At 45.0% G+C, this 123,980-nt stretch overlaps 2 protein-coding genes and 1 non-coding gene across 6 annotated transcripts; 2 read left to right on the top strand and 1 right to left on the bottom strand.

Moving 5' to 3' along the window:
- The first annotated feature begins 7,900 nt into the window (after positions 1-7,900).
- Positions 7,901-29,591, top strand: Zbtb2 (zinc finger and BTB domain containing 2). Of its 2 annotated transcripts, none has more exons than XM_063232912.1 (3): positions 7,901-8,041; positions 21,607-21,791; positions 26,715-29,591. In XM_063232912.1, exons 2-3 carry the CDS (start codon positions 21,619-21,621, stop codon positions 28,084-28,086), a joined length of 1,545 nt encoding a protein of 514 aa, XP_063088982.1. In that variant the 5' UTR covers positions 7,901-8,041; positions 21,607-21,618; the 3' UTR covers positions 28,087-29,591. The 2 variants fall into 2 exon arrangements, with proteins under 2 accessions (XP_063088982.1, XP_003468559.1); XM_003468511.4 differs by lacking the exon at positions 7,901-8,041 and adding an exon at positions 8,353-8,489.
- On the top strand, positions 13,029-13,130 carry LOC111756372 (small nucleolar RNA U13). The gene has a single exon (XR_002790860.1). It is a non-coding gene; the product is annotated as a small nucleolar RNA U13 (small nucleolar RNA).
- A 6,265-nt stretch (positions 29,592-35,856) lies between the features above and the next one.
- Akap12 (A-kinase anchoring protein 12) lies at positions 35,857-123,501 on the bottom strand. Of its 3 annotated transcripts, XM_003468480.5 has the most exons (4): positions 123,179-123,501; positions 81,951-82,065; positions 39,511-44,188; positions 35,857-38,587 (listed from the first exon to the last, which is right to left on the bottom strand). In XM_003468480.5, exons 1-3 carry the CDS (start codon positions 123,335-123,337, stop codon positions 39,519-39,521), a joined length of 4,944 nt encoding a protein of 1,647 aa, XP_003468528.1. In that variant the 5' UTR covers positions 123,338-123,501; the 3' UTR covers positions 35,857-38,587; positions 39,511-39,518. The 3 variants fall into 3 exon arrangements, with proteins under 3 accessions (XP_003468528.1, XP_063088978.1, XP_063088979.1); XM_063232908.1 differs by lacking the exons at positions 81,951-82,065; positions 123,179-123,501 and adding an exon at positions 58,797-59,364; XM_063232909.1 differs by lacking the exons at positions 81,951-82,065; positions 123,179-123,501 and adding an exon at positions 47,440-47,578.
- Between the last annotated feature and the right edge of the window lie 479 nt (positions 123,502-123,980).

The raw sequence follows: 123,980 nt of genomic DNA, 5'->3' as shown, positions 1-123,980 counted from the left end.
GGACTCCTGTAATTTTGTTTGTCCCTTTTCAGAGTGACCATTTGGGTTTGGGTCTGCCAGGACTGGGAATTTTTCTGGGCAAACCAGGATTGGTAACCCCTACTTTCAAGCTTCATTTTAGATACTGATCTCACTGTAGCAGTTGGCACTGCAATTCCAGGCCTTTCCCTGCACCCCTTTGGTCTTTTTGAGACAGGGTCTCGCTGTGCAGTTCAGGCTGGCCTCGAGCTCACTTTGTAGCCCAGGATGGTCTCGAACTCACAACGATCCTCTTGCCTCAGCCTCCCCGAGTGCTGGGATTACAGGCATGAGCCACCACACCGGGCTCCACACTTTTTAATATGAACTTTTAATATGGTTGCTAAAATCAATAGCCTCCTCACCAATAACCAATCATTTTCATAAAGAAAACCATGCTGAAACCACACATGTGATGCATGCCTGTAATCCCAACCCTCTGGAAGATTTATGCAGAAGGATTCCAAGTTCTACCCTAGTCAGACCCTGTCTAAAAACATAAAAAGGGTCAGGGACATAACTTAGTGAGAAGGCCCTGGGTTCAATCCCCAATACTATAAAAATGGGAAGGGGGTTGCAAAAGCAAAAGGGAATGTTGATATTGTACACAGTTATTAGGGGAAGTTCAGATGTTTAACATATAATGCGGTCAGGCACCAAAAAACTCATCGTAAATTAAAAAGTCAAAATGCATTTAACCTGCATGTACCTTTAGACTATACTCTTGTCAGACTTGTGTAAATACTGCATTGTTTCTCTGGTGTGGGAAATCGAAAGTGTAATTAAGAATCAAAATGTATACTAGGTACTTTGAAATACGAAGAAAATGTTCAATGGGGAGAGATTTACAAGGAGGGGAGGTTGAGTAAAAGAAACTTTAAAAAATTGGAAACAAAGCTTCTGTAAATGGGGAGAGGGAAGGGTTTAAGGGAAGGTAGGGGAATGGGGGAAAAAAATCAAGGTATATCATGTACAGGTACAAATTCTCTACGATGATCATTATGTATCTCTAAAATGTACTGATAAAATGATTGAAAAATGCGTTTAATATGCTTAACCTGCCAAACAGCACAGCCTGGCAACACAGGACCTTAGAATAACAATCGTTCACCCTTATGACTGCCCAGCTATTCTCACTCTGTGTGAGGGCCCTGGGTTCAATCCCCAGTGTGCCCCTCCCCAGCAGCTATCAGAGTTGGAAGCATTAATGGCAAAACACTTGGTTGGCTAGCATGTATCCACCCATGAGTGGAATCTCCAAAATAAAGGAATATAGCAGGCAGGGAGAAAAATCATTCCCAAGTGGAAATGAGAAAAAAGATATGGGGGGTGGTTAAAAAATAAAGATGTGTAATACACATGTACCAACTTCTCACAAGGAATATAACCATTACAATAATGCAAACATGTACTAATAGAAAAACTGAATAAAGAAAACAGTTGTGAACTATTAATACTTTTAACAACTTCAATGAATTTCACTCAACTAGGCAGAATATGTGTAGTAAGCCTAAAAGTTACAAACTGTGTAATTTATATGCTATAAAATTCAAAACTTACATGAGTCCAAAGAAATGAAAGTCAACTTTACTATGTAATTCTAATTGTTTTAAAATTACTGTCATCTCAAAAATGTATTTGTGATACTAGGATTTTGCTAAGACCCTTTACACTATTTTATACTCATGCAATCTGGGAGACTTTGGGAAAGGGGCAAATGGGGATTAAATCCAGCACTTTCACACTAAGCTACATCCCCAACCTTTTTAAAAAAATGTTTTATTTGAATCAAGGCCTCACTAAATTGCTAAATCCCTCAGGCTGGTCTCAAACTTAAAATCAATCTTCCTGCCTCTTCCTCCCACTGAGATTCCAGCCATATATCAATAGGTCCAGCTTAAGCCTACATTTTTGAACATTACAGTATACTACACTGACTCCTCTCTGTTCACAAATACCATACTTACCATCATCTCTCCCAATGACAGTGTAAGGATGCTACTAAATTTCTTTATTCTAATTCTAAAAACACAGTACAGATAATGTGGTAATATGCAAATAAACACAATAGGACTCCAGAGCAGCCATGTCCAACAAAATTTTCTGCCACACAAAGATTCTAAAGTATGTTCAATATGGTAGCCTGGTAACCTCTAGTGGCTTGAGGTTACTATGACCTTAATCTACACAGCCACATGCAGCTAGTTAGCTGGTGCCCTGTACCACACAGTCCCGGACATAAAACACAAATGTACATGTCACAGAAACAAGTAACTGATTAAATTACGATGGTAACTCAGCAACAACAAAAGGAAAAACAACTCAAGTTTTAATGAATAAACCTAAGAAATGTACAATCCCTCAACATCTCACCAAAGTCTTTTTTGGGGGGTTTGGGGGACAGGACAGGGCCTCACTATGTACTTCAGGCTGATTTTGAACTATGTAGCCCAGGCTGGCCTTGAAAATGCAGTAATGCTCCTGCCTCAGCCTCCCAAGACCTGGGATTACAGGTGAGTGTATTCAGCCACAACCACAAAGTCTACCTTTCAAAGGCCTTTAAGATTCAGTTTAAAGATCTTCTTTCCACACTACAAGGAACATCACACATCTGTAGAATGGAGCCAACTGTATGTCAACCACCTCCTGTTTTTCTCCCCTACTGCACTGTGACCAGCTTGACAGTTCCTATACACATAATACACCACAGCACCTACCAACAAAACCTGAGGCCTGCTACAATGATAATAATTTTTTCATTCCATCGAGAAAAATTATCTCAGGCTCTTCTACTACAAATTCAACTTATCACTGCCAACTCTAAAATACCATCAGTACCCAAAAATTTGTTCAACTTTACAATGGGGTGACAGGTAAAAGTAACCAATGTTGAGTGTGTACAGACAGTGCTTTGAGTAAAAATAACTCATGGTGATCACAAAACCCAGATAACAACAAAAGGAGGCATCATCCACTTTTTGTTGTTTTGAAGCAGATCTATGTAGTACAGATTGGCCTTTAAATCACTATGTAGCCAGTTGAACTCTAACTTGTGGTGATCCTCCTGCCTCAGCCTCCCAAGCCCACATAGCTTATCCTGTTCTATAATAGTAAGTATGTGATAACTTTCATTTATGCTACTGACTCAGAAAGGCTTAATGGATTGGGGGGGAAAGCCTGGAATTTATCCTGGCTTTATGCACAGTAACAAAATCTCATGCCAAAACAAGTCTGAGGAAAATTCCTTCCAGGTCCAAGGTTTCCCAAAAATTTCCCAACATAAAGGCATAATGTCATTTTTCTTTACAATTAAGTCCCAATTATCTTTCATAGCATCCTCGTTAAGTCCTTGAAATGTGCTAACTGGAATATGCACACAACTGTCTCACAGTCAGTATAACTGGAATATATGCACAGAACTGTCTCACAGTCAGTAGACAGGTAGTCTTGGGGGCTATCTGACATAGTCTGAATTCATTTAATAAGTTTGTTTCCTCTAAAACTCAGCTAGTCAAGAGAGCTAGTATGACGACTATACAAACCCAAACATGAAGCATTATCTGACTTTTAGGAGTGTAACTATTATCCCCCAAGGGTCTGCAGACTGAAAGATTGAAAACCACAGTACTGTATCCTCTCAGGAAAGATTTTTAAAAATTCTCCAGTCAATTTTCCCATCTTTATCAGCAGACAGATTATTCAAGACAAGTCAGAGAAAATTTGTGAAGCCTTTCTATACTAAATGGCCGTGGTCCAAGTAATTAACTTGAGACTACTTCTCAAGTTTAAGGTTAAAAAGAGTTGGGATCACCCAGCTCTGCTCTGCTCTCCAGGAAGGCATTTTCTTGTGGCTTACTAGAGCTACAAGGAAGATCGCACTTTGGTAAAGGGGAACAGGAAACAGGGAAAGTCCATAAACAAAGACTTTCAACTTATTTTGTATTTAAAAAAAAAAAAAGTAAGACTAGACACAGTGGGAGGGCCAGGGTTATAGCTTAGTGGGGCACAGTACCTACCTGCCAAGTGTGAGGTCCTGAGTTCAACTTCCCGTATCAAAATAGATATGGGGGGGACACTAATTACTAAGATAATTATCTACAGACTGTGTTAGCAAGGTATCTGGTTTAATTCAATTCATCCATAAAACAAAAATACAGAATTTAGATACCTATTAAAATATGGCCACTGAACTGGGCATGGTGACACCCACCTGTAATCCCAGCACTTGGGAGGTTGAGGCAGGTGGATTGTTCCAAGTAAGATAACAGTCTGGGTCACTAAGCAAGCTCAAAGCCAGCCTACACTACATAGTAAGACCCTGTCTCAAAACAACCCACCCCAAAATGTCCATAAATCCTTTGATATTGTCCCCTTCAGAGATGGAGCTAAATTTCTATCTCCTGGTGTTCAGGCTGGACTTGGTGCTTTGCCTTTGATACGATGGTGTGTGGCTTCCTCTTTGCTCTGGCTTGGGTTACTTACTTGCTTCAAGAGAAGCAAACCACCACCCCCATCTTGTAAAGCTACTCACCCTGCCTCAAAACAAAGCAAACCAAAAAAAAGAGAGAGAGAGAGAGAGACAAAGAGGGGCAGACAAAGAAAGGGAAAGAGAAGGCAAGAGTAGGAAAAACGATGTGTATTCCTATGGAGGTACAGAGATTTAAAACAAAAAGTTCCTTAAAGCACAGGGAATTTCTTGAGGGACTATGATCTCAGTAACCACCAGCTATTAAACAAGCATTTTCTGGGGGCTAGGGATTTAGCTCAGCGGTTCAAGCTTGCTTGTTAAGTGCAAGGTTGTGAGTTTGATCCCTGGTACCAAAATAAATTAATTAATTAATTAAACAAGTATTTTCTGAAAAATTTATGACTAAACCAATGAAAAGGCACTCTTCAAAGTACATCTTTTCTGATGTACAGCTTGATATAAAACACAGAGGGCATAGTACCTGCCCTAGACTTTGCGGTTCAACACGTAAAAATATGCCATTTTCCTTAAGTTGCACTCCTCACAGAATTTAGTGAAAAGCCAGCTCTGACCTATCCATTTATTATTTCCTATTACTTTTCTTTTCAAAGTTAAAGGAAATTTTATCTTTAATCTGACCACACACTCCACAACTCTTCACCAAACTAAGGAGGAAAAAAGGCTAAGTACAAAACTATTGTTTTCTATCCACTGTTCAAGTCTCATGGGAACTACCCTCAAACAAGTGAGTGCGTATGTTTAGGGTTTTTTTTTTTTTTTTTAATCTAAGCAGAACACACATCAAACCTTTCAGCAACACAAAACTTTGCAAAATACCTTTGCGTAACTTGATGCATTCTTAGATTATCTGCTTACTCTGTGATTTTCTTTGAAGTAAAATGTGTTAAACTATTTTTGAACTCCTAGTTTGCCATATACATTTTCAAGACCCCAAAATAAACTGGTACAGGAACATCAAAAAGTGACTTAACTTCAGATTATTATTACTTATCCAGAGCATCTGTGCATTTCTCTAAACAACTCTTATTTGAGAAGTGTAGCTGCCTTTAGCCCTTATCCTGACTTTCAGCCTTTCTCTACAACAGCTGATTTCTCCCTAGCCTTTACAGAGAAAATTTATATAGCTCTCCTTATAATGCTATGGCTTGATGACAGTCACGAAAAATCCAAATAATCTGCATACTTCGCAAAAGTACACCTGCCTACACCTTGAGAATCAGCAAAAAAGCAATCTAGTTCTAAATCCATAAACAGGTAAGCATATCTGTAATCTCAGGAGGTAGGAGGCTGAGGCAGAAATGAGCACCAGGAGATCAAGGCCAATCTGGGGTATAGTTAGTTTAAGGTCAGCTACCAAAAAAAAATTTATTTAAACCCAAAGCAGCAACTTTTATGAAGAACAAACAGGATGCTCTTGACAAGCTGGTTCTTTAGAATAAAACTTTAGTTCTGAGCTTACCCTTGTATTTCTTCTATAAGCCTATATACAATAGAATATCGGGAAACTAAAAAAGTTATTTGTCTCAGGGCCAATTGCTCTAAATACAGACAAGTTTCTACTCAATGCCTTCATTCTAAAATTTCAGTGTTGCTCACATTTCTTTGTAGTTTCTCTTAAATCAGTTCATTCCTCACACAAGTACTCTAATTGAAAAGAGTTCATAACCATGGTCCAAAAGAATTAAGAACGTAAGCTTTAATCTTAACTATGATTCTCTTACCATTAAGAACGTAAGCTTTAACTAACCTTAACTGATTCTCTTACCAATCAAAATAATTTGTTTTCCTAATAAGAAACAGAAGCCACTCTAAGGAACCTCCATGCCAGTAGTTGAAGGCTAACTTTGATGTTTTAGTGACAGCACACTAGAATATTTACTCAGAGTCACTACCTGGTAGACGTTTAACCACTCAAGTCATTTATCTAGAGCTCATCAAAGAACAAGAAAGTTCAAGGCAGGTATACATTGAATCTATTATTCACTTAGGGGTCATGAAAGTTACATAGCTTTTTTTGCCTTCAAAATAAAATTAGTCATCAGTAGGTGTGACTACAACTGGATGGTTAAACTTCCAAAAATGCATGCCTTAAATCCTACACATGTTGTTGGGCTTACAGGTACACCAGCACTCAAGAAGGCTGAGGCAAGACAAATTCAAGTTGGAACCCAGCCTGTAACCTTAGAGACCCCGTTTTTACAATTTAAAAATTTTTGCCGGGCATGGTGGCACACGCCTGTAATTCCAGCACTTGGGTGGAGGCAGAAACATCATGAGTTTGAGGCTAGCCTGGACTACATGAGTTCAAAGCCAACCCGTAGTACACAGTGAAACTCTGCCTCAGAAAATTTTTTTTTTAGTTTTTATAGGGCTCAGGATGTACCACAAGGGCCTGGGTTCAACCCCTACTACCACCAGGAACAAAACAAACCCTTGATAGGAAAACACAGAAATCATTAAACCCCCTCATCAAATACAAATTTCTACTTCCAAAGGAAACGTAGAAATTCTACCAAAATGTCAACAACAAAGAACTTAACTTTAAAATGTTAATAATCACAGAAAGAGAATACCTAACTCCCCTACCATGTTACCCTACTTCAGGAGTTTTAAACCTAATGTGACAATTCTGGAATCCACTCTGCCAAAGACCAAAACTGTTCTCAACCATGAACTGAATTATGTGCACCAATACTTCATAAATGAAAATCTAATTACTAAATAACCACCACACTGAACCGTAACACCACACTCAATTCGTGTATAAACACCTCCACGGAAAGCAGAAAGGTCCTACTTCAGGACTCTAAATAACCTCTGGCGCCAAAAAGACATCAGTGAACCACAGCAGTTCCCTGGTTCTACCTTCTACTCTGTGCTGAACACCAAAACTTAAACTCACAGAGGGAAGAAGTTAAAGGGACAAAAGGTGGGGACCCGAGGGCTGTCAAACAGCGGCTGGCCGAAGGACTCGAGCTGCTCTCCATCCGTACCCCGAGCGCGGGGAGGATCCGTCCTACCTAAAGCGCTATGTAAACACGGGGCTTGTGACTCAAGCCTCCGGCCCGGGCGCTGCAGCGAAGTTTCCTCGCCGCGGCCGCACATGGCGCGCAGAAGTTCGGCTGGAGCCGCGGCGGGCGGGTGGGCGCGGCGGCGCAGGGAGAGCGGCGGGCGGCGGCGGCGGCGGCGGAGCAGCAGGAGGCGGAGGCGGAGGCGGGGAGCGGAGGGGGAGGGGAGCGGCTGGGGGGCGGAGGGGCTCTTGCCGCCACTGCTCTCTCGCCGCCTCTTCCCCCCGGCGGGAGCCGCTCGCAGCCTCTTTGCACTAGTCGCTCCGCTCTCCCGGTCATGTGACCTTAACGTAACCGGACAGGAAAAGCCCCGCCGCCGCCGCCGCCGCCGCGCCGGAGACACCGACCGCGGCGGCAGAGGCAGCAGCAGCGAGCAGAGGCGGCGGCGGCGGCGGCTGGGAGGACAGCACGGCCGAGGCGCCCCGAGCCGCCTCCTCACACGCCGCCGCGGCGGCCTCGGCGACAGGTAAGCGCCCGCCGCCGCCCTCCGGGGCCGGTGCCCACGTGCCGCCCCCGGCCCGGGCCCCGGGGTTGGGGGGCGGGGGCCGCCCGCCGCGCCAACGGTTCCGGCCGCGGCGGTGGCAACAAAGGCGAGGCGCGACCCGGCCCGGGCCCCGGCAAAGGCAGGCGGAAGGCCCGGCCCCACGCCCCGGTCTGGGAGGCGAGGGCTGGGGCGCCCCGGGGGGCGGGGGCGGCCGCGCCTGGCGCCGGCTCTGGCCGCCTGACAAAACCACCCCCGGAGCCAGGCGGCGGCGAGGCGCGGCGCGGCGCCTCCATCCGGGGCTTTGCGCGGGGGGAGGGAGGAGGAAGGGGAGGGGGCGATTCACGTTCCGTTCCCCGCCGCCGGTCCCTCCCTTCCCGCCGTGGCGGCCGGCGAGCGTCCCGCGCTGGAGCCCAAGAGGCGGGCCCGTCAGGTGCGTAGTCCTCCGATCGACGCCTCGGGGCGGCCACCGCTGCCGCTGCTCCTTCAGCGGCAAGGCCGCGACCTGCGGAAGTGGGTTTGGGGGAGGGGAGCGAGGGAGGAGGGGGAGGGGAGGGATCCGGTCCGACCGGAGCAGGCCCGGCCTCTCTGGCGCTTCTCCCAGCTGCAGCGGCTCCTACAGCTGCTGCCGCTACGGCTGCGGCTCCGCCTCCCCGCTCGCGGGCGGGGGCGCGCACGCGCGCTTCCGGCTTCCTCGGGTCTCGCGCTGTCTGCGGCTCTCGCGCGCGCTCATTCTCTCTCCATGGCTGGGCCACCCGCTCCCCCGCCCCCGGCGCCGGGGCTGTGGCGCCTGCCGGGACGTTGCGCACGGCGTAGGCGTCGGCACTGTGTTTAACTCCGAGCGCGCTCACGCACGGACGAGGCTAAGGGAGGCGGCGAGGCCAGAGTGCGTCCCCCTCCCTTCCTCTCAATCGTGGAGGTGGGACCCTGGAACCTCGGCCCCGCCCCCAGACAGGCGCCCGCCCCAGGGGGCGGGGTGGGGCCGGCGGCCATTGGGCGGCTGCCGGCGGCCCGGCTTCCGCTGGCCTGCGAGCTCCGCCGGGTGTGAGGTCGCGCTTCCCGCGGCTGCGCGGTGACTGACTGGCTTGGGGACGATTCCGGCTGATGGTTCTCTCTGTGAAGCTAAACCCCCAACTCATGAGTGTTTTAAGTAAGGCTGCGGAGAGAGATAAAATTATTAAAGCCAAAGCAAGGTTTTTGTCGCTTTAGCTGATAGCGAATTAAAAAGCCTGTTAAGTAGAAATCAAGGGTAGCAAGAGCCGCAAAGTGATAGAGCGAAGCTAAAATAGTTGCTGCTGCGCCCTGAATGCGAGGACTTCCGCCCGACTGCTGAAACTGCTGTTTACACCTGCCTCAGGGAAATAACCTGAGCTTTTTTTCTCCCATCCGTCTGCATTTTCATTTGCTCTTTCACGAAACAATGGCCCCCCCCCTTAGGGTATAGATAGGGGTTCTATTGATTTTCATGGTTGTTCGCAAAGAAATGCAAAGAGAAGGTCGGAATTTCGGGCTCGCGTAGCTCCAGGGTGGTCTGGATTTGCTAAAGCCGGCTGCTCCGTCCTGCCTGTGCCAGAACAAACCTGAAGTTGTATTTATAAAATTAGAACTAAAACATCTTAATCCTAATTTCTTTATTATAAGCCGAAATTAATAAGTAAAGGGATTTATTTTTGTTCTTGCATTCTGAATAACTGCATGTCCAGGATGTTTGTAAACTTTAATTGTTAAGAATTTATTACTAAGTTACATTAAACTGGATGCTTCTTGTTTAATAAACTTGAAGGTTATGTGTTTGAGCCAAAGAATTGACATATTACTGACACATCTGAAAATACAAGAAGCATACCAGTGGAGGAGTCGCCTTCCACTGAGTGTTTTATTAGCATTCTAAAACTGTCCTGTACCTCACCAGCTTATTTGCCAGTTAGAAAACTGCCGTTCAAAATGGATGTAAATAGATTGGTGCATACTCTTCCACTGTACGGTGAATCCTAAACGTGATTTAAACGGCAATAAAAGCGCCAAGGTCTTTTTTAACATCTTAAAGATTAATACGAACTTAGCACTGGCCTCCAAAGTTTGCACTTTTCAAAGATCACCCCTAAGTAGGCACTGCGAGTAACCCTAGGTTTCACGTACCCACTGCAAGTCCCAGAGGCAGGAAGTGTGCTTCCCCAGTTGGAAGGTTCCCAAAACACAAGAGGGAGGAAACACCTCAGGCTGAGATGTGACAATGAACTTGCTTAGATATTGAGGACTCTCCTGCTGTCTTGTACTGTCCCTTGGTGCTTTATCTCTAACCCTGTTCCTCGTGAGAATTTTGGAAAGTGGGGCAAATAGTTTTGGACAAGGCTGGCCCAAGAGACCGTGGAAAAAATTGATCTGCTGGAGCTTTTACCATAGATTCGCAATGCACCAGGTAAAAGGACATCATCACCTTTCCTGTTTCCTTGTGTTGTTTGTGTTTCCAAACACAACTCACAAATTAAAAGCAAATTGAATTTTTTCTTGCCTGAAGGGAAAAAAATTGTTAGAAGCATTAAATCCAGAATGTTTTTTAAAAAAACTTTTATTATGCGATTGTAATTTTTATTAACAAATTACGGTTGAAATTAAAGTACTTCTATTTGATTGTGAATAATATTTTACTAGGGTTTTGACAATTCCACCGCTACTGTCATTAAGATGTAAGATCAGTACCCACAAAACACTTCAGGTTGCAGTATTAAAACTCCAGCCATTCTTTCATGGGAGAAGCAAAATTAGAAGCTGGTATTTATGCTCAAGCACAAAATCCCCAGTCCAAACGTTTCATGCATTTTTGTTCTCAATTTCAGAAAGTTCAGCATGCAAAAGGAAAAAATTTATAAAGCACTTTTATGCAATATACCCAGCTGAGTACTGTTTTTTCACTTTGCAAGAGATTTTAGTTACTGTCCCTTTAAATCCTGTGCATCCTTTAAATTTTGTACCAACAAAGGAGCAGAATCATCTTTTAAAAAAAAGAAAAAAGACACTTGGTCTCCTTGACCAGACTGGTTGAACAGTGAGTGTTTAAGTGGGGCCACCTGACCCCTGTGAATTCCCAGGAACATGGCAGGAGTCCCTAGATCAAAACTTTTTATAATATAATTACAATAGTAGTGTCGTTTCAGTTTGTTGACAGTGGGAACATTTGCTTAATTCATAGGATTTTCCAGGTGACCAAAGGATAATGTTAAAAATTACTCACAAGTAAAATAGCACTCAAATACATCTATCAAGCTGGGAATAGTAGTGCATGCCTGTAATCTCAGCACCCAGGAAGCTGAGGCAAGAGGATTACTAACAGTTCGAGGCCAGCCTGGGCTACAAAGTGAGTTCAAGACCAGTCTGACCTGCATAATGAAACCCTGTTTCAAAAAAGACCAAAAATAATAATAGTAATGCATAGATCAGTGAATTTACTGAAACTAAGTAGGAAAAGTTCATTCATTGCCACAGATTTAAGTTGTACAGCTAACCTTTAAGAAATTTCTGCTTGTCAAATTTCAGTGTAGCATCAAAGAAGAATATTCACAATTACCTGAATTTGCCACTACTAAAAGTTTCTCTTTCCTAACTTCATATGTAGATGAAGCTAGATTTTCTTCAGGACTCAACCAAGACAGATACCACAACAAAACCAAAAAGCAAAGGCAGAGTCCAGTTGTCTTCTATTAGAGAATTACAAAAGTACAAAAAGGCTACACTTCACTATATTTGTTTTTGAAAATTATTTTTCATAAAAATGTTATTGCTGTGTAATTTTATTTTAATTGAATTAATATTTTTGCATTTTTAATTAAGAATGAGTTACACACATTCACCCTGAATCGATCTGTGGATGGCTATATTTTGTTCATATTAGTCGTCATATAGTATATAAAAAAGGAAATCAGTCTCTACTTGCTGAGTTAGTAGAAGCAGATGAGGTTTTTAATTTTTACTGAGTATTATCATATAAAGGCTTCCTCAAAGTTAATTGTACCATAGCACCTTTAGAATTATCACCTTGATTTCAACTCCTTTGTTATACATAAACCTCTAACCTACTTCGGCTAGACTCCTGAACCCTGTCCCTGATCTGCCCCCTTCTGACTCTTAACTTATATTCAGAAATTGAAAATTAGTTTAAAAATAAACATAAGCAAAATATAATAGAAATGACATCTTCAATTGCAAATACTCTGCTTTCTGATACGAAAATGAATGCAAGTAGTTTATGCCCTTCTTTTTCTATTGACTTTTAGAAGAGAGTTGATTTAAGAAGTGTTAGGGTGGGGCTGGGGATTTAGCTCAGCAGCATAAGAACCTGCCTTGCAAGCAGGCAGTCATGAGTTTGATACCCAGTACCGATTAAAAAAAAAAGCTAGTAAAAAAAAAAGAAGTGTTAGGGGACCCCAAGGGAGAAAGAAGTGTTAGGAAAAATGTAGCATTCTATCATCACAACTAAATAAGATGCACTTCCTACCTGGGAGTTGGGCAGGGGTTTTGTTGGGTTTTTGGTACTGGGAATTGAACCCTCCACCTTGAGCTTGCCTGTCAGCCATTTAGGCCACTGAGCTAAATCCACGGCCCAGTTGGACAGTTTTAAAATATATTGATGCCAAGCATGGTGGTGCAGGCCTGTAATCCTAGTACATGTGAATTTGAGGCCAACCTGAACTAAATAGTGAGACCCTATCTCAAAAAAACAATAAAAATAATTGAAATTCAAATGATCTTTCTCATTCACATTTACTTTATGATCCTTCCACCATTAATTTTTAATACTGCTAATTGAAAGGGCAATTTCTACCCAAGAAAGTAGTCTTAACTACTTGAAAGAATCTATCCTACTTATGAGTAATGATTCTTCTGTTACTGATGTATTCTGTGCATTACAGTATTCATTTAGGCTTCATTTATGTAAAATCAAGGACTTCAAAAGTGTCTTTGAAATGGGTAACCTATCCTCAGGTTCATAAGCGTGATGATTGGGTGTTCATGCTCTATGCATGATATGTGCCTCCTTTCAACCTTGTTACGACCTCGGCACATTACCCGTCTGACATGAAAAAAAAGAAGAAATGGGTAACCTAAGTGATGTTTAATATCTTCCAAGAGCTATTATTGCTAAAAATGAATCATCAGTTCACCAAAGCTGTCTAGGTCATCAGTTCTACTGAAAGGGAAGCAAAAGCTAAGTTGTCAAAATATGTGATTATTTGCGTCCCGTTCAACTGTCCTTCCAAAGATGAACTTGCTTAAGCACCAGCCCACAAGTGCCATGTGTAGAAGCTGGAAACACTTTGACTGTCAGTGATGGTCTATATCCCATTAGCAGCCACGAAGGTGAATACCAGAGCATGAGGGCTAGGGAAAAAGCTGAACAGTAGAGCTGTTGCATGTTTGATTCCTAGCACAAGATGGGGGTGGGTATTAGATAATGGATCCAGTGGTTCCTTGGTTCATGAACGTGAGTGTTTCCATGATTCTGGATGCAAACCAAGTTGGACAAGAACTGAATCAAATTCAGTAGTTAATGTTAGCCTTATAGAGAAATTGGATTTGGTTCCCCTCCAGTTCGATTTGCAACCAGAATTGTGGAGAAAGATTGAATTTGTAAACTGAGGTACCACTATATTTGGCTTTAGAAAGTGCTTTTTACTTATTTTGGCATAAATTCTTACATTCTCAGAATGTACTTAAGGGAAAAGCATTACACATATGTAAGTACATCATGAAAGCATCATATAACCCTTTCAAGAACGCTCCTGATGGTGGCACACCCTATAATCTCAATCCTTGGGAAGCAAAAGGGTTGAGTTTGAGCTCAGCCTTGACTGCATACCCAGATCCTGCCTGGGCAAGGGAGAGAGGCTCCCCTCCTTTCCTTCACTGACCTTCCTCAATTCTCTCCAATTGGCGTTCTAGTTTAGGAAAAACAGGTGACTTCATAGGTAGTTGTTTTAAGTTCCATTGAACTATGGTGAATGGTGGAGCTTTTGTGTAGGTCTTGAGTGTCCTGTCTCACTGCTGGCCCTTTGACTAAGCTCAGTAAAGGCTTGGAGCACTGTGTGGAGCAAGGCACGTAGCACACAGAGCATGACCCTCCACTTAGAAGACAGACTTTGGTCCTGACTTCCTTGTTGACCACGTGAAGCTACCTCTCTGACTACAGTGACATCAGGGTACAGCTCTGGAGCCAGCTAGCCTGGCTTTTCTGAAGACACTCAGACCCCCAGGCCAGTATATTCTGCATCCTCTGCATTTTGGTTTGGGCCCTCAACAAGGTCACATACAGGATTGTTTGCTGAAATGGAATTCTGGCCTTGTTCCCTTCCAGTAGAGAGCACTCCCCACTAGGCAGCTGTACAGTAAAGTCTAGGAGTCATCTAGGATGCTGTTGTCCTCCCACCCTCCTTAACTGATCAGCCAGGCCTTCGGATTTTTTTATCTCTTTAAATATATTAGATTCCTTTCAACACCCTCTTCCTCTCCCTCTCTGATGCCCCTACCCCCAAACCCCTGTGTCTTGTATGTCTGCCTCTGCCATTCTTTGACTCCACCTTCCCAATCTGGTTGGTATCTCAGATCAGATGTTCTTTACCTTGAGGCCATCCCATTGTGTCACAAGTTTAAAATCCCCTTTGTTTTTAAGATAAGAACAGAAGTCTCCAGCTTGAGCTGCTTACCTCATTCTTCAAACATGCTTTACCCTTCAGGGTCCTGGTAAACTCAGGACTGTTCAGGACCTAATTAATTAGCATAAAGACACTCCAGGTGAGTTTTAAATTGACAAGACTCTTTCTGGTCGGGCTAGGACAATGATGGTGAACCTCTTAGAGACAGTGCCCTAACCAAAAATTCACTTATTGATAGCAAAGTGCCACCACTGCAATTAAACCTGAATACTCACTACTGGGGCAACCTGGCTCACTTGCTGACAGAGGGGACTCTACATGCCCACTGCCACATGTGTGCCATTGGCTCACCACCACTGGCCTAAGCTTAAAAACTTGACCTTTTCCCCAAATCACCCAGCCTGCCAGAGCTCATACTATGCCTGAGAACCAGAACTCCCTTCTCTGAACCTCTAGTTACTAGCTTACTTAGTAAATATTAAACACTGTTCTAAGCAGCCTACTACACACATAGGGTATGCAAGTAAATGATAAAGACTCAGTGTGAACTTTTGGAGCCTCAGGCCATCTACATAGCTAGCATGGTCACCAGTGCTCCTGGGCAAAAAGGGCTTCCTGCTCTTGAGAGTCAAGATCGTGAGCACATGCGAGTGTGAGAGCATGTGTTCATGCAAGTGCTGTGCATATCTCTTTGGATGCCTGTATGCAGTGGTGGTCATTTGCTCTAAAAGCTGCATGTTTCAAAAGTCAGAGGTTCGGTGCCCCTGTTTAAATAAGCCCCTCTCCTGACCTTCGAGAGTAAACAAGAGGTAGCCAAGAGTTGGCTTTGGGAGGAACATCTTGGTGCCATAAGCATAGTCTGTTGGGAGCCACATCCTGGCTTGGAAGGTCAAAACTTTCTAGGAAAAAGAAGGTGCCATTCCTCAGCTCAGCCAGAAGTTCCAGAGTGAAATAACAATGTCAGTTTTTCTCACTGATCAGCATATCTACTGAAACCTGCTAGGCAGGTGGTGTAAAAGCAGTATCGATAAAGATCCCGTGTGATGAGACAGGTCAGCCTAGATACTATGAAGATCACCAAGCTGAAAATCTGTATCAAAAAAATAATTATGTAGGTTCTTTAATTTCATAAAGATTTGATGTTATAATTTGTTTCATTAGAAAAAATTATTTCAGGGCTGGGGATTTAGCTCAGCGCCACAAGTGCCTGCCTTGCAAGCAGGCAGTCGTGAGTTCGATCCCTGGTACTGATAAAAAAGAAAAAGACAAAAAAAAAAAAAAAATTAAGAAAAATTTATTTCCCCATAACCAAATATAGTGCTAACCCCTTCCTCTGGGAGGAGTTGATGGTATGTCCTTTCTGCCTACTTAGGTGCCAAAGCCCCCTAACCTTCTTGAGCTTATAAATAGCTTATGTTTTGGCTTTCAAAGTAAAGAGAGAGCTATACTGTTGGACCCCCAATTTAGAGATTTGTGTTTTAGTCCGTGTGAAATCCAAAAGTCTGGAATCCCTGAGCATAGACTGGCACTACAGCAGGGATGGCAAACCTTTCAGAGTGCCCAAACTGCAACCCAAAATCATTTATTTATCACAAAATGCCAACACTGCAGTTGAACTTTTACACTGAGATTCTAGTTTAGATAAAACAACTCATACGTTAACATCTTTTATATTAAAATAGAAAAACCAACACACACGCCATAGGTTTACCGCCACTGCCCTGCAGTATGTAGTACAAAGTGACAAGAGCTAGGTTTTCTTCTTGGTAGCAGCAGGAAGTCACAGGAGGAGGTTAAGCAGCGGGGGTAGCATTAGATTTGCCCTGCAGAAAGATCATTGTGGCTGTTGGCGGGTGCGTGGGTTCAAGAGGTCACACTAGAGATTGGGAGCTAAACCTAGTGCTAAAGCAACCGTGTGTAAGAAAGAAACGGAGACTGAGTTGAGATTGGTGACCTGGTCAAATAGAACAGGTTAGTGCCCAGAGTTTCATTGTTCCTTATGCAAGTCATGGTAAGAGGACAGAGTATTTGAACTAATATTTCACCTAGACCAGCAATGGTGAACCTTTAAGGGCTTTCAATGATAGCAAATGGCTGGCTGTAGCATACATGCCATAGGCTTGCCACCACTGAGCTAGACCTCGTTTCCTTTTTCTGTGAGACAGCCAGGCAGACACAGATAGGCCACCAAAGGAAGCCTGCAGAGAGAAGTGATTTGTGTATGACATACCAAGGACTGATTGCAGCCACCAGAGGTGAGACCAAAACCCAGAAAGTGACAGCCTAGATACCAGAGACAAAGTTTTCATCAAAGCAGGACCGAGGGTGTGAAATCCACGGACAAGGCAAGTAAGCTGCAAAGTGTGCACTGCTGAGAATGGAGGGCTTGCGTGGCCTTAGCCACTTCAGCAGAGGGTTGGGGAACAGTTGGTAGAGTGGGGGAAGGGAGACAGTAAAGAGGGGTGGCTTCGTCCTCAGCCGGGAGGGCCTGTGGCCTTTGTGCAAGTTTCATGACAAGCCCTGAAGAGGAGAAAGATGTAGAGAAGGGCAGTTATTTGTGCTAGGCAGAGCTGCCTGGACATGCTCCTGGTCCCCTGCTCCAGCCTCTCCAGCTTTCCCCCAGGCCAGTTCACCTAGCTAAGACCAGGGAGTGGTTTTCATTTTTCTCTGAAAATTACTTTTTGGCCTTTAAAATAAGATGTTTGAAAGAATCAGTCTGTGTATTTTCCCCCACGTGAATTTGAATATGCAACTTGTGCTGGTTTTTCTCCTTTCTATTTGTCTTTTTCATTTCTCTTGAGAGTACTGCACATGTGTTCTTTTTCTGTATTTGAGTTGTGTATGTCCCTGGAACTGAGAAGAGAGAGACAGACAAAAAGAGAAATTACTGAGATCAGTTCAAGGCAGGCGTGGTGGCACACTCTGGGAGGCTCTTGCAGAAGTGTGTCAAGTTTAAAAGCAGCCTGGGCAGTTCAGTGAGACCCTGTGTGTGTAGCTCAGTGCAGGGACCCTGGGTTCAATCCCTAGTACCTCTCTGCAGTCTTACAGTCTGAGTATAGAAGTACATTTATGTCAGTCTGCTCATGTGAAGAAAGTGAGTCATACTTTTTGCTATGTCAGAGATCATATTGTATATGTCCATTAATGTAAAAATCTAAATCCTAAAAATATTGATAAAATTGATGCACTAAAACATAAAATTACATATTTCAAAAACATCTTTGACGTAGGGCTATAGTCAATAGTAGAGTTCATGCTTAACATATTTAAGGCTAAGCACAAAAACTAAATCAACAAAAACTCTTATCAAAATCAAAACAAAACCATACATGGTGTCACGTGCCAGTAATCCCAGCACTAAGGGAGACTAAGAGGTAGGAACATTAGATATTTGTGTCCCTCCTGGGCAGTTTAGCAACTTAGTGAGACCTTGTCTCAAAACAAACAAACAAATAATAGTTTGAAAGTACAGCAGATACGAACACTCTGGATTGAGTCCCCAGAAAAAAAAAAAAGAAAGAAAAATATTGGCAATATATGTGAAATAGAATGAATTTTCTGTATATACATCACTTTTATAGATCAGTATGGAAAAAATGAGAAAAATGGGCAGAATTCATGAGATATTAAATAAAATAGAAATAATATAAAATGCACTTCATTGTCATTAAATTTATAGAAACTAAAACAGTGATATTAGCAAAGATTCTTTTACTACAAGTAGTAAAGCACAGTGTGGTAGTGCTTTACTTCTCAGGGAGGCTGAGGCAGGAAGATTGCATGTTCTTAGCAATTTACTGAGACCCTGTTTCAAAATGAATGAATGGATGTGCTGGGAATGTCGATCATTGTGAATGCCCTGAGTTTGATCCCAGTACCAATAAAAAATAAAGCAGTAATACTCAATATTGGTAGAATATGGGGAGACTCGTGAGAGTGGGGGGTATAAAGAGCTCTTCTGTTTCGTGCATCCACCATGTTTAAATATTTCACAAAAGGTGTTTTTGATTATAAATTTCCAGTACAAAACACCCCGTCAGTGCCAGCTGTTCTCAGCAGTATCAGCAGCAAACAAAATTATTAACTTGTACTTAACACCATTGTGGATCAAAACATCTAAAGATGTGGGGCAAGACATGCTCCAGCTGCACCTCCTCAATTAATGGGCCTTTCGGTAGAGAAAGGCAGGTTAGTATGATGGGAAGGAGTCTGGCAGTTGACAGAAACCACCCGTGAATACAAGCTTCAAAGTGACATCCCGTGAAGACCAGGTTAGAGTGGTATCTCTGTAATCTCAGTTTCACGCCAACCTGGCACCATCTCTGTCTTCCATCATGAACACTATGCTTTCTCTGTGTCCCTGTCACCTTCCCTGTTTGCCAAGAGTCCCCAGTGGAAACCTCTTACAGAATTGTAATGCTGGCTGACTTGGTGGTGTACACCTGTAATCCCAGCCCTGAGGCTGAAGCAGGAGGATCACAAGTTCAGGCCAGCCTCATCTGCATAGAGACTGTAAGACTATAGTACCACTGCGAGGGCACTGACATTGACACAGTCTCGCTGGGAAACCTTCCTGTGAGCACATTCACCTCCGAAAATCTGTTCTTCACTGTTTCCAAAACTACTATGTCCAAAGGGCCCCAGTATGGAGCCTGTAGGAATGAGTTTCTCACTGAGCACAGCTCACTAAAGTTGCTGTATGAATCTGTAGTTCATTTCTTCATGTGGCGAGTAGCTTTCCATGTAGGAGCGCTACAGTGTATTCCAGCTGTTCAACCAGGGAGAACGCTGGGTCCTTTCTAGTTTGCGACTGTTGGGAATAAAGCTGCTCTGGACATTAGTCTGACAGGGTTTTCTGTGGCATAAACTTTCATTTTTCTGGAATAAACGTCCGGGGTGCAGCTGGAGGGTTATGTGGTAATTGTATTTTGTTTTTAAAGAAACGGCAGTTTTCCAGAATGTGCGTGCCGTTTCACGTTCCCATGAGCGGTAAATGAGTGATGTCACACTTCTCCACCTTCTCCTCAGCACTGGGCACTGTGTGGTGTTTCCATCAGAGCGATCCTGATAGGTGTGGAGTAAGAGTGTGTTTTTACTTTGCCTTTTCCCTGGTGGGAACATTTTTGTGCTGTGATGCTGAACATTTTTGTGCGTTGATTTGCCATCTGTATATATTCTCCGGTAAAATGTCTGTTGTACGTGTTCTAATTTGATGGATTTTTACTCTTGAGCTTTGAGGTTTCTTTATATGTTGCAGATACTGGCCCTTGGTTGGAAAAGTGCTTTGCAAAGGTTTTACTGTACTTTCTCCTAGTCTTCATGTTTTCATCCACTCTGGTTTTCATCCAGAATCTTTCACAGAGCAAAATTTTTGTTTTTGACGAAGTCCAGTGTATCATTTTCTCATTTTGTGCGGTCTGCTTTTGATTTTAAGTGAAGAAATTCCTTGTCTAGACTTAGAGCCTGATGATTTTTTCCAAAAGTTTTTTAGCTTTTTAGGTTTTTGTTTTGGTTTTGAGACAGAGTCTTGTTTTGTAGCCCAGGCTGACCTCAAGCTAGTATCATCTTCCTGCCCTAGCTTCCTAAGCCCTGGAATTACAGACACGGCCCCCACTTCCAGTCAAATGCTTTATGTTTTGTGTTTTCTGCTCAAGACCATGGTACATTTTGAGTTTATTTGCATATAAGGTATGAGATTTAAGATCTTTTATTTCTCCCCTTCTCTCCCTCCATCTTTTCCCTGCCCGTGAAGTCCATTTGATCCAGCACCATCTGTCAAGAAAGTTACGCTTCTTCCACTGAATTGCTTTTGGGATTGATTAAGCGTGTGTGTTTATGTCAGTCTGCCTCTGGGTTCTCTATTTTGCATTGGTTTGCATACCTGTCCCTCTACCAATACCACAGTTTTGAATTCTATGCCAATAGAATACATCTCAAAATTGGATGGGCCTTTTTTCCCACTTCAATGTTTTTTTCTAAGAATCATTTTAACTATCCTAATTCCATTGCTTTTACATATACATTTTAGAATAATTTTGTCTATGTATATAAAGTCTTACTGGAATTTTGGTAGGAATTATGTCAAATCTATATGTCAAATTGGAGAAGATTGTTTTAGTATCCATAATAAATGCCTGTTCCTTTATTTAGAATTTCATAAGTGCTGTTAGTGAAAAAGGAACATTTTAGGGATGTAAGGAGCCAGGCAGTGTCAGGCAGCTTTCCTACTGTAAATAGGTTCAGGCTGGGAGTGGTTTGCTGATGTTTGAGTAAAGGAAATCACAGGATTTGGAATTAGAACATTCAGATTTCAATTTTGTCTCCACCACCTTCCAAGTAGAAGGAGGCAAGTCACTTACTCTCTCCAGGCCATTCCTCTGACACAAAAGGGAGGCAGAGACCACAGTCTGCACCTTCACTGGATTGCTGTTAGGAGGAGGAAGAGAAGAGGCGTAGGTGCCATTGCATCCCTAGAGGAAATGACTCCCAGTGTAGTTAAGATTTTCACCCTGCCTTGCTGTGACTCTGCCTGGTATTGTAATTGATCTGTCTTTATGGAAAATTGGACAGGTTCTGATGGGTCATTAGAATTTGCACTGGGAATCTTTAAAAAACTGATCCAGGACTGTTTGCTGTGTAGAGCACCAATGCTTAAAGGTGGAGAGCCTGGGTTCACTTCCTGGCTTCTCCATGCACATTCTGGGCACGTCACAGAGTCCAATGCCATATGTGGTATCGACTCCGATCAGAAGACTGAATGAGTTAATTTGTGTACTGTGTTAAACAGTGCCTCGCACATGAGCTGTTGCCACATTAGCTATGATTGTTACTATTGGGGACTGTAAAGGACACATTCTTATTTATGAACCAACTTTCTTAAAAATAAAATTGTTTACTTTGCAGATTTTTTAAAAAATGGATTTGACCAACCATGGACTTATTCTACTGCAGCAGTTAAATGCACAGCGCGAGTTTGGGTTCCTGTGTGACTGCACGGTTGCCATCGGCGATGTGTACTTCAAGGCACACAAATCTGTTCTTGCCTCATTCTCCAATTACTTTAAGATGTTGTTTGTCCATCAGACCAGGTAACTAACATGGTTGGTGATAATGACCGCGGGGCCCCTCTTCCCTTCATCCAGGTGGGGGATCTCTGCCTCGCCCTAGGCTCCTGGGTGACAGTTCCCTTGTGACCCGCCCACCCCTCCCCTGTTGGTCACTGGCTTCCACGGCACCTGCCACTCTACCAGCCCTGCCCAATGCGCGCAGCCCACTGAGTGTCACCAGCCTGTGTGAGACAAAGCCAGCCCCAGGTCCCAGGCTCCTTCTGCTGAAGCCTTTCTCTAGCTCTTCCACCCTGTTCCCCGGAGTGTCCCCGGCCTTTCATTGTCTTCTACACTGATCAGAAGCTTGAGGATGTGAGTTCCTCTTTTCTTTCTTAAAGCAGCTCCATATCTTTGTTCTGCTTTCTTTCTTTCCCCCTCTCCTAGGTATCTTAAAGAACCTCTCAGTATCCAAGGAAAACGGTCTTCCTGTTTCCTTTGTTGCTCTCAATTTTTATTCTGCACTCTGTACTTTTCATCCCTTCCCTTACCCCACTGCTGCCCCTGCTCCACCAGTCGGAGGGGAAGGGCACCTCCCTTGACCCTGACATTGCCTGACATTGCCAGCTCCGGGAGTTCAGGAACTGTTTTCTGGTTTACTGTCCAGGTTCCTAAAAGGGCCGCCTGTGCCCTGGGTGCACCTTCCTCCTTCCGCACGCTTGTGTGCCTTTGCACTGTGGCTTCCTCCCCAGCACTCCACTGGAGTCCAGTGTCACAGGCCACCCTTCCCCAGAGCCACAGCCTCTCCCTCGGCCTCCTTGTGTCTCAGCAGTATTTGCTGCTGTGTTTTCTCCAAAGAGGTTGTCACCTGCATTTGCAGAACGTCTGCCCTATGACTGGGCCACCTGAGCTTTCATTGTAGGTCCTCTGCGCTCTGCTGTCCTTTCCCTGGGTCTTGTCTTTACAGCTGGAACCTTGCCCACCCACTCTTTCTGTCTTCAGAGTCCCAGGCTGCCTGCTGTTCATTTATAGCTGAATATATTCCTCTTTCCCCATTGGGCGTGGCTAAAACTGAATTAAGCCTCTTCCCTGAAAGCACCCCACTCCTGCCTGTTTTCTTTGCACCAAGTAACCCACACTTAAAATCTGTTTCACATATTTTATTAATCCCCAGATTACATTTACTTCAAAATACTGTTCACATTTCCTTATTTTTTCCCTTGCTCATTTCCATATTCTTTCTTTCTTTCTTTCTTTCTTTCTTTCTTTCTTTCTTTCTTTCTTTTTCTTTTGTAAGTGAATCAAACCCAGGACCTCACACTTGCCAGGCAGGCACTGCGTGGCTGAGCTACACCCTGGCCCTCAATTTTCTAATCATTTGTGTTCCACTGCCCTGCAAGAATATGTTAAATACTGCTTTGTGGTATGCATTTGATGAAACTTACTAGGTCATATGATTCCTTTGATCAGGATATCCCTTATCAAAGTCCTGTGTTTAGGCTCCCCATTCATGGCCCCTCGGGGACACTGCACTCATCTTCACCCTGACCTGACCTGCTTTCATAGCACACTCACCTCAGTGTTTTGCAGTATGCTGCCTGCTCCCCAAGTTCCCACATACACCCCTTCCATGCCCCTCCTTAGACAAGTGGACAAAAATTCAAAAGTGACCTCTTCTCTCTTGTGGATCAGAGTATCTCATTTACAACTTTCTTGAAGGCAGAGGCTGGGATTTACAGTCTTAGTGGACACCACAGAGTAGCTGGGATATCCATGGGTTACAGGATAGCCACGCAAAAAACATCCCATAACAGGATTGCAGGCTTACTGGTGAGTGCAGGCTGTTCATCCTCCTGTAAAAGGCACTCTCTATCACCAGGGTGTATTTCAGAGATAGTGCACCCTAGTGTGCATGAGGCCCTGGGTTCCATGCCCAGTAATCCCCTCCTCCTCCCCCCAAAAAAGGAAAAACCGCTCTTTAACTTCATTATGTTAAAGACTTTGTGGCTGATGAAGGCTTTGTACTTAATGATCTCACTAAAGTGAACTAATTAAACGGTCCCAAAAAATATTTTACTTTTGAGAAATAAAAGGAGACAGTGTAATTGGTTTTAATTAGATGCAAGAAGCTTATTTAATTACAGGGCAGTGAATAAATGCCCATCAAGGGAATGCAAACTTTGTGTCAGGGAAGTCCTGAGTTTACGCAGTGGTGTGAATGTGCACCAGGGTGACACGTGCATTTGGGTAGCCTCCTGGTGGCCAGCCTCATGCAGGTTCCAAGCTCACTGAGGCAAGCACAGGGCAAGACCAGAGGCACTTTTAATCAGCACCCCCTACAAGAGGCTCAGTGACCATCACAGGCCACACAGAGACTGAGCACACGCCAGAATCTTCCAGTTTGCCTTAGAGCAGTCATGTCCTTAACCTACCACTAGAGGTCTCTGTTGTGTCTGCAAGCTTTGTGCTCTCACAAATAAATATAACTTCTGAAGGGCAGGCCTTGCTCAGTCCAACCTTCTAGTCCTGTTCAGTGTTGCCTAAAAGTCCTAGAAGGAAAAACTAGATATGGGAATTACCGTGGAGGTTTATACAGAAAGGCTTATAGTTATACTACAACTTTGTTCCTGCGTACAAGTGTGTTATAAGCATCTGCAGATCAGACCTCAGGTGGGACTGTACTGTAGGAGGACTGGGAGGGGACCAGAGTCTGGCCCACAGTGGGCTAGTGGTTAAGAGAGTGCAGGCAGATTGCCTGGGCTGAAAAGCACTCAAGAATAGGGAACTTTGTTACATTCCAGCCTAAACTCCATCTGTTTTTCTAAGTATGCGTCTGTATGGGTGTAGGCCCATGTGAATCTGCTTTTTTAAAAAAAAAATTAAGCCAAAATAAAGTGGTGTGTGCAGACATCCCTGACCCAGGAGTCTTCCTCCAGTCCTGGCTGCAGTGTGGATGTGGGCTCCTCAGCGCCTTCCTGTCTTTGCCATCAGGCACTCCACGTAGTTACTTAACATTTGAGAGGTTTGCCGTTAAATGCTATTCACAAGAAGTAGACAGGACAATCAGGCTAACCTCAAGAGAGAGAAATTACAAAACTCACATCAAGGTTTTCTGGAAAAGGACTCTACTGGCCAAACCTTCCAGGGATGCTAAAGAAACAAAGCTAACTTTACATTTCTACCCTTCTTTTGGGGAGAGAAGAGGTGGCTGTGAAGCGTTGTAACTATTATTCCTTCCTTCTTGCCTGAGAACCAGAGAACTGAGGACCAAGCCCATCCCTAGACTGGGGATAATTTAGATCTCTGCAGACCTAGGTTTCCCTGTTGCCTAAGCCTCAGCCTGATCCTGGAAGGGTCCTCCAGTCTCTTCTTTACCTGGGGTGATTGTTTACATTAAAGGAAAGACCAACTGTATTTGCATTTTTGCTTCCAAAAATGTAAGTAATCTAAAGAAATATAAAAGACTCAAGGAAAGAAGTGTATGATTGTGTCTCTTTTTGAAAAGAAAAGAAAAATAGTTACATTTATTCCTCCTCTGAAATCTCAGGGAATGTTAGTTTTTGTGTTTTATTTTTATTGTCTTCCATATTTTGTATTCAAACTTTTGTCACAGGATAATTTGTGTGCAGTCTTGTTTAAAATATACACATTGACAGCTATCCAGCTCAAATCTATCCTGTCACAAGTCTCTGTTAAAGTTACTTTGTTCTTTTTTTTAATAGAATAAAATGTTAAGCTTAGAACAAGGCATACTATTTATACTTTAGCATGTTGAAAAATATTTAATAAAATGAATATGATTGCTAAAGCAAGCCAAAAAACCATGAAGTTACAATATAAAACCATGAAGTTACAATCATAAGTCAAGCATGGTGGCGGAGGATAGAAAGTGTGAGGCCAGCCTGGGCAACTTGGTGAGACCCCATACATCACAATAAAAAAAGCACTGGGAATGTAGCTCAGTGATAGAGCACTTTGCCTAGTGTAAGGCCCTCTTTTTGGTCCTCCAGAATTTCAAGGAAGCTATCTGAAAAATGTGTGTCTGTAGAATAAACTCAGTCTAATCTCCTGCATGCTCTGTAGCTACCCATCTCGTTTATTTCTAGGGGTGCATTAGAATTTCTGTCTTTACTGTGATGGTCTGAGGACATCCCCATCCTAGGGACCTCTTCATTATTCTCTGCTTGCTTGGGATGCTGGCCTCTGAAGTAATGCAAGGAGAGTGAAATTTAGAAAATGAGCTGTACCACCAGCTGCCACAGATAATCACTTAGCTTTGGGACCTTGGGCTCCCTGTCAGTCACGTGGGAACAGTGAACCCACTCTAGCTATTTTACTGCTCTGAAGGGTCTTGGTGTGATGATTCTGGAACTAGACAAACCTAGATTCAAGTCCCAGTTCCATGACCTTCCAACTCTGTGGTAGCAAGCAAGGCATTGAGTCCTCCAAGTCCGCCTCCACCCACACACAAGGACAATGGGCCTTCCGTGAGTGCACCAACACCACTGACGGCATCATTGGACAGGACCGTCTTTTCCAGATGGCTTTTTACCCCACCCAGCTGTACATGCGAAGTGCTGGCCACCTCTGCTGTCCTCATCTCTTGCACACTTCAGTCTTTGTGCTGGAGGGAGCCACTCCCAGAAGTCTGAGGACAGTTTTTGTGTCTTGTCCTTAGGCCCTTGTTCATGCTAGGCCCTCTGTTAATGTTATCTCACCAATAAAACCCCTTCGTAATCAGACAGGTTGTTGACTGACCTCAGAGATCTCCAGCTGGGCTATGGATGGGGTCAGTCATAATCATATACTTCTAGGGCAAAGCTCTGCCAGGCCAGTGGTCCCAGCACTCCAGCATGGGAAACATTCTTGTTCATTTGCTTTCCAGGGTCTGTTTTCTTCTTCAGGGTCTAATTAGCATTTGACACAAGATTGGCGTGCACTCACAGATTTTTCCATCCTCTCTTTCAGCGAGTGTGTCCGACTGAAGCCCACCGACATCCAGCCAGACATCTTCAGCTATCTCCTGCATCTCATGTACACTGGAAAGATGGCGCCACAGCTCATCGACCCTGTCCGCCTGGAGCAGGGCATCAAGTTCCTGCACGCATACCCACTGATCCAAGAGGCCAGCCTCGCCAGCCAAGGCACCTTTTCCCATCCCGACCAAGTGTTCCCACTGGCTTCCTCCCTTTATGGCATTCAGATCGCGGACCACCAGTTGAGACAAGCCACCAAGATTACCCCTGCACCTGAAAAACTCGGGCGGGACCCAAGACCCCAGGCCTCCAGAATGGGCCCCGAGCAAGTGACAGAGGCCTCACAGCTGTCTCAGTTGCCCCCAAACCTGGCCCAGGTGAATCGGACAAACATGCCTTCCTCGGACCCCCTGCAGAGCTCACTGTCTCCAGAGCTCGTGTCTACTCCTGTTCCTGCTCCTCCTCCCGGAGAGGAGACCAACCTGGAAGCCTCTTCCTCCGATGAGCAGCCTGCGTCCCTCACCATAGCTCATGTCAAGCCGAGCATCATGAAGAGGAACGGAAGCTTCCCCAAGTACTATGCCTGCCACCTGTGCGGCCGGCGCTTCACCCTGCGGAGCAGCCTGCGCGAGCACCTGCAGATCCACACGGGCGTGCCTTTCTCGGCCGGCCCCCAGGGCGAGAGCCGCGTGCCGCTGTCCCTCTGCAGCAATGCCGCTGACCTCGGCAAGGATGCCATGGAGGTGCCCGAGGCCGGGATGATCAGTGACAGTGAGCTGCAGCACATCTCGGACTCCCCCATCATCGACGGGCAGCAGCAGTCGGAGACCCCACCACCCTCGGACATTGCCGACATCGACAACCTGGAACAGGCCGACCAGGAGAGGGAGGTGAAGAGGCGGAAGTACGAGTGCACCATCTGTGGACGCAAATTCATCCAGAAAAGCCACTGGCGGGAGCACATGTACATACACACCGGGAAGCCTTTCAAATGCAGCACTTGCGACAAGAGCTTTTGCAGGGCCAACCAGGCTGCCCGCCACGTGTGCCTCAACCAGAGCATCGACACGTACACCATGGTGGACAAGCAGACTCTGGAGCTCTGCACGTTTGAGGAAGGCAGTCAGATGGACAACATGCTGGTGCAGACAAACAAGCCCTACAAGTGCAACTTGTGTGACAAAACATTCTCCACTCCCAACGAGGTTGTGAAACACTCATGCCAAAACCAGAACACGGATGTTTTCGCCCTCGATGAGGGGCGGTCAATTCTCCTGGGCAGTGGAGATGCTGAAGTGACGGAACCTGACCACCCAGTATTAGCCTCCATCAAAAAGGAACAGGAAACTGTGTTATTAGACTGAATGTTATTTGTCTTTTTTAAAAACTGTCATTTTTACAAAAACTATCTTCCTTCTCTTCCTTCCCTCCATTCAGAACCGTAGTTCTCCATGGCATGATACAAACAGGTCCCTGTCCTCTCTCCACCTCCCCCACCCCACCCACCCCCACCTCTGTAAAGGCTTTGTGCATTATAAACCTGGGATCTATTTACTTTCATTCAGGGGGTATTGGAAAGATAATGGTCAGTAGAACTCATATACTTAAATAGATTTTGAGAGGTTTTAGATTATTTAAAAGCATACTTGGAACAATTAAGGGTATATACGAAACAGAACAACTAGGATATAATTTGGTAAGCTAAAATTATGACTTTCCCTGGGTAATAAGTCTTCCTTCTGAGAAAGAAAAAAAAAAAACAAAACAGTATCAGAAAGAGCAACATGTGTCTAAGAGGTAATTCTGGGCTCTGTACTATGCAAAATCTAGAAGGTGTGGGGAAACTTTAAACCCAAGAAAATGTTTTCAGATTTTATCTTCCAGATGTCTTATTTCAGAATGCATCCTTTGAGATTATGTCCAGTTAAGAAAAATCACTAGTTAAGAAATCTTTAACAAAACACAAAAGAGAAAAAGTAATAATGTGATGGCAATCTTAATTTTTGGATAAAACCTGACAAGCTGTGAGTTTATATGTTTGTAAAACGTGGATATTTCGTATAAACAGGTGGATTAATGCACATGCCTTATCTAGTTGCTGGCTTCTTTCCAAGTTGAATAACAGCAAAATGACAAATGTTTTTGTTTTTAAAATCAGATTCAAAAGAGACAGTCTATAGCGTGTCTTTCGAATAGAAAATGACGCGTCATTTGCCAGTGGTAAACTTGTTTCAGTACCAACCTGCTGCTTTTAAATCAGTGTACATACATACTGGAGAGGAAACAATGCAGGAATATGCATCTTACGTGGAAAGTTGAAAGAAGATGTAACTTTAATGACTTTAGAAGTCAGTATGAACAGTTTACTGGCAACATTCATTAAAGCATCAAAAATGGCAAAGAGAAATCAGGACAAAAAATCTAATTGCTGGAGCTGGGGATGGAACTCAATGGTAGAGCTTTTCTGTAGCGTGCACAAGGCCCTGGGTTCAATCCCCACCCCACCTCAAAAAAATTAAAAACAAAAAAACTAATTACTATTTGGGGAAAAAACTATTCTCCAGTTTTTTCTTTTCTTTTTTTTTTTTTTTTTTCTTTTTTTAACATCTGAAATTTTCTCCAGTGGACTGAAAAGGTCAAAGTTGTCCATTAATATTCCCTTAGGCCAGTAAGAGACCAGCCTACAGAATAAAATAAGAGCCAGGAGTAAGGACCGAAGGGGAAAGGGCGGGGGAGAGTAGTTAATAGCTATACTGTATGTATGTGTTAAGAACCAAACACCCTATCTCCTATTATATGTATAGTTGAGTTCTCAGATTTGTAAGTTTTTATACATACTTTCATTGAATAAACAATTAAATGGACATAAGATCTCACCTGTCTTAATCTGCCCAAAGAGATGCAGAAAGGAAGTGTTGAAGCATTACACCAGAAATCACTGTCTTACTGGAAATTCCCTACCCAGAATGGCATTTTCCACACGTGTACACTAAAGAAATCGATAGGTGATTTTGGCTGTGAAATTCTGAGAATCGAATGAGTGAACTCTAAAGAAGCTAGGAATAGTCAAAGGTTGGCCTGAAATGGGTCCCAGAGATCTTCTCAACCAAAAGGGGTGATCAGGAGGTGCCTCCCTCAAGGTTGCACACATCTAGATTATTAACTATTGAATAGTTCCCATTAATTTCACCTTTTCAAAAAGCGTATTCCCATCTCCCAACCTAAAAGAGAGCTTTGTGCTACATTAAGTATATGAAAGGTAAATAAGTCAGGGAGAGCCTCTGAGGAACACAAGATGAAGCCAGAAACAGTCTTGGAGACCAGAAAGTCACAGGAAGCCCAAGGACAGGGACAGCTCACTCATCTCCCACAGGGAAGAGGAGCTGGACACAAACGTGAGCCCCACCCTAGTCCTCAATGCTCATTGCCTACTCCAAACCCTGGAGGTGATCAGAGTGTTTGACGGTCTCCTTTAGAAATCCCAGTGGTGTCCCAGCCAGCTGTTCATTATCAAGAAAGTTTCCCCATCACTGGAAGCCATCTGAACATGTAACCTCAGGATCCATTTGAGCTGTCATTGTAGTTCTAGCCCTTATTAACACTATTAGTTCTTCCCAAGAGGAACAATAGAAGGTGACTGATTGAAACTGGGTGTGGCTGCACGCTGTAAATCCAGCACTCAAGAGGCAGGAGGATTGCTGTGAGTTTCAAGGCCAACCTAAACTACATAGGGAGACTGTCTCAAAAAAAAAAAAAAAAAGTCATTTATTTAAAACATTGCAAAAAAAAAAAAAAAAAAGCCCTGTGAAAAGTGTGTAGGGTTTCATCATAGTAAATGTGCTTTAATGCAGAGAGCATTGCAGTTAAAGTTAGCCGTGGATGTGCGAGCAGGGAGAATAGTGACACCTGACCTTCACGTAGTCTTAAGTCGTTGCTTTGGGAATTTTCACCTCAAGAGAAAGGCAAAGAGCTGAGGTATCCAAAATGAACACTTCACACACTGCTGCATTTCAGTAGAGGTGAACCGTGGGAAGGATGCTGCGCAGGTGGCACCTTCTATGGCCCAGCTAGGGTTTGGGATGGACAGGGGAGGCTTTTGCACTGTCCACTAGCCATGAACTCAGACAACATTTCATATGAGGTGTGTGGCTGATTGCAATGGAACTGAACTTAAGGTGACATCTGCTTTTGAATGACAAGTTTCAGGTTCTTCCTAGTATTTAAGTTGCATTTGGCTTGGTTTTAGTCATTCTGGTTGAGGACAAGTGATTGCTAATCGTCATTTGCAGAGAAGCTGTATTAGGCTTACACAATAGGCAGGGACAGTAAAAAGTCAGTATCTTGATCTTGATAGAGGGCAAATAATGTCTCTTCTTAAAGAAAGGCTCCTTAAACAGAACTGCAAGGATTATTAACTGTTAGCAGCTCTCCAAGAAAAAAAAAATAGAATATTTACTGTGAAAAAATAGGCCAGGATGAAATGATATTCTCTGGTTTCATTTCTCTTTAGGTAGATCACAGTATTTTTGAGCATGAAGAATTTATTCATGAATCAAGCTGGAAAATGGCTAATAAATAAGGGTCCTGCTAAAATTTCCTGGCTATAAAGATGACACTTTTTAAAGAACCATTGTCAACTGGAAGTCTGAATGAACAGAGCCTGGTGGGTGGATTGGGTGTCTGCCTACCTGATACTTGCGTTTACAACTCTTAATTCTGTCAGATACCGTCTCCCATTTCTTAGATGGAAAAACTGAGGCCCAGAAGTATTAAGTAACTTTTTGGTTTTTTGTTTGTTTGTTTTTTGGGACAAAGTTTCATTAAGTAGTCCAGGCTGGCTTTGAACTCGAAGTGATCCTCTTGCCTCAGCTTCCCACATGCTGGAACTGTAGGCGTGCCCCACCATGCCCAGCTGCTAAGTAACTTTCCTGAGATTAAGCTACCAAATAGAGACAGCCAGGATTCAAATCCCATGTGACTTTCTCATTAAAAAAAAAAACACGCTTTTTCTGCTTAACACCCAATGTATCAAGTTTGACCAACACTAAGTATATGCTTTTTTTGGACTGGGGATTGAACTCGGGCCCTTTGTATGCTAGCCAAGTATTCTGCTGCTCAACCACATCTCCAGCCCTTTCTATTCTGACACAGAATCTAACCAAGTTTTCTGGTCTGACCTCCAACTTGGGATCCCGCTGCCTCAGCCTCCTGAGTAGCTCAAATTTTAGCCATGTGTCACCATACCCAGCATGACAAACCTATGTGTCATTCTTAAGAAAAAAGAAAGCACGTATCAAGGTGTAAAAACCATCTGAGCTACTTTTGTGTATGTGTTTGGCTTTAGACCTAAATTTGTTCAAATTACAAAGGAAAAATGATCTCAAATATGCAAGCATTTCTATGAGGCAGGGGATGGGGAAACATTGTCACATGTTATCCTCTCCCAGATTTGGCTAATGAGGCATTGACTGAAAGCCTTTTTTTTCTTTTAACCGATACCAGGGATCGAACTCAATGACCACACCACACGCTTGCAAGGCAGGCGCTTATGCTGCTGAGCTAAATCCCCAGCCCCCATACCTTGGTGGTCTTCGAACTTATGTGCCAGAGAATCTGGAGAGTTTGATCAACAAACCACCAGCCCTGATCCTGGAGGGTCTGATTCTGAGAGATGGGATAAGACCTGGGAAGAAAAAAAAAATTTTTTTTTTGAGACAGGGTCTCGCTGTGTAGTTAAAGCTGGCCGGGAATTCACTATATGGCCCAGGTTAGCCTTGAACTCACAGCAATCCTCCTGCCTCAGCCTCTTGAGTGCTGAGATTATAGTATGTACCACCACCCCACACAGGCCCAAGAATTTCTAAACAGGTTCCCCCATGTGCTGGTGCTAGAGGCCCTGCTTCGAGCCATGGCATTACTGTGTGATTCTACTACAATAATACCGTACTTTCTTGGTTTTACTGGTAGCTCTGAATGATAAAACCCAGAGGAGCTAATCAAGGGGCAAAGAGGGATCATGCCAATTCCTAGCATACATCTTCCTGTGTAGCAAAGTGTGCAACATGTGTGCACTGGCCTCTAGAGGCACACGGTCAAAAGGCTCTGGCACTGACGTTAAACCTCCCTACTCTCACTAAATTTCCTCGTAGTCTGTGAGCGCAGAATAAGAAGAACTCAGACTAAGAATTTGGAAAACATGAACACCTTAAATCATTTCCAGAGGCCACCTATGCCATCCTCAGCAGGGATCCAGATGAAGAAATGAAGTGGCAATAAGTAATTTATTAGCTAGGATCGTACAACTTCTCTGTCCAAATTGTAATCCCAGGACTCTGGGAGACTGAGGCAGGAGAATCACAAGTTCAAGCCCAGCCTTGGATAACACAGCAACTTAGTGAGACCCTATCTCATAATTGTAAAAAAACAAAAATAACAGCAAAAAAAAAAAAAAAAAAACCCAAGGTGCAGATGTAGCTTAGTGTAAAGGCCCTGGAGTTAGTCCCCAGTACCATCATTCAGTCATCCAACCAACCAACCAACCAATCACACAGCTGCAGAGTACAGCTCTCCCAGGAACCCTTCTGAACCACTGTGCTGCTTAGGAAATCCTAGATTTTTTATTATATTTTTTCTGTAAAGTTTTTATTCTTTTCTCCTTTCAGTTAGACAGATACCCCAAAGCAGACAAAGGTTGGAAGCAAGAACCAAGAGCCTAAATTACGAGGACTGGGGTCACTGGGAGAGACTGGCTGGGAAGAGGCCTCCTCCATCGCTGTCCCTTCCTGGCTGGGAGAAGTTAGCCAGCTGCCAATGCTAGAGGCAACCGGACAAGGAGGAAAGAAAGAAAAGCTTTTAAGGAAGAGCAAAACTATTACTCTGAACCTACCAAAATATTCAAGACAGCCATGAGGAAATGATGTACTTAGACTTTCTGAAGAGGACTTAGCCGAGAAGGGTTGACTGAATCCCACAGCCTTGTCTTTTTCAGTCACGGACCAAAATTTGAGATGTTAGGAAATGTTGCAAGGATCTGTGTAGTGCCTTGTTTTTTTCCCCTAATGTGTCTCATGAATAGTGAGGGCATCCATATGTCTGTCTCACATTCTCCTTTATAAGACCCATGTATTCCACGGCCAATTTTGGCACTTACCTTTGGATACTTCACAGGCATCTAAAATTGAGTGTTTGCAACTCATACCTGAATCTCTCTGAGGCTGAGACAAGAGGATCACAAGCTTAAGCCCAGCTGGGCAATTTACCAAAATAAAAATTTAAAAGAGCTGGGGATACAGTGTAATGCAAAGGTCCTTGGTGCATTTCCAATACTGGAAAAAAAAGCTGGAGCATTTCCCAAATTATCAACTCCCGAAACCCCATATCAGCAAGTGATTCCATATCTAGGGCTACAAACATCATCCACCCTACACTGTCCCCAGGACAGATCATCAGGTATTGTGCACTATTGAGTCTGTTCCCTAAGAGCTCTTAATCTCCCCTAGGGCTCTTCAGACAAACCTCACTTCACTCTGTCCTACCAGCTCTTGCATGGATTAATTTTCACAGCAAGCCGTCTCAGCTTTCATTCCAGTTCCTGCAGGTTAGATACTATTGACATTTCAGAAATAAACTCCTACTTATGTAGGGCTCTTCTTGCAGGAGTCAGACTTTCTGTTGTCTCAGCTTGTGACACATCAGTAACCACTGTGGTACCCAAACTAGCAATTGTGACCTGCAGAAGCCAAGGGAGGGGCACTGTCACAGCCCAACCCACCTAAAACTTTAGGGCAGAAGCATGGCGCCATGCTTCTTGGAATGCCCTGACCGCCCCTATGGTATTGTTCCTGGCAAGTCTTAAGAAAAACCCCAGTTCTGTAGGTCAAGCTTCAAATTCTGAAGACAACCTCCTCTGCTCTTCCAGGGAAGCCACGGAACAGCAGGTAAAATCAAGCACAAGGCAGTTGTATTTCTGCATCCCTGGGGACTGAATACCATCCTTCACACCGAGCTACCTTCATTTCGAGTCTGGTTTTTGAGACAGTCTCGTTCAGCCACTAAATTGCCTGGATTAAGCTGAAACTTGCCATCCTCCTACCTCAGCCTTCTAGGGTGCTGGGATTGCAAGTGTGCATCACCACATCCAACTCACAGTATGGTTTTTAAATTAGACTTGTGTTGCTTTTGTATTCATTAATTATACCAGGTTTATTTGGAATTGTTAGAAAAGCAGAGGGTTGGGAGTTGGTGCGGGGGTTTATTCCTCAGTACCGTGTGAGAACACATTTTGTCATTTCGGATACATTCCTCCACTTCTGACCTCCACAGCAGGGCTGTAGAAAGGCCCGAAGAGGTCACATGTAAAACTTCCTGATTCTGCTCACACTTACCTTTGGGACTGGGGACAACCCAAGGCTTTCACACTGACCTACACCCCCATTTTTTTTTAAGCCAGGGTCTTTGCCCAGGCATAACTCAAATTTACGACGCATGGTCCTGCCTTACCCTCCAGAGTGCCAGGACTCTAGGCACATGCCAATCTTCACACTTTCAGTGTGGTGAAGATGTGAAGAAATATGAGAAGGCAGGGGAACATCACTCATCACTGTAGCACGCGCTGGTAACGATGCCTGTCAGGTTTAGCTACCACAGCGCAGAGGTTACCGGAATAAGATCGGTTTTTAAAGTTGTGAGAATCTTTCACCACTCGCTACGCTCTCCCCACGGTCAGCGGGCCAGAGCCAGCATTATCACCCGACAGGGCTAAGCTTTGGCAGATGTAAAGTTAGAACTCAGGTTTCTCAATTCCAGCGACAGGCAGGGGACCCTACATCTGTGTGTGAGCCCTGTGTGGGGCGTGTGCTCAGCAGACCCATCACAGAGGAACGTGGACTTGGAGTCTGCAACTGTGGGTTTTGGTTTTTGCTTGTTTGTTTGGCTGGGCTATCCAAAATCGACATGTGTCTATGGCGCCAGCTAAGAGCACTAACAGATTTTTGTGTGTTCACCCACATCCGAGACACATTCATTTCCATTCTCCGTGTTGCTGTGGACGTCACAAAGGAAGGCTCGGAACTTACGTGAATATCACAACAGAGAAGAGAGGAGCAAAACTGTGAAATTAGAGGAAACCCATGGCATTTAATTACACTGTATTTTATTTAATGAAAATTGGCCCCAAACAGCACGAGGAATCAAATATTATCTTGGAGTAGAGGTAACTGCTAGGCTTGAAGCTTACATTGAAAGCTAAAATCTCCAGCCCCTGACTATCCGCAGTTCCAAACATCAAAGGAAAATATTGGAACCAAGGATCTATGTACAGAGAGGCAACTCATGGGTACCAGTAAGCAAAATAACCTGAGGGAGAACATTTGTATTCCTCAAGTACAAGAAGTAACAAGAGTTTACAAGTCTCGCAGCATTGCTTTCTATTGTACAGGGTTCCACAGTAATGCCAAAAATTGCAAAATTGAGGCACTTTGCTCCGACGTCTGTAGTTTACATTTGATTATGCTCATAAATTAACAGCAGCTTTAGAATTACAAAATAGAATTGCGTTTTCAGGCTACTGTTGGTGTCGTTCTTAATGAAACACCACGACTGAACAGGTCTAGATGTTCAGCTTGTATGGAAGCGACCCAGGGCACGTCAGGTACAGAGAGCACAGCCATGAAGCAGCTGGAAAGGCCACCATGAGGACTAGCCCCTTGGAGATAGGTGGCAACAAGAGGGGACAATTGCACATTTAATCTGTTCAAAGCAGAGCGCTATTCCTGTCACAGGGAATAAGTTAGTTGGTATGAATGTCTTACATTTGTCGTCATCTCCAAATACTTACTGATCTTCAGAAACTGACTCAGCAGTTGGGTTTCTCATGTTCCAAAGCAGGGGGGAGCTTAAATCTGGTAAGTTTTTGAAAACAATTGAACCTAGGGGTCCTCTGCAGCCCTTTCTGAGATAGTCCTCCCTCAGCCTCTGGAATAGCTGGCATTACAAAGGGCGTGCGTCACCACACCTTCAGTATTTCAACATTTAATACTTACACAAGGTGGCTATTAGGTAATTTTAAAATAAATAACTTCTGGAAGAATGTTAAATTCAGTTTTCTGACTACAAGATCACTCACTGGTATCACGTGGCATTTTATTAGCTTGGCCAATTATTGATGTAGACAGGTTTGGTAACATAAGGGAAACTACTTTGAATTTTAATAACAAGTTTTTTCCCACTAAAAATAGGCTTTTTTGAATATCATGCTTGTAACAGTCATTAACTGGCAATTGTATTTTAAATTCTCAAGCTGGAGTACTGAGGTTAAATCAAACTTAAGCTTTACCAGGCCAGTTCTCTTTGTGAAATACGTGTAACTTTATGGTAGACTACCTGGTTTTTGAGTAACAATTGTGTGACATAATCCTTTAATTTTTAGCAGATTCATCACATGGACACTTAAAGGTTTTTTCCAAGATCATGTTATCTTCGCAAAGAATGTTTACTATTAAACCTTCTTAAAACTTTCTTTCTAGACACGTTATTTGAAACCAGAAATATAATCAGGGAAAACTGACTTTTTCAGGAATTACCACATGTAGAACTGTACTCAAAGTATCTGAAAAGCTGGCGATTCACTTTGAAAACGCATCTGTCCCATGGCTTCCTCTCAACTGAAAATCGGACTCAACCCAGAATAAAGTAACTGGGTTCTCAATTTGCAGAGTGTCTACATTAGGAAGTTTCATATTGGCCATCCCAGTCCATCGTTATCTACTCTAATACAATAGACATTAAGTCCTCACTTCCTAGTACCTAATAAAACCAGCAAACCTAAGTGAAAGCATGTTTTTTATTTAAATCAGTTGTTAAATCACAGTTTATCCAAATGACATAACCCAACATTGGTCTTAAAAGAAAGGGCACAAGTATGACACAGACTCAATCCAGTATCTATCAAAATACCATTGGTAAAGAAAGGGACTTGCTTCATTCTGTGAGCGAATGCGGTCCAGCATATAAGAGCAGAATCAAAAACTTACACTAGGCAGTTCTTTTCTATGTAACATGAAAAACACTTCACTATGCTGCCCCAGAGTTGAACGCACTAATCTGTCCAAACCACCATGTAACAGTTAGGAGGAAAGACTTAGCAAGACTCATCTGCTAGTGAAAAAGAAACTTCCTTCCAACTTCACTGGACTAAAAGAAAAAATTCACAGTAACAGTGGAACATTCTGAGTGTTTCAAAATGTTTTTTATTTTTAGCTCACTGTGCATAATAGGAAAGTGGTCAGTTTCTGAGTACTACACTAAGCATGGACCTAAGCTTTAGTGAATTTTTTAGAGTAAGAACTGTACCTTCTCACCAGGAATGCTATTGCTTGGAAGCTGTTTTTCACAGGTATTAACTGAGGCTTTAAACTTCCCGGGGCCTATCACAGCTGCACGCCCTGTCACATACTGTGTGGTAAAGAAAGGTAAGTACTATGCTGCATATGCCCGTAGTTAAACACTATGAAAAAATATACAATAGATAAAGAGGATTACTCAAAATACATATAAATACATGAAGAACGACACTCCAGTTTGAGAAAGTTTTGCCAACTCCAGTTCCAGGTCAAGAATTTAGGACCTCAATTCAGAAAGATCATATGGAATCAAGGGAAAGTAAAGTCTTGAAAAAAAAGGCAATGTTAGACGACTATAGCTCCTGATGAAGCCTCAGGATTGTTGGGGAGCACTGGACGTGAGATCAGTAGGTGGGCCCGCTCTCTGGTTCTCAAAGTTCTAAATATTGGTTTCGAGTTTCAGCAGCAGCATATTCTTTCATGACTTGTCTTCACATTCTGGTCTTGCAAATATACACGGCATGAACTGTAGAAGGAAGAAGCAGAGTAAATAAAATCTCCTTTTGTTCTATCGGTTATTAACAACAGAATAGTTGTATAGTTGAACTGCAGCTAACCAGAAATCCAATCAACACAATTTTTTTTTTTGTCTTTTTCCTTTTTATTGGTACCGGGGATTGAACTCATGACTGCCTGCTTGCAAGGCAGGCTCTTATGCTGCTGAGCTAAATCCCCAGCCCCTCAACAACACAATTTAAGGCCATCAAAAGGACACAGTGGCCATTGCCAGTACAGTGGTGCATGCCTCCCGAACTTGGGAGACTGAGGCAGGCAGGCTACAATGAACTCGAGGCCAGCCTGTACTACACAGAGAGACCCCGTCTCCAAATACAAACAAAATATCCCCAAAGAGTTAAAAAAAAATTAGAAAAAAAAAAAAAAAAAAAGAGGAAATGAGAGTCCATGTTATATTACACCCTGCTATCACAAAACTTGTAACTGTAATAATGCTTCTTGTCAGGCTCATATGCATCGGACAATTCAAAAAATACTTCTCAATATTCCTGGGAAACCTCTCTTCAAAGTATTATAAATCGAATTTTTGATATAAACCTCCTTCTGACTGCTTATATTTTTTTAGTCAATACTATGAAGAGCAAGCACACTGTATTACTGTATTTCTTATGCCTTGAGCCAAACACACACACCCCTTTTACATGAGACCTAAAATGAAGCCATTTTTTTCATGACACCAGTAAGACTAAAGTGGTATTTCAATAAAGGGAAAAAAGGAAACTACTCTAGATCACTTTTTCTAGTTGATAACTACTTTCCCAACTGAAGATTATCCAAATATCACTCGTTTAAATTGCTGACGTTCCTTTATACCAATTTTCCACCTAATGGCACAGAAGGGGGAAATGCTCGGAAGGAAAGGAAAGTACTCACACAAGGCCTCAGGGTTCTGCCAGCTCCCCCTCCGGTTTCTGCTGCTCCTCCTCCACTTGGGGTTTGATGCTCTTCTCCGACTCCCGGTACACCTTTGCTCCCTGAGCTCCTGCTTCCTCCTCTGTTAGTTTTGGTCCGTTGGTGTCTGGGGACTCCTTGGTGCCGCCACCCAGAGCCTCGGTGTCTGCCAGGGCTGCATTTGGATCCTCCAGTTCCTGAGTGACGTCCCCCTTCTGGTCATCTTTGGAGTCAAGCGGCAACTTGTCTATTCTTTCTCCTGACTTGGCACAGCTGTCATCGCCCTCTGCAGTGCCTGGGGGCAACACCTCTTCCAAATGTTGCTCATGTACACCAAAACTTCCAACCTCAACTGTCAGGGTCTTTTCTGAAGTTCCATTCACGTCTTTGGCAATGTCAGAAAGCTCGGGTGCATCAGTGGGGAGCTTGGACTCAGGGGGGGTGGTGACGGTCAGAGTCTGATCCTGCACAGTCATCTGCTGTGCTCTGACTTCTCCCACAGGTTTCTGTCTGACGCCCTGGCTGTCGGCTGGCACTTGGGAGGCCTCCATCACTGTGTCACATGGAAACGCTTCAGACACTGCTGCTTCCTCGGTCCGGGCAAACTGGTCCACGGCTGTCTGGATTATGTTTTGCACTAATTTACTGCTCTCAGTCTCGAGCTCTAAGATCTGACTTTCAGCCTTGGGACTGCCCTCTGCTGCTGGGCTCACTGCGGCTTCGAGAGAGCAAATCTGTCCTTCCTCTCTGTCCCCTTTCTGTTTCTGAAATGCGCTTTCCTCTCCCCCCAGGCCCGAAAGCAAGTCTTTCTCAGGAGTGGCCAGCGTTATTACTGGTTCTGATTCTGCCTGAGGCTCAGGCCCCACAGCTAGAGCATCCTTTCCAGAGGACCCCTCTGCTGGTTCTAAACGTGCACCTGCAGGCTCTGAAGCATCAGAGGTTTCTGAAATCTGGCCAGTTTCTCCTAACCCCTCCTCCTCCACTACAGCAGCTGTGACAGTCACTGAGACCTCAGGGCTCTGACCTTGGCATGTAGTCTTCTCCTCTTGACCTGGAGGTGGAGGAGAACAGCTCCCTTGTAAATCGCTTGGTTCCTTCTCCTGGTCTGTGATGAGCACGTCAGCCAACTGGACTAGTTTCTGGCCGAGCCCTTCGATTGATTTTGGCTCAGCTTCTTCTTCCTCTTCCCTGCCTTGTACTGCCTTTGCATCCGTTTTCTCCTTTTCTACCTGAGCTACCCTCTCTCCCTCTTCGGGGCCTGGACTCTGGAGTTCTGTGGTACCGATCTGCTGAAATTCTGCTCCTTCAATTAATTCACCTCGAAGGGGAACCTCAGGGGTCTTTTCCTGACTGGCTACCTGTGTAGGTCTGTCTTCGTGTTCCCCATCAGCAAGCTGGCGGGCCTCTTCAATCACCTCAGTCTTGGACAGTATGGGTGCAGCCTCCACTGACAGCTCTTGATCCACATGTTCTAGAACTCCTTCAGGCTTTAATTGTTCTTTACATTTTTCCTGGGATTGAAATGCAGGTGGTGCGGAAGGTCCTGCTTTCTGAGCAGGAGCTGCCTCTGCAACCTGTGACTGGGGACCAGACACAGCTGCACTGTCCTCTTGCCCGACCATGACCTCATCTTGCTGCATTTTCTCTAGCACCTCAACATCTGCCACAGGGGTGCTTCCGTTGGTCTCGCTGTCTGTCAGGGTATCTGCTGAGTCAGGGAGAAGAGGCTGCTCAGAGGCCTGCACCTCAGCTAAGGGCTCAGATTGGCCCATGGTTACCAGCCCTCTGGGTACACTCGCCATGACTTGAGGACCTTCCTCAGAGCTCTCAGGGGCAGCCTGGGCTGCTACCTGTCCTAGTGTAAAATGCTCAGTTTTAGTTTCTTGTACTGTTACTCTCATCGCTGCATCCATCTCTTCCTTCGGCCCTGGTGCTACAGAGTCTTCTGCCTCCTCCACTTTCTCTAGGGCTTTGGGTTCTGCTCTCTGCACAGTCAGCAGAGTCACACCTTCAGCCCCAATGCTGTCAGGCAGCCGTGACTTCTCTTTTACTTTTTCTGCAACTGCCTGTAAGACAGCCTGAGTCTGCCGCTCCTGCTCTTCGGCATCTGGCCCACCGCCTTCCACCTCCTGCACGGGAGTGGCTTCCTCCGTGGTGTTCGGGGAGTCAGTTAGCTGCGAGACTGCAGACACCATCTCTGTGGTTTCTGCAGCAGTCACAGCCTCAGGAGTTAATCCCACTTCACTAGTGATGGTGTCATCGGGGACCTCCCTGCCCTCGGACACAGTCTCGGTGGCCACAGCGGTTTCTTCAGCAGTGACTTCACTTTCAGCCATCTCCCCAGTTACTGGTGTGGCTTCATCTTGCGCTTGTTCAAGAGGCTCCGTCACGGAGGCAGATATCCATGAAGGAGACCGTTCTTCCACATTAGTAACTGCCCTTATCCCATCGGCAGCAGCCACTGCCGCACAAGGAGCCAGATTCTTGCTGAGCTCTTCGGACACGGACTCTGCTTCGCTTGGGGGCGCTCGCTGAGCTTCCATCTTCTCCCTTTCCACAGCGTCATACTCGGACAGAGGCACGACAGACGGGACATCGGAGTCCTCCTCGTTGCCTTCTGCGGGCCCTGTGTCTCCAGCAGCGGCCTGGTCTTGTTTCCCGTCTGACCTTTTCTTCCGCCGTCCAGGGATAAACTTCTTAATTGAAACCCAAGATTCTTCCTTCCCAGGTTCAACATCTAAAGCTGAATGCTCCACACAGGTGTCTTCGTTTTTCTCTTCCTGTTTTGACTTGGGTTTTTTCCTTGGGGTCACCAATCTTTTAAATGACTCCCAGGTGGACACACCCTCCCCTTCAGAGGGGCTGCCTGCAGGCTCAGGGGAGGAGCTTCCTTGCACTTGATCTGGCTCCTGGGTGCCAGCAGGGACAGAGTCGGTTCTGGCTTCTTTGTCTCTGGCAGTCTCCTCTGTTTTGTGGCCATCCCCTGCCATCATTTTTGGTCCTCCCTCCTCATCAGAGGAGGATGCTTTCCTTGCTCTTTTCTTGGATGACCCCACACAAATCAATGCCTCCCAAGACACCGAAGTGTCCACTTTGCGCTTCGGCTCCTCGGGCTTCGGCTCTTCCCCAGCGCCTTTGATTTCTTCTTGCATTTCAGAGGCCGCACTCTCCGTAGAAGACAAGGTGGCACTCTTGACCTTGTCCAACTTGTCCAGCTCGTCTTCCTTATCACTTTCAGAAGGCCTTCGCACACGCTTCTTGGGTGTCACCATCTTTTTGAAAGATGCCCAGGGAGTAACGCCTTCTCGCTTTTTCTCTCCATCAGAAGTAGCTCCTTCTTCAGCCTCGCCTTCTAGGTGCCCCTCTGGAACCCCTTTCTCCAGACACGTGATCTCCTCAGGTTCTTCTGGGGACGAGGCAGAGCTCTCGCCCTTCTGCTCATCCGCACTATCCGGAGACTCTGCCGCACCCTGATTGTTCTCCCCTGCCTCTTCATCTCCCCCTCCGCCTCCTCCTCGCTTCCCCTTCGGCTTCTTCCCAGACAGCTTCTTTAAGCCAGTGCTGGAGAACAGTTTTTTCAAGGGGCTTCCCTGCACCTTGACTCTGTCTTGTGATGACAGCAAGGCCACCTCACTCACGATGCTCTCAGGGTGTTTGGGTAACACCTTTTCTTCCGTACTCAGCTCTGTTGGCCGGGCGTGGTCCCCTCCAGAGGCAGGAACTTCTTTGGTCTTTTCCAGTGCCTCGGCGAGTTCTGCTTCCTGAGCTTCCTGAGCATTTGTTTCCAGCAGTTTTTCAGATGACAACACTTCTACTTCTCCCACATCTGCTTCTTGTTCCTCTGCTTTCTTCTCTGTACTGCTGACGTGGACTTCAGCAACAACTTCGTGGTGGGTTTCTATTTTTTCATCAAATACTTCTGTTGCCAATGGAGCACATTTCTCTGCAGGAGGGCCCTGCACACCATCGACTTGATCTTCCAAAGGCAGCTCCACCTTCTCGTAGTCAGCTGATAATCTGGCCTCGTCCGCACCTTCCCCGGGCTTCTGGAGCTGCTCAGAAGCTGGGGGCTGCTCAGAGGCATCTTCTGCCTTCTCATTTTCCTCCGTGTCTGCCTTTACTGGCTCTTGTTCCTTTTTCTTCTCAGAAGTTTCCAGTTCATCCTCCTTTGGCTTTCTAAAACTGGTCTTTTTTCGCCAACCAGCCCATCCTTGGGTGAAGAATTTCTTGAAGGTCGATGTAGTCTCACTGGCGATCGGGCTGGTGGGAGACTCTGGAGGCTTGGGAGCCTCCTTTTCTTGGGTTGTTTCTGCTTCATCTTTGCCTTCTGCTGCTGCTTGACCAGACTCGGCTGTGAGAGGAATTTCTGTGTCACTTTGCTGGTGCTTCAGGGTGTCTTCCGCCTTCTCGACAGACTGTTTCCCTTCACCCTCTCTGGCTGCTGCCTCTTCCGTCTCCTCCGCGTGGGGCTCTCCAACATCATTAGCCTCAGTAGGTCGTGTCATTTTTTCTGAGTGGCTTTCTGAAGAAGGAATCTGTTCGATCATCTCAGGCATTTCCTCCTGTTTATCCTTTGTGATGTCCTCAACAATCACAGAGTTAGCAGCTGTGTCGTTATCCAAGTCTTTCTTACTCACATCTTCAGGCTCCCTCTGTCCAACTGTTAACAAAAGCAGGAAGAAAGAAAAGTGAGAACAGTTCCCAAAGCGCAAGTATATTTTAAACCATGACCAATACTCTGGTTAACAACAGCTAATTCCAGGACAAGGTGGAGAGGCTCTTAAGGGTATTTATGCAACTTCAAAACTGGGTAACGTCTGCTTATTCCAAATCAACTATCTAATATTTATTTAGTCCTTCTGAGACAGGGCTATGCAATGCCAGCGGTCCTTGAACTCACTTTGTAGCCCAGGCTGGCTTCAAACTCCAAGTGATCTTCCAACCTCAAGCCCCCCAAGTGCTAGGATTGATTACAAGCATGTGCCACCATACCCAGACCCAAACAAACTTTTAAAATTCAGGTTCAAAGGTACTGCTCCACTTTTTTTTCCCTCTGTTCAAGGAAAGTTAACAAAACTCAAAAGTAAAAAATAAATTTACCCATAAGTAGTTATCACTAAGGGTGGATTAACCACAAAGCTATTTTCTGTTGTAATGATGGAATCACACACATGTGGTTTCGACTAGAATCTATCAAGTAACTTCCACTTTAAAAAGCATGAAAGGAATATAAATGTAAGACAGAACATATATGACAATTCCTAGTCTTATCTCAGTAGGACCACAGGGACCAGGTCCTTGCAGAAATCCCAGGCTTGGTTGTCGAGAATACAAAGAACATTTTGTGAGAGAGATATTCCAAATCTGGTGAGGGAAGGTGACAGAACAAAGGGCCTGCTTGAAAAGACTCCTTGCCAAACTTGAAGCATAAAAGTCATGACATTGATGAGTTACAACACATTGAATTAAAAAAGGAAAAACCCATGTTTCAGTCAGGTGTGGTAGTGCATGCTTGTAATCCCAGCACTCAGGAGGCTGAGGCAGGAAGACTGCTGTAAGTTCAAGACCACTTTGGACTACAAAGTAAGCACAAGGCCAGCCTAAACTGCATAGGGAGACCTGTCTCAAGAAGACCAAAAAAAAAAAAAAAAAAAAAAAAGGCTGGGGATTTAGCTCAGTGGTTCAAGCACTTGTCTGGTAAGTACAAGGTTGTGAATTCGATCCCCAGTACCAAAAAATAAATAAATAAATAAAAAGTTTTAAAAAGCCAGGGATTTAGTTCAGCAGCATAAGCGCCTGCCTGGCAAGTGCTAGGTCATGAGTTTGGTGCCAAGAAAATAAAAAGTAAAATACAATAAAATACAAAACAAAATTAGTATGAAATACACTGTGTGACTAATCTGAAACTTTACAAACTAAGAAAATTAGTTTTCCTTATTATTGAAGCAAATACTAAAAACAAAAAATTCAGACATTAGACTGCCAAGTATCTTTAACCTTTTTTCTACATTTTACATACAGTAATATATCTAGCTCTTCCTATTTCTTAACGTATGTACAATCTTCTGAAATAAGATATGCTTTAAGTGTTCCATTTATTCCTATTATAAATTAACACTATGGTGAGCTTGTTAACCTAAGTGCATCTTCATGAACTGTTTCTGTAAGATTTCCTGTTATAAAAGTATAGTCACAAGAGATAATTTTGCAAACATTTAAATGCAACACAAGATGTGACCTTTTATAAAAAGGTAATGATGTCATGGAAACTATCAGAGGAAAACGCAAATTCCAATAATATTCTGCCATAAGCCTGAGATTACAAGAACTCATTAATCTCTGTGGAATTAAGAAATGCAGGTAAAGGGGCTGGCCTTGCAAGCAGGCAGTTGTGAGTTCGATCCCTGGTACTGATGAAAAAGACAAAAAAAAAAAAAAAGAAATAAAGAAAGAAATGCAGGTAAGACTGGGGATTTAGTTCAGTGGCATAAGCACCTGCCTGGCAAGTGCAAGTTTGATCCTCCGCACCAAAAAAAAAAAAAAAAAAAAAAAAAAAAAGCAGGTATTTGGGGGGGGGGTATGGTAGGTGTTATTCATACCTCACTATGTTCCTTCATGTCCTCAAACTGTTTCAATGTGAAATATTTTCCCTTTTTTAATTCTCAAAGGACTGTACTACATAGAGTTAAAACCAGATAAACAGCCAGGTGTGGTGATGCACAGCACGCCTATAATCCCAGCCCTCAGGAGGCAGAGGCAGAATGATCACTGAAAACTTGAGACCAGCCTGGGCAGGCTACATAGCAGGCCCTGTCTCAACAACATAACCAGACAAACTAGGGAAGAAAGATGATAAATAGCTGCCCGTTGGCAGTTTACTGCTAGTTTGGCAATAGACATTTGCTTGTAACATTTTTCGCTTGTTTTAAGGGTACTTAGGAAATTTGTAAATCATAACTGGACAACTCCTCTGTGCTCTCTTTTGACTTAAGTAATGCTGATTGCTCCAATGGCAGAACACTGGGCACCGGAGGTGCCTTTGCACAGGCGCACTAGTGAGACATCGGCCAAACTACAGACCGGCCGTACAGGGAGGCCCTGCTCTCCAAAATCCAGCCTCTAATATGTCATTACACCGTCAAACATCTAAGGACCTGGAAGACAACCCTAAACTGCCTAACGTGGAGCTGTTTAATTTGTACCTGAGCACCGCTGGTCCTCCCACACCTCCGCATGCTGCCCCTACACCTGGCTGCAACCCGCCTGGAAACCCATTCTCTCAGTGCCTTGTCCTCTCTGCAGCCTCCACTGACACTCCTGTCGGGCCTGTGCTCCACCTAGATCTTTTGCCACCTACTATATGCCCAGCTCTCCATGCCTTCCCCCCACCCTGGATGGCACCTAGGATCTTCACACTGAGCTACATCTCCAGCCCTTTCTATGTCTAAAGATAGGGTCTTGGGTTGGGGATATAGCTCAGCGGCATAAGCGCCTGCTATGCAAGCGCGAAATCCTAAATTCGATCCCTGGTACCAGACAGGGTCTCACACTAAGTTGCCCCAGCTGAGCTCCAACTTTGTGATCCTCCTGGCTCAGCCTCTCAGGCACATTGGGATTACAAGGCATGCGCCACCTCACCAGGCCCCACAGTCTGCCCTCTCTCCCAACCTGTACCTCCCTTGTAACAGTAAGTGCTGTCAGCTCCCTCTGGGTCACTGTGGCCTGCAGCTATGCCGCAGGAAGGTTTGGCACCGGTGCCAGCTTCATATGCAGGGGCCGGGATGCAGTGGGCGCCATACCTCGGGTGCCGATGCCATCCTGGGCCCTGTTCCTTCCTCCCTCCTCGCTGCAACCCCGTTTTCCAAGGCGAGGTGGTGATGAGGCTGGAGACCGCGGGAGGGCGCTACTCACCGCAGAGGCTCCTCCACCAGATCATAACGCGCGGTGCCCGCGGTCTCTCCCTGCAGCCCCATGGCGGGACAGGCGCGGTGGGGTCGCCACGCGTCACAGAAGCTGGACACCTCCAACCCCTACTCCACCAACGAACGCTGCTCGCGCTGCAACGCCCGGGTGGTGCGAGATGCTCCAATGGTGTGGGGCGCTCAGGCACCACCATGGGTATTTCAGACACACTCCTGCCAAAACTAGCCCTGGTGTCAAAGCCAGGCTAGCTACACTGGACTCAGAAGCCACAACCTGCACGCTCAGCTTCTCACACCAGGGCGGCTCTGAATCCCACTGAGCACGGGAAGAGTCAAAGGGTGGCAGAAATCTGCGGGTGGCTTTGGCTTGGCTCTAAGAGCTTGAAGTTCTTAAGTGTAAGGAATGTGTGGACACTGGACTTGCTCCTCGAGCTTCACGTGCAGTCACAGAGCCACCCCTCCCACTGGTCCACTTCACATGTGGTCATTCTGGAGAATGCAAAGCCAGTGTCACTCAGGAAGCACTGTGACCGTCTCTTACACTAAACATATTTTATCATCCGGTGATCAGGCATCTAACAAGCTGAGATGTTATGTGCCCATAAAACACAGTATGTGGCTATTGATCAGTTTTTTCATTACTGCCAAAACTCTGGAAGTAACCAAGGAGTCCTTCAGCAAGCAAGTGGGTAAACAGTGCAGGCAGTCAGCACTAGAAAGAAATGGCCATAAAGACATAGCAGAACCTAACACACATATTGCTAAGTGAAAAGATGCCAGTCGAGGAGATGTGATCCCAGTTCTGTGACATCCTAGACAAAGCAAAACTATGGAGACAGTAAAAAGAGCAGGGCTTGGGGAGAAGAGAATGAACTGACAGAAGACATTTTAAGGTAGTGAAAACTCACCACCACCACACACATGTCCAAACTCACTGAAGTACAACAGGTCACTGACGGTGACCAATGGCTGGGTGACAATGATGCAGTGATGAGATCACTACATGCAGCAAATGAACCATAGCAAGAAAGGTGTGGAAATAGTCAAGAGAAGCACACGAGACAGGGGTTTTTGCAAGGAAAGTCAATTCTATACATTCAAAGCATAAACATTCTTTTAACTTTTTATAGTTTTGGTAAGTGCCACTTAAGGCAAAAACAAATACTTCAATGTTAATGTCCACACTGTGGTGGGGAAATTGCTCTGTTTCAAGTGCAAAACAATTCGAATTCTACTTTAGTGTGAAAAGTGGAGTTTCCTTATGGTTCTAGTCTTTCTTAGGGAGGAATTCATGAAACCTGCCCTTGCACTCACAGTGATGCAAAGACCACCTGCCCCTCAACTCACACTCATCTAGAGAAAGGCTGCATGAAACAAAAACCCACGTGCTAAGTGGGGGGTGAAGAGTGCACAGGCATCTGTATCTAGTAACAGTAAGAAAGGGAGGAACTTTCGTGCAGAGATCCAAATGTCAACTTTTCAGGGACAGCTGCACATTATATTTAAAAGCCTGAAAAGGATACATCAGGTCTGCTGTATTGTAAGAGTGATTTGAGGACATCCAGGTGACAGGGCAAGACCCCGTTTCTCCAAAAACAAAGAAACAACAACCCAAACAAACCAGAACAAATGGCCTATACTGAATCGGGACACAACACAAAATCAGAAACAGATGCAAGTGGGAAAATACATGCTTCAGCCGTATCAATGAGCGCTAAGGACACGTGGCCATGAGTACCACCTGAAGCCAGGTTAGACCTTGCAAAACAGAGGGGGAAATGCTACACAGAACATTACTGGAATACGTACCAAAACTAAAGTGTTTATTGACATAACTATATTTCCATTATGAGGGGAATATCCCTATTCTTAAGAAGAGAAGGAGAAGAAAGGGTAGAAGGAGAAATATAAAGGACCATGATGCATATACAACTTACACTTCCTTGGCTGAGGAAATCCTGTGCCTACACGAAACAGAAAAAATCCCGGTTCTGCTGTTTGTTTTATTTTCAATGCATTGGTGGTGGCAGTGAATGAGGCAAAATGCTAACGAGCACAGCTTTCAGTGAGTGTGAATTAAAACACACACACACACACACACACACACACACACAACTGCAGTTAAAGGTGAGGGGATGACATCTACCTTACATAATTTAAGAGAAGGCTATTAAATCTTTGCCTCACATTTACACTATAATATAGATTTAAACTAGGTATTTCACACTTAGGAACTCAGCACAGTAAGTGCAGAGCTCCTTCAGCTCAGCACACACAGAGCCTCAAGAGACCAGATCCAGGTGCAGAAGGTTAAATGGAGCTCTGAGCATACATTCTTGCAGTCATTAGCTGTACCACCTACCCCACACATGCCCGTTTTTCTCAAATCTCCATTCTCAGGTGTGCTCACCTACCCCCCTACACCTGCAAAGGCTACTTTATCAGTTGACATCCACAGCAAAAAAAAAAAAAAAGCTTTTTTTTAAAAATTTTTAATTTATTTAATTAATTTTGGGGGGGTCTTTTTTGGCACGGGGTCTCACTATGCGGTTCAGGCTGTCCTCAGGCTCCCTTTGTAGCCCAGGCTGGTCTCCAGCTTGCAAACAATTCTCCTGCCTCAGCCTCCCAAGTGCTGGGATTACAGGTGTACACCACCACACCCGGCTTCTTCATTGTTTTCCAAAGACTAAAACTACTTATTCCAATTCTTGTCAATTTCAAAAGTAATCCGGGTCTGGCATTTAGCTCAGCGGTGCAAGCGCCTGCCTTGCAAGTGCGAGGTTGTGAGTTCAATTCTCCGCACAAAAAAAAAAAAAAAAAAAAAAAAAATGCTGTGATTTAGCTCAGCAGCATAAGCACCTGCCCTGCCAAGTGCACAGTCGTGAGTTCTATTCCCGGTACAAAAAAAACTTAACAAAAGTAATCCACCAGGCATGGTGGTGCACACTTGTAATCCCAGAACTTGGAAGGCTGAGGTGGAAAAATCACCACCTGTTCCAGGTCAGCCCAGGCTCCATAGTGAGTTCAGGGCCAGTCTGGAATACATGGTGAGCCCCTGCTTCAAAAATAAAAACAAAGAACCCAAATGCAATTTATGTAAACTGCAGAAGAAAAGATGTTAAAATGCAAGAATAGAAAAATCCCTACTGACAACATCCAGATTTAAAATGTATGTGTTTTCTCCTTGATAAGCTATTCCAGGGCCATAAGGATGGCTCATTTTATTTTTACAGTCCCCCACTATTGTTAGATAATGCATCAGTCCAATCTCTCTCCTGCTGCCTCTTTCAAGTGTAGAAGTCCTTGTGCAGATTCCTGAGCTTCTGAACTGAAGAGGGCAGTGTTGACCACCTTGTAGCAGCCAGGCTACAGGCCTGGAGTCTGGAACCACAATTTACGTGTAGTGGGTTTTCAAAGTCTACTGTGCCTGGTTTACCCCTGACTTTCCCCAGAGATGTTTGCAAGGGAACAAAGGAGTGCCTACAGCTCCAAACAGCCCACTGTCCTGTCCCTCTTTATTTGCACTGTGTCAGTGCAGGTGTGCTTTCTCCAGCCTAAACGCACTTCCCATGACCTGCCCGGATTTGGAGATACCCACAAGGGCGATTAGGCTCTTGTTCCCAGCATGGTGAGTGAGATACAGATCCTGGCTTAGCACTTGAAAGAGAAGGCTGTTAGGTACATTAAATAAATTTTTAAAAAACCCTCAGCCTGGGTGGCAGGGAAAGGGGTGAAGTGACAGATCAGAGACCACAAAATAATAGAGGCAGGCACAGTGCACATGCCAGCAGGCTGAAGCAGGAGGATAGTGCATTCCGTTCCACCAAAGCAACATAATGATTTAGTGAGATCCTGTCTCAAAATAAAAACTGAAAATAGAGATGAGTTTCTAGCTCAGTGCAAAAGCCCTGGGTTCAATCTCCAGTCCCAGGTGGAAATAAAAGGAACACGCTTCTGGGAAGGAAGGTCCACTGCTCACCAGTTCAAATTAGCTATGGTGACCTTTTATCCATATGCATGCTTTGTAAACCTCCCTCCCATCATTTTGGACACATCAGTCCCCTGTAGAAGAGGAGGAGGGCTGGCAATGGGAGCAAAGATTTCAACCATAAGCATGTGCTCTATCACTGAGCTCTGCCCCAGCCCTACTGAAGAATCTGCCCTAGAGTTGTCTGTCTGGATAGGAAAAAGAAAATAAAAGGACTCAATCATTAAAAACAGCACTCAGTCTCAGCACTGAGAGTGGCTGAGGCAAAATGAAACCAAGTCTCAGTCTCACAAGACACTGTCTCAAATAGAACATAAAAAGGGATGGGGATCTGGGTGTAGTGGCTGAGAGTGGAAGCTGAGAGCGGGGGACTGTCACAAGTTTGAGGCCAGCCTAGTCTCCGCAGTGAGGGAAAGACAACCCTGGACTATACATAACAAAACCCTGCCTCATGAAGAAAACAAGGAAGCCGACCTGGCGCATGCAGGCTGCCATCAGGACTCTCCCGGGGTAACCAGTGCGGGCCAGGAGAAGCAGCAGCTGGCCCACCCCTACAAGCCCGCTGGCCACCATTGCCTTCAGGACCTATAGCCAGAGCAGGCCGGGAGAACCAGTCATGAGTGCATGGGGAAGCCCGCTTTGCACTCATAGCCTCACCAGGGGAAATTGTGTTAATAGAACTCAGGTGCCTGACCCACCCGCTACACCGTGGTTGGATAGCCAATGTGGGAAGTGTCTGGGACTCCACAACTCACTAGTCAGAGGAACTCGGGAAAATGTCAAGACAAAGAGCAAAAAGGCAATCTCTGGCCTCCAGCCCAAACCGAACAAGTCCAGGCAACGAGCACATGGAAGAAAGTAAAAGTCCAACACCTGCAATTTCTGGGATGCTTGCTGTCAACTGAAGTAAAGAAACTACTTCATGAAGCTTGCTGAGCATATCTGAAGAAGACATAGATCAAAAAGGAACTTACATAGGAGAATGAGGAAAATCTTGAATGAACAATATAGAACTGGAATGCATGAAACAGACTCAAAGAGATATCCAGAAAGTTAAAAAGTCCATGGAAAGCTAGCAAAACTGCTTGAAACTGAAGGTAAGACTTTCAGACCTTGAAGACAGGATGGCAGCTAGCCATCACAAAAGGAAAGATCTCTTAAAAATAACAAAGAACCGGGCCTGGGGATTTAGCTCAGCGGCATAAGAGCCTGCCTTGCAAGCAGGCAGTCGTGAGTTCGATCCCTGGTACCAATTAAAAAAAAAAAAAAAAAGTAACAAAGAACCAACCAGGCAATAACAATTCAATGGCTGCAAGATGATGCAAAGAAAAATAATGAGTGATAAGTGTCAGCAGGGTTCAACACAAATGACATAAAGAGACTTTACAGAAGCAATAGCTGAGAACTCCCCAAGCATGGGAAAAGGACCTGAGGCATGTAGAACTCCAATAAGCCATAACCAAAACAAATCTACACCAACATATAATAAGATCCAGAAATTCAGCATAAGAACAGAATATTAAAGGCTGTTAGCAAAAAGAAACAGATCACCTGTAAACAGAAACCCATCAGGATCATGGCAGACACAAATCATCAACTCAAGAAGAGCTTGGAGTGAAGTATTTGAAGTCCTGAAGGAAAACAACTTCCAATTCCGATTGATGTATGCTGAGAACTATCTTCAAAATTAATAAGAGAAATAAGATGCTTGCATGACAAGGAACAACTGAAGGAACTCACAACCACCAAACCAGCCCTACAAAGAGTACTGAAGGACATTCTAGAGAGAAATAAAAATGACCAGGGTTCCAGGAACAGCAGCAGAGTGAGATTGCCACATGTGGCAGACAATTGAGTGGAGGGGAAAAGTAGGGAGCCAATGACAAGAATAAAGCATGGCAAAGATGAACCAATGCATGTTGGCTGCAATCATTATTAATACAGATGGCCTCAATTCACCAATAAGAAGAAATACAGGCAGACTGGATCAAGAAACAAGAGATCCATCGATAAGCAGTTACAAGAAACACATTACCTTCAAAGGAAATTCATTAACTAAAAATCAAAGGAGAGAAAACAATGCTCCACGTGACAGGGAACCAGAAAACAGCAGGGGTAGCTCCCATCAAACATAGAATGGATAAGAAAGATACAACATTTTTATACAATGGAAAGCTACTCAGCTGTGAAGAAGGATAGTCACCAGGCTCTTGTAGGTAAATGTATGTAACTTTGTAATCATGCTCTTGGGTGAAATGGTTTGGACTCAATTAGGTGAACATCATGTTTTCTCCCTAGTATAAAAAACTGAAGGCGTTAGTGGGACACAAAAATACAACGAATACTGTGAAGGTGAAAGGAAGGAAACATCTAAAAAGGGAAAATGGTAGCCACTGTTAATTCCCTAATATTTTCCAAGACCTGTATCATTTTCACTGTTTTGTTTTGATAGGTTCTATTCTGGTTGTTTTTGGTTTGATTTTATTATATCTGATGGCACAGGCATCATATTAAAAAATATGATATATTATGGCAGCCACTTTTCACTTCCTATTATCTTGTTCTGAAGTCAAATATAACTTCCACTGTTTTGTTTTGATTGGTTTCATTCCACTTATTTTGTTTGGTTTTATTCTCTTAAAAATAAAAATTATAATGAAAACCCATATTTATATATACGTATACTTGCTTTCACCCCCAGGATGAAGCAGGGCTGGCTCTCAAGTGCCCATGAAGTATCAGACAGCCAAAGCATCGAACGAGATTGGCCAGGGCGTCCACTCCAAAAGGCACCAGCTTTGGCCTCAGCACTGTCCTCAGTACCAGACTGGGGCAGGCGCTAACCCTCCCACTGTCTCACATGGCATGTGTCTGGTGTGGCCTGGCTTTTACCCACCTCCATGAATGAAAGCGGCATTACATGTCTCGCTTCCCAGAACACCGTTATCACAGACGTCAAATGCATTCGGCCTTTTGTCCGCCACAATGTGGGCTTCAAATTTTGGAGTCAACCAGCCTCGGAACAAAAACACTTGGAGAATGAATTGTGTCTGGACCAAACATGTACAGATGGTTCTCATCACCTCCCTGAACAGCACTATTTACAGCACTGTGAATATGGAAGATGCTGTAGGTTAAAGGCAATGATATCTATAAATCAGCATCTTCAGATTTAGTCATCTGAGGGGGTCTTGCCGCCGATTCCCAGGGGACACCTAGTGATGACTATGCTTAGAGGTCAAGAGCAAAGTATAATTTGACTTTTTTTACATGACAGCTTATAAGGAAAAAAGTGTGTGTCTTCATATATATATTACAAAATTTTAATTTTTCATCCAAATTTTGCTATTGGGGTTTCAGGGGCACATCATTTTGCAGAAAAATACTACAATACTGCAAAAATCACAGCATTCATTTTTTGAGGTTTAGAATAACGAGTGCTCTCTGTCCCCGAGCACATAAGGGCGGCTGACTGGGCCATCTGGAGCTGGTTAACCGCCTCCTCCATGTGTAGCACTGTCCTGGAATTAGTCCAGAATTCTCTACATTCTAAATCCATCCCTTATACCCTAACACACCCAAGTCCCTTGTTCTAAAGCTCATCCATCACAAAGCCTCCAGGAGGAGATGTTTAATTGGAATTTGAACTCCAGAGAGTCAGACCTCAGCACAGGAGCATTGCCCCTGGCCTTACCATCACGTACAAACGTGGTCACCACGAGACAGACAGGGACATCCACACAGTGTGAGAGGCCTTTCCAAGGTACTCCACAGTTCACAGTATGTGCTTTTGCTCCATTTTTCCCCCTTCGGTCCCAAGGATTGAACCCAGGATTTTCGAACTGAGCTTAATCCTCAGCAAATCCCTTCCCCTTGTTTTTGAGACAGGATCTCGTTCAATTGTTCAGCCTAACTCAAATTTTCAATCCTCCTGCCTCAGTCTCCCAGAGTGCTAAGATTATAAGCATGTGCCACCATGCCTGGCTATGTTCATAGCTGTGAAGCCCTGGGTAAACTACCAAGCCATGAGAAATTTACTTTCACGATGTAAAGCGACACAGATTAAGAAGCCAGTATCTGCAGGCTGGTGTGGAATAAATCACAATGCTCCATGAGCAGCAGTTACTCAGGCAGCAGTCATGAAGGGATCAATTTCATGTCTCAGGTCTCTAATCTGCTTCTACTGAAGTTTAGAAACCTGGGTCTCCTCTTTGAAAACTGATTTGCACAGGGAGGTACATTATAAACAATCTAGAATAGAGCATGTTGGAGTACTCCTTTTCTAGTTTACTTAGCTCTCGGTACTTCTGCATGAGTTTCCAAGCATTGCTGTTTTCAGTTATTCTCAATGATAGGTGTAAATTAAGACAGCAGCCACGGCAAAATAGCATGCAAAGTGAATAAACAATCCCTTCCTAATCCGAGTTCCCTGGTTTAAATTTCAGGTGCAAGGGTGGGAGGTGGGGGTTGGCCACTGGTTACTAGCAACAGATTCGCTCTAGTTTTAAAATGAAAACTGGTTCCAAAGTTGTTCCTACAAAAGCAACATCAGTCCTGTTAATGCACTGTGCTGTTTATACAACTCCCTCAAATAAAATCACATAGTCCTAAAGTGAACCACAGCCACTTTTTTTTTTTAACTTTTTATCGGTACCAGGGATCAAACTCACAACCACCTGCTTGCAAGGCAGGTGCCTATGCTGCTGAGCTAAATCACCAGCCTACAACCACTTTCTTCTTTCCTATTTAAATGAGTGATCCCAAAGACATCACAATCTTGATGTTTAATTCATCTTTTATGCCAGCTTTTCAAAACTCTTTACTGCTTTTCAAGATTCTGAACAACTATTTCAAAAACTACCGATCAAGTGGGGCATGTGGTACAAACCTGCAATCTTAGCACTCAAGAGGCTGAGGCAAGACGATTCACAAATTCGAGGCCAGCCTGGGCTACCTAGAGAGTTCAAGGCCAGCCAGAACTACCATAGGGAGACCCTGTCTCAAATCAAAACAAAACAAACCCTACCAATCATAAATCTTCTTTACTGTAACTGAATTGGCTGACACCTTGATCTGGGACTTCCAGGTTCCAGAACCTGAAGAAAATAAAATTCTTCACTGTACACCAATAAACAAACAAACAAACAAATGATCCTTAACAGGAAAACTTGCAGAGCAAAACAAAATACTGGAAGTTCTTTTTCTTTTTCTACTTGTCCCACTAGGAACTATTTACTTGCTGTTAAATTTTCATGCAGATTTTTACGATCAGACAGAAATGCAAAACTGTACCACATCTTTCCTTTCCACACTGTAATAAGGGTAAAATTCAAGAAGCACCAGATGCAGGCACTGGAGACTGCCTTAAAAAACTAGACAACCTTCCCATGTGCTTGTTCACTTACCATTCTACCGAGGTTATGTGAAAAACTGGATTTTTAACAACCCAGCTGGCACCTCTGATTAATCCTGACTTACTACTTAAAAAGACCACCTTTTCCATGAGAAGCTCAGCATGCAACAAACTAATCATAGTGATAAAAATCACATTGTATACAAAAAATGCCCCCCCCCCCAAAAAGAAGTATAAAGTCCCTCTTTCAGCTGTGAATATCCACAAACCACACCAAAAGCAAGTTGGGCATTTGTATATTTCATTGTTCTTCATTTGGAATATAACAGTTTCCAGGTATCACATTAGAACTTCACACTGGTAAACAGTAGAAAACCTTAGGTGAGTTAATTTGGAGAATGAATTTGAAGGAAATCTCAAAGTAAACAGATAATCTGTAGAAGTCAGATGTCTTTAGTTTTGCCAAACGTTCAGTCATTTAAAATTCCATAGGAGCACACATCTTTAATCCCACTACTTGGAAGGCTGAGACAGGAGGATCACAGCGAGTTTGAGACCAGCCTGGGCTACAAAAGTGAGCTCAAGACCAACCCAAACTGCATAGTGAGACCCAGTCTCAAAAAGAAAACAAAAATTCACGGGAGGAGAAGGCTTTGCTGAAACAATTAAATTGAGAAAATATCTAGGGTCCTAGAAATTCTGTACTGGCACTTTTAAGAATACATAACTAAAAAACCAACAACAACAAAAAAAAATACCATTTGACAGCAACGATTTCAAAAATTTAACTAACAAGCTGTGCTTACAAATTGAAATTAGAAAACGGAGTTGTATTTTCTTGGTTGAAGGAAAGAGACAGGAAAACTTGTCAGTTCCTACAGAAACAAGCTTATCAACTACCAAGTTAGAAGAGCTAAAAGTTTGATGTGGGTAACCTGAATGTATTAAATATTCTAATTCAGGCTGCACATAGTGGCATATACCTGTAATCTCAGTACCTGTGGCAGGAGGATCACTGAATTTGAGGCCAGCCTAGAATATGTAGTGAGACTCTACCTCAAAATAACTAAGGGGCTGGGGATTTAGCTCAGTGGCATTAAGTGCCTGCCTTGCGAGCAGGAAGTTGTGAGTTCGATCCCCGGTACCGATTAAAAAAAAAAAAAAAAAAACCCTAAGTAAGTAAGTAAATAAATAAATAATCTGCACAGCCAAATCCCTAGAAAGCAAGCTGGAGAAAAATGCATCTTTAAACAATCCCTAAATGGTATTGTCTGCTAGCCACCATCCCCCACCCCCAACACCAACACTGCAAATTTAACTCAGTGACCTCACACTGTGTTGTGTGAGGTCTTTCTTTAAATTTTGGGACAGGTTCTGGCTAAGCCATTAAGCTGCCCAAGCTGGATTGGAAGTGCAATCCTCCTGCTTCAGCCTCTCAGACTGCTGTGATTTACAGTAGCCACCAAGTTTATGGTATGTGTGGCTCTATCAATATCACAGGAAGAGCTGAGGGTGTAGCTCAGTGGTAGAGCACTTACCTGGCCTGCGGGGGCCTTGGGTTCCACCCCCAGCACGGTGAATTAATCAATTAGTTAAAACAGCGCCAGTCTCCGCCACCATGAAGCGCACCTTTATTTAAAGTCCTAACAAACCAAAATGCTGCATGCCCACAACTTCTTGGAAGTAGGGTCAATTAGTTAAAACAGCACCAGTCTCCGCCACCATGAAGCGCACCTTTATTTAAAGTCCTAACAAACCAAAATGCTGCATGCCCACAACTTCTTGGAAGTAGGAACTTCAGTTTGTTTATGATTCTAGCAGACGATAAGTTTATACAAGTTGTTTTCAAATTCACACAAATCAGATATTTTCTATTTGATTTCCATCCATTTCCATCCTTTTCCAAGAGGAAAAGGCGCACAACCCGAAACAAAAATCCCTTCAAAGGCTTCCCTAAGGAGAAAAGCAGAAATCAGCGCCCAGAGCCAGGCTCCCGGCGACCTACCTGTGACCCTCAGGGGCCCCAGCATATCTGCCAGCAGCTCCAGGGACGCTGCGCTGGCCGGCCCTGCCCTGCCCTGCCCTCCTGTGGCAGCTGGCTGCAGCTTCAGCCTCCTCCTCGCCAGCCCGCGAGGTGTCGGTGCGCTCGGAGAGGACTCGGCGCTCCAGGGCCAAGGCGCACTGCGGAGCCTCCGCGGCTGCGGGCAGCGCCAGGGAGGGACGCTGCCCGAAGGGAGGCGCCCGCCTGTTATAGGGGACCCCGCCCGCCGCCGCGTCCCGCCCTCCCGGGCCCTGCCCGCACCTCTCGGTTCCAGGCGGCCACACAGAGGATCCTCCCGGGCAGGGGTCAGCGGCCAGGGGTCGGCAGCGCCCAGCGCGGGAGGGGCTCGCGTGGCCGGATGAACGAGACCGGGCAGAGGCATCTGATCACAACGGTGACTTCATCCCTGGCAAGTCGCTGCTTTCCGCGCCTTGGCTCGTCAAGGAAGTAACGCGCACAGAGCCAATTTTCCTGAGCCTTTAATGCTGCGTTCTGTATCTTTCGGTTTGAGTAAAAGATGATGAGGTGCAAAACGCGGTTCCCCTTGACATCGGATGTCTCACGTTTCACCACCTGTTTCTCACACACGCACCCCAATGACACCCCGGATCCATCAAAGACCTGGCAATGCGCATGAGTCCCGTTTCCCGACTTCTCTGGAGAAGTGATATTACAAAGTAATATCGCAATTGTGTCTGTAAAATTTCTTTGATTGAGGCCCCCTTTAAACAGTAGAAATTCTTGGGCTGGAGATACAGCTCAGCGGCCTAAGTGGCCTGCCTGGGTGAGTTTGATTCCAGGTACAAAAAAAAGGTAGAAATACTTGAGCATGAAGGGGGGCGGGGTAGAAGTTAGCTGAACATTTAAATCAAGCAATGCTGTAGTCCAGCATAGAGACACTATCATATTTCATATCTCGGGTGTACAAGCCTAAATAGGGAAAGGAAATCAAAATCTATACTTACTTTTTCGTCATCTTTTTGAGACAGAGTCTCACTATGCAGGTCAGGCTGGCCTTGAGCTCACTTTGTAGCCCAGGCTGGTCTCAAATCACAACTACCCTCCAGCCTCAGCCTCCCGGAGTGCTGGGATTACAGGCTTGCACCACCATGCCCAGCTCAAAACCTGTTTTGTTTTGTTTTTGTTTTTGTTTTTTTTTTGTCTTTTTTGAGAGGAGGTCTCGCTATGCAGTTCAGGTTGTAGCCCAGGCTGGTCTCGAATCACAACGATCCTCCCACCTCAGACTTCCGAGTGCTGGGATTACAGGCGTGAGCCACCACACTCTGCTTCAAAACCTATACTTAAAAATTCACAAACTCTAGTGGGCTGGGGATGTATGCCAGGGACAGAGTACTTACTACCACAGATAAAGCCTTGGGTTTGAGCCCTAGCATCCCAAAATATGTAAGTAAAAAATTCTAGCCAGGTTAGGCATGGTGGTAACACCTGAACTCTAGCACTCAGGAGGCTAAAACAGGACTGTTGTAAATTCAAGGCCGGCCTGCACTACATAGTAAGACTCTGTCTCAGAAAACAAACAAAACATAAAGCAAGTCAGATGCCATGGCACACAGGGTCTAAAGCTGAAGACCAACCTGGGCAATTCATTGAAGCCTGGGGGAGAGGGACAGGTCAGAGAATAGGGCTGAGATATAGCATAGCTGGTGTGAGGCCCTACAGTCAATTTCCATCATCCGCCCTCTACAGAGAGCTCCACAATTCAGTTCTTTCCCACTGAAGCTTCAGGTTGATCCCATGCAGACACACAAGTGATGAGTGAATTGGTGTGTCCTCAGAATTTGAGCCGTTTTGCCATGTGTTGTGGCACAGTGCTGTAATCCCAGCACTCACGAGGCTGAGGCAGGAGAATTACTGCAAGTTGGAAGCCAGCCTAGGGTACAAAGTGAGTTCAAGGCCAGCCTAAACTGTTAGATAGTGAGATCCTGTCTCAAAAAAAACCTGAAAATAGTTCGGTTTTGTTAGCAGGGCAGGTTCATTCAATTCCCTGGTTTCTTCCTTCCAGCCTTTTGCCAGCCTGATCTGATTGCCCTGGCTAACAATGAGAAAGTTTTTGCTGTTGCTCTTCTTTTCAGTTCTGGTTCCCTGCCCACTTGCACTCAAGGCTGGCAAAGCAATGACAAAGAGCAAAAACTGAAGCCCAGACGACCCAGCAGGCAAGGCACGCAGTTGCTCCTTCTGGCCACCAGAGAGCGCTATGCACCACATTCAGCCCCAGCGTGAGCAAAGTGAAGACTTCGTTTTAAAAATCAGACCTAGTTTTTAAAAACTCAGTTTAGGCCTAGCCACATACTACCTGGCTTCGTCTTTTATTCCAACAGACACCAGTCTCTCTGTAAGTCTAAGTGAAGAGAGCGATAGGCCTTTGTCCCAGATCCTAGACAAAGCCACTTAGCAGTTTCCTAACCTTTCATCATGCAAGAGGGGTGTTAACTTCGGTTCACAAATTGCTTCAATTATACTGAGTCTGGTGTGTGTCACACATGGCTGGATTATTGTCCCTCAATAGAGTCCCTGTCGAAGAAGCAGGGCAGCTTGCCCATTTCTTTCCTCTGGACCCCAGGCCTAGAGGATTCTGGAGGTCTGGGATGAGGAGTCTGGAGGTGGAATTAGTGGGGTACATTATATGAGCTCCTTTTCCAAGAAGTCTCAGCACCCTCTGTTGTATCCAGCACATGGTCAGCGCTTTTGCCCCTTCTGAAAACACCCCGGTTCAACTTCCAGGGGCTTCTGTGTGTTGTGACCTCGTGCGGCTCTATCACCAGCAACTTTTTGTTCCAATTCCAGAGGCAGCTAGCTATTCCACTGAACAGGATGGGAAAGGATTTCACTGCTAGACTTTAAGACCCACACTCAAGGGGAGGGAAAAAAAAACACTGCTTCCCAGTTTTGGCACCTGGACACCCCCACCCCTTCTTTTTATAGCATTGGTGACAACACACACATTTGATTTGAGATTCTGCAAGAGGCGGTTAAAACCACAAGGCATAGCAATAGATTACGTGGCAAGTTGTCAACTCTCTCAGCAGATAGCTGCGCTTTGATCTCTACCTCGGACAGTAATCCAGGCCAGGCTGCTGGCGCGGCTGCCCAGTGAGCCCCTCTGTGTCTGCAGCTCCAAAGAAAAGTCATCCATCAGGATAAACACACAGGGAAAGGTCGGATGTGAGGTCAGCGTGCAGTGCTGGCGGCTTCCCTTTCTTAACACTTGCATTCTCTAGTTTTATTAAACCAGAATTTTAGAGGTAGAATCACCATGCAAAGCAAAAATTAGAGAAAAATAGCTTTACCATATTGTCCAAAGGTGGATGACAGAGAAAAAAGTTTTCCCAAACTGGCTCTTGGCTCTTATTTAGTGCGCTGAACACCCAACAATCCCACATTGTCCCTGGCCGTGACTGGGAGACACACTCAAGTAGGAGGTGGCTCTCTGCTTGGAGACAGCATTCGTACTCCAGCTGCTGAAGAGATGGGGCACCTGGGTTCCAAGGAAGGCAGTGCATGGGCCACAGACAAAGTTGTGGGGGGCTCTGCCTTGGGGGCTGCCCAGTGTGTGCCATAATTTCTTTCAACTTCAGACTCAACTTGGGGAGGCGGAGGTGGGGGCAGGGATGGAAACTGGAAATGAGGCTAGAAATATACCATGAAGGTTTTGGGTGTCATCTCTAAAACCTTGCAATATGGTAAGCAAGCATGAGGTCACAAGTTTGAGTCCCGGTACTAAAAAACTTTACAACAAACAGCAATTTTTAAAAAGGAAAAATTGAATGCAGTGGGCATTTCTCTACAGAAGATACACAAATGGCCAGTGAAGAAAAGAAAGTGCAAGTCTTTACCACTTTAGATTCACTGGGATGATGGTAATTTAAAAGACAGCAACCAAAAAAGTGTGCACACCTGTAATCCCAGAACTCGTGCAGGCTATGGCAAGAGGATCACAAGTTCAAGTACAATTTGACTTTGCCAGAACCTGTCTCAAAATCAAGCCTGGGGATGTAGCTCAGGGAGAAAGCCATGAGTTTAATCCCCAGTGCTACCAAACAGAAAAAAATAAAGAGAACGTTAACAAGGAATGGAGAAGTCAGAAGTGCTGTACTGTTATTGTACGAGGAATGTAAAATAATAATAATACAGCTGTGAGTGTGTTCTCACAAGGTGTATATACCAGATGTCCCAGCAGTTCTCCTTCATGTATACCCAGGAGGCATGAAATACGCATCTGCACAAACACGCACACCTGAGTGTTCATACAGGCAGCATACGTATAGCTAAAAGTGAAAGCTCCCGAAACACACATCAGCAGCACAAGGACAGAGCATACCTGGTGTGGGGATGCGATGGAACTCAAATGAGTGAAACGAACAAGATACTGCTGCAGGGAGCGACACAGGTGACCACTAAAAAGCTTCAAGTGAAAGCCATTGGACACAAAAGAGTACATGTTGCCTAAGTCCATCTATTTACATAGGTGAATGGTTACTTAGATCTGGAGTCTGGAGAGAGGGTGTGATAGCTGACTGGCGCAGGGCTTGCGTGCCTGTGTGTGTGATAGGGGAACCGAGGGCCACATGCTTGCTAGCCAAGCATGCTACCACTGACCCATAGCATCAGCATCACCCTTTTAGAAAGGGTTCTGATAGGTGGTCCAAGCTGGCCCCGAACTCTCTGAGTAAATAGGATGTCAGGAATGTGCCCACCACTCTTGGCAGCTGGGGGTTCTTCATGAAATAAAACAAATGTTCCAGAACTGATGGTGCTGATGGCAAACAGTTCTGAGTATAGGATAAAAACCACTGACTCATAGCCAGCCGGCACTGTATTTGCAAGGGTCTCGTATCCAGCTGGCACTGTGTTACCAATGGAACAAGTTGTACTCAGGTGTGCACCGAGGCGTTTTGCACAGAGCTACATCCCCAGCCATTTTTAGTTTTTGTTTTGAGACAAAGTCTTCCTAAGTCTCTAAATTGTCCAGGCTGGGCTCAAACTTGTGATTTGCCTGCCTCAGCCTCTCAAAGAGCTGGAATTCCCAGTAGGTGCCAGCAGACTTCACTTCAGAGACTGTCTTTTTTCTTTTTTTTTTTTTTTTTTATTTTTATTTAAGGAGAAAAGAAAAGAAAGAAAAAAAAACAGTGAAGGGGTACAAGTTATACAGATTTACAGAAGAAAAAAATGCGCAGTAGGAAATCACTAGTTAATGGATTACATATTGCCATCTTAGAAATAATTGTTCAAGTCACAAAATTAAAGTTTGTAGAGTGGACATTCCAACAATGATACTGCAAACAGTTCTGTTCAATGATCCAATAAAACTCTGTGATATCATTTTCTATCTTATACATTTAAATATACATGCAGTTATATAGTTTAGAGCACTTTCTTTTCCTCTCTTTTGTACAGTGACTATTACACATTTTGGGTTTCATTGCTCCCACGGTTCTTATTGCTTTTTTGGAGGAGAGTAAAACCAAATGTGACATAACAGAACAGAATCGGTCAAGTCAAAAGGGTGGACATAATAGATAATATAAAAACATAATACAAGGTGATCAACAATGGTTACCATAATGCCTCCCGCTATTTCTAATAGAATTGCCTATATCATTAGTTGTAATACAATTGAACAAAACAGTAAAGAATAAAACCGACAAAATCAAAACATTGGAGATATTGTAGGTCTTCAAAAGTAGATAAAAGTCAACGAGAATGGGCGTTATAATGAATCTCATTATCTTCTCAGCTGATGCCTAAACTTTCGAACCTGATACTATCCAGCAAAACAGAATAGAGGAACCTCAGTCAAAAACAAGATGGTGAGAGTAATACAGGGCTTCAAATCGAGATAATAGAAAGTCAAAGTGGGTTATTATATTATATCCTGCTATATTTTTCCCTTTAATTAAATGGATAAAAATTAAAAAGTAAATAATGGAGTGGAGATTGAGAAAAAAGAGGGCATAACAGTGAAACAGGGCAGATCAAAACATAACCATTTAAGCAGAATAGTGTTTCACCACCAGATAATTCCGACCCAAAAGTAGTTACCATATTGACTCCCTCCCTGAAGTCCTTGAGTACAACTTCATATACTGTAGCATTAAGTATATCAAAACAATGTAAAACCATTTAAGAGAAAGACAGCATTATAGAGTATTTAGAATCGACTAACAGAAAATGAACAATGGTCTCTGTATAATCTCCTTGTCTTTAAAAGGTTTTTGATTATACTATCGTACATAACAAAATCCAATAAGATACAACCTGTTTAGACCATTGGAGACAGAAGAACAAAAGCTAGATGAGACTTCAAAACAAGATGGTACTAAATCAGCATTACCTATTAAGATGTCATTTTCTCCAAAATAGCTGTTCCTATCATCCAATCTTCTCTGTCTCATTTCTGTTGAGCTCTTTTTCTGTCAGTAGCTGTCAGTTTGTCTTCTTCATTTTGTTCTCTGCTCCATTCGTTGTGGCCTCCCCGCCACTATTTCTGGGTTCTTTGTATTTTTCTTTTTTTAGAATATCCTGCAATACTTTCTGTAGGGTTGAATTAGTGGTTGCAAATTCCCCCAGTTTCTCTTTATCCTGGAAGCACCTTGTTTTTCCATCAATTTCCAGGGACAGTTGTGCAGGATATCTCAATCTTGGCTGGAGATTATTATCTTTCAAAGCTTGAATTATTTCCCCCCATGCTCTTCGTGATTTGATGGTTTGTGAAGAGAAATATGCTGTAATTCTGATGGGTGTTCCCTTGTAAGCGATCTGTTTCTTGTCTCTTACAGCTTTTAATATTCTGTTCTTGTATTGAATTTCTGGAATTTTTATTATTATATGCCTGGGTGTTGCTCTGTTAGGGTTGTAGGTAGCTGGGGTCCTGTATGCCTCATACATCTGAGTATCTTTACCTTTTGCTAAATTAGGAAAATTCTCCTGGATTATTTCTGTGAGTAGCTTTTGTAGTTCACTTGTTTGTGTCCCTACTTCTTCTTTTATGTTCTTAATCCTTAAGTTATGGCTCCTCTTATCATCTTCTTGTCTTTGTATTATTGCTGTTTGTTTCTTTGTTATTTTTAAGAAGTTTTTCATTTCATTCTCCCATATTTCAAGTCTGCCCTCCAGTTCAGATAGTCTGTCCTTAGTTTCTTTCAAGCTGTTATGCCAGTCTTGGATAGACTTCTTAATTTCTTGATAGTCCCTTTGAACCTGCTTCACATACTCAATGCTTTCTCTGTTTTCTCCATCAAGCAATTCTCCCCTCTTTTTCTGTTCTTCCATTCCACCATCTGTTTTTTCCTGGGTGGTGCTTAGCATTTCTCTAACTATTCTGCATACTTCTAGCTTCAGGTCGTTGATAACTTCATTCCCGAATTGGTCTATGAGGCTCTCTATATGGCACTTAATGTATATTGGTGCGGTGTCCACTATTGCCTGTTTCTCAGGATTGGGGGCCGAGGAGCCTTTCTTGTTGCTTCCCTTCCCCATATTTTCTGTTCCTTATAAAATGCAAGCTTACATGGGAGGCCCGGCTTCCCTGCCTGTCAGCCACAGCCTGATCAAATTGCGCTGGCTAGTTGTTCCCGCCCACCACTGCGCACCAGGGAGTTGCGGAGGAGGCAGCCTACTCGGGAGTCGGTCGCTCCTCCGGGCCACCGTCAGGCTCTGGGATCTGGGTTAGGCCAGCCTAGGGAGTCCGCCAGCAGCGTCACTCAGGCCAGGCACTTTTCACCAATCCCATCCGAGAGGGGAATGTGTGGCTGGAGTCGCCACCACGCCCTGCTCTTACAGGACTGCCTGAGCCCAGAAAGTCCTCCGCTGGAGTCAAACTGTGGTAGGGGGTCAGTTTCTCACTCACCTCACCACCAGTCAGTTTTCGTATACACCTCCTTGTCCGTCCTGTTTCCGACTCCGTTCGCAGACTCCCGTTCCCAGAGCTCGGCGCATCTCTCCTTGCTGAGCCGCTGTGGAGGCAGCCAGCCCCTGGGCGGCGGGAAACCCAAATCGCGGTTTCCAATGGCGCGGGGTCGAGCCTCCACACCGAGTCTTTTCTGTTCCTATTTTAGCGCCAGGACTGCATTCCAAGTTGGTTTCTCTCAGCCCAGTTCGTTCCTGAGTCAGCAGAGCATATCTCTACCGGTTCATGTCTCCTTAGTCCGCATCATTCCTGGCCTCTGAGCCGAGCCTTTCAGAGAGCCTCCGGTAGTTGCTGTTGTCTGTCTGCCATGTTCTCCCGGAGTCCAGACTTTTTTTTTCAATTGCTTCCATACTGAACATGTTCATCTTTCCCTGTCCATAAGCAATACAGTGCAGCAACTATACACGGCATTTGCATTGCATTAGACATTACAGGTAATCTAGAGATGATTTAAAATACATGTAGCAGGATGTGCATAGGTTATACACAAATCCTAACCCATTTTATAAGAGATGTGGATAAATTTCAGAATCTCTGGGGGATTTCCAGAGTTATCAGGCACCAAGGGACAGCCAACCAGACTGCATGACTACCTCCTGAGGAATCAAGCCTCATCCATGCAGGAAATGGCATGATGCTCTCCGGGGTCATAAGGAGGCTGGCTGTTGCTAAGTTAATGTTTAGGAAGGAGTTTCAGTTTTGCAAGCTCACAAGAGTTCTGGTGATGGGTTGCACCATAATGTGACTGTACCCGGTGCCACTGCACTTAAATGATTACAATGGTAAACTTTATGTTACTATATGACACCATAATGGAAGAAAAAAAAGACAAGAAAACTACAATGAAGGAAAGTGATATGGTGGAAACAGATAAGGCAAATTCCTCCTGATCTCATAAGCCCTGCAACACTGCTCCTGGGCAGTGAGACCCTGCAGGCGTCAGCACTGACCCCTGTCCTCTGAGGAATCCCCTCCCCTGGACCTGGTATTCATTTGAAAGCAGGGCATGTCCTTAGAGCATGGGCTCTGGGCCAGGGCTGAGGTCTCCCCAGGCACAGGGTCCTAGTCAGACAACTGAACAACTTTGATTTTCAGCTTCCTTCGGGGCAAGGTTGTCATGGAGAGTTCTCAGGGCAACCCACTCACAGCTCAGAATCAATCATCTGCAGCTATTGAGTGACCCACATACTTTAGATAGTCACCTGCAACCAATATGAATTGCAGCTCATTCAGGCCTGCTTGTTTTTTACTTACTTTTTGCTTGTTAAGACAGGGTCTCATTGGGTAGCCCAGGCTGGCCTGTACTCACATGGATCCTCTTGTCTCAGAGTCCTGGGAGTTACAGTGTGCGCCACCACGCCCAGCAACACTTAAGTATTCAATTCAAATATGGAGCCAGCCTGGAAAGATGAGATTCCTGCACCACGCCCAGCTCTCTCTCTCCCTCTCTCTCTCTCTCTCTCTCTGCCTTCCTTGCCTTTTGTTTTCTTTTCAACCTGGCTTGCAGTCAGCACACACCCAATCAAACCCAGTTGCCCGGAAAAGGACAGATGAACTCTTAGCCACAGGAGACTACAGTGTTATTCCCTCACCTGCTCTGGGATGATCACAAACTGAATTAAAAGGCGCTCTCCTGGAAGGGCTGGGGTCAGGGATGCTCAGTGGCCACAGAGGAGCAGCTGGATAAGACAGAAGCTAATATGTACTACTGGACGCCAGGCTACTCTGCTCAGCATCAATTAATGGAATATAGTATTTAAAGCAGCCTGCAGAGAAGACTTTGCTGCCCACACAAAGCAGTGGCAGATGCCTGAGATAATGAATGTCAACCAGCATCATCTGATCACTGTCGTGTCACTTTTACTGAAAGGCCACAAGGTACCCCATAAATACGCACATGTACTATGTGTCAGTGAAAAATAATTTTTAAATTTTCTCCAAATGGGCTCACTGAAAGAAGACATAACAAACCCAGGCATCCTCCAGAACCTCCCAAGGATACCCAAGCCCTGCAATGCTCAAGTCCTTATACAGTGGATTCAATATGACTTATGCATACCCTCCCCACGCATCTTAAAAAGTATTTGCTTATTTTTTTATTGGTGGTGGGAGGGGTCGAGTGGAAAGGGGTTAACTGGCATGTGCTAGGCAGGTGCTCCAACACTGAGCTACATTTCTGGCCTTTTTTATTGTATTTTGAGATTGAGTCTCACTAATTTGCTCACGCTGGACAGAAGAAACTTGTGCTCCCATGGCCTCGGCCCCTGGAATAGCTAAGAAGTCGTGCACCACCACACCTGGGCTCTCCCCTTTTTAAGTCACCTCTAGAGTGCTGGTAACACCTCGTACGCAGACGCTGTGTGACAACCGATCTCCTGTATCACAGAGGACAACGTTGAGGAAGAAGAGAGAGACAGGAGGGTCCAGCACCAACACACTCGCTCTGCTCTTGCTATAGGACTGGTGGACTTGCAGATGTGGGCCCGGTGGACTGAGGAGGTTCCCTGCACACCAAGTCTCAGTGTTGTTGGCAAGTTAGGGACACTGCAGCAGCCTCGCTGGGGCACGGAGTATTTCCGGGTCTCTGCCCCATGCTAAGAACACAGACCAAAACATCTGAGTTTATGATGCAGTTTAATCGGACCATATATACATGTGGTTATTTCTCACTCAAAATATCCAAATAAATAATCTGAAGAACAGTCCTTCAAAGGTACTGTCTGATACAATAGAGAAGCTAACAAGGAACAGAGGAATCACTTAAACAGCAGGATGGAGAAATAAACATTAAAAACTCATTTTGAGCCAGGCATGGTGGCATACAACTGTGATCCTAGCACTTTGGAGGTCAAGCCAGGAGGATGATGACTTTGAGGCCAGAATGGACTACAGAACAAAACCTTGTCTTATATTTAAAACAAAAAAAAGTACCACTCAATCTGAGTACTAAGGGGAGTGGAACATAAATATTAAATTCTTTCTTCCCTTATTGAATCCATGAACTCTTTTACTTGAAACATCAAGTAGGGGGTAAAGATTTATGTGTGTGATTCATATTTACCCCTCGGAACATATAACATTAATAAAGAATCCAAGTATCCCAACAGTGGGGAGATGCTGAAGAACCTCTTTTCTAAGGCAAATGGCACTTTTGAAACAGCTAATGTCAAGTAAAATGTCCATATTCACATACATGCCTGCACCTCTTTGTTCACAGTAAAATAGAAGTGACATATTTAATGTAACCCAAACTTTGCTTTTAAAAATGACTTATACCTACACATGTGAGGCGGAGGCAAAAAGAGCCCAGAAAGGCAGACCAAGAGTGGGAATTATGAGCAATTTCCATGTCAAGATTTGTCTACATTTTCCAAATCACCTACAGCATACCTTTCTTTGTGACTTTTATAACTAGCAGCCAGACACCTAGCTATGATCTGATATGATCTTATATCAGAAATGAAGGTGGGCAGGGTATGGTGGTTTTATATATCCAGCTACCTAGGAGGCTGAGGCAGGAGTACCACATAAGCCAGAGTTTGGGGCCAGCCTATGCAGCATAATGAGACACCTTCTCAATTAAGAAAGAAGGAAGAGGGGGAAGAAACAAGATGCTCTAAATCAGGATTGGGAGCTCTCCAGCCTTGGGAACATCTTAATTAGAAACCTAAAAGCAGATTCGCGCCAAAGGGGAAAGAGGCTCTGATATTAGCCACAAGTTCTAACCAAAGGGAGTAAGGGGGAGGTGAGGGCTCAGAAGAAAAATCAGCCACCATGCGCAGGGCAGTCTCTGCAGAAAAGTGGGAGCCAAGCCAGCCCAGGGCGGCCTAAAACCGTCCAGTAGCCACTATGTGAAAAGAATAAAACCAAGCTTGGCTTTGATAGATTTCGTCTAATCCATACCCATCGTGTCAACACATACTCAGAATAAAAAATTAATGAAGTTCTTTTTTGGTACCAACTCCTGGAAAGCACATCTCACATCAGATCGGCCAAATTTCAATGTCTGATGCCCAGGGTGAAACCAGGGACAGCTCTGGAGCTGCACGAGAGATTTCTGCTCCCACTGACACGCGTCTCCTGCTTCAGTCTCCAGGCCTTCTGGATGGGAATGACCTGGCAACTTGTCACAGCAACGCTGCATCCTTCCTTGTCTATCCCACAACTGCCCCACACCCTCCACCTCGGTGTCACCCAGCCTGTGCTCAGAGACATGGTACAACCCCCTGGAGCCCTCCCTCCCTGCAGCCAAGCCAAAGAAGACTCACTTGGTTGCAGTGCGGATGAGTTCCTGGTGGTCTCTACCTGGCAAGGAACTGAATTCTGCAGGTAAATAAACTGAAATCTATCCTTTCTCTTGCGCTTCTACATGAGAAATAGAGCACCCTGATAAAGTATGATCCCCAAATTCAACTCATTAGTGTATTTAGAATGGCTTCCAAGAAACATAAACAAAACAACAAACACTTATAAAGTAAACAGTATTAAGTGCCAAGTTTCCCAGGCGAGGGCTAGATGTTTGCCTGAAGAGGGTTAAGGAGAGCTCCAGAGGGAATCGGACACACCCGAGGGTGCTCTTGAGAAGAACAGGGTCGAGGTTCTGCAGGGAGTAGCGGGTTCCTTAGCCCCCATCCCGCTTCTCACAGGTACTCAGGAGACTAGAAGTCAGAAAAATACTCTCCACAAGGTAGGAAAGAACAATCTTTTGTTACTGTTATTGTCTCGGTTTTTGATAGGGCCTCACAATGTAGTTGAGGGTGCCCTTGAACTCCCTGCGCAGCCATGGCTCATCTCAAACTCAAGTGACCTCCTGCCTCATCCTCCGAGTGCTGGGATCACAGATGTGCACGCCCAGCAGGAAGGCAGGGAGAGGGCTCCTGAGGACCTGTGAGAAGACAGATGTTGCCACCCCGCTACATTCATTATCCTACAGGGATGGCTACCAGTGCTGTGCCCTTCCTGGGGACTCTGCAGTCAATGATTAAATACTACAAACTGGGCCCTGAATCAGGCATGTAATGAAGGTATCTAATGTGAAAATTGGAAAAGCAATTTTCATTTAAAAATAAAATTCCGGGCTGGGAAAGGGGCTCAATGGAAGAACCCCTGCCTAGCACGGCAAGGCCCTGCGTTTGATCTCCAGCACGTGCACACACTCACACAAGCACACACCCATTCCCTTCAGCAGCACATATGGTATACTAAAACTGGAACCATATACAGAGGACTCTCGGGGCTCCCCTGCAAGGACGACTCACAATTCCCGAAGCCTTCTGTATTTAACAGCAACAATAAATATCAGCCAAGGGGTTGCAGCCCAGACAAAACTAAGGTATTATAAAAAAAGAATATTTGTAACTAAAAGAACACCAGTTCTTAGAAATCAAAAATCCAGTAACAAAATGAAATCTAGACGGAGAAAATATTCTCTCAAGGAACACAACCAAATACAAAGATAGAAAACAGGGGTGGGGAAAAAACACTCCAGAAAGCCTACAGCTGGAATGGTAACAGTTCCAGAAGATAAGAGGACAGTGGCAAAGTGATTTCCTAGAAATGAAGGGCAGGGGTCTCTAAACTCGAAGCACCCCTGAGCACCTACCTGGCTTACACTCTGGAGCTGAGATCCCATGGAGACCATGGCTATCACCCCCTAGAGAAGGATGGAGCCGTGTTCCCTCTATTTACCCTGACAGAAACTCAATGTGTCTTGATACACTGAGTGGAAATTAACTCAGTAAGGGATGTGCTTAGGGTCAGGATCTTGACAACCATGAGGACAACATAATGCTTCTGTAAAAGGTTTCTTCTGTCTGTCTGAGTCCTCTTGGGCAGCTCCAGAAAGTCCCATCAAGCTGGCCTTTCAGAAGGCCACTTGTCCCTTTCCTGAGGTGGCACACTCATGGCCCAGTCATCCCCCAAAAGCAGTTCACTTGGAGATTACAGTATCAATGTACGCACCTGGGGACTGGGGAATTGGCAGGGGGTCTCTAGCAGAGGTTGCCTAGGGGCAAACCCTGGCTCTGCCGAGATCATTCCACAAGAGACTTTTGTACTTTCTTTGCACCCAAAGGATATTGAGAAAGAGGAGATTCCCTTAATTTTTTCTCCAAGACCACATTGTAAGGCTATCTGCTAACGGTCAGGGTGAACCAAGTCCAACAGGTGACCTCTGGTCCCAGGCCTACAAATACACACCAACACAGATTAATGGTCTTTTCATCACACGTGACACATCAGTAAGAGGACCCCTTCCTACAACCAGTCCCCACCTCCCAGGTCAACGCCTCATCTCTGATCAATGTATTCAGCACACAGTACTGGGGTGGGGAGCAAACTGAGATATTCTCACGTTTGGAAGACAGAAAAGAAAGTGTTCTTCAAAACTGGAAATACAGAAAGTGAAACCCAGCTATGCTTGGCAAGCTTCCATCAAGCACATTCCTACTAGAAAAATATATAAATCCTGGCATTTTTCTTTTCGTGTGAGACGGCTTATTTTCTCTGGAGATGTTTTGCCTAGAGAGGAAAAGATGAAAGGGAAGACATGATCAATGTTTTCAAATACTCGGAGGGTTGCCATGTGGGCAAAGGAGGCAAATTTGTTCTGCATCGTTCCAGAAGGCAGTGCCGAACAGAGGGGAGCAGACTCGGGGAGTCCTGTCTTCACTCCTGGAGAATAAATAAACTGTCTCCTTTTACAGGGAAAGCTCCCCCAAGTCCTCAGGGCACAAGCAGATGCGCCTCCTGCGTGGGGCCTTCGTCAGCCTCCCAGTTTCCTCTACCGAGGCTTCCTAGCCTCAATCTGACTTTCCAGGGGGACGGTCACAGCCAATGCTACTGGCTCAGTGCAGTCCCCTCCCCAAGTCACATGTTCAAGTCCTGAAGCACAGTCCCTCAGAAGTGCAGCTTAAAAATGAAGCCGATCAGGGTGGGTCCTGGTCCAGTCTGAGCCAGACACAGAGATACCAGTGGTGGACACACAGAGAACAAAGACCAGGTCAGGGTACGGGGAGAAGACGGCCACTTGCAAGCTGAACAGAGGCCTCTGGAGGAAACAAACCTTCAGCCTTCTGAGCTGTGAAAAGACAAATGCCTGCTCCTGCACCCCCCTCCACCTCTCTGGCCAGTATTTGGTTGGGGAAGTCTTAGCAAATTAACAGCAGCGTAACTACCTCATGCTCTGTAGCTGTTCTAAACACCATGAGCCCACATTGAGACCCGAGAAAGCAAATGGCCGATTAGCATGTGGCCCATGGTCACCACCGCAGCAATGCGTCCACTACTGTGAGCTCCGGCTGTGGGGGAGTACTTGCTATCACTCTGCACTGTGTGGGAAGCAGACACAAAAGAACTGGAAAAAATGCAGAGTATGCTCATTGATAGTCTAAAATGTTGGATTTTAAGCCCAGAGAATTTATCTTTGAGAGTTACCAAAGCATCACTTCATTATACAAGGACTCTGGGTTCTCGATCGTGTATCACTGCCAGAGCTATTTGGAGATTAGCATAGGAGGTGACATTGAAGCCACTTCACTCACTCGGAACGTAAGTCAAACCCTGAGACACACAAAAGCGGTTTCTGTTACATAGATAACACCGCCTCACGGGTCTCAGGCTTTATGTCCCCCTTCAGAGCTCCTGAGTTGGAACTCATCCCTAAGGTGGGGGTGTGAAATGTGGGGCTCCTGGGGTGACTCGGTCCTGGGCATAGCCCTCAAGAACAGCGTTTGTGCTTAAGAGATGACGAAGGGAACCTGTGTCAAAAACTCTCTGACACAGGGACACACAAAAGCCGTTCCTCCCTGCTCTCAGACTTGCCCAGCACCTTGATCTAGGCCTTCCCAGCCTCCCGAGTGGTGAGCAATAAATTCCTGGTGTTTATAAATTCCCCCGTCAAAGGTATTTCTTGTAGCAGCCCAAATAAAACAGGACGATGGCTAAATTAGTCCTGTTTCTACTGAGGCTTCTGTCACTCCTGGAGAGCCATTCCTCCTTCAAAGGTGAGGGCTCCACCTTGGGGTGTTACTCTGACAGCCCCACATGCTAACCACTGCTGTCGCCCGGATGCTAAGGTCCCCCAACGTCCACACCGAAGGCTGGGTACTCAGGGTGCTTTGGGAAGCACAGAAGGCCTCCAGCAGAATGGGTCAGTGGGACATCTCCAGGTCACTTCACTCACTGGAGGCAAGTGCCTGCAGGGACCATGGGGCCCCAGCCTCTACTTCATTCCTCTTCTGCTTCATGGCCAGGTAACCCACCTGAGACCTGAAGCACTGGGTCATCCAGTATTGGTCTGGAATTTCTAAGACCATGAGTCAAAATAACCCTTTTTCAAAAAATGAGTTAATAACTTCAGGTATTTTGTTATAGTCACAGAAATCTGACCACCACACTTAACTCCACTTCTACTCAGCAACAGTGCCCTGATCCTGCTGCTCTGCCAGGTCACTCAATTCTGTAGGGACGGGCAGACCACATCTCTCAGACAGACAGCCTGAGGATAAACAGTTCTGACCTATCCTTCACATTAATGTCCCCTCCACAGGAACTCGGCAGAACTAATGAGCACAGCAGAGGGACGTCAGCCCTTGGAGTCACATTCAGAAAGCCTTTTATCTTATTCTTTCATACTTAAATGACTATTGGGGAAAATGTCCACTTCTGAACATTTTGTTCAATGAAATTTAAACTCAGAAAATCGTATAATTTCTGAACAAGAAAAATCGTATAATTTTTTTTTTAAATCAGGGATTAAACTCACAACCTCATGCTTGCCAAGCAGGCACTTATGCCACTGAGCTAAATCCCCAGCACCATGTAAGTATTTTTGTACAAAGGTTTGATGGTACCAAGCAGACTTTCACCTGCCAAAGTCACTTGAGTGTCTTCAGGAGCTAACCTACTTCATGGGCTTTAGTGCCTATAGCTGGTAATACTGATATGAGTCATAGAGTTTCAGAGACACATGGGGAAGCTCATTTTACAGATGAAATCACTCCCCCTATGAGGCAAAAGGCTGTATTCAAACAAAGGTCATAGAAAAAAGGTGAGTCAGCACTGCTACCTGCTTTCTAGTCCCACAGAATGAAGTGATTTAGAAAGACAGAGAATGAAAGTCTAACTCCCCTTCCTCATGCCAGACACATTTCTTGTGGTTGTTGTTGTTGTTGTGAAGTTTGAAGTGGGGTAAGGTTCACTGCACTGTAAGACCTGAATATAGTTCAGAGAAGACAGTCTTCACCTTGGTTACTGATGAATAAAAAACTAAATCTGTATTCTTTAAGGGTGGATGCAGACCATGACTTGTAGCAGGAATTTTCCCACGACCTTAAATAATTTTCAGAGGCCCTGTGTTATAAATAAGGCTACAGGGCCAAGGAATTCATCAAAACCAGCTCCCACCAACTGCACTCTAGAGCACTTTTGCCCAAGTTCAAGGCCCATTGTGTGTGTAACCTGTCTAGTTTGCACAACAGTCCAAAACAGGATACAGCTTGAAAAAGTGTGTGCAAAAAAAATACCAATTTTTGTAAAGAGGCTCTTCGTCTGTGTACGGAGTACTCCTATTTGACAGTATTAGTAGGAATCTTCATTTCATCATGTGCAGATCAGGGTCAAATTCCAGGTTGCCAGGCAACACCTGGATGCCAACAGTAAGCACCTGTGAGGTCCCAGGTGACACACTGAATAACATCTGGCTGTGTTACTGCCCATGCAACAAAGGCAGGGGAGCTTGGACAACATCTACAAACCTGCGGTACTATGCAGGAAATGAACAAATACAAAATTAACAGCCAACAAATGTTCCGTTCCCATAATTGACAGTATTGCAAATTGTCACTAAAAACGGTCTTCTCTTATTAAAGTATTTGTTGAGGACTTACTATATTCTAGATGCTGTTCTAGGCCAAGAGAATTCAAACAAAGAAACCAAAGCAAAATAGAATACCACCTCATTATTCCCTACCACTCAACCCATCTTCCATTCCAGGAAATCTTTGTCCTTTCAAAGGGATGGAGTGAGAGACAGACACTGAACGCCAGATGTCAACAAATGACATGGAGAAAAATAAAGGCAGAATGAAGGGTGGTGACAGGGTTGACATCATGTCTGGTGAAAAATGCACATTCTATGTCCAAATTGAGGTAGAAAAAGAATCAAACTATAAACACATTGCCTCTGAGTACTGAAAGGACCTTTTCACAGAAAAACAAGTACGTGGAGTGGATCATCTCTTGAGGTCCATGGCAGGTCTCAGAATACTCACTATCCAGGTGAAGTATTAAACATTCAAAGTAAGGAAGAATTACTTCTAACACCAGAATGGATTTTCTGTAAGGTAACAAGATCCATAGGGAGGGCTGTAATTGCTTCCAGCCTCTCCATATCCCGAAGGAACTATGCACCAGGAACTGGAAGGTTCAAATTTAACCAAAGCAAAAACAGCGACGTCAATGCACCATCAGAAAAATGAAATCCCCTGCAGTGTTGCAAACTGAACTATGAGATAACCGAGCACCGATTCCTCCATTTGTGTCTCACCTGAAGGTAACACCTGGGAGTACAAGAGGATTTCTGGGAAATGAGGAACACAACCTCTAAAAGGCTTCAAATTATTCACACTGAGGATTCTCATTAGGATGAGAGGTGAAACAGGGATAGTGTGACTGTCCCTTGTTCACCATCCTCTCCTCCTATGAGTAGGGTCACCAAACCCGTGTCAGCTACCTGATTCTTGCAAACTAGAGGGTTCCAGACCAGCAATGCCAGTGGCAAAGCAGCCAACAGTTCACTGCTGCAGGTGTGAGAGCCCTGCACTCTGGGATACAATGGTGTAACATGCACGTCTGAGCAAAACATACGCCAAGGAGAGAAAACCACTGTTGGGTTGGTCACACACAATAAATACTGAAAACCTAGCGTCCACCTGCTTTGCAGTGTCTGCTCTTTATATACTTTGAGAAAGGCAAATCTCGTAACAAAAATGGGGCTGAAGGGTAGCTCTGTGGTACAGTACTCTCCTAGCCTGTTTGAGGCTATAAATTCCATCTCCGGTACATACACACACACACACACACACACACACGCACACACACAGCATGTACACACATGCATATACCAAGTAAACAAAGTAAAAGTAATTGCCTTCTGTTACACTCAACTGTATTAAGACCTGAGACCTCTACTTGATTGCTCATATCTAGCAGTGAGCCCTATATGTTTTGTGTCTTTTGGTTTAGTACGAGTTTTTCCTCATTCATTTCAGGTTGGCATCGGACTCATGGTAAGCCTTCTGCCTCAGCCTTCTAAATGCTGGGACTACAAGCAAGCACCACCATGCCCAGCTTCAAAACCTTTTATTCATTTATTTCTTGGTGTCGGAAATCGAACTCAGGACCTCGCACTTACCAGGCAGGCACTGTGCCACTCACTGAGCTATATTCCCTGGCCCACTCAAAACTTTTTAAATCTAAAATTGACCCTAGGCTAAGATATATTTGAAAGTCATTCTCCTCAGGTGCTTTAGCTTACAGAAAACCACACAAGGCAAAGACTGCAGGACAACTGATAACAGCTTTAGAAGGTACAAGCTTTTCTATTATAAATCTTTTTGATAGAAGCACATTTGCCCTGAAACTCTAAGGGCAATCCTGCAGCCCCTGGGAAGGCCTGGCATCGGTTGGCATGACCAGACTTTCCAGTGGGGAAGAGGAGGCCCGCCTACACCTCTCCACTGCTCTAAGAAACTGGTAAGTTACCTAACAATTGTGCAGGGGGAGGTGGCTGAGTCTCCAAACCTTGGCAATTTTCTCTGATTCTTCCCCGCATCTCTGAAGTCTGCGTCCAGCCCAACTGTGCCTGCTCTTTAAGGCGGCTCCCAAATTCCACAATCACCAGTCCCCTCCCCAGTCTATATACCCCTGACCCTATTCTTCAGCTTAGAAAATATCTATCTAACAGACGTTTCCTTTGCTCCAGCATGTAAAGAAAGTTTATAATGAAACAGAATTTTCATGGTAGGAACAGGACTGGTTCTGACTTAGGAGTGTCTCTGGTTTCAGCAAGCAAGATTAGACAAGGTAGAAATAAATATTTTCACATGTGGTTTTATCTAGAAATTGTCGAGCTGGGGATATAGCTCAGTGGTACAGCACCTGCCTGGCAAACATGAGGTCCTGAGTTCAATTTCCAGTACTAAATAAAAAATAAAATAAATAAATATCGTCCACCCACTGCAGCCGTATCACTCCATCAAAATATTGTCATCATCGTTGGTTTCTGGTGTGCTGGGAATTGAACCCATGGCCTTGCACACGCTAGGCCATGTGCTTGGCCACTGAACCAAAATCTCAGCCAAGTTTATAAACCCTGTCTGTCGCTTTAAAATCTCCGAAGCCAACAAGAATGCCCCTGGCCTGAATGCCTCCCATCTGGTGACCTTGTTGACACCATGCCAAGTGCTGCAGTCAGCCAAGCCTTCAAATGCCACTGCTGGACCACATGCACCATTATCCAATCCTCCTCGGGACCCAGACAGGTCACGTTTGTTTTTATTTAAGTGGACAGTGTAGAAACTAAGGTTTGTAACATTGACGTCAAAAGAAAAGTATGACAAAAACTGTTTAATAATTGAACATGAAGACTCAGTCTACGTTTACATTGCCAGGCTGTTAATTATCACTCATAAAACAGACAAAATAGAGAAAGAAAACAATATGTACCAAGTTTCCAGGGAGCAGCAGTTCTGCCTACAAAGGACAAAGTGGGCCCCAGAAGCAGGGTCTCTAATACGTTTTTGGAGGTGATCTCTGTGGTTCTCAGCCACTCAAGGGGAACATCTGATCTTTCCTAGAAGTCAAGATCTTTTCGAAATCATTTTTCTCTTCTTCTCTACTACTGGGACAGAGCTCATTTTATTTTTCTGAGGCAGAGTCTCACTAAGTCAATAAATGGCTCTGGCTGGGTTTGAATCTGCCATCCTCCTGCCTCAGCCTCCTAGCATACTTCAGGAATGAGCCCCAGTACCTGCCATCTCAGGATCTTTTGAAACACTGTGTAGGAAATTAATTATCACTCTTTATGCACAAGGAATTTGATTTTTGCTCAGACCCCCAAGGCCATCTGTGTGGCCCGAAGCCTGGATGGGCTCAGGGAAATGAGGGAATTTAGTCATAGGGTGGGGACAGAATACTTTCTAAAAAAGTCGAGCGTTTATCCACCTGGCAGACATGGATGAACAATCACATCTGGACTATAGGACGATAGCCAGCAGCACCCCTGCAGGACACATGCCTCAGGAAAGAGATGCCCACACGATTTCTTCACCTGAGCTCAGAACAGGTCTTATCTCTCCCCAAAATTCATTAGGCAACCACCAAATTGCCTGAGATTTCTTTGTTTTGTCTTTTTAGATAGCCCAGGCTAGCCTCACACTTGCTATGCAGGCCAGGCTGGCCTTGAATGCATGGTCCTCCTGCCTCAGCCTCTTGAATGCTGGGATTGCAGGTGGGCACCATGTGGCTGGCCATCTGACTTATACTGTATGTTGCCTTCCACAGCCTATCTTCTTGGCTGCCCTGATGGGAAGCACTATAAATGCAAGATCTGTTTCCTAGCTCGCTTCATCTTCCCAAAGCACATAGTTGAGCGACTTGGCAGTAGTAAAATCAAAAACTGCAGCTGCTCAGTTTGATTCAAAAGGAAACATCGGAAGGACAGAGCACTGGGTCTGGGAATTTGAAGTGGGTCCCTTCCAATCACGGTGATGGGTCTGATTTCAAACCTTTCACTTGGTCCGGGAAGGACTCCATCTGCAAGACTGAATATGGCTTACTCTATATGGCTATCAGTCTTCCTGCCAGCTTCAAAGCGGCTCCCTGTGTGGAGCTGAGCTGCACCATGGGGCCACAGAACAGAGAAACAGGTTCCACGTGTTCGAGGAATTTCATACCATGCATGAGGGCCACGTCCAGGCTCCTTTCACAGGCTTCTCTTCCCTTCATCTGCCTTCTTAATTTGTTATTACAGAGACATATTAACTCACTGCAGGCCAAACCATCAGTTTTCTATCTTTGGTAGTAGTGATGAATCCTTTTTTTGCTGTTATTGTTGAAATAGTCTTGCTAAGTCTCTTAATTTGCCCAGAACCTGGGTGAGAACCTGCAGTCCTCCTAACTCAGCCTCCCAGAAGCTGGGATTTCAGGCTTGTACAACAACACCCAGCTGAATCATTCCTGCAATGAATGATTCCACCGGACAATGACTGAGCAAGTTGGAACACGGGTTCTCCAACATGTACTTTCACTTTTCAAGAGAGACCTATAGGACAAGGCCCTCTATTCCAACCCCAAGATATGGGTCTCCAAACCTCCTCAAGTGAGCTAAAATAAAACAAGCGATATTGTGGCAAAAAGCTCACTCGGAACAAGCACCTTGAAGACCTGCAGGTGAAAAAGCTCTAAAATGCTCAGTGTATCATGGTTTAGGCAAGGAGCAGGGTATACCTGGCAATGTATGTAAGAAACCCTGTGCAAGTTTAGTGGTCCCGCTCCAGAGTGAAAGGTATTTATCACATTGTAATTTTTGTCAGTTTCCTTTCAGTGAGAGGGCAGTGCTGGTAGGGGTGGATCTCAGCACTTCATGTGCTAAGTGCTAAGCATGTGTTCCACCACTGAGCTACACATGCAGCCTGATTCGTCTGAAGCAGCCATGATTTCAGTGTCTAAAAAAATTCATATTCACCACCAGAAAAGTATTTAGATAAGGCAATGATAATGTAAACAACAACTTTAAATTGGGCTGGACATGTACCTTGCTGGCAGAATGCTTGCCCAACACTGCAAAGAATCCCCAGTACAGCAAACAAAACACAACACAACCAAAAAACAGTAAGTTCTAGATAAGCATGTCTGGATAGTGAAACCCTATCTCAAAAAAACCAGGAAAAAAAAAAGATGTCTGACTTTGAGACCTAAGTATAGGTAGGGGTTACCCAAAGGGAGAGAAATACTTTCTTTGGGAAAAAAAAAACCCGACTGTTTTCATTGTAAACATCATTCACCACCAGACAGAATGATTGTGTTTTCTAGAGAAAATATGTGAGACCTGGGTTTTTCGCGGTTCATTCCAAGAACAATTTGTCCCTCAGCTTCTGGTCTCCTGCAGAGAGCCAGGAAACAGGGCTTACCCTCGGTGACAATGGCTTCCTCCTCTTGGCCATTCTGGGCTCCCTCCTGGAGGGTGAGCTCCCCTTGTTCAGCCAAGCCATTGACAGTGGACAGCTGACCATTCTTCTGCAGGAGCTATGGGAAAGAAAGAACCACGTAAAGTTAACTGCAGTCTTCACACCCAGTTAGAAACAATGCAATGCACTAACTTCCAGGATATAAACTATTCAAAGGAAAAGTGCAGAGATGTGGAGGATCCAGGACAATGAAGAATTAAGTCGTATTCATCCGGGGGACCCAGCTGCCCTACAAAGAGGACTGGGGACTATCATCCAGCACAACAGACTTGGCATCTAGGTGTGTGTGTACATAGGTCATGCACTCACCTGCACACCATGCAGGACATATACACTCACCATTCCAGATCCATTTCAGACGTAACAATGACTACACTGGGTATGGTACCTACCACCCTGACCTTACAAACTACTATGGAATCTGAACCTCCATCCCCCACCAGATCTTGCTACCTAGCCCAGGCTGGTCTCAAAATGGTGACTCTCCTGCCTCAGTCTCCCAAGTGTTCATATGACAAGCATGTGTCATCACACCAAAACCTTGAGCACACTGGGTAGGCTCTGTCAGTCCACTGGGCCCATAGCTCAGTCGCCTCAGCCTGAAGTCCAGGTCTTATCGCTAACTATTTTCAGAGTCTTTCCATAACACAAAAAGACAGTTACCACATTTCCAAAGACCTATTACTACATACCATGGTAAAGTGACTTAAAGAGTCATCCCCGTAAATCAGCCCTGCCTGTTATAAAGATGTCTCCAAGAGGTGATACAGCATGAACATGGCATAGGTGAAGACTTGAAGCTCAGAACCAATAAATGGAAAAAGAAAGAAATCTCAAAGCTGGGCATTTTGTCTGACATCATTCTGCCAGCTTACTCGCCAACAATGACGGGCCAAACAATGGAGCGCAGATCAGACTTGAAGGGTCAGTGGGATCAAGAGAGTCGATCCAGAAACCTTGAGCGGTGCTAAATTGCTTTCACCTGGTGGTTCTCTGCTGCCCACAAATCTGTCCTTCAATGGCATGCGTTATTTCTCCTGAAATAACACCACTGTAGTCTAACACTGACATTCCAGATGAAACAGTTGGCTTCAAAATGCCCATGCTGAGTCTATTTATTAAACATAATACTTAGATTACATTTCCACTTAAAGTTTTCTCTTACCGAAATATGAAAGAGGAGAATTTTAAATGAAACCAACAGACAAAAGTACGAGGGAGAAGGTGTCCCCACAAGGCCCATCAACAAACCTGCCAGAGTATTTTAACTAAATATCATTAGTGGTATGCATTGGGTTAGATTTGGATTTGATTAACAGTGTCAAGAGCTGGGGATAGGAAAACAGGAATCACATATTTTTGTGGATTTTAGGGTAACTTGATGGATGTTAAATCTAAAAACTGCTGAACGTCTGCCTCTCACTGTGGCCAACAGGAACCATGAGAACGGCGGTCCTCTTCCATTTCCATGCATTTTGGGTCGCTTGTGTCCCTGCTTAGGAACAAGAGTGCTGAAGTTCTGTAGAGTTTGGAGCTCCACAGAGTGTGTGTAATTCTTCTGAATTCTTTGTTACGATCCAATCAAAGCCATCTTTAGTTGGAGCCTTTTAGTCTCTCAATGTGAAGGATCATAGGACACAGGCGAACTTCCCTCTGCTTCTTTAGAAATGCTAACATGTACCTCGCAAAGTACACTGGATGACAGAAAAATGCTTAGGGTGGGGGAAACAACTGGGGACTGAACCCAGGGCATTTGGCACTGAGCTACAGCCCAGTCCTTTATTCTTATTTTTTTTAGTTTGAAGCAGAGTCTTGCTAAGTTGCTGAATTGGTCAGGCTGGGCTCAAACTTGTGATCCTCTCGCCTCTCAGCCTTGGAATGTGCTGGAATTACAGCTGTGCACCGCCACACCCAGCTGAAAAATGAGTCTTAAAAATCAATATCAACTGCTAGGCCTCTTTACACCCTAGAAACAACAGTAAGCGAGTTACAGAGCCACAGTCTGCAATGAGCACAGGCAACTGAGCCTACTTTAGAAAGGCATTTGACCCCGAGGGATAAGCCTGGGCCCAGCAGACCCATCTCTTACTTTTCTACTGTAAATTTGTACTTAGTGTTGTTTAGCCAGCAGTGCATCTCCATACCTTTCCCTGAGGGGTACAGGAAGCAATGTATGCATTTATCCACTTGGTATGACACACGGCAAGGACTGTGTTTATGTGCAAGTGTCAAATGGGGTTCGGACCCACCTTTATGCTCTTTTAACTGGTTTCGCATGTGTTTGCCCATGCATCACAGAGCTATAGACCCATACCACTCCAGGATTTGTTTAAAAGAAGAAAAGAGTTTCCTTTTGATTTTTCTGGTAAAAGCAGCGTAATTCAGCACAATGGCACATGAAAAACGAGATTTGCAAGTTTTGGAGGAGGTTAAAAGTGAATCATCAGATTACTCATGCATGGATGATGAAGATGATCGATTATGGTAAAACACATGTTTTCATAATAGAAGAATAGCATGGGTGGAGGAGGAGGAGGAGGATGACGACGACAACGACGACGACTTTGATGTTGGTCCTGTGAGCCAAAGTTCCTGTGATAGTGAAATGGAGCAAGAATCAACTGATACAGACGCAGGGAAGCAGACTTCTTTGATTCCGATGATGAAGAAAATAGCAATGTGAGTACATACGTACTAGCTGAAACGTGAAATGGCCACACAACCAAATGGAAAAATCCAGTGTTAGAACTAAGTCCGAAAATATAGTGAAGGTCTTGGCAAGAGTGAAATGTATCGTCCAGAATGCCAGCACTGCCAGTGTTGGAAATTGTAACAGACCAAATGCTACAAGATGCTGTGAAATATGCAGAGGCTGAAGTGCAAGTAAAACAGTCTGTAGTCACCAATAGACATATTCAAAAATGTGTTTATTTTGACACCTCACTAGCTGAACTGAAAGCATTTACAGGTCTGCTGTATTTAGCAGGGATTTCTTATGGTCATCACAGGAGTGTAAAAGATATGGAAAGTTGTGGGTCAAAATATACTATAAAAATGTATGCCCTTGTAGATGTGGAGACTTGCTATTCACTGCATTTAAACACTTATCTTAGAACTCAGTCATCAGGTCCTTAATTTGTATACTAATAAACCAAATGATGTTGTGAATAGACTTGTTGCTCCCATTTCCCAAACTAATCAGAATATGACATTCGATAATTGATTTACCAGTTTCCAATTGATGTTATATTTGCTAACTGAGCACAAGTTGACCAGTGCAGGAACTGTACAAAGAAACAAACCAGAACTTCCAAGTGAAATGTTACAATTTCAAAACAGAGAACTGTACAGTGCAATCTTTGAATTTCAGAAATGATAGCCTTCTGTATGACAAAGAAAAAAGCAAACTGGTACTGCTAATGTCAACATTTCACTATGATAGAAATATTGATAGGGAAACCTCGACAAAACAGAAGCCTAAAATGGAAACTTTCAATGACAAAACCAAAGGTGGAGTAGATATCTTTGATGAGTTACGCAGCGACTATGTTGTCACTTGAAACACAAAGCATTGCCCGCCAGTGGTGTTTTGCTTGATCTTGAACGTGTATGGCATAAACAGTTGGATGGTTCACAAAGAAACTAAAAATGCAAGACATCCAGAAGAAATTTTCTTAGAGGTTTGGGACTGGAGCTCATAATAGGTCATTTACAGCAGAGGAAACCAGGGAGCTACACAAAAAACTGTGGGGGACACTGGTGGGTATGAACAAGCAGGGCAGTGCCACAAACACCTACTACAACAACAAAAAAGATGTCAACTGTGCCTTACAAGAAAGTACAGGAAAACAACACATGCATACTATAGTGTGAGCACTACTAGGATATGGAACATCACTGTCCTGTGTGAAGACTGCCTTGGCTGTGACATTTGAAGCAAAGCAAAAAGTAGTAGACATTTGTTTGTGATTACATTGTAGTTCACACAGGTTTTTATTTTTGATGTTACCTTTTAGATTTTGTAAGCAAGTAGATAGCTGATATGAAAATGTTGATGTCTACTCTAAGCACTCCTTACATGTTTTAGTGTATTTTATTGACATCTTATTTCCCTGCTAAGTACATGTCGTACAATATATAGTAGGAAGTTCCTGACAAAACAAGAAAGGAAACCTAAGCCAGATGTGGTGTTGTGTTGCCCTCCTGTAATTCCAGCACTTGGGAGGCTGACGCAGGAGGATCACTGTGGAGTTTGAAGCCAACCTGTACTACAAAAGTGAGCCCTAGGCCAGCCTGAAATGCACAGAGAGACCCTGTCTCAAAAAGACCAAAAAAAGAGAGAAAGGGAAAGGAAAGCTAAGCACACGTGCTGTCAGTATACGTGAGATGTGTGCACTGGAGCAGGCAGCTTCACATGTGAAGACTGCCTTGGCTGTGACCGAGATGAAGCAGACTTTTTTTTTTTTTTTTTTTTTTGCATTGGGAATCAAAGACCTCAGGATGTGTTTTTGCCAAACAGGCACTGTGCCGCTGAACTATATCCCTAGCCCCTTGTAAAGCTTATTTTCATGGTAGAGTTCTATTAGTATTTTCATTGTAGTTCAAGTAGAAATTTGTCTCCACAGGGATACCGCTCAGCAACATAAGGGCCTGCCTGGCAAGCACAATGTCATTGACTTTGATCCCCGGCACCAAAAGGAAAAAAGAAGACAGAGAAAGAGAGAGAGAGAGAGAGAGAGAGACAGAGACAGAGACAGAGAGAGAGACAGAGAGAGACAGAGAGAAACAGAGAGAGACAGAGACAGAGAGAGACAGAGAGAGAGAGAAGAAATTTCTGTTGTGATCTTTTAGGTTCTGTAAGAAAGTACAAAGCTGACATGAAAATGCTGACTATTCTAAATGCACAATATGTATTACATATTTTTAAAAAATTATTTTATCTGTTCTCGTTAACTACACATTGTATACTGTTTTTTCAAATCCATTGTATTTTAAATAGGAAAAAAAAAAACTAAAACAAAATTTCAAAACACACCAATGGGGGGCAACAATGGTAACATGCATTATGTATTATCATCCCCAAATCATTCAACCAGAGCACAATACATCTGCATTCAATCATTCTAACAATACCAGAACAAGTCTTTCTTTTCGGTGAATTCAGAAAAATCAGTAGTATAATTATCCTAACTATTTTTTATGCAGATATGTATGCATACATATGCTGTTTCAGCTTCTCACACTAGTGAGACAGTACACGTCTGATTGATTTATTTCACTTACGAGTATGGTCTCGAGTTGCATCCATTTTACCTATAAAAGTCTCCAATTTGGCTGAGGATATAGCTCAATGGCACAGTGTCTGCCTGGCAAATGTGAGGTCGTGTGTTTGATTTCTGGTACAAAAAAGTCTCCAGTTTATCCTTCTTTATGGTTGAATAGTACCTCCACTGTATAAAAATACATCTTTTTTACCCATTCCTCAGTCAAGGAGCATTTATGTTGTTTTAAAAATCTAACTATTAAAATTGTGCTGCTTGCTGGGGATGGTGGCGCACACCTATAATCTCAGCATTTGGGGAGGCTGAGGCTGGAGGATCATTGCAAGTTCCAGACTAGTCTGAGCTACAAAGTAAGCACAAGGCCAGCTTGAACTGCACAGCAAGACCCTGTCTCAAAAAGATAAACAAATAAATTATGCTGCTATAAACATGGGTGCACATATATTGTTGTGGTATGTTTTTTAATTCTTTTGGGAAGATACCCAGAAGGGGAATAGTTGGGTCGAATGGGACCCCTAATCCTAGTGTTCTGAGGAATCTCCACATTGACTTCTACAGTGACTGTACCAGTCTGCATTCCCACCAACAGTGGAGAAGGTATCCTCCCAGTATTTGTCATTGCTTGATTTCTTTTGGTTTTGTTTTGTTTGTTGGGTTTTTGTTTTGATTCGGGGAATTGAACTTATGACCTCAAGCTTGCCAGGCAGGCGCCTCACACCGCTGAGCTAAACCCCTGGCCCTACTGCTTGATTTCTCGATAAAAGCTATTCTTTCTGGGGTGAAGCAGACTCAATGTTGTTTTAATTTGTGTCTCTCAAATGACCACACACTGTATAATAAGAACCTCCTACACTTCTGAGACAAAGAAATACAAACAATAATATATGAAAAAATATTCAACATCACTGGTCATGTAAAATGTACACACACACACAAGATAGTTAAGACAGTTACACTACTAATTTCTCTTAGTTCATTGAAAAAAGGGTTTGGGCTGATACTGTTTGGATACTGGTATCTTGTACTTTGATTACTTTAAAGATAACAACATGCAATATGTTAACCATTGTTACCTTCTTTTGTTCTGAAATTTTGTTTTGCTTTTCTTTAAAATAAAGTAAAATAAAATGAAATAAAAAGAAGCTCCTAACAAAACAGCAGAACACTGAGAAGTCAAGTATGTCCTACAAAAAGGCCAGAAAGCGAAAGACACACTGCCAGTGTAAGTGACGGATGTGTGGAACATGCTGTCATCACGAGTGCAGATGCCTTGGGTGTGGCAACGAAGATCATTTCTTTTGTAGAGTGCTATTGGTATTTTCATTGTAGTTCACATGAGAATTTATTTCTGATGCTTTCGTAGACTTTATACACCAAAAACCAGTTGATGTTGAAAATATTGCTTCTTGGGGCTGGGGATTTAGCTCAGCGGCATAAGCACCTGCCTTGCAAGCAGGCGGTCGTGAGTTCAATCCCTGGTACCAATAAAAATGAAAAAAGACAAAAAAAAAAAAAAGAAAATATTGCTTCTTTTTCTACAAACAATATTAAAAACTCAACTTTTTCTGTTAAGTACTCATTGTTTAATGGATGAAACTCGTAAAATTAAAATCAGTAATTCATCAATAGAAGCATGCCAAAGCACAAAGAGGTCTGACAGATGCTCCTTGATGACAAAATTGATCTCACACTCCATGGGCTACCTTTGTAGCAGACAATATATGACAGTGACGTTACACAAAGAGACTTTCGGTCTATCTTATTATGATCACGGCTTTAGTCTGGCAAGTACGCCCAAGTTGTGACCCACAGTTTCACATACTGGTGAACACTCAGAGCTCATAGCTCATAACAATCCACATAAAAATGGGACCTTAAGCCAGGTATATTGAGGCATATCTGGAATCCCAGCACTCAGGAGGCCGAGGCAGGAGGATTAAGAGTTTGAGGTCGGCCTGAACTACACAGCAAAGATCTTGCCTCAAAAAACCAAAAAGTTAGCAACACATGCTAACTTACATATTTTGGTTTCCATACATTCGGGTGCATCTCTTTTATTAAGAATATTAATTGTACCCTTACACTGCTTTGTTTTGTTTTTTCTCTTTTTTCTTTTAAATGAAATTAAAAAAAAAAAGAATATCACGTGCTTGTGTCATCTCCATTCAGTATCTTCCCTGAGACTCATAGGACCACTAGAGGCACGATTTATACACAGTTCTACCTATACAGACCCTAGGAGCCTGAAGGACCCAACTCAGGGGACACAGGATGGAAGTGGAGGGTCCAGATGTGATGAGACAAGCCATGTAATTTAAGACTTCCAAACAGGAAAAAGAAACTGGCGTCCTCTTTTCCACCCCGTAGCTTCCCCACCTCATACAGCCTCTATCCACCCACCTTAGACTTAGTTTTATGAATACTTTTATTTCTTTCAAGACAAGGACTGGACTTGAAAGACACAGTGCTCACTTAAACACGGGGAGCCCCAGAAACCCAATCTTCCCACTGGATCTGTGCTTCAGAAAACATCAACGCCTCCTTTGAACAAATCAAAATCTTCAGTGTTTTTCAGTTTATATCCTCGCAGTGGGTCAGCCAGAGTTTACTCCAGGAAAGCATTACCACATTATCACTAAGGGAGCATAGAAAAAAATTCTCCAAGGCTTCAAGCACCAGTGCTTCCCTCTCCTGTTGTGAGAACTGTGAATATCAGAATGGTAGTCCAGGCATGGCAGAAAACTCGCAGACTTCCCTGTCCCCCAGCCCTCACCACAGCTCACAGCTTCCTTGCAGAGTCTGAACAGCAGCCGTTTATCAAGCTCTGATACATCAGTTAAGCACTGAACAAAACAAGAAGCTCTTGAAAGCCCTCAGGAGGCTGGGTGGAGGACCACACCCCTCCACCAGCTTACCGGGGTTTTCTTCTGAGATCTGACTCCTAGTCCTCAGGGCTGTTCCACAGCATCTCCCGCCCACTGCCCCAAGGAAAATATGCTCCTCGCAGTGCACAGTGATGCACGCCTGTAATCCCAGCCCTCAACAGGCTGAGGCAGGAGGCGTTCAAGACTAGCCTAGGCTACAAAGGGAGTTTAAAGTCAACCTGAATTGCATAGCGAAACCTTATCTTTTAGAAAATAAGAAAGAAAGGAGTTCCCTAATTATGCTATTTATTCAATTTTAATATTCACTGCCTTAGGGTGAATTTGTGGTGCTGTTATTTGCTAACTAAATTTAATCTTAATATAATAATCTATTTTGCTTTTGAAATTGCATATTTAGGGGGCTGGGGATTTAGCTCAGCGGCATAAGCGCCTGCTTTGCAAGCAGGCAGTCGTGAGTTCAATCCCTGGTACCTATAAAAAGAAAAAAGAAAAAAAAGTGAAAAAAAAAAAAAGAAATTGCATATTTAGACCCAAGTGCAGTGTTGCAACACCTATAATCTCCACATTGGGAGGCTAAGGTAGGAGGATCATTGCAACTTCAAGATCAGCCTGGGCTACAAAGCGAGCTCAAGGCCAGCCTGTACTGCACGGGGAGATCTTGACTCCAAAAAAAAAAAAAAAAGGAAATTGCGAATTTACTCTTTAAGGAAGGTTTCTGGAACAGTCTCTGTATAGCTCGTGACCTTGTGAGCCTGTATATGTCACTTGGAGAGGGTTACATACCAGGCAGTCCTCGGGAGCTGTCTGCAATTTCCTGGTTTTTGTTTCTTAAAATTTTCAGTAAAATTCATCAAAATTACTTAACAAGAGGTGTAACTCATCCTTACCTTTGAACATGAGCAGAATAAGCACTACAGAGATCTACTAAAATCACCCATTCTTTTAATATGTAAAATGGGTTTTCATTTCAACTGAACACTAATATTCAAATGTTCAAACTGGTTAAAAAACAATTTTCTCCCCACAGGCCCAGCCACTGGCAGAGAACTCATTCTATCAGAAAAGCTGTCTACACATCAGGTCTCTCAATCTCAAAGGCCAGCATTTTTCATAGTGGGATCTGAGAATATCAGCAGGGCAGGTATATATATCAACACCAGCCGGCAGGCAACATCTCAGAAGGGTTCTGTGCTCCAATCAGCTTGGGAAACTTTGATTTAAGACAATCTTGGGCTGACTTACTTACAACATACAAAGTTCAGTCAAAAATGCCTGCACTTAAAAAAGTTATAGTTGTTCCTGTTTTGCTAATGAAAAGGAAAAAAAAGTTATAGTTGTTTCTAAAGTATTAAAACTCCTGAGTTCTCTGGGAAAGTATGTAAAAGAAAACACAAAGCTCTAAATCTGGTTAGGTGGGAGATCAACCATGCTGATTTCAAGCAAAGGGAATTTATAAGATCTCTGCATGAGACAGGGAATGAAAAGCAGCACCTACCAGCGATGGCAGTTCCACAGGCTGCTATGGGCAACATCCACGGAATTCCTCTGGGGCAAGCGTCTCCCCCAGAGAGTCTGAGAAACACCCACACCTTAGATCCGCATGACAGGACAGAAAGACGCCACAAAACCACAACTGGAAGAAAACCTGCGTTTTTTAAACCACACATGTTACGTCTAATATCCTCTCGGCATGGGTACTGCACAAGAATTAGAGGATGTTACTCTTTTGGGGGGGGGGTGGCCCTAACACTCCTAGATAAGAATCACTACTCACAAACACAAAGAACCAAAACTGTTCATTTAAAGGGTCCAAAAAAATCTAGATCCTTATGTGACAGTCAGCTTTGTGTTGTTATGACAAACTACTTGATACAACCAACTGAATAAAAAAGTTTATTTCGTCAAGATTTCAGAGGTCTCAGGCCCAAGTGCCTTGGAGCTCGGGAAACACAGCACATCAGAGTGGAAGCACAGGACAGGAGGTGTGCTCACTTCACTGCAACCCAGAAGCAAAGAGACAGGCAGGAGCCAGGGGCCCAGTGTCCCTCCAGAGACATACACTCCCAGTGACCTAACTTCTTCCAGTAGGCCTCCCCTCTTAAAGACTTCACCATCTCTAAGTGTCGTGGGCTGGGGACCAAGCCTTTAACACATGGACCTTGGAGGACACTCCCAAACCACAGAGCCATGCTACACAGAGCCATGATGGAATTTAGGTGGGCATGGTGACCCACTCCCATAATGCCAGCACAGTGGGAGGCAGAAGCAGAGGATCAGGAGTTCAGGCGTGGCCTGGCAAACCTACTAACTATCGAGATCCTGTCGCAAAATTTAAAAATAAAAAACAGGCTAAGCTGTTGTACTCCCAACACAGGGTAAATCAGCTGCCGGTCCTACACCCTGAACAACAGAACAAGCAACATTCTAACAGCTACCATAATAAAAATGCATAGCTCCAGAGTACAAGTCAGCGTTGAGACATGTCATGCCTGGCTCCTTCTGAGCTGTGTACCAATGGATTCCTACTAAGCTTTATTTGGAGCAGATGTCCAAAGTCAAGAGCCCAATTCCCACCTGAGCGCTCCACAGCACGTCATATTTAAGTAATTACTCACACGTCAAGTGGCGGCTTCTCTCAAAGGGCAGTCAGCTAATTACATCACATCTGAAGGAAATGTGATTATAAAATATGGCTCAAAATGCACTGCATACCATAAAAAGGCTAAATAGTTTCTTGTCTGACAAACACCTTTGGTGAAACAGAAAAGTAGCATTGTCAAGTGAAGTTTAGAGTTACAGTTCAAAACATTTTAGATACTGGGCTTGTTCTAATTAAATATTCCTTCCTGTCACAAACTTCACCACGGAGCCAGATATGGAAGGTCTGGTACAGTATAGTGCACCCCAGCTCTGTATAACCGGCTGTTTATAGGAGCAGGCAGAGCCGGCCAAGGGGAGTCACAGGGCTCTCTGAGGAGAGTCCCCATCCTTTGGGGAAGGGAGGACTGCGTATGTCTGATGCAGCCTCGTCCAAAGGCATCACCCTACCTGGTAGAATCTTCACCAGGCTGACATTACAACACAGGGAGAGGAAACGGAAGTGTGCTCCAGGCTTTGCCCTTGCGGATGTGGAGGAGGATTGGGACCACTATCACAGTGGAATAATATCCACCACAGCAATGCAAATCTAGTGGCTTTCCGACTTTCAACCTCACAGCTTAAAATGGTTGCTGATTTTTCTTTTTGGTTGCTGAATTTCTAAATACCTAATTAGAGTTTACTGATTATCCTTTTGCTACTTCAGTTCTAACTGTAGGCTTTGTTTTGAATGAAAGAGGAAATGAACAAACAAAATTGTGTGCTTTATTTTCCATAAGATGCGCTCAACTCACAAGCAGGGCCTGTCTAAGGCAATACAGTGTAACCCAGAACAATGTCTGTGTCATCATGCTTTCTCCAAATACTTCTAGCACAAGCACTGAAATACAGAAGGCACAGGATACAAAAGCAGCAAACTGCTCATGTACAGGGCCGCTCTGGGGCTGCGGAAGAGCATCTGCTACCTCCCAGGCAGGATTCATAACTGCTTTTCAATGGATTAAACGTCTCTGCCTCTGGCCTGCTACTTCTGAAGCCTGTTGAGTGAATTCCTCTCTCTTAACTGCAGGGTGTGGAGTAGGGAGCAGAAGGCCCTCTGCAGGGTTGGGGGGTGCTGTCAGGCTCGGAGAGCCTTGCTGGGCCATCCCAAGGGACTTCAGAAAATGCCTCCTTGTATGTGAAAAAGTTTTCTGTTCAGTACGCCATGGATTACTTTAAAAAGTCATTAAACATTTAGCTCTGATAATGGCCTGGAAGATGCCATTTTAGCAAATCCACTTAGGGTCGATGGATGGTCAAAAGCATAATTAAAATGATAAACTGCCACAGGCTTCTCTGACGTGTATACTTAGCTCCGTGCTCCTGAACCCAAAGGCCTGCTGTGCCCCACAATAAAACAAGAGGTGCAAGCCCATCCCAAATTGCAGCACTGCCAGAAAATACTCTCAGGCTGGTGGAGGACAACCAGGACTTGGCCTGGGTCCGAGGATTCCCGAGGGGCCCAGGGGCAGGCTGGGGGCCATTCTGTGAACCCCTTCCCGGGCTACAGCCTAGCATCTGTGGAAGGTGAAGAAAAGGTCTCTGCTTAGCTTCCTATGAGCTGCAAGACAGCAGAGCCAATTTCTCATGCTCTGAGCCCCCTTTCTTTACCCATTAGGAATCTCTGCGGAGATGTAGCAGCAGGTGCACCCAACACAGTCAAGGTAGAATCACTGCAGAAGGTCCATCTGGAATTCCTAAACCCCACCATCCCAAGCCCACAGGTAGCCACTGCCCTATGGAATTAACAAAGACCAAAGAACTTGACAGGGCACAGGACATGAATTTGGTATCTTCACTCCCAGGAAAGGGAAACCAGCTCGGAACAGCAAATTAGAAGATAGATGGGTTTCATTATAGAAAGGAGCAGCTAAAGGAGTAACTTAAAAGAGAAGGCACTCTTTCCTGGAAGTGGCAGTGGGAAGAGGTGGAAATCAAAAGTCTATACATTATCCCACTACTGTGAGAGGCTGAGGCAGGAGGGTTACAAATTTGAGCCCAGCCTAGGCAATTTAGTGATTTAGCAAGGCCCTGCCTGTGTCGATAGGGCTACAGCAAACACACCTCCCCCCCATCCAAAGGAAGGGAGGAGAGAGGGAGGGACCTGGTGGGGCTGGGCAGGTGCTCTGCAGTGGAAAGGCACGGAAGAAATGATGATGCCATGGGCCAGGGATACAGCTCAGTGGCACAGCACTTGCCTGGCAAGAGTGAGGCCATGGGTTTGATCCCTGTTGCAAAAAAAAAAAAAAAAAAAAAAAAAAAAAAAAAAAAAAAAAAAAAAACAGAATATAAAACGTAATTTTAAAAAATGGAAATGATGGCTCCAAGCACTTCCCCATGACATCTGGCCAAGACCAGCCTGGGCCATGTCTCTTCTCCAGACTTGTTGATGTCCAACAAGTCCCTGAGGAAGCTTCACCCAGCATTCCTTAGGGGCACACAGCTCAGAAGCCACTTTACCCTCAGAGATACTGTTCAGGGTTCCAGACCTGCAGAGGGTCCTGAACATGCTACAAAACTCAACAGAGAAGGATGCATCAGTGCTGGTATCTGTGTGCATTAATAGGTGCCAAATTAACTTTTCACATAAAGGAACGTATAGTGACTATTGCAGGACAGATTTGTGTTACCTTTTGGGGGGGAGGGGCTTTAGTTTTGCCTTATTTTTGGTACAGGGGATTGTGCTTGTCAGGCAGGCACTTAATAAACTGAGCTAAATCACAGGCTTGAGGGGGTGGGGCTCCCCCTCCCCAAATTCTAGGCAAGTGAGCTGCTGCTGAGTTACATTCCCAGCTTGCTGCAAATTTTAAAGAAGACAAATCTACGTCCTGTGATGTCCCATTTTAAAAAAAAATTCCAGGAAAACAGCAGAGTTAAGAGAGGCAAACACCCGCAATAGGTACTTAATGATTAGAAGAACTGATATATACAAGTTCATTTTCCATTAAAAAAGGAACCCATTAACCTAACTTATAAATTATATGTTAGAGTTGTCAGAGTAGCTTTTAGAGCTGCTGTCTAATGTACAGAATAGCTAGTGGTGCTGCTAATGCTCTGATTGGTAGTGTAGATACAGGTCAGGCTTCTGCTGCCGAAGGTACATGCTCACCCAGCAAGCAGAGGAAGAGAGGTCACTGCTTTGGGAGAAATTCAGTGTCCTCTCAAAGGGAATAGAATGGAACACAGTGGGAGAACCCTAAACACAAGGAAATATGAGTGAAGTATTTCAGAAGACTTCTGCCATCATGAGTCCTCTCAGCTTGAGGACAGCACCCACTGTTTGAAAAGTTGGATTTGACAGAGTGTTTGCGATGTTACAACCTAAAAAATATTTACCCCATCCCTGCCAGCCCAACAGTGGACACTGGTCATATATCAACAGCATCATTTTGATTCTTGTCAGTGGTTTGGCTCCATACAATGAGGGGCCTAAACCCTTGAGTTCTGAGCTCTAACCTCAGAATCACATCACATTCCGAGCACATTCAGTCAGAGGGCCACCAGGGGCTCTGACGCCTGGAGAGACGATGTGTGATCATCTTGATTGTCCACGAGGTGGGATGAAGAGAGCTCAGGAGGGTAACTGGGTTGTGAGAACTGTGTCAGGTGTCAGATGCGTTCCGGCCTGAAGGACCTATCAGGACGTGGGCCAGCTGGTAGAGTGGGTCCTGGGGCCGTGGCCTTGGGGAAGTGTATCCCTGGCCCCTTCCTCCAGCTGTTCCCTTTTCCTTCCCCACTTCCCGAATGCTGGGAGTTGAGCAGCTTTTCTCTGCCACTCCCTATGATGCCCCTGCCTCGGAGCCCGAGGACCATGGGCTGAAACGATGGACAAAGTTACTCTCTGCAAGATGTAGGTGGCAGGTTGTTTGCATTGGTGAAGGGAAAGCTGACATTCGATTCGAAGAGTAGAAAGTGACTTCTTCAGTCCACACTAAGTAAGGCTTAAACAACCAGCACCTCGATGGAGGGGAGTCCTTTCTTACACACTTGAACTGAGACCTAAAAGCAAACTAGCAGATTCCAAGATGATGACAGGCACTGCTATCAAAACCCACTCCACAGTTTACACTTTTTCCCCGTGTTGTTTAGGAGAGCAAACTCATTAACAGGTGTGGTGCATTGTGGGAAACGCCTGCCCCCAGCTGCTGCAGACATTGATCCTTAAATGCAGGCAGAAGAGGAGACACTGCTGCAGGCAGAGCCCCTGATTTCATCCCCTCTCAAAGATGAACAAAGCCCTCTCCGCTCTCTGCTACTCCAGCAAGTCCGCCTCTCCTGGAAAACTGTCCCCAAACACACACTTCACTCTTAAAACTGGTGCTTTAAAAATTATCACCCCCAGAAGATGGATGTAGTATAGATGAAGACAGTCATAAAATTGGGGGGGGGGTGTTTGTTTGTTTGTTTGTTTGTACCAAATGCTGATTTACAGGAAATGATCTGCTTTAAATTCACAGCATTTAAAAATTATCTTTAGAAACTGAAATGTATTTGGTTTTCTTCATCACAGGGACAATACAATTTCCCCTTCACCCTACAATTCTGCCAAATGACAGACTGCATTATTTTGAATATACTCTTCTGGTTTCTTTAATAATTCCTCTCGTTTTTGGTTGTTGTTGTTACATGAAACTTTTTTTAATCACAAAAAAAAAAAGAATTTTTAAGATTCATTTGTTTCTTTTTTTTTTTTTACTCCTTAGTGCTTATTACTTTTTGGGGGGGGGGGGAGAATACAGTCAAATATGGCAAAACAAAGCTGTCAGTCAATACCAAGGATAGACATAGCACATGATGTAGAACAGAGTACAAGTTTATCAACAATGGTTATCAACGTTGTCCCTTGATTCCTTAAAAAGAATTGTCTATGTCATTAGATATTATAAAGTTGGACAAAACAGTAGAGAACAAGACCAATAAAACTTAGGCATTGTAAACATTACAGGACTTCCAAAGAAGACAATAGTCAAACCAGAATGGGTATCTTAGTGAAAGATTCATTTGTTTCAAACTTGCCCATAACCCACGTCCCCCATCCTCTTCCCTCCTTTTCCATAAATTCTCCACTGAGAACTGTATATGCATTCTGAGAATTAGTGGCTTGAAAAAGACACACACACGCTTGAGATATAAGCCAGGCATGGTGGCACAGGCGGCACAGGCTTGTAATTGCAGCACTCCAGGAGGCTGGAAGCCCAAGAATCACAACCAAGTCCAGGCAGGGGCACAGTGAGACACTATCTCCAAACTTAAAAAAATTAAAAAGGGCCGGAGATGGAGCTCAATGTGAAGGCCCTCGGCTTCATCCCAGTACTGGGAAAGAAGGAAGAAATAGCTGTAGGAAGGAGGAAGAAAGGGAGGAAGGAGGGAGGGGAAAAGATAGTTTTCTATATGTATTGCCTGGCAAGGTGAAACTAATTCAGTGACAAGCTCAATAACGGGGAATCACTGCCCCGAATACTTTCTTGTAGCAACAGGGGAAGCCTACCTGGGGTTCTTAAACTCCTTGAAACTTGCAGCTCTGACCATACACTCCCAACAAACACATGCTACATTTCAATCTTTTTGCTCATCTACACTGTTCTCTAAAGCCTCTGAACTTCCATCATCTTTCATAACCCCCCCCAATCTACCCCACATTCCAGGTATTATGAAACGCTTGGTTAATCCCTCTGATGGGTCCCTGTATCAGGACCAGCTGGTATAAGTTGGCAGGAAGCATCAACAGAGGCAGAAATGAGGGTACTGTCAGCACAGTTCTGTGTTGGTTTATAGCCACATGCCCCTCAGCACTTCATGCGATGGGCGGGGCGATGGGTGGGCAGAAGAGGAGCGTTTGGGAAAGTGATTGGCTGGATTTTGTGCTTTGCAGCAGGCTTGCTGTCAGGTGGCAGGTGGCTGGGGGTGTGGCCTAGAAAGGTTTATCTCCCTCACCCGCTCCTCCCAGGACTCTGCTTCCTGGATGCCAGGCCAGTAGCTGCTCTCTACCATGCCCTCAACCACTTGGCTTGTCCCTGGAGCTGGTCGACCATGCAAGGTCTGAAACTTGTAACACATGCGTCAAAACAGACATCTCCTCTTTTTAATTGTTGGCTGCCATGTATTGTGTCTATGCAAGATGAAAGTGACGGGGCTGGGGATTTAGCTCAGCGGCATAAGCGCCTGCCTTGCAAGCAGGCAGTCGTGAGTTTGATCCCTGGTACCGGGATAAAAAAAAAAAAAAAAAAAGATGAAAGTGACTAAGACAAGTACTAAACAGGGGGGGAACCCTGAGAGCAAGTACCAGTAAGACCAGGTAAGATGAGTTTTAAAGCTGGATCTTGACAACCAATAGATACTTAGGCCAGGAAGGAGAGAAAGAAAGTGATCTTTTTTTATCAGGTCACAGACAAAGTGTGGAACATGGGACAATACCAGGGAGCCAAGGTAATGGTACAAGTGACAGTATGTTGATAGGTCACACTATAGCTGCTGCACACTATGAAGAGATCAGAACAGTGGTTTCCCCAAGGGGAGTAACAGGAGGATCTGCCAGGGAGGCAGCAGGGGGATAGGCCCCAGTTCTGCTACCCAAACCTAGGATGGGGTGATCAATCTGCGTTCACAAGATTCATCCAGCCAGGCATGCGGGTTCGTGTGCTGATGAAAGCTGGCCTTAAGTGGAAACTCTCAGAGCCCCCAGAAAGCAATTTGGCTGCACAGGGCAGGGCAGGGAAGACAAGAGGCCAGGAGTGGAGGCAGGAAGGTCACTGATGCCTGAGCCCAGGAGAGGGAGGGCACGGGAAGGGCAGCCTGAGGCAGGAAGCATGGACTGGAAACCCTTGGCACACTCCACTGCAGAGCAAGCCCATGGAGATGAAGGGCAGCCGGACTGTCAGGGCTCAAAGCCAGGCTCCTCTTCCTGTGGCCTTGTGACCTTGCCAAGCCGCATCTCCAGTCAGTCTGTGGCTCAGTCTCCTCCTCTGTAGAGTGGGGATAAAAGTAGCTTCCTCTTGAGATGGTCTGGGAGGCTGAGGCAAGAGCATCACAAGTTCAAACTAGATCTTGTTTTAAAATTAAAACAAATAGAGGGGTTGGGCAAGTACTCTAGCTCAGTGTGAAGATCGAGATCAATCTCCAGTGCCGATTAGTAAAAGGATGCCGTAAGTTAGTATTTGTACATGTGTGGAGGAAAAAAGAAATGAATCAGAAAACTGGGTACTTGCTTCTCACAGAATGCCTCAGCCCAAGGCTTAAACTCAGATGGCAGCATTGAGATTCAACCGATTGTGTCAGGAGTTGGTAGGGGTGGCAGAGCCCACCCTTCCCCTGTGAGGCCAAGGTTTTTGTATCTAGCACTGCAGAGGAAAACCAAAGATAAAATGACCACAAAGGAAAAAAAAAAAAAAAGACATTCCAATAGGGCTGGGGATTTAGCTCAGCGGCATAAGCACCTGCCTTGCAAGCAGGTGGTCTTGAGTTCGATCCCCGGTACGATTAAAACAAAAAATGACCACAAAGGAAACCAAAGATAAAATCAAAGAAAAAAAACCGGGGATCTGGAGGCTTTGCCTAGAAGTCGCATGCTGTCAGCTACTGAACTCGGAGATTTTGGACAAAAATTGTCAACTGAGGGCCTGTTGGCAAATGTGGAAGCACAATTCATGAGGCTTGAGGCACACTGAGATCCCAGCAGATACAGCAAGCTTTACAAATGGTTCGTAGTATGGAATCCACCAATGCCATGGGGAATGATGCTCATCTGTTTTAGCAAACTAAAAACATGCAGACACCAAAGGAACCTAAGAGACCAAACTTGGCCTTGTCAAACTACCACCACCCTGTAAGTGACACTGGCATTATCTGAGCCCTTGTTCACGGCAGCTGCGTGGGAATTTGCATCCACCTTCTACCCAGTCCGGAGGGAGTGGCACGAATTCATCCAGCTAGCCAGTGAGTGGCACAGCTGCAGAGGGCACATGCCCTCTCCTCTGCGTCCAGAAGCCTGGAATGTTTCTCCCAGAGGACACCAGGGGAAAGGACTGGCACAGCCACTTCCTGCTGGACAGAAGCTGCCCAAGTGTCCTCATTAGCCATAGTGTGTTTTTGCAATTACATGGACACATAAGGAAGAGTTCGTCTATAAATAAAAGCAAAACGTGAGTGTTTCAAGTGAACTGCAACTCAGCGAAAGTTCACATCCCCCAGGGAAGCACTGCCAAAGTAGGCGGGGTCCTATTATCCTCTAAGGCTACACAGCTGTCAGCGCCTGCGTGCTCACGTACATATATTAAAGCAGGAACATTAAGAGGAATATCTAGGCAAGAAGACACAGTTCTCACTATTTTTACACACAGTATTGCAAGAGTCATCAGAATTTGATTGTATTAGATGTATTCGGAAGCTAAAACAATGCCTTTGCCAACAAGGAAATTAACCAGATGTGGTATAAGTTAAACAAACTAGGTGTGGTGGGGTACCCTGTAATCCCAGTGTTTGGAAAGCTGAAGCAGGAAGACTCCTGGGAGTTTCCAGGACTACATGACAAGACCCTATCTTTTTCTTTAAAAAAAAAAAAAAAGCAATTATAACCCTGTTAAAATAAAATAAAGCATAACAAAGAAAATACTTGTAAATTAGAGACAACAGACTACCTACAAATTTTGTTAAGGAAAACAGTTGTTTTTAACTGATTTAAATAGTTAACAAATTCAGTAAATATTGGTTGAGTATATTTACCAAGCAGATTTTCAATTCAAGGAGGTTAGCATGTATTGTTTCAAATCACTTCACTTCTACAAAACTCTAGCACTCTAAGCGGGATGTTTGGGAACAATGCAACAGGATTCTCCTTTCCAACCCATCCCTGCAAGTCCAGAAGCCACTTGTGATCTGCAAGAGTGGGTGTTCAAAGGTAAGATCCAGGCTTCTCCCGGGTCCCACCTGTCCTCCCACACCTGATAAACTGCACGTCCCTCTGCTCCCAGGGCGGCGCCCATCTTTAAACAGCTGCAGAAGTATCCACCCTTGGGAGGGCCCCGGTCATTGTCTTGTGTGGCTTCAAGATTGTGCAGGCTGCTGTGTTTTATTTTTAGGTTTGTTTGCTTTCTTTAACTGTTTCCCTAAATTGACTGAAACTGCTTGAATGCAGTGCATGCGCGTGGGAAGGCTCACACAAAGAATCCCACCCGAAAACTGCCACGGAAAACTCCATCCGTGCCAGTCTTAAAGGACAGTCTTAAAGGACCAGGTCCACTCTGTTCCTACTACAAAAGGATACCTCCAGGAAGGGGGACAAAGATATCTGTGAGCTCTCTAAATCTTTCCTAAAGGTGTATGAGTGTGAAACAAAAGCATAGGAAACAATCCTGCTCTCCTGGCCTGGCTGCTCTTTGTGTAACCAGGGCTCCGTCTCTGTCCAGCAGGAGACCACGGGGGCAACAGCAGGTGACCATGCTCTTCTGCTGACGGAGCTGCGGTGTCCACCACCACCCTCTGTCCTTCCGTAAAAGCCAAGCGCAGGTCCTCTGCACTCAGCCCCACGCATGGGCACCTGGGGAAAAGGCTTCAACATTTCCAGGCAGGAAGCTGCGCCGTGCAGGAAGAGGGCAAAATGCCAACATCTCATGGCTCTTGACAGCATCTGCTGCCCTACTGCCAGCAGGGCACTGTGCTGATAAAATTAACTTTGAAGCCAGGCATGGTGGCTCACACCTGTAATTCCAGCAGTCGGGAGGCTGGAGCAGGAGGACTGTTGCAAGTTCAAGACCTGTGAACTGAAGGCCAGATTAAACTGCACAGTGAGACCCTGTCTCAATACGTAAACTTTGACAGCTTTACCTCTGCTACATCTAACTTGTATTCATTATTAAAAATTTAAAAAGGATATCCAGGAACATAAATTTTTTTTAAAAAATCTAGATTTAATGGCGCATAGAAAATTGTATTTCTCTCTCAATGTACCTCAGCTGGATGTGAACTCATGCAATCCTCCTGCCTCAGCCTCCTTAAGTGGGACAATAACAGGCATTCACCACAACACCTGGGGAAAATTCTATTGTAAGGTGTCTTTAGGCTCAAACTACCAAAACTGTGTTTATATATAAAATCTCGGTCTAATTTGTTAATCAAAAATTGTCAGACCAAAACAAGCAAATGTTTAGCAATGTCACTGAATGATGTTCAATCTTTTAATTCCCGGCACAAAAAAAAAAAGAAGAAAAGAAAAATGATGTTCAATCTAATGCTTGTTTACCTCCAACTTTCTCGCAGCAAACACAAACGCTAAATAAGTAAAACCAGTCCAAAAATCTAGATAAGAAACAGTTTTCCAGGTCAAAGAGGATACCTGCTGTTAATGATTCAATCTGCATAAAGCTGTTCAAGGAAAATAAAAGCAGCCTTTCTGCAGTTCCACGCGGAGTAGAAGATACACAGGCAAAGAGGCTGAGGCAGTGGATCCCGGTGGCACACACCTGTGACCCCAGCACTCAGACAATACGACAGAAGATCAGAGGGAGCTCAAGGGAAGCCCGGCCTGTAGAGCAAGACCCTGTTCCAAAGCTAATGCAGAGGTGGGGTCGGCCACACATTGGCAGGCAAGGGACATGACAGAGTCAGGGGGTCCCATTAACAGGCACAGGGTGACCCTACACAGCCTGGGTGCTTCCCTCCATGGTGCCTTTGCAGAAGAACTCTTTTAACAATCGAATGCCACAATCAAAAAATACAACATGTTCTGATGAAAGACAAATTATTTTTTGGGATTCGGTTTTGTTCTGTTCTGTTTGGTCAGATAGGTTTTCACTATGTAGTTCGGGCTGGCCTTGAACTCGATTTTATAGCCCAGGCTGGCCTTTAATTAGCAGTGATCCTCCTGCCTCAGCCTCCTGAGAACTCAGATTACAGGCATGCACCACCCCGCCCAGCTAAGAAAATTTGTTAACTCCTTCAAGTGCATTCTCCACTCAACTGGGGATTTAGCTCAGTGGTCAGCTCAGTGACACAAGCACCTGTCTGGCAAGTGCAACACTGAGTTTGATCCCCAGTACCAAAAAAAAAGACCCTGTCTCAAGTGCCTTCTCCAACAAAATACAAACATTAGAAATGCAATGTCTCTTTCCATAAGAATCTCCCAGTAAGGGATGGTCTCAGTAGATGGTTTGTTTTGTTTTGTTTTTGAGACAAGATCTCATCATGCAGTCCAGGTTTGCTGTGAATTTACTATGGACTCCAGGCTGGTTTCAAACTCCCAATGAGTGATCCTCCTGCCTCAGCCTCCCAGTGCCAGAATTAATAGTTGTCAGCAGACGTTTCATGTATCACCGTGATGTTTGGGGGTTTTGGGGGATACTGAGGCCTGACCCTTGAATTGTAGCCCAAGTCCTTTCTTACCAGTATTTTTTGAGACACTGGTCACTTCAGTGCCTAGGCTGGGCTTGAATTTGCCGTTCTCCTGCCTCAGTCTCCCAGAGTGCTGAGATTACGGGACTGTGCCACCACACCCAGCTTGCATCATTATTTTGGAGAGTCCATTTTTTTTTTCCAAATCCCACCTTTCAATAGGCTTTTTCCTTTTTCTAGATGTAAAGTGTGCTTGAGTTCATCCTCCTCTTAACTGGTTTTTGGGAGCTGAGGACATAACCACAAGCCTGGCCATGCGAGGCTCACACTCTGTCCCAAGCTGTAACCTCACCCTGCCCTGGGTTTCTCCAGCACCCATGAACCCAAGGCCTCCCCAGCACCTCACGTGGAGCAGGATAGGAGCCTCAAGTTTCCGGACCACCCAGCTAAGGCTGGCTGCTCCACACCCACTGCACCCTAAGCCTCCAAAAGGCTACCCTGACGGAATCCCAGGCTGAGCTGGAAAGCGCCTTTGGGGGCCCACACTCACCAACTTCCCTTGCGTGTCTGTTTCTGTGTTTACCATGCCGGGCCTCCCATACCCAAGGAAAAGGCTCTACACTGAGCTGCACCCCAGACTATGCCACTGTTTGCTAAGAACACAAAAAGTGACAATGGCTGAGCTGACTTAGAACTGGTACTTCTTTTCAATCTTTCTGTAATGTTTTTTTAAACCTCACTGTATTCAGTCAGGCTGACCTCAAACTCACAGTGACCCTCCTGTCTCAGCCTCCCGAAAGCTGGGATTGTAGGCTTTCCTCATCGTGCATGACTGCTTTCTACAGTTACAGTTTCAACTCACCCCAATCTGGGCAGGAGCAGAAGTTTGGTCTTTTTTTTTCCCATCTTGTAATTTATAACTTCCTTCAGGAAAATGCTGCATCAAAAGACCTCTGATGCACATTAATGAAATTAAGCTCTATTATTCCAGCAAAGGACTTCTCATCCTGACCCCTCTCCCTGGCTGAGAGGTGACATCTTCATCCATGCTCTCACATGCGGTCTGTCACATGTTTGTAATTCCTGCGGGTTACCCTCCTCCTGGAGGGCAGGTTCTGTGCCTACCACATTGTATCTCTTTATCCCCCTTCTTTTGGTCCCAGTCTTTTCTAAAATGCTCCTACTGAGATGGTCTGTGGATCTGTCTACTGCAGGTCTCTCTCCTGAGATTAAGTAAAGCTGGAAATTATGTTCACAATCTCATGTTTGGAGAAAAGATAGCTTTTTAATTGTAAGGGAAGGGAAGAGAGTCAAAAGGAAAAAAGGCCAAGAAAAAAGAGCAGCAGATGGCGGCTGCCACGCACTTGCTGCCCCCAGTTATCTCCCACAACAAAGCAGACAAACCCCAAACGACAGAACTGTGTCTACACAAAAGCCTGCACATTCAGATCCACAGCAGCATCATTCACAACAGCCAAGTAGTAAAAACAAGCACCCACGCGTCTGCCAATTGCTGTTCGGGGAGTAAACAGTGGGTACGTGGGTCCCTGCAGGGGAGTATTATGTGGCAATGACAAAGTAAGACAGGAATGGAGCCCAGTGCCCCACGGTCGCAGGCGGGGGCAGGGGGTGTGGATCTCCAGCGCCACTCCCAGTGAAACTTCCGGAGAGGCACACAGTAGAGCCATTCCCCAGGGCCGGAGGCAAAACTGTGGAGGGACCTCTAACGTGCAGGGGGTGCACCGAGGGGTAGAACGGCCTAACCCTGACTGGACAATGGTCATGCGGCACTGGGCCTGTGCTACAAACCACTAATTACACACTTGTTCTTCCCAGTACTGGCACTAAGCTCGGGAGCACTGCATTCCACCTAGTCATCCACCTCCTTGTTGGTTTGTTTTGTTGTTTTCTTTTTGGGTCCCCCCCCCCAAAGTCTCCTAAATTGCCCAAACTCTCCTGGGTGCAATTCTCCTGCCTCAGCCTCCCAAGGAGCTGAAGTTACAGACACGTGTCCCCATACCCAACTAAACTGGGCACTTTTCAAGGATGAATTAAATGGTTTATGAATTGTATTTCAATAAAGCTATGTTTTAAAACCCAGATGAGAAGAAAAAGTCTCTGCAAAGTTAACAGAGACATAAGTGGGGTAAAGACACCGCTCTGCCTATCCCTTGCTAGAGATCACAGCTTGCACTGCAGTGCTGCTCCACAGAGCGGAACTTTCTGACAAACCCCACTCAAGAGCTGTTCCTTTCCGGCAGAAATCAAACACATTCTTTGATTGTGAAATCTTCCCCAGAGGTCTTGGCAGGTTCTTCCACAGAAACAAGCTTATTTATTACCATGGGAGGGAAGACCAAAGAGGATGACAAAAAAACACAAACCCTGAAGTCATATGGAAAGACGTTCCACACTAAGTAATAAGAATTTTAAACCGGGTATGGGCACACACGTGTGATTCCAGCATTTTGGTAGGCTGAGGCAGTAGGATTGCAAGTCCTAGCCCAGCCTTGGCAGTTTAGCAAGACATCAATAAAATAAAAAGAAAGCATGAGTTTGATCCTCAGTACCTCAATAAAAAATAAATCTGTGGAGAAGATATAAGTCTTAAAACCATATAAACAACCACGCATAGGGGCACACACCTGTAATCCCAGCACTGGGGAGGCTGAGGCAGGAGGAGCACCATGACTTCAAGGCCAACCTGGACTACACAGAGAGTGCAAGGTCAACTTGCATTACACAGTGAGATCTTGTCTAAACTCAGCCGACATTTCGTGATTATCATGCATCCTGCAATGAGGTTCAGTTTTTAGAAAAATTTATCCTGAACCATAACAGGAGCCATTTGTAGGGTCCATATTCAATGTCTGCAGAAGGGCAAAAGGGGTGACATATGCCTTGACCCACACACTTGGGTTGGTCAGACGGGAGGATCCCAGGTTTAAATCTAGCCTGGCCAACTTAGTGAGACTCTATGTCAAAATTTGAAGGGAGGCTGGGGACACAGCGACACAGTGCCTGTGGTTTGATCCCCAGTACCACCAAAAATAGTAACAAAAAAATAATCTGCAGAAAATTTATGAGAAGAATCCACTGGGCGTGGTGGCAAGACTTCTGCAATCCCAGCACTCTGGGAGTGTTGAGCAGGACTACACGTTCCAGGCCAGCTCCAGCGAGTCAGAGAGACCTGTCTCAAAATCTTTTAAAAAGTTTTTTTAAAAAATAAGCTGGCCATGGTGGCACACACCTATAATCTCAACACTTGGGAGGCTGAGGCAGGATGACTACCTTGAGTTCAAGGACAACCTTGGCTACATATAGTCCGAAGGCCACTGTGAACTACACAGTGGGAAGCTGCCTCAGAAAACAAAAATAAGTAAATGAATGAATGAATGAATAATGGCACACAGAGTCAGTTTTCCCAGGGCTCAGCCCCTAGAACTGGGGGCGTGGTTGAGGAGATTACCTGTGAGTCTACAGCTTTGGTCTTAAATGATGATATTTAATCACTGGACAACAAGCGTTCCCCTCCCCCTTGCCATGTAAGGGAGGTTTCCTCCCAGGTGGGCACAACCCTCCCCGACTAAGACAAGTGGCTGAGTGAGCTCCTGGGGGAGCGCTTGCCTAGCACACACCTGGCCCTGGGCCCCAACACCACAGAAAACACGAAAACAAAGACCCACACAAGGACGTGGAAGCCGATTAAGTGACTAACAGAAATATGCTAGATGACAGGCATTTGGACAAATGTCATCCCTTCCCTCTAACCCTAAAGAGGGAGGATGGTCCCAGTCATGCTAAACCTAACTGCCAATCTGGCTCCAGGATCTGGAGATACTTGCTCACAGTAACTCAGCAACCACAATTTGCTTAGTCCCATTGTGACACTTCCTGATCTGGCTTGGCAAGAGAAGAACCGAGTCAGGTCAGCACTGTGGCACACACCTGTAATCTCATCTCAGGAGGCTGAGGCAGGAGGATCACCAACGGGAGACCTTGTCTCAAAACAAAAAAGGGAAGAGGGAAAGGGGAGAGAGGAGGAGAGAGGGAAGGAAGAGGGACGGGAGGGAGGGAAGAAAAGGTCACTACTGATTTTTAGGTTTCACAAAGAAACAACTTTCCTGAGACTTTAGTTATAATGTCAGCATACAGCTATTTGCTCTTCTAGTAATCAAATTGTAAAGCTTTCGGTGATCGGACTCAAGAAAAAATAAATCAGAGTTCTTCTCAAGTTCTTATCTGAAGCTGAAATAAACCAGCTGGTCAGCTCACACACAGCAAAGGAACCGCTTATTAGCTTTGGGGGATTTCTCCCTTCTTCATGACCATAAAAAGCAACAAGCGGCGACATTCCCCTTCACTGGGCTCCCGGGAGGCGGGAGGCGGGAGCTCACAGCCAGCAGGCAGCAGGCGACCTGAGACCCAGATGAGGCCGCTGCAGAGCAGAGGGTGCAGCCCTGGTCTCCCGCTGCAGGGAGCTGCAGGAAGGCCTAGTGCCGCTGGCCGGGATGCTGAGCACTCAGTGACATTAAGTACCATAAACATGGAGTCCATAAACAGTTATTACTACTGCACGCTGCAAACAAAGCCGAAATCGCATGCAATTATGTGGATTAGTGGAACAATGGACCTCATTCACAATGTACCAAAAAAAAATTTGGTAGATTTCCCACTGAGCTACATCCCTAGCCCTTTTTATTTGTAAGTTTGTGACAGTCCCTAAATTGTCCATTAAAGGCTCAAATTTGCCATCCTCCTGCCTCAGCTTCCGTTTCCAAAAACTTGTAGCTATTTCTACTGTTCTTCAATTTTCTACTCCTTTTTCTCCTACCTCCCTCACTGCCAAAAATCAAGTCTACACTTGAAAAGGGAATTTAAAAAATGAAGAATAACCCTTGAAGCTTTCAAATACACATATTCCTTACTTAAAGACCCACATACTTAACGACTGTTCAGATTTATGAACCTTTTTGGGGCAAGGTGCAGTTCTGTGCAACTGGTTTTCAGAATGTCAGTGGATTTTTTGTTTTGTTACGGCACATCCTGTATACATAGTACTGTGATTTTTGCTGATTACACTGTACAATACAGTACTATAATTTTATGTTCCATTATGCATTACAGTACTGCATATAATGCCAGGCATGGTGGCACAGGCCTGTAATTTCAGCACTCTGGAGGCTGAGACAGGAGGATCACTGCAGGTTCAAGGCCAGCCCAGGGTACATAGTGACTTCAAGGCCAGCCTGCAGTACAAGATGAGACCCTGTCTCAAAAGGAAACAAAAATGGAATACTGCATGTCAGAGTTATGCAAATAAACAAAGTCATGGGCTGGGCGTGGTGGCTCACTCCAGCTAGATGACTTTGCTTTTTTTTTTTTTTTTCCTTTGTCTTTTTGAGGCAAGGTCTCACTATGGAGCCCAGGCTGGCTGTGAACTCACTTCTGTCTCGTAGACTAGCCTCAGACCCTCAGGGATCCTCTTGTCTCAGCCTCCCTGAGTGCTGGGATTACAGGTGTGAGCCACCAAATCTGGCTATATTGTACATTTACATTCTCCCATTTTATCCTGAGAACAAGAATCTTCTCTGTATTGGGTTAATTTAAAATGGATTAAAGATGTAAATTATGTAACTTCAAGGTTCTAGGTTCTACTCCCAGCAGGACAAAAAAGTAGGTAAAATAAAAATTAGATATGGATTTAGCCCAGTGGCATAAGCGCCTGCCTTGTAAGCAGGCAGTCATGAGTTCGATCCCCGGTACCGATAAAAAGGAAAAAGACAAAAAAAAAAAAAAAAAATTAGATACACATAAAATATGATCGTTTTTACATAATGAAATGAAAACCCATCCTCCCTGCACCAAAAGAAAAACACTTCCTTAGAATCTTAGATGAGTTATTCTCCAGCCTCCAGACTAGAAACATAACGTCAAGTATGTAGTAAGTGGCTGCACCTTGAGCTCATACTCCAGGGAAATAGACCAGACGTGCGTGTGTGTGTGTGTGTGTGTGTGTGTGTGTGTGTGTGTGTAAATACGGCATTGTTCCTCCGGAGTGTAAATAAGGGACAAAATGTGTACTAGACATTGGGAAATAGGAAGAAAGTGTTCAAATGGGGAGGGGAACCAGGAAGGTGGAGAAGGGAAGGAAGGGAGGGGAAAAAACAAGCACAACAAAAGGAGGAAAAATGGAAACAAAGCTTTTGCAAAAGGAGAGGGGAAGACGGTGGAAGGGAAGGGAAACAGAATGGAAACAGAAGTCAACAAATTCTCTGTGATGACCAGGAATGTAGCTCAGCACTAGACAGCTGGCCTAGCATGTTTGAGGCCCGGAGTTCAATCCCCAGCAATTCAAAAAAAAACACAAAACGAAAACAATTTACAAATTCTGTATGACGAAGGTGGTCATTATGTATAACTAAAATGTGCCAATAAACTTCATTCAGTCTCCCCGCCTTCCCTGGGAGCTCTTTTCCGGGGTGCCCTGTCCCAAGCAGCCTGCAGGGATTTTTTAAAACGGTCAGGTCTCAGCCGGGTATGGTGGCTCATGCCTGTAATCCCAGACTTTGGAAGGCTGAGGCAGGAGGATCACTGCGAGTTCCAGGCCAGCTTGGGCTACAAAGTGAGTACAAGTATAGCCTGAACTGCACAGTGAAACCCTGTGTCAAAAGACCAAAAAAAAATAGTCAGGTCTCCTCGAACATCACCCCACCCGCTGATGATTGCTTCTGGTTGCCAATGGCAACAGCAGCCACCCCTTGTAATGGAGAATTTCCCACCAGAGCCACAGGGTAGGTGTCTAAACCTTCTGAGCCCCTCTCCCCACCCAGCCGCCCTCTTTAACAAGCTGCCCACATACAGCCCTGTCTTCTGGTGGGAGCTTTCCAAACTGAATTGTGGTAAAGATGCACATTCTACTTACCCTTTTAGAGACGTGCACTAATGACACGAATGTATTGAATGTGGTGGCGCAGCCAGCATTCGAGAGGCTAAAGCAGGAGGATCTTGAATCTCAGGATAGCCTGGGTTACATAGTGAAACCATCTCAAAATAATAATGACCGTGGTGGTATTGATGATGAAAAGCAACTGACTGAAAAACCCCTCTTCGGCTGGAGGTTTAGCTCAGCAGCATAAGCACCTGCCTTGCAAGCAGGCGGTCGTGAGTTCGATCCCCAGTACCGATAAAAATGAAAAAGACAAAAAAAAAAGAAAGAAAGAAAAAAGAGAAACACCCTCTTTGGGTCTGGGGGTTTAGCTCAGCGGCGTAAGCGCCTGCCTTGCAAGCAGGCAGTCATGAGTTCGATCCCCAGTACCGATAAAAAGGAAAAAAGACCACAAAAAAAAAAAAAACCACCCTCTTCATAATACTCCAAGTCTTCCTGGACCACTTTGCTCGTACCTCCTGTGTGCTGAGGGTCGTTCCTGCCAGATTTCTGCTTCCACTCTCCAAAGACTCACTGTAAATTCTATGTTCCTGGACCCACTTTTGACAGTTCTTAGTACTCATTAAGTTTTTTCTTTCCTTTTTGGAGACAGAGTCTCCATAGTCCAGGCTGGTCTTGAACTCACTATGTAGCCCAGGCTGACTTCCCACTCCCAGCATCCTCTTGCCTCAGCCTCCTGAGAGCTGGCATAAGTACTCCGAGCTTTAGTATGTGTCCTCTCTCTCCTGCCTCTGAGTCTTGTCCTGTTTGGGCCTCTGTCCAGCACTTAGTTACCAGTCGTGGTAAAACACAGTTCCCACAAACTGAAGTCCACCACGGAGGGTGGGTCTACCATGACCTTACACACCTCCTAGGGACCCATCCCTCACTCACACCCGCACACAGAACCCCACCCACTGAATCAATGATCTTCCCTTTCTCCCTCAATGCACCCACACACGTCCACTGCACTTGCCTGTTATTCTCCAACAATTTCCTTTCCAAGATGATGCAACAAGGCGAAAGCGAGTTATTAACCCCTTCTGCAATTCTCAGGTCCCAAGCCTGCGACTCCGGCTTCCCATTTACAGTGTCAGGGGTGCAGGCACAGGAGTATGGGGGCTTCTGGCCCAGCCCTGCAGGCTGCTTGGGACCTGCACCCCGGAAAGGAGCTCCCAGGGAAGGCGGGAGACTGCCTCTGCCCCAGCAGCTTGCACCCCTGACCTCCTTCCGGAGACTGAAGCATTCCTTGCATTCCTCCGTCGTGGCAGAGCAATGGTTTACCAGAGCAATTCCAGAAGGGACTTGAAATCTGTCACTGCTGCGAACCTGCAAGCCTAGATAAAATTGTGGGGACTATCCAGCCAGCACACAATCTCTGCATCAGAATAAATAGACTTTTGAACATACAAAGACCTCAATGCATCTTTCATTAATTTTTTAAAAATCTTGTTTAATAAAAGCAAAATGTTTTATTATAAAAAGCCTTGTTGTCTAAAACTGCTTTCTAATTTCCTTCTCAGTACACTTTTACTTCTGAAAATTTTTCTTAAAAAGATAAAATAATTTTTAAATTAAAAAATAAAACTACGCACACAGCTGGAGATCTGCTCCCATTACAATTATTTCAGGCTCACTGTTGCTACACTAGCTGGGTCCAGCCCTCGGGAAACCCTGTGATAATGAGCACTACGCTCCCTTGGGAAGTCAGCTCCCTCGGTAAGGCTCCACCACTTCCCAAGGAAATTTGTGCTCTTTTTCTGTATTCTGCATCGACATTTCCATTTAAATACTTACAGTAACAATGAGACAGGAACTCGTGTCTAAATATTAGTTGCACATGCCATCTGTGAAACAACTGTTAAATTCATCAGAGCGCTGGGCACAGTGGCACATGCCTGTGGTCCCAGCCCTCAGGAGGCTGAGGCAGGAGAATCAAAACTTCAAGCCTAGTTTGGATTATACAGCAAATTCAAGGACAGCCTGGACTCAAGAGTCCGGCCCCCCAGTTGTAGAAAGTAGCTATTTGTTAGCAATCTCCTGCAGATAACCTTATGCACCCACCCCTAGCCATTTACACTATAGCATTTAACAGCTACAAATTCAAAATAGACCACATGTACCATTAAACTTGCTTGGGAATTCACGACTGCTAGTGTTGCATAAGGGTGTGTTACCTACGTACCCAAATGAAGGATCACTTCAGAGAAGTCTCTAAAGCAACATTCTTCACGCAGTTTGTTATAGAGCATGTTTTAAAATTATCAAGAACAAACAAGAATGGAGCATGTAAAAAGGCTAGGGACTGTATCACAGCACAACATACTTCAGAGTAAAGAAAGCTGGCCAAAGCGCTGGCCTGGCAAGTGCAAGGTCTTGAGTTCAATCCCTGCTACCACAAAAAATTAAAAAGTAAGAAAGCTACTCTATTTCCCTGAAAATAAGACCTAACTTGAAAATAGGTCCTAGTGTGATTTTCCAGGATGCTCATAACATAAGCCGTATGCCAAGAATAAACCCCAGGGAAGAGCATCAAGCCAGATGGATGCATTTAGTACATATGTTGCAACACACAACAGAAATACTGAATTACAATGATATTTAGGAAGATGACATGACCATAATGGTATAAATGTAGTTTTTACACATGAATAAATGTAGATTGCTATACAGGAAAGAAAAAGAAGACATTCCCTGAATATAAGCCCTACTTCATCTTCTGGAGCACAGTAATACGACTCAGTCTTACTTTCAGGGAAATACGGCATGGAGGACACATCGAAGCTCCTCTTAAATAAGCAGTGAGGATGGCCGATTGGTCACTGGAGTCAAAGCAAAACCCAAACCTGTAAAGGCTCAGCGTAGCAAGTCACAGCCCAGGTCCAGAGAGAGCAATCCCTCAACCATCTTCCCAAGCACCACACAGGAGAAGGAGGCATTGCAGGAGAAACGTTATCTTCAAAAGAAAGGACGTGTGTCCCTCGGAACCCAGTGTCCACCTGCAGAAGGAAGGACCACCCAATCCTGGCTGTATCTGCTCTGGGAGCTCTCCTTGCCTATCCCCACAACTGACTCTCCAGGGGCACTCCCAGCCCACCACGTAAAAGCAGCTTTCTGAGACCCTCGGCCCTTACACCACGACCTGCAGAGGCTACCACAGACTCTTCTTCAAGCCCCAGTTCGTGCTCTGAGAGGCTGAGTGAGGCAGGAAGATCCCAGAATCAAGCCTAGTGCTGAGCAAGTTAGTGACTTACTTAGTCTCAAAGAATGAAAGGGGCGAAGCATTTAGCTCAGAGAGAAGATGCTGGGTTCAGGAAGAGGGGGGAGAGTGCCAGGCTGTAACAATCAAGAGATGACCTCCCCATGAAAGATACCAGCTAAGGGGAGCTTGGTGAGTGCCTGCGGGGGTCAGGGTCAGGGCTGAGCCTGAGGTAGGACCGTCACCGGAGCCTTGGCCAGCCTGGACAACACAAGAAACCCAGTTTTGAAAAGGAAGACTGAAAAACAAACGGGGGGCGGGGGGATGGGCAGGAAAGGAGGGTGGAGGAAGGGAAGAAAGGAGGAGCCTGGCGTCCTTAGTGTCTGGCTGTTTGTGAAATCCCACTGGAAGCCAGAGTGGTGGAGCGGGCCTTCCTGTCTGGCTACTGGAGAAACCGAGTCCGCCCATGCTCCAAGCACTGCGAAGTCCTGACTGTGACTGCTCGAAGGCTCAGGCTCAGCCACCTCCCGCACCACAGGCTGAGACCAATGTCCCAGGACACTTCCTTCGTCAAGCTCTCATTCGTTCCCAGGGGGATCAGTGCCCAGACCTGGCCGGCCCATGGCCATCCTCCTTTACCTGTCGCCCCCGGATTGGAGCAGTGTCCTATCATATCCACAGAGGCCAATGAACCCCTCCTCCAGCACAACAGGGTGCCCACCTGTGCTTCCATTTCTCCATCCTTCCTGCACCAATGCCACTGCCATTCACCACTTCACTAAATTCAGGGCCTCAGCAGTGAGCTAATCGACGGCCTTTTCTTTTTTTAATTTATTTTGGGTTTTTCTGAGACAAGGTCTCACTGTATAGTTCAGGCTGCCCCTGAATTCAGGATGTGGCCCAAGCTGGCCTGGAACTTGCAGCAGTCCTCCTGCCTCAGCCTCCCACAGTGCTGGTATTACAGGCGTATGCCACCATGCCAGGTTTTATTTTTATTTTGAAGTGAAGTCTCACTAAATTACTCAGGCTGGGCTTGAGCTCGTGAATTCTCCTGTCTCAGCTTTGGGGACCAACCCAACTATCTTCAGTGTATAATATCATTACATACATGACAAGCAAACACATGACCTTCTGAACACCTGGTCCCAGCTTTGTACTTCTGAACACAGGGACTCGCCACAGCCATGAGACTACATAACACCTAAGGTGTGACATGAGTTGTTTTTTTTTCCACCCCAGAACTAGGGGTCCAGAATGTCATCAATTCTTGGCAAGAACTCTACTGCTGAACTATAGCCCCAGCCTAGAACATAAAAGTATTTTAAACTCTAAGTTTGGTATTACAACTGACAAGATGTTTAGACATTCCACGATGCTATTAACTTACTGTACAAATAAACTAAAGCAGAAAGACCAGGTGTGGTCGTGTACACCTGTAATCCCAGCACTTTGGAGGCTGAGGCAGGAGGATCCCAAATTCAAATGCAGCCTGGGCAACTTCGTGAGGCCCTTTCTCAAAATAAAAAGGTACTGGGGAAGTAGGACAAGGATATAACTCAGTTGCATAAGCACCTACATGGCAAACACAAGGTCCTGAGTTCAGTTCCCAGTATTAAAAAAAAGGGGGACTGGGGAATGTAGTCCAGTGATAAGTTTCTGGATTCATCGCCAATACCAAATTAACTAATTAATAATGTTTTTAGAAGGCCAGGAATATACCTCAATGCAAACGCCCTCTCTGGGTTCAACCCTTAGTACTGGAGGGAAGAAAAAAGCCCTGAATAAATAAAAAAGGAGAACTCTGACTTGAGAGTCCGGTGGTAACACTTACACTCAGGGCTTTGGGAGGCTGAGAAAGGCTGATCATAAATTCGAGCTCAGACTGGACAATTTAGTAACTTAGCAATACCGTGTTTCAAACCAACAGCAAAACTAGAGTGGCTAGAAATGTAGCAAAGGTGTGGGGTTCAAACTCCAGGATTGAGTAAAAAAAATGTTTTCATCTTTTTTGAGACAGGATTTCACTATGCAGTTGAGGTTGGCCTTGAACTTACTCTGTAGCCCAAACTGGCCTCGAACTCACGGTGATCCTCCTTCCTCAGCCGCCCCAGTACTGGGATTACAGGAACTCAAGCATATTTAAAAAAAAAAAGGTTTATGGAATTCCCTTTTATGGAAAAGCTTATGTAATTTACGAATAAATAATCAGCCAAAAAAAGCCAGAACTCTATATATCAATTTAACATCTTAGATTTGTAACCAACACCACAAAATGGAACTTTAAAATAAATTGTTTTCAGTGGGCGTGGTGGGGCTCACCTTAATCCCAGCACTCAGGAGGTTGAGGCAGGAGGATTGCTGTGTGTTCAGTGTTCAAGCCCAGTTTGGGCTACACAATGAAGTGAAAGCTAGCATGAAGGGCTGCGAATAGGGCTCAGTGATAAAGAGTTCTTGACTTGCATGCATAAGGCCCTAGGTTTGATTCACTAGCACCACCCTATGCATGCACACAGTTAACCTCATCTACATAAGGAGACCTTGTCTCAAAAAAACAAAACAACAAAACAGTGACCCATAGCTACTGCCCAACCCTTGTTTTGAGACAAGGTCTCACTAAGTCACCAAACTGCCCAGGCTGAGCTCGGTCTTGCATTCCTCTGGCCTCAGCCTTCTGAGTGCTGGGATTAAAAAAGTGTGCCACACCACACCCCTACACTCTGATCTCCACTTAAATTTCACTTTCTCTCATTTACTAGTCAAAAATAAAACAAACTGAGATAGGTGTTGTGGGGAATGTCTATAATCCCGGCACTCAGGAGACTGAGGCAGAAGGATCATTATGAGTTCCAGACCAACCTGGGCTACAAAGTGAGCTCAAGGCCAGCCTGAACTGCATAGTGAGACCCTGTATCAAAAAGATAATTAAGATAAAATAAAATTGTTTCACTCAAAGTGAGATTACAGTTAGGCAGAATGAAGCTACAGGATTTCACTACTGAAATGAGGTCTGGCTTGGAGGTGGAGGCTGGCCTTGAACTCACTATGCACCTTAGCTGGCCTCAGACTCCCCAGTGCTAGGATCACAAGCGTGGTGGCTCACACCCGAATCAGGGTTCCCCTTTTAAAAAAACATCTGCCAGAGCAACCCTCTTGAGACAAACCCTCTGAGCTTGCCTGAATTAAGGAGTCTGGCAGTGTCTGGGAAGGTCTACATTTTTCTAGAAGGCCATACTGCTGGATTTGCTGCCAACCATGCAGGGGCCAGGCCCATCCCCACTCGGCTTCACTTCATCTGCAGCAGAGCCTGATCCCGGCATTTCATGGATCAGAAGGATGAAAAAATTTCTGGCAAATGCATGGGGGATTGTTCCCAGAGGAAAAATGTTAAGACTGATAGACGATGAACGAGGTCACTGTCCAAGCAAATAAAGACAGTGAGGATGGGGTGTTGCTCCAAACCCTGAGGCTACCCCACCACCACAGATGGAGGGTGGGGGGCGTGGGGAGAGAATAAGGTATAAGGAGAGGAGCCCAGCGCTTCACACTGAACTATTTCTCCATCCTTTTGCTTTGTGTTTTTTAATTTTTTTTTTTTTTTTGTCTTTTTCATTTTTATCGGTACCAGGGATCGAACTCACAACCGCCTGCTTGCAAGGCAGGTGCTTATGCCACTGAGCTAAATCCCCAGCCCCGTGTTTTTTAATTTTGATTTTGACACAGGGTCCCAGCGACTCCCTAAATTGCCCAGGTTGGGCTTAAACTTGCATTCTGCCAGCTTCAGCCTCCCACGTGCTACAATTATTCATTTATTCCTCAGTCTCCCAGAGAGCTGGATTATACTTAGGCCACCACCCCTGCCTAAAACCTTTGAAAAATTCAAAGGTAAACATTCAATGAATCCTCTTCCTGTTGGGCGTGGCAGTGTATGCCTGTAATCCCAGAACTCTGGAGGCTGAGGCAGGAGGATGCCAAGAAGTCAGTCTAAACTGCACCCTATGAAACCCTGTCTCAAAACACCAAAACAAAAAAACCGAATCTTGTTATGCAATGACTTTTTAAATTTTGGCTGGCATATGAAAGTATGTGTGAAATTTATTACTACTTACAAGTATCATCATCCTAACACTCTATTAGATGTATTAATGAATGAATAACAAAGTATTTCAGGAACAAGCTTCTAGCCTTACACTGCCTAACAGGGTTCTGATTTAAGGACTATGGCCTAACATCAAATAATTATAAACATGGATTTTTCACAAATTACTAGTGGGTCATGGTGGTGCACACCTGGGTCTCATAGTGAGTTCAAGGTCACCAGGTCTACACAATGAGGCCAGGTCTTAAAACAAAAAAGAGAGACAATGTATTGACAATTAGCTCTTTTTTTTTGAAGCCTTTTATTATTTTATTACAAATTTTTTTCATATCTAATTTGTTTTTTTTTTAACTTTTTTTTTTTTTTCGGTACCGGGGATCGAACTCACGACTGCCTGCTTGCAAGGCAGGCGCTTATGCTGCTGAGCTAAATCCTCAGCCCCTGACAATTAGCTCTTACATTAATAAGATGGCTGCTTTTCCCTTTCCCCAGCTCTCTTTTTTGGTTTTGTTTTGTTTTCTGCCATATTGTTGAACCCAGAGTCTTTTCACTATGTTACATCTCCAGACTTTTTTCACTCTTTATTTGATACAGGGTCTTACTCAATCCCCCAGGCTGGCCTGGAATTTCAAATACTCCTGCCTCAGCCTCCCAAGTGCTAGGATTATAGGCCTGCACCACCATGCCCAGCCCTGACTGTACTTTTCTCGGATGATGAATGCTATAAATACCCACTGGTACTCTACGAATGACTACAGTGTACAGGCTGATAGAGGTCAAGGGCGGGCACCATTTAGTTTGCGTTTTCTTGCTCTGTAAGTAAGGAAGTCCCTTCAATATTAACTTTGGAACAACGGATCCTCTTTGTTCTGTGTATGGTTTCCTCAGCCCTTCTATGTCTGCACACCAACTTCCTCCATTTAGCTCATGGAACACCTATCCTGGTTTGCAGGAGGGGTTGTTTGGCACAGTCAGTGTACATCTGTAATCCCACCTTCTCGGGAAGCTGAGGCAGGAGGATCACTGGCTTAAGGTCAGCCGGGCAATTTAGGAGACTCTGTATCAAGATAAAATTGTTTTAAAAGGTCCTGGAGGAGTGGGAATATAGCTGGGCGGCATGATGCCTGCCTGGTAAGCTTGGGGTCATGAGATGGATTCCAAGCAGTAAATATAAAAGTCCTGGGGATGAGGCTCAATGGTAAAGTACTTGTCTAGCATTGGTAGGGGAGGGGCAGCTGGGTTCAGTGCCCAGGAGATTGAGGTGGGGAGGAGACGGGGGACACGATGACACAAGCCAGGTCATTCTCCACTCCCATTTCATAACCAAAGGGCAGGCAGAGGAATCACAAGAGCTTAAGCTGGGGGAACCATTTATAAATGCAGGTGGCCTCGTCCATCTTAATGCCAGCACACCCTTTCATCTGCCGGCCTGGCCAGGATTCTTTTATTTGTGTGTGTTCTGGTGACTCATGGCTCACATTATCAACTAGAACAAATGACAAGAGTCTCCATCCCCGCACCTGCAGCAGACACAGCCTCACCCTCCCATAAAGGACCTCGGTTCCCTGGAGAGCTTTGAAGTCACTGATCCAACTGAGAATAAGAGAAAGGTAAGAAGGTCTGTGACTGTCCAGACAGCCTGCAGCTCAGCTCTGGGATTCAAGATTCACCAGTGCAACAGAAACCAATTTATCACGGACCAGGTCACCCTCTGTCACCACCTTCATGAAAAATACCCTCCTCCTCCAAAGACAAGGTTCAAAAACTAGACAATGGTGCTGAGTGTGGTGGCACACAGCTGTGAGCCCACTGTGCAAGAGGCAGAGGCATGGGAATCACCCAGAGTTTGAGGCCAGCCTGGGCTATAGTGTGAGTTCAAGAGCAGCCTGAGTTACAGAGAGGGCCTGTCTGAAAAAGCTAAGCAAGAGACAGGAAGAACACCGTAGGCTAATCTTCCTGGCCACCACCCCTATACACACACACACCATGGCCAGAACAGCCAAGTCTCAAAATTAGGCTTGGCAAAAAACCTGGCTGATCCAGCCATTTACCCCACTCCCTTACTTTACATAGACTGTAAAAGACTGACCAGAAAGGCCTTCCCTTTACTGAAATGCACCATAGATAAAGCCAAAACTTCCGCCTCGGCATATTGAAATGCTAAACTGGGACAATCAAAAGCTTCCATGTCCTCCACCTGAGAGGGGTCAGGGAAGGGTGCTTTGTAATCAAGAACTTAAACTAGCAGATTGGTGGCAAGGTGTGTTTAACCTAAGGCCCCAGGCCTTGGGTCCCATCCTCAGCACCCTAAATAGCTACAATTAGCAGAATTGGATTTGCTAAACGGACAAAAAATACATAATACAAATACAAGGCATTAGGTAGGAAAAATATCCCAACCACCTCGAGTGATTAGTGACAGGCATTCTACTCAAGGAGGGGAAAATGATGTATTGTAGACTAAATCTCATCAAGCAAGTTCAAGATGCAATTTTAGCAGGACATGTTGGCTTGCCCTTGTGACACTACCCCACGCAGGAGGCTGAGGCAGGAGGATCATGAGTTTGAAGTTAGCTGTAAGACATAGGGAGACCCTGTCACCACTCCCCCATCAAACAGACTGACTTGACTTAGCCAGCATTTGAAGCATAGCACCAACCTTGATAACCAGGTGTCAAAGGTTAGTGTTGGAAAAGTAGATAGACCAACTCCTCAGTCTCCAGTGAAAGCCAGTATCATCCTTGCTTATTCTCTAGACTGAGAGCCCACGATGTGCCAGGCAGCACACCACACAAGGAGCATGCCATTTGAGAACAAAACCCAACCAGCCCCCTGCCCCATGGTGCATTCAGTCTTGGCAGGGCACCCTGACACGCAGTGCCCAGAAAAAGGGTTCAAGGGGCCCGGCCTGCCTGATATTGGGAATGGGGGTGCTGCTGAGTCATTCTTAATCTCAGAGTCTTTTTGCAAAGATTTAGGTCTTCAAAACCTGAGTCATAAATTTTGCTAGCTGGAATGAAAAATTACACATACTTCAAGGATGAGTGGAAGTGTATTGATTTGCCTCCAAATTGATCACTGGGAAACCTGCCAACAAGTTCCATGATAGTGTGGATGCAGTTGAAATAATCTTCAGGAGGAGGGGAGTTGACGAGGATGACAGTCACAAGGAAGGAGCTTCCAAATTACAAGGGTGGGTGGGAAGAGAATGGAGTAAGCTATTTTTTAAAAAGCTTACATTTCAATAAAACAGGCCTAAAGGAGGTTAAAAGCCAAAAGGGGCAGGGAATGCTCTGATTGTAAGATTCTGGCAATTACACCTTTTAATTATTGGCATCACTAAACTTTAAACTAGAATCATTTTGCCGGTAGTTGACACCTAAATCAGATGCACAGGTGCGTGTCAAAACGTGGCTTTGAGTGCCAAAGAATGCAGATTACTTAGGCCATGATTTAGGCAACTTAGAAAACTACCCCATAAAACCGGGCGTGGTGGCTCATGCCTGTAATCCCAGTACTCAAGAGGCTGAGGCAGGAAGATCAGTGCAGATTTGAGACCAGCCTAGGCTACAAAATTCAAGGCCAAACAAACTGTATAGCGAGACCCTGTCTGAAAAAGAAAAAAAGAGAGAGAACGAAAAGTCCCCATATAACGAAGTCAGTTAGTATTTCAGGACAGAGGACTTTATAGGTAGTCGAACCCCCATTCAGACTGCCTCACTGGGTGTGGTGACACAGGCCTGGAATCCCAGCACTCAAGAGGCTGGAAGCTGAGGCAGGAAAATGGGTTGCAGGCCAGCTTGACTACAACATAAGCCCCCATCAAAACAAAACAAAAACAAAGGAGACAGCAGTTTCTCGGCCCAAAGAAGACTAAGGCAACTACAGAGGTCAAGGAATGCTGTCACAGATCCGTGAAATTTACCTAGATCAGTATTTTTCTCACATTGTAAACATTTCTAATGAGACAACTCTTTGGAGATCCTCATTACCCTCCGTCCTCAAATTCGACACAAGCCTTGTTTTTTAAGGGCATGGTCACCCACATCCTTCTAAAGAACTGAGGTGCTGGAAAACATATTTCAAATTCAAGGATCGGGTGGCTCAGATGAAACACTCCAGCCTGGGAGCCTGCAGGCTGGTGGAGTCTTCCCGGTCTATAGAAAAGAAGCAAAGCTCCCCGACGCCTTTGCTTCCTCCGAGAATTTTCAAGGACGCCCCCAGCATTTGTTTATCCAGCTGCGTCCACGGGCAGGGAACTGGGCGGGAGCAAGCGCAGGACGCCGGCGACTTGGCGAAACACGCCGTTTGTCCCTTTTGGAAACGTAAGCTCTGCCCAGTCTCCCGGCCCGCAGAGTGCTCCACCCCAAGACTCCCGCACCCAGAAGCCGCTGCCGCAGCGGCGCTGAGCACCATCTCGCGCTCCGGGCTAGCAGGCACGGAGGACGGGGGTCTGGCCCCAGCGCCGCCTCCCCGCACCTGCGGTCTGGGGTGCCGGGAGCCCCATTGCTTGGCGAGCACGCAGCTCATCGCCCGGGGTTGGGCGGCTCCGCCCGGAGAGTGCGGGGCAAGGCTCCGCGGCGGGGAGCAGGGGCGGGTTTTACTACTGCGGATGGCGCAGCCGCCTCCCCTGGGGACCCACGACAAAGCCGCAGGCCCCCTCACATACCGGCCCCACCCCAGCGCGAAAACCCGGCAAAGCCTCACAAGAGGGGTTCGCGCTCCCGAGTTTGTAGCAGGGCAGGACGCACTTAAGTTCTCGCCGGGGATATCAGGGGGGCCTCTCCCTCCCCAGGGCAGGTGGCCCCGCGCGCGCGCCTACCTTGGTGGCGGGGTCCGTGGCAGCGATGGCGGGGTCCGCGGCCGGGTCGGGCGCCGCCTCCTCCGAGGGGCCGCTGCAGGGTTCAGGCTCAGCCGGAGCATCGCCCCCCGCCGGCGCCTGCTCTGGGCCGCGCTGCCTGCTGGAGCTCCCTGCGCCCATAGCTCGCGTTGGCAACGCCTTCCCCAAATCCGAGAGAACGCGCGCCCGCGAGGTGCTAGGAGCGGCTACCTCACCGCGTCCTCCCGCGAACGCGCCCGGACTGCGAATGCAAGAGACGCGCTCGCTGCAAACTCCTTAAAAGAAAAAAAAAAAAAAAAAAAAAAAGCCACCACCTCTTCGCCTCCTCCCCGCCCTGTCCTCCTCCCCCGCCCCGTCGCGCCCTCGCTCCATCACATGAGCGCAGCCCGGACACGCCTAGCAGCAGCATCCCCAGCGGGCGCCAGGACCAGCACCGGACCCGGATCGGGACCGGAGCGCAGCGCCACCCAGCTCTCGGGAAGATGACAGCCGACCCCCAAAGTGCCACCCGCTCCTAACAGGGGCGGGAGCTACGGGGCTAACCCAGGGCTGCAGCAGATGGGCGGCATTGCAAAAAAGTGGGGCCCAAAGCGTCCCGAAAACACCGGGGTGGCCGGGTTTTGTTCAGTGATTGATGACCCAAGGCTGGCGCTTCTGCGGCGCCGGCTTGCAACTGGCCCAGGAGCGAGCCCCAGTCCCTATTTGCTTTCCTTCACATTGTGTCTGACTGTAAACCTTGCTCCCCCTGCCTCTTCGCCTTATGCCGGGAGGAAGGCGCGCGCTC

The sequence above is a fragment of the Cavia porcellus genome, unplaced genomic scaffold, assembly GCF_034190915.1.
Source record: "Cavia porcellus strain 051 isolate PalLab524CR breed Dunkin Hartley unplaced genomic scaffold, mCavPor4.1 scaffold_22, whole genome shotgun sequence".
Lineage (NCBI taxonomy): Eukaryota > Metazoa > Chordata > Mammalia > Rodentia > Caviidae > Cavia > Cavia porcellus.
Note: the sequence above shows the minus strand (reverse complement) of the source record. Positions and strands in the feature narration are given on the sequence as shown.

What these genes read in the sequence shown, in the direction of transcription:
- Akap12 (XM_063232908.1), bottom strand. Translation starts at nt 59,214, where the DNA reads ATGCCTCTGCCCGGTCTCGTTCATCCGGCCACGCGAGCCCCTCCCGCG. An exon ending in GGGGCCCCTGAGGGTCACAG is followed by an intron (nt 44,189 to 58,796) that starts GTAGGTCGCCGG and finishes TTTTGTTAACAG; the next exon opens with TTGGACAGAGGGAGCCTGAA.
- Zbtb2 (XM_063232912.1), top strand. Translation starts at nt 21,619, where the DNA reads ATGGATTTGACCAACCATGGACTTATTCTACTGCAGCAGTTAAATGCA. An exon ending in TTGTTTGTCCATCAGACCAG is followed by an intron (nt 21,792 to 26,714) that starts GTAACTAACATG and finishes CCTCTCTTTCAG; the next exon opens with CGAGTGTGTCCGACTGAAGC.